The sequence below is a fragment of the Musca domestica genome, unplaced genomic scaffold, assembly GCF_030504385.1.
Source record: "Musca domestica strain aabys unplaced genomic scaffold, Musca_domestica.polishedcontigs.V.1.1 1, whole genome shotgun sequence".
NCBI classification, from domain to species: Eukaryota; Metazoa; Arthropoda; class Insecta; order Diptera; family Muscidae; genus Musca; species Musca domestica.
This window is the reverse complement of record NW_026712114.1, coordinates 22913727-23035622: the sequence shown is the minus strand read 5'-3', so window position 1 is coordinate 23035622 and position 121896 is coordinate 22913727. Positions and strand designations below refer to the sequence as shown.

The following is a 121896-nucleotide window of genomic DNA, read 5'->3' as shown; positions in this document are numbered from 1 at the left end:
TTTTATAAACTAGGGGCAAATTCTCGAATTTGAAATCGAAAAAAAAATTCGATCGAAATGAATAATTTTTATACCCTACAACACTATGTGTTGGGGTATTATAACTTTGATTGGGCCAAAAATTATGTAACACCACGAAATATTGATTTCCCACATAGGAAAGTATATATGGATCTTCCTAGCTCGCCGAGCTGAGTCGATCTAGCTATGTATGTCCGTCCGTCCGTCTGTCCGTCTGTCCGTCTGTCCATGTTAATTTGTAATCACTCTACAGGTCTCAATTATGGCCCGATCTTCACGAAATTTAGGATGGAGGTGGGGCTATGGTCAGAATAGAACCCTATTTCTTTTGGAGATGATCGCATAATATTTAGGGGTTGAAATGGACCTGATTTTGCAGTTGCTCTACAGATCGCAATTATAGACCAATCAAAGCGGAAGTTAGCCTGGGGCTAGAGCTTAGGGCTGAGCAGAAGCCTTCCAATTTTGATGGTCATCGGGTAACATTTAATGGGTGAAATAGGCCACAACATTTGTGTTAAATAAAAGTCAAATTTTCCATTGAACCGCGAATATTTTTAATCCCTACGAAAACACAAATAGACGAACGGGTCAATTCTGACCGTTACGTCGATGCTGATAGTAAATATATCGGATATATATAGCGAAATATATACAATGTGTATATACAAAGGAAGGGGATGTTAGCTAGAATGCTTATATCTCAAGAATGGCCGGACCGATTTTGACAAATTTTGCCAATTCAGAATGCCCTCTTGGCATACAAGCATAAAATCTAAAAAAATCGCATAAAAAATACCAGTTGTGATGTTAATATAGATTTTGTAGTATTTTGTGATATTTTTTTATTTTTCATATTTTTTATCGCATACGATTTTTTCAATTTGACTTATAATATTGGAGTGTACATTTTGTAATATTTTTTCAGCTTACAACACTGGTTGGGTTTATTATATACAGATTGCAATTATCGTACAATCCTCATGAAATTTTTCATAAGTGCTCAAAAGGGCTAGGCCTATTGGTTTTAAGGATGAAATGGACCAACAACTAAAAATGTTCCTGATTTTGCAGCCGTTATAAAGGTCACAAATTGAAACCAATGGGGATGAAATCTCCCATAAAGTTACAGTTTAGGACAGCGGGTTGAATGGACCATTACTTTTGTGTGAATAAATACCAGCATTATCTACAGGCGATATCCGAAATACACAAAAGTCGAACTTCTGGCTTTTTTATGCTGATTTCGTTGAAGAATATATATCGTAGACAAGCAAATCATATATAATCGTTCTTTTGGAGATGATTGCAAATTATTTAGGGGTTCAAAATAACCAAAAACGATCACACAATTGAAGCCAATCGACACGCCTATGAAGATAGTTCAGGACAGGGAAGAATTCTAGCATTTTGGATGACCATTGGATTATATGTAACAGTAAAATGGACTACAACAACTAACAGCCCGACGGATTGCATAAATATTGGGCAAATGTCCCTAGTCAAAATCCTAATTTCAAAAGCGAAATGTTGCAAAATGGATTTGGACATAAGGGGGCTTCTAACATATTGTAGTGTTGTAGGGTAAAACATAGTCGGCCCCGCACGACTATAGCCTTTGCTTACTTGTTTATTTTTCAGTTTGATTGATAGCTTGATTTAATGAGAAATTTCGGTAGAAACTACTAAATATCGAAAACTAAAATTGTAATGTGAAATGTAAATTTTTATAAATAATGGAAATTTGAAATGAAAAAAATTATTAGAAAAATAATTTTTATTTAAAATTTAAAAAAAAAAAAATCCGGCCCCAGTTATTTCTACAAAATTTTTCATTTTCATCAATCTAAAATGAGCATATGGAAACTAATTTCGATTGACATTTTTTTAATATCCAATGCAAAAATTTTGATCCAGTATTCTCGCCCTTATAACATTAAAACATGTATGTATATGTAGTATGTACAGATGAATAATAAGAACGAGTGTTGTAATTCTCACAAAAGATAGCAGGAGAACCTCACCAATTTCATACACATACACTTATTTCATGGCAATCAATTGTATACATCATAGATATTTATACGTACAATTTTAAAACTAAGATCTCCAAACCAAAAATTGTTATAATATATAAAAAAATTATTGACAAAAAAGATGTAAATGATAAAATAGTAATTATACAAATGTTCTAGTTTTTGAATGTTACATATGAGAACTAATTGTTTATATTAGAATTTATTGAAATATATTAAAATAAAACAAATAAATAAAATTAAGCGATGCGATTACAAAATAAAATCGATTGTAAGTATGAAAAATTTGGTGGTATTCCCATTGAAAACAAGTGGAAAATGTAAGTAATAAATTTAGAAATATTCAGTCGGTATTTCGACAGAAATATACCCTCCGCCTTAAATGTAACCTGTCTTACGTTTGTTAGTTATTATTCGGAAAATAAGTCCAAAGTCTTCTTGGCAGGCCTAAGCTTGACATAAATTTTACGCTGGACCAGTTTCGAACTACATCACCTACGTCGTTTACATTATAATTTCGTTTAATTTTTATTTATTTATTTTATTTTTTTTTATTATTTCATTATTATTATTATTAATATTATTATTATTATTATTATTTTTTTTTTTTTTGAAAATGTTCCAATTTTTGATGGAGGTAACATACAGAGTGGATCGATATTTCCCATTTTTACACCTTATCTATCTAATGCTTAAAAAAATATTTGTATGCAAAGTTTTAAGAAAATCAGATACATATTTTAAATTTAATGTGAGTAATAGTTTATCAAAATTTTGACATTATGATGGAGAGGGGGTACAATTTTTGTTTGGTAGAGATATTGACATATACGAAGTTTTAGAAAGAATGACTGCCTTGTTTCAACTTTTTGTCTTTGTTAATCAAAAAAATGCAGAAGTCTCACACGACAAAGACTGACATATGTACCTTGTTGTTACACCCTCCAACTTGAAAAGGAGGATATATTAAATTTGTCATTCCATTTGTAAAGTCCCTAAATATTCGTCGTAGACCCCATAAAGTATATATATTCATGATCAACATACAGTTGTAGATCGATTTAATGATGTCAATGATGACACAGCCCTTATTATTTGACGTAGTGCTTTAAAATATGACAGAACAATTTGAATTGTGCCTAGGATGGTTGGTAATAAAAATGAGAAGAGATCCCTGTTTTGGTATGCCCCTATATAGCAGCCTCGTCCACTTTACAGTTTTGCAGTTTAAAGTGGAACACGGTTGAATTTAGATAATTCTATATAAGAATTAAAAAAAAATCAAAACGAATTTAGCGCACAAGAAAAGAACGGTACAAATTTGGAATATCTAAAACGTTCATAAAATGCGAAAAATATAATAATTTTTATTATTATTATTATTATTATTATTATTATTATTATTATTATTATTATTATTATTATTATTATTATTATTATTATTATTATTATTATTATTATTATTATTATTATTATTATTATTATTATTATTATTATTATTATTATTATTATTATTATTATTATTATTATTATTATTATTATTATTATTATTATTATTATTATTATTATTATTATTATTATTATTATTATTATTATTATTATTATTATTATTATTATTATTATTATTATTATTATTATTATTATTATTATTATTATTATTATTATTATTATTATTATTATTATTATTATTATTATTATTATTATTATTATTATTATTATTATTATTATTATTATTATTATTATATTATTATTATTATTATTATTATTATTATTATTATTATTATTATTATTATTATTATTATTATTATTATTATTATTATTATTATTATTATTATTATTATTATTATTATTATTATTATATTATTATTATTATTATTATTATTATTATTATTATTATTATTATTATTATTATTATTATTATTATTATTATTATTATTATTATTATTATTATTATTATTGTTATTATTATTATTATTATTATTATTATTATTATTATTATTATTATTATTATTATTATTATTATTATTATTATTATTATTATTATTATTATTATTATTATTATTATTATTATTATTATTATTATTATTATTATTATTATTATTATTATTATTATTATTATTATTTATTATTATTATTATTATTATTATTATTATTATTATTATTATTATTATTATTATTATTATTATTATTATTATTATTATTATTATTATTATTATTATTATTATTATTATTATTATTATTATTATTATTATTATTATTATTATTATTATTATTATTATTATTATTATTATTATTATTATTATTATTATTATTATTATTATTATTATTATTATTTATTATTATTATTATTATTATTATTATTATTATTATTATTATTATTATTATTATTATTATTATTATTATTATTATTATTATTATTATTATTATTATTATTATTATTATTATTATTATTATTATTATTATTATTATTATTATTATTATTATTATTTTATTATTATTATTATTATTATTATTATTATTATTATTATTATTATTATTATTATTATTATTATTATTATTTATTATTATTATTATTATTATTATTATTATTATTATTATTATATTATTATTATTATTATTATTATTAGTATTATATTATTATTATTATTATTATTATTATTATATTATTATTATTATTATTATTATTATTATTATGTTATTATTATTATTATTTTTTTTTTTTTTTTTTTTTTTGAAAATGTTCCAATTTTTGATGGAGGTACCATACAGAGTGGATCGATATATCTCATTTTTACACCTTATCTATCTAATGCTTAAAAAAATATTTGTATGCAAAGTTTTAAGAAAATCAGACACATATTTTAAATTTAATGTGAATAATAGTTTATCAAAAAAGTTTATCAAAAAATTAAAATTTTAACATTATGATGGAGATGGGGTACAATTTTTGTTTGGTAGAGATATTAACATATACAAAGTTTTAGAAAGGATCACTGCCTTCTTTCAACTTTTTGTCTTCGTTTATCAGAAAAATGCAGAAGTCTCACACGAACAAGACTGACATACGTACCTTGTTGTTACACCCTCCATTTTTAAAAGGAGTTTATATTAAATTTGTCATTTCCCGTTGGTAACGTCCCTAAATATTCGTCGTAGACCCCATAAAGTATATATATTCATGATCAACATACAGTTGTAGATCGATTTAATGATTTCAATATAATATTTTACGTATTGCTTTAAAATATGGCAGAACAATTTGAATTCTAGGATGGTTGGTATTAAAAATGAGAAGAGATTCCCGTTTTGGTATGCCCCCATATAGCAGCCTCGTCCACTTTATAGTTTTTGACAAGTTTAACTGCACTATCCAAACGGCCGTACTGGTATTTATTATGATAGGACGTTAATATTTTACACAGATCCGTTTTTCTCTGCAGGCAGGTCAAGTTCGAAAATTCACAATATCGTATAGGCCCCATACAACGCCACCTCCCGATTTTCGGTATTTTGATGATTTAAGCCTCATGTTTCAATAAAATTGTCTGAAATTCTACGCATGAATTCTTTACCCCGGGAAGAGAACTGTCTATATAGGTGCTCGTTATTATTGTATATTCAGTATTTTTGGTCATATTTTTCATTGGGTTTCCTGAAATCCGATGTGTGATGTTCTTAATATGCAGTTATAAATCTAAGCATATAGACCCCATATAACGGAATTCCCAGATACTCAATATTTTAATGATTGTTGCCACATTTTTCAATGGAAGTGTCTGAAAATCTGCACATGAAGTTTATTTTGGGTACTTTACCCCCTGAACGAGAATTGTCAATATCGTATAGCCCCCATATAACGATACCTTTTAATACTCGGTAATTTCATGATGTTAGCCACATTTTTTAATGGATTTGCTGGGAGTCCGATGTGTAAATAAGCTTACGATTGCATATAACCCCCACATAAAAGTGTTCGATATTTTTATTATTTTTATCAATTTTTGATGGTATTGTCTGAGTTTTGTTCTCCTGGTCGAAAATTGTCTATATAATGGTGCCCTATTGATATTCGACGTTCTTAATTTGGTCAGATTTTTCAAAGGATTTGGTTGTAATACTAGCCAGTATATTGGTAATTTAATGGGTTTAATGACACATTTTATGGTAGTCTCAATAAACAATTACCGGCTTGCAATAATGGATCTATTTAGATTGTTTGCTTTTTTATATGGATATCTTTGGAAAAAATATAAAAAAATATATTTTTTGCCTAATGGTGGGGGGTATCAAAAGTTCGGCCACGCCAAACTTAACTGATTTTTTATTTGTTATCTATCCTTTCTTTTTTTGAATCCTCGACATAAACACCTTGTATTATTATCAATAATATTGTCAAAGACACCTTAAATGCATGGATTGCAAGGAATCCTAACCGAAAATTTCAAAAACTTTGGAAAATTGATGAACTTGCTCCCTCTATTTAATAATACGCCTATGGACGTATATATTCATAGCTCTAAATTACACTAAACCCCACGCAACAGAAAGGACCCACCCACATTCCTAACTTAAAAACAACTAATAAATGTAAATACATTAAATACAATTCACTAATACAGTGATACATTATTTAGTGCATTTTGTTACTTTTCAAAAAATGCGGCTATAATTCGTTGCAGTTATCCCCATTTTTAATAAAGATTACTAGCTTATCTTTTTAATTTTCATTTATAAAAAAGTTCTTATTTACTACTTGGCAGTATTTTTTTGGTTTTCCATCCCTGATTTGTAGTAATACAGCTACTTGTTAAAATGCTCCTAAAAATATGCTTTAAATTGTCTCCTTATTCGTGTTACATTTATGGGGATTCACATACCCCACAAACGCAAACTTAACACAAAATCAGTTCGAACTAAAAATAGAACTACGTTTACCAAGTCAATTCAGTCAACACTATTAATTAAACAAAGTTACCCAACGTCCGTTTAAACATTTACTGAGATTACCCACACAACAAATTGGTAACCTCACAATAATTTTTGTTAGCAAATTACATTTAAATACTTTCATTAGTTTATTAAATTAGATAATTAGCGTGTAACGACCATAAAAATACATAATTAAATAATTATTTCAGATAACCATCCACCACAAGCAAATATATACACACATACATATGTAAGTATGTACACGGTCTGATGATCTGATGTTATACTTTAATGTATTAGATTAGTCTCCGAACGTGTATAAATGGGAATAAGCAAAGCAAAGCGAAGGGAGCCGCAAACATTTGTTTGCAGGATAATGTGATTGAACCCAGTCGCACACACACACACATCGACTCAAGGGAAATTCCCTAATACTGTTAGATAAAATGGAAAAAGGATTAAATACAATTTTTTTTAAAGTTAAAATTGTTAATTTTCGATTTAGAACTATACCAGGAGGTCACACTTAATGTTCATTGGTTTCATTCTTTTTTGCTAGTTATGTCATTTGGCATTTTATTATAGTCAATTTAATTATAGCATACCAGCAATTTCACTTCATGATTATAACAATGTAAATGTATAATTAGTAATGAATATTTCGAACAAAATATAACAATTTCGGAATGATGTGCAATATGGACCTCTGACATATTTATGCGTTATTCTAACTTGATATATCAGTCTCATTTTGGTAACAATCTATTAAATTTACGTTAACCATTTGGGCTTGTATGTATGCATTGTATGACATGTTAAGAAAAACATCCATTCAGCCCTGCACAAATGTTACAATTGTTTTTTGACCGGAGGAACTTGCCCCATATATACACTCTCTTACCCTATATATACACAATTTCACACGAAAGTCTAATAATCAAATATGATGCACATTTCCGTGTAGATTGCTTTTTTATATTGACCTGTAAAGCGACTGCAAGATCAGGAAAGTTTTAAATTGCTAGGTCCATTTGAACCCTTAAATGAACATCTTTTAAAACAAAAGGCTTCAGTTTTGACCCCAAAACCTACCCCCAATCAAAATTTCGTGAGGGTCGGACGAATATTGTGACCTGTGTATAATTCTCTCAATACAGTGTGTAAAGAAATTTACAAAATGTATAATTCAAAATTGTAAGTCTCTCAGTATGTCAAAAATTGAAAAAATATAAAAAAAAATATTCACTTTTTCAATATGGGTTTATTGGGCTTTTATGGTCAAGTTAATAAAATGAAAATAAACACTTTTTTATTGTCATATTTTTATGCGGTTTTCTTCGATTTTATCCTTCTCTGGCAAGAGAGTGAACAGTTCGTGTGTTTTTGGTTTCGCCCGGATTAAAAATATTCGCGTATAGCAACTTTGGTCGATTTTTCCCCTAAATATTTTGCGGTCATCTCCAAAAACAATAGGGTTCTATTCTGACCCTAACCCCACCTCCATATTCAATTTCGTGCCATAATCGCGACGGACGGACATACATAGCTAGATCGATTCAGCTCGGCGAGATAGGAATATCCATATATAGTTTCCTATGTCGGAGACCAACATATTTTGAGGTGTTACATAATTTTTGGCCCAATCAAAATTATAATACCCCCAACACATAGTGGTGTAGAGTATGAAAATCTATTTAATTTCGGTCATGTGATCTCAGAAAAAAATGTCTTAAAAAATCAAAGATTTTCGTTAGGGGTTATTTGGAAAAAAGTTTAGAAAAATATACGTTTTCCTGACTGAAGATCCTTGAAAATAATCACCCTTATTATGGTTGGCGTTGTCGTAGGCGTTCAAGTGTCGTAGACGTTGTCGTAACTAGAAATGTTTGGTATTATGTACAATTTTCGACTACGTTCTTTTTGTAATAGATATGAAAAAGCAGGGTGCTCTGGAATAATAAACATTTTTTGAATTTACGAGCTACCCGGTTAAAAGAAAATAAAAGCGTCAGTTGAAATGGTTATTTGTTTAATTAAATATTGAAATATATTAAGTCCTGCCAATTATTTAGCTGAGTATGAAGATAAGTATATTCAAAAAAAAAAAAATTTAAACGCGAGGCGAAAAATAATGCGGGTTATTTGTGCTTACAGAGGGAAGCGCACAGACATCCTGGATGACCACAACCTGCTTCTGTTGCATATTTCGATGTAGTCTGTTTACGCTTGGAGGAGTCAGTGTGCAGGGATTGTGGTTTTCTTTGTCTTCACTAATTTCAAACCCTTCAAATAGTTCCTCCTCAGTCTCCAGTTCACCAAGTGTTGGACGCTGTTGAATTCAAATTGCTTGGTTCTCTGCATTTACAATTGTCTATAATTGTAACAAGCGTGATGCTGCTTCCTCCGCGTCGCTTAAAATGAACTGCTTGAAGGGCCCTCCACCTGTAGCACGACATTCTGCCTTATTATGAACTAGCTTCTTCCTCAATTTGTATTCGGCCCAGACTTTCATACAAGCCTCGCCTCTTCGAACCGGCGGTCCTAGGATATTGAGTTTTGCACCAATTTTGTTCCATTCTTCATTGATGTTAATTTTTTTTCAAGCCATTGCTGTAACCTCTAGCCAAATTTTGATTCATTTGCAAGATCTGGATCATTTCGTCAAATTGTTTCTTCGTTGTGACTTTAAATCTAGAAAAAGCGAAATGCTAATAGATGTAACTTCATATATTCTTGTAATGTTGATATATACTTCTTATTCAAATCCATTTTGTATATTATTCTGTTGTAATGTCAATTTGGAAAAACTTTTCTGTGTTGTCGGCAACAAAATCTCTAACGACTAATTTTGCAGTGTTTGTCGAATTAGAACGCGTCTTGTGGTACGAAAATTGTAACCGAATTTCAAACAGAGTTGTAATTTCTCGCATACGACACACATAATACCAATTAGTCGTTACGACACGTCTACTTGCTATTTTCGATACGACTACGCCAGCCGTAATAAGGGTGATTGATTTTAGGTCCGATGGTCCCCAAAAAAAATTTAAAAGTATATAAATCTAAGACTAATAAAATTTTAAGAATATTTTTACGAGGTCTTCATTGAAGCAAATTTGGATGTGACTGCAAGATCAGGAACATTTTAATTTTTGAGTCCATTTGAACCCTTAAATGTACATCTTTTAAAACAATAGGCTTCAGTTTTGACCCCAAAAACTACCCATATGCAAAATTCCGTGAGGATCGGACGATAATTGTGAACTATCTATAATACTCTCAACACATGCAGAGTGAGTTAAAAAAATTGCAACATAATTTTTACATTTTTTTTAGTTTTATTGAATGAAAGCAGAAAATGTCAGAAATAGCATCAAAATTTAGAATAAGTTTAGATTTGTTCGAATTTGGCACGAATTATGGCCTTCAAACAGCCAATGAAACCGTCATACTCTGCCCGTATGTTGCTCTGCGGTATTTTGGCCCATTCCTGACGAAGCGCTTGATTGAGGTGATCGACATTTTGGTATTTTTGCGTACCAACCTAGCTTCCTAAAATACTCCAGACACAATAGTCCAACGGATTGGTATCCGGAGATTTTGGTGGCCATTGTTCGCTGAAAATTGTTCATTGTAACCATTCTTGGGTGGCGCGTGCTGAATGCGATGGTGCTGAGTCCTGTTGGAATGTCCAAGGGGTTTTGTGTCACAAGGCTTTAATACACCCTCCAGAATATTTTCACGATAATATTCGGCATTTATTCTGATGCTACGGTCGATTGATAAAAGCGGAAAGCTGTTATGGCGGCCCACACCATTACCATGGCCGTCGCTTTAGTTCTGGTGGTTAACCGAAGGTGCACATTTTCAGCTGACCTCTTTGGCAAGTAAACACGATTATTTTGTTTGTTTACAAACTGCTGGACAATCTCATCGGAATGTTTTCTCATCGGAGAAAACCAAATTCGGCAGTTCACCACTTTCGGCCAAGCGAAGCAACTCTTTAGCTCTTTTCAGTCTATTTTCTTTCTGTTACGGTGTAAGTTCTTGCACTTTTTGGAATTGCAATAGCTTTACCCCGAGCTCATTTTTCAATATTTGCCGAATGAAATATTGCGATATATTCAACTCATTTTTCGGCCACTGCGACGCGGGTTTCGCTTCTTTACTTTTCTAACCATTTCTGCTGATGTTGCTGTGTTCTACCGTCCACTTCCTTGACGTCGGGCTAAGCTACCAGCATTGGGTAGTTATTCGTCTAGGATGATCTTGTAAGAATATTTTTATAAATCCAGATTGATCTGCTTGATTGACAAAAAATCCCATAGAAATTCACGGACCTTCCAAATTTTTTCCAGGTAGATTATGTAATAAAAAATCCACAATTTTCGGCATTGAAAATGGTTTTCTCTGCAAGAATTCACGAAGCCCTTGAAACAAATTCTTTAAAAATTCATGATTTTCTGCAAGTAAATTTATGTCGAAAATATTCTAAAAAATCACAATCATCTGCTAGAAAGTCCATGTAAAAAATTATCTCTAAATTTTAACGAGTTTTCTCCAGTGAGGCCCTTAATTAGCAATGTTTGTGTTCTCGTACGAAAAAAAAACGTACATGTTGCGAATTATTCAAGCATTCGAATTGGGTTTTATCAAGTGTTGCAAAACGAAATGTTTTGCTCACGCTTATATTTGCTCCTTGAGATATGCTTTGAATTTGTGATGATAAGATTGAATATAAAAATTAAAAGACAGATGGAAAGTTAAGTCAATGACAAAATATTGGCCAATTAATTACGACATGGAATGGATGAATTTTATTAACATTAGGTAATTTTATTTTTCTAATATTAATTCTGGAAATATGCTTCATAGAAACCAATAGTATTTCTCCCCTAAATAAAACTATACACTTTTCCTTCTTTTTTGTTTTCCTTTATTTTATGTATATACATCCCAATGTTTAAATGTAGAACGGAATTAAATACAAATTACAAATTTTAGTCTTATATTAGTATACCTCTAAACAATGGGAGTAGAATACATAGATACATAGTATTTTGTATGAATCTAATACATACGCACGAATTTTGTTTGAATGTAAATTTTCACATATTGTTTGGGGTTGTAAAATTTATATAAATTAAAAAAAAATAATAATAGTCATAAAATTAAAAGAACACTGACATTTGAAGAATCGAACAGGTAGGTTTTTAAAATAATAATAAAAAAATTAATTTATAATAAAAAATAATCACTTTTTTTCTTTCTTGTTTACATTAATTGTTTTGTTGTTGCTGTTTTTCTAATGTAATGAATGAATGATTAACTTAATAAGTTAAAGTTGAATGACTTTAAGGACTCCTTAGGAGGTGTATGGGTCCGAGTTATTTTTTTATTGTATCTGTTGCTGTCTTTTTCTCTGGGAATGGCTAGCAATCATTGTGAACCATTTGTGTAAGTATCTCGAAAACGTTTCTGAATCAACTGATATGCATTGTAAACTCTGAAATGAAGAAAAGAAAAATTAGAATTAAAATTAAAAATGTTGATAAGGACTTTTAAAGTAGAGAAAGTACAGAAAATTTTGGTGAACGAAGTGCTTGTTTCGAAAGCGAATGTGAAAGAAAAATATCATTCCAAATATGATTTGCAATGGCGTTTTTCTATTCATATTGTCATAAAAATATTAAATATTGTTGCCATAGAAGACCTCTTAAAACTATATCAGGCGAAACAAGTCATATTAAAACCTTTTGATAGCTATTCCGCCATTGAAGTCTTTTAGAAGGTATTTTATAGCTAGCATATATATTGACAATCTTTTGCTAGGTCTTCCTCTGTCTTTAGAACACGTTTTGAAAAGATTTCTGTCTTAACCAATTGTATATTTTATGACATTCTACCTATTCATGGTATTTAAAATGACGTGGGACATATCTGAATTAACTTGGAGAAGACTTAACAAATATCGTTCGAGAAGGCTTTTGTCTTTTGAGTTATTCTTACTTTGATTAGTCCTCGTCCACTTGGAGGTATTTCGATAGGCTTTTTAATTGAATACCTTTTGATCGTCAAACAACATCTGTCTCTAGAAATCCATAGGAAGTTATTCATTTTGTACAGATATCCTTCTGCTGCTGGATATATGGCAATAGAATACCTTATAAAATGGCATGTTTATTGGCATTGAATATCTTCATAAACGACATTTAGAATAACGTCCATTCAGATCCTATTGAAGTATTATTTGTTTGTGAAATATATTTTGAGAAGACTTTAAAGAATGTCACTCAAAAAAATTTTTTGGCCCTTCTGGCTTTGAATAGTAATCTGCAATATTAAGTTAGTTTGATAGGCCATTTTTTAATTCAATACTTTTTGGACGACCAAAAATGTCTGTCTCTAGAAACCCTAATGGAAGTTCATGAATTCATTTTGAAAAGACATTTGCCTCAAAAAAGGAACGCTTAATGGTATTCAATCTACACATAAAAGATGTTTAGAATTACGTCCATCCATATCCTATTGAAGTATTATTCTGGTTGTGAAGGATCTTCTCCTTCTTTTTGTATTTTAGGTTATTCTACCTTTGAAAAGTCATGTGCCAATTGAAGATTTTTCGATTGGTGTTTTTTAAAATGATAACATTTTAGTCATCAGAGAGATTGGGAATATTATGTTTACAGAATACATTTTAAAAGGTACTATGTCCAAATGAACATATTTTGAAATTGTTTGTCTATATTTTGGGATTAGCATTCACTCAATTCAAAAACTTTGGAAGGTCGTATTCAATATAAGTTCTGTTGGAATGATTTTTTCCTACAGAATGTTTTATAAAAACCCTCCTGTAGGTATATTTTTTATATAGGTTCTTCACAAAGGTCTTTTGAAATTTAAACATTTTGAGTGTTTTACCTGAAATTCTTTTAAAAAAAACCTTAAGATTTCCAGTCAACAGAAACCCCTGAGAAATATCTCAAGTTTGCCCGTTTATAGAAATAAATGTATCTTCTGTTCAAATCATATAGGACCTTTGGACATTTGAAAGGTAATTTGTTCATTGAAGACATTTCAGAAGGAGTTCTTTTAAAAAGGCCTTTAACTTCTGAAAACCTTTAAAAAAACTTATGTGTCTTAAGAAGACTTCCATTAATATCAATCCATTTGAAAGATCGTGTATCTATCGAAAAACTATTAGTAGGACTTTTTCTGATAAAATGCTCTATCAAAGCCATTTTGAAAAATCCTTGACCATAAAAAACATTTTGAAAGGAAATATTAAAAGTCTTAGTTCCATTGTGGTTAGACACATTGTATCAATAACTTAAAATGCATTCTTCCGATAAAATAACATTTGAAATGTATTCTTTCAGTTAGATAACGTTTGAAAGATTTGCTGTTTACAGAAGTGCTTCAGAACTTCTACGTATGAAAGACCTTTGGACACGTCGTCTGGCAATATTAATCCTTTGGGATGGGATTCTTTTCCAGCCTTTCTCTCGCTATAGGAGTTTTTCTTAAGACCGCATCCCAACTTGTCTATACAAATACTTTTGAAAGGGTTTGTGTCTAATGAAAACGCCTTGAGAGTTCTTCGGTTTATAGAAGGCTTTTCAAAGCACTGTCAATAAAAATTCTTTTGAAATGTATTTATCGCAGAACCATTGAAAACTTATCTTATTTGTATACTTTTTAAAGTCTTTTTTCTTAGAATAACCGCTTAAAAGGTCTCGTGGCTGGTCTTCCCCTAGAAGAGCTTTTGAAGAATCTTGTATTTTTAAAGATTTTTTTAAAATAACTTAATGAGTTTTCTGTCTTCCGAAGACATTTGGAAAGTCTCCTTTTCGGATGAATATTCAAATGAAATATTTCAATTTTCATATATTCCTCAGTCGAAAAAATATCCCCTATTGGTCCAATGCCATATTTATTTAAATCAAACTTACTTTTCTTTTGCTGCCTTAAATGACTTTTTGCGGGGCTTTTTGTTGATGGCATCTTGATTTTCGGCGTGTAGAGGCAAATCATTTGGCGAAATCATTGTCATATTATCTAAAGAATTGAAAAAAGCAAACATGAATAGAATATTATATTTTAATCAACCAATTAAACCTACCAGGATGACAAAAGAAGGCTATCGAATGGCGACCGCGGGAACGTAAATGCTCTTGTTCGGGTACAACAACACGATGAGGCTGCAATAAATAATAAAAAATTTAATTACTTTGCTCTGAAAATGATTGCCCTCAAATTCAATCCTACCAGAGCTGCATATTTATTTTGTGTCCATATCGAAAGAATTTCACCACAATTCACCAATATTGCCCCCGGCAAATGACCAACCCTATGCCATTTTTCACTGCCAGGCAATTGCACCTCCAAACCACCCTCTGAGTCCTGAGACAATAACGTAAATGTACCATAATCTGTATGGGCACCACAACGTATTACAGCGCCATTGGGCAAATGTCTTTCTGTGGTATTTTTATTATTTTCACCGCCATCCACTTCATTGTATTCATCGCGGGGATCATATTCGGGACGAAAATCGGGTTGCGTGGAGGCACAACGTTGATAACTGTATTTACTACGTCCCTTTACATACGTGTTTTTACTACTTTCATCATCCTCCACAACGGGTGGATAATACAACAGACGCAGAGTGGTTTCATTGTCATGATCGCCCGACAACATGTGTGAATGTTTTTCAAGAAAAAATGTCTGTGGTATGTCGAGTGAAATGGCCAATGCTTGTAGAATGAAACGAGCCAATGCCTTGAAGTCTTCGGCCAAAACTGATATGTGATCGGCAAAACCGGGTAGCGGTTCTTCGGGCAGATTCTTGGCGTTAAGTGTGCAAATGTTGAAAGCGTGGCGCAATTCTGGTGTTTTGCCATCGAATCGTTCGATGCCGGGACTGACATATCCGTGATTGTCATCACCAGTGCGTATGTAATGTTTTTTCACATCGTCTGGTAGATCTACGAAATCATCCAAATGATCCCAGGCAGTTTTCAGCTGTAGATAAAGAAGAAGGGGTAATATTTCAGAAAGTTCGTCATTTATAAATGAATGATGTTATATTTACCTTTTCATCACAGATACCATGATTGACCAAAAGAGCCAAACCTTTTTCTGTCAGAGCTTTGTGTAATTGATGGCCAACGCGTGTGACAACAGATTTTACTGGACATTCTTCGGTGCCTGCAATGATAAAAACAAAAATATATTAATACTTGTTTATTAATAGAATTAATTACAGTTTTAAGAAACTGAGTTTTTAGAAAAACAACATTTTTATTGAAAACGCATTTGAAACAGAAAATAACAAGATATTTTGAAATGTCAATAGTAGACCTTTTAAAGGTTCAAGAGAGAGGTCATTTGCGAATGCCTTTTTATAATCTTTTTAAATCCCTAAACCGGACCTTTTCCAAAGATTTTAGGAGACATTTTTAAAGACTCTTAAAGGACATTTGCGAAGTTTGGAAGAACTCCTCTATAAAGACCATTTAGAAAGATCTATAAAAAAGATTCGAAAATCGATTGAAAACATTTGGTTATAAAGGACCTTTTCCAAGGATTTAAAGGGTCATTTGAAGGCACTAAAAGGACATTTTCAAAGTTTTTGAGACAAGCTCCTCTATAAAGGCCCTTTGGAAAGGCCTAAAGAAAAGATTCGATTGTATTCATTTGGAAATGTTTATTTCAAATGTACATCGAAGATATATTTGGACCTTTTAATAGGTCCTGAGGGGACATTTTCAAATGTCTTAGTCTTTTGTGGATTCTGTAGAAACCCTTTTGCAAGTTCTGTGGAAGGACGTTTTAAATGGTCTGTAGAAGACCTCTGGAAAGGTCTATAGAAGACCTTTTGGAAGGTCTATAGAAGAACTTTTGAAAGGTCTAAAGAAACCTTTTGCAATTTCTATAGAAGACCTTTTGAAAGGTCTATAGAAGACCTTTTCATAGGTCTATAGAAAACCTTTTCAAAGGTCTATAGAAGACCTTTTCAAAGGCCTATAGAAGACGTTTTGAAAGGTTTATAGGAGACCTTTTAAAAGGTCTACCGAAAACGTTTTGCAAGGTCTATAGAAGATCTTTTCAAAGGCCTATGGAAGACCTCTTCAAAGGTCTATAGAAGACCTTCTGCAAGGTCAATAAAATACCAATTTTGAAAGGTCTATAGAAAACCTTTAGAAAGGTCTACTAAATACCTTCTGGAAGGTCTATATATAGATATAGAAGACTTTATGAAGACCTATTGAGACAATTTAAAGAAAAACTTTTAAAAGGTCAGCCCCAGATTTGGCCCATTGTGCAGTGGGGTTACTCCCTCTGCGCCTATTCTCCCGAAAAAATTAGTCTACGGGTATTTTTGATACTTCTTTCCAAGATGGGCACAAAAATGTTATATTCTCAATAATTTGGCCTACAGCGTGCCAATCAGTTTACTTTTGGTCATGTAAAAATTGAATCAGACCATTGCAGATTTGTCCGATGGATTTGCTTTCCGAAATATGAAAAAGTTGTGCTCCAGATTATTGATCTACTGTAGATTCAAAACCAATTCCACCATTAAATGGCGATATGAAACTTGAATCAGATTATTCTGTGTTGCTCCCATAGATCTATATATAAACAAGTAAAAAAAAGCAGTATCTTCGACCGGGCCGAACATTGGAACGAATTTGGCAAAAAAATAAAATCCGTTAAGAATTCTGTTTAAATCTTAAAAATATCATCAAAATACCGAATATTGGGAGGTACCGCTGTATGAGGGAAGACGTGGATCTGCACAGACAATTTTCTGTCATAGACTGTAGTATCCATTACAAGCTTCAATTATAAAATTTGAAACAATTCCGATGAATAATGTCGCTAAAATAATCAAAATATCGAATATCGGGAGGTATCATTATATGAGGGCTATACGAAGACGTGGACCTGCACAGACAACTTTCTGTCTTAGGCTGTAGTATCCATTACGAACTTCAAATATCAAATTTGAAACATTTCCGGTGAATAATGTCGCTTAAATCACCAAAATACCGAAAATGGGGAGGTACCATCATATTGGGGCTATACCAAAACATGTAGGTCATGGCCCATTTTCAATACAAAAAGTCCTGCAGACATAATATATATATATATATATATATATATATATATATATATATATATATTGGAGTAAAATTTTATCAATCTATTTCATTTCCTTCGGAAGCTAGCGTGATTTCCACAGACGGGCGGACATCGAATATATATACTTTGTGGGGTAATATAAATACTTTGGCAATCAGAATATGCTAGTTTCAATAGATATATCTTCCCACATTGGAAGCTCGTTTTGAATTACGAAAAATAGAAGTAGAGATTTCCAATTCTCAAAAATTTATTCAGATTAATTTTTAAAATATTTAAATATTAATGACAATATTTTGAGATATTTTAGTTCGCTTATTAAAAGATGGCGTATTTTTTGGAAAGTTAATATTTCAATAGAATTTTTAAATAAAATGCGACAATAATTATTATTTTTAAATACCTTTATATTATTTTTACATTGACTTCCAAGAATGAACATCACACTCCCAAGAACGTGATTAAAGAAATTAAAAGGGGGATTAACAAAAGTTCTCTGGAACTTGTAATTTACCTTGGGCATTTAAATTGATAATCAGTGGTTTATAGATGTGACTCTACACAAAAAGAAAAATCCGGCAAAATAAAAGATAAAATCCCATACAACAAAAATGTAATTTACAATTACATTGTTGTCAATGCATTCTTTACATAGAGAGAGTGAAAAAAGAGAAAAAAATAACCTTTAATTAATTTATAATAATTCAATGATTGATTTATGTGCAATTATAACAATACAAGTAGATATATAGGAAGGGTGCTGGCAAGAAAACAAAAAACTACACAATGTAATTTAAAATAAACAGCCTTGCGGTAAAGTTCGAATACTTCACAACCTTTGCAACGCAAAACATAGTACAATTTTTACAACATTCATTCATTCATAGATTCATACGAAAAAACACTCATAAATGAATGCAATGCTGAACTGAACTGACAATTATATTATCATCAAATTGTAATTGCTACTTATACAAAAAAAAAAACTTATTAAACTTTAATATATTTTTTTTAATTTCATTTCATGAATAATAAATGCATTTCAACTTTGTGGAAAATGCATACATAACAACAACAACCAATTAGATATCGTGTAATTTACTAGTATTCAATGTAATTAGCTTAGTAATAATTTATAATGAACTTAACTTGAAAATTGGAATTCACCTCGCCTAGTAACTCACTCATGCACTTTTGTTTGGCTGGCTTTTTTTTTCTGCACTTCGCTTCGAAACTAATACAAAAAAATCAAATTTTCACAATTTCTGAATGCCAGCATTTAAAAGGCAATAACAGCAACAACAACAATAGCAAATAACAAATTATATGTTTTGTACAAATGAAATTATTGCTTATTCGCTTTAGTAGAATGGAATACAAACAAAAATAGATTTAAAACATTTGGTTTTATTGGAGCGAAACAAAATCAGTAGAGGATCAAAGTTGAACGGAGTTTGATGATCATTTTCATTAATTTGAGAGTTTTGGAATTGATGATTCAAACTGAAATTAATACTGCAGATTTGAATGAAAGAACGAATGTATGATTTAAATTAATCCGGACAGAAAAATAATTACAGACTCAGATGTATCTTTTGGCTGGATATAAATGTGAGTTTTAGCCATATGGTGCACAAAAATCTTGAAATCGGATAAAGATCTATATGGGAGTTATATCCAAATGTGAACGGATCTTGACAAAATTTTGAACATTTATTTCTGTGCTGCATCGATAACCGGTACCAAAGATTATTGTTGTGGAGGGCAAGTTACACATGTGAGGGACTGAAATCACCAAACGTATATATGGGAGTTATAGCTATATCTGAACCGATTTTCACCAAATTTTTAATTTAATTTGATGGAGATTTTGACTCGGAGTGGACACGTGTTAAATTAACAGTAAAAAAATAAACACAGAATTTTCACTTTTAGTGCATAAATTTTGAATGTAATTTTCATAAAAAATTCTGTGCCCAGATATATGTTTTGTTCTGACAGTACGTTTACATATAAATGGGTTAACCCACTGGATTGGGATTAAAATTGTCATATCCATTACTTAAACTTCAAATAAATCCTCTTAAAGTAGGTTAACCCCACAAAAAGTTCTAACGTAAACATGGCATGAGATTTATACTGAAATTTTGTGTAGAATATTTCTTCTTGTGACTGCTTCTACCTAAAATGAAATTTTATGCTACTTTCAGGCATGACCTCGAACTTGATCAAAAAAATAGGAAATATTTTCGGTTTCCTTTTTGTGTACATTGAAATAAATATTTTTTTTTGATATGCAGTGGACTTACAGTGAAATTTGATGAAAAATTTTGGTCCTTGACGTCATCATTCTAAAGTGGTTCTTTGTAGGATATTTTTGCATAAAGTCGCTAATGTACGGTGGTTTCAATCCTAAAATGTTTTTTAGATATACATTTCTGGCGTTTAGGTAAGATTCAGACTTCTGACGTCTTCCAGGACCTGTAGTAGAATTTTGTTACAAATAATTTTGTAAAATATTTTGACTTGTTACGATCCCGTTTAAAGACTTTTTAGCCATATTTTTAGAAAAACACCAAATAGACTCTAAAGTTAGGTCTTAACCCTAAAATATTTTTGGGATATATATGAATTCCTGACGTTTAGGTAAGCTTTAGACACCTGACACGGCCGAATTTTATGACAGATAATATTGTAGAATATTTTGACTGGCTACGATCCAAATTAAGGGTAGTTTCTAAGCATATTTTCAAAAAAGAACCAAAAAGATTCCTTTGTTGTCTCACTTCAGGTTTAAATTTTTCTACCAAAATAATCCTCTTGGTTATATCTGCAAAATTTATGGAATATTTTAACTCGCTACGATCCTGTTTATAGGCAGTTTTTGTTTTTGTTTTTTTGTTTTCTCGCTTGAGGGTTAAATTTTTCGACCAAAATAATTATTTTGGTTTTATCTGCAATATTTCCAAAGACACTATGTAGCCAAAAGCAATGAATTCCAAGGAATTTTAATCCGAATATTTCAAAAACAAATCAAAAAGTAGTAAGTTCGGCAGGGCCGAACTTTGAATACCCTCCACCATTTGGAACGAATTTGGAAATTTTCAGAAAATAAAATCATTACAACATTCTGTTAAAATTTGAAAAATACCAAATATAGGCATTATATTGAGGTGTATACGATGTAGGCCTACATAGGCATTGTTTGTCATAAGCTATTACCATATTCAAATTCGTAACTTGAAATAAACGGTGAATAATGTTGCTAAAATCATCAAAATATCATATATAGGGTGGTACCGTTATATCGGAGCTGTACGAAGGCCTGGACCTGCACAGACAATTTTCTGTCACAGGCTGTAGCATCCATTACGAACTTCAAATACAACACCTCAAACAATTTCGGTGGGTATTGTACCTAAAATCGTCAAAATACCGAATATAGGGATGTACTGTTATATGAGCCCTATACGAAGACCTGAACCAGCATAGTTAATTTTCTGTCTTAGGGTGTAGTATTCAATTCGAACTTCAAATACCAAATTTGAAACAATTCCGGTGAATAATGTCGCAACAATCATCAAAATACCGAATATAGGGGGGGGGGGGGTTCCGTTATATAGTGGCTATACGAAGATGTGGACCTGCACAGACAATTTCTGTCTTAGGGTGAAGTATCCAAATCGAACTTCAAATACCAAATTTGAAACAATTCCGGTGAATAATGTCGCTAAATTCATTAAAATACCGAATATCGGGAGGTACCGTTATATGGAGGCTATATGAAGACGTGGAGTTGCACAGACAATTTTCTGTCTTAGGGTGTAGTATCCATTTCGAACTTTAAATACCAAATTTGAAACAATTCCGGTGAATAATGTCGTTAAAATCATTAAAATGCCGAAAATCGGGAGGTACCGTTATATGGGGGCTATATGAAAACGTGGACCTACATGGCCCATTTACGAACTTAACCTGCCTACTGGAATACTAAACATGTGTGCAAAATTTTAGCCATCTATCTCAATTCATTCGAAAGATAGCGTGATTACAACAGACAGACAGACAGACGGACAGACAGACAGACAGACGGACATGGCTAAAACGTCTTAGAATTTTACGCTAATCAAGAATATATATACTTTGTTGGGTCTGACATGAGTATTTCGAGGAGTTACAAACGGAATGACAAAGTTAATATACCCTCCATAGAATGGTGGAGGGTATAAAAACGGGTGGAGGGGGGAACTTGTCCCTTCTATTTAGGTTACTTTGCAATTTAAACTTTTAAAACGTCGATACTTTTTGCTCTACTTTCATAATCTGCTGGAATTTCCCCGTATTATTTTTGTGTTGCACAGTGTTATTAGGCGCAATGACGTTTAGTTGTTTTACTCGAATTCTTTATTCCAGCAAATAAATTTCCTTAATCCCCAAACTGTCATTTTCTGAAAACCAGACATTTTCTGGAATATGAAATGCGTCATACCTATATATTCCATTAAATAAGAACATTTACCTTAAACAACACACCTTTTAAATAAATGAAGATACCTACAACACGACTCATCATCTTTATTATCTCAAATTATCGCCAAGATTATCTTGGCCTCTTTCCTTTGAAGGGAGCAATTTTATCTAATCTTTATTGCTCATTTCAGCGAAAAGAGCAAAAATGACTCAAATCGTTCTCAAGAGCCAAGAGCATCATAATTATCATCGTCGTCGTTGCTGTCATTCGGGAGTATTGTCTGTTACGACGAAGAACACTGTGACAACTCGTGACTATGAAGATTTTTTTTCTGGAATTCTCAACAAGTGTTGCAGCAGTGAGTGCCGACGCTTTGACATTTGACTAGGGAACGTGAGGTGGGGGATGGGAGGTTGTTAATATCTGCCAATAGATATCAACTGTTACTAGGCATCGGCGTTATTAACTATCAACTAGTTGCTGGCTAGTTGCTGTATCAGATAAAAGACAGGTAGTAGCCAGTATACATTTAAAGTTTCCTTCATGCAGTTGTTTGCATGTGTGTAGGTGTTGGTTATAACAACAGCTTAGTGTTGCCACAAGAACACTTGGCATTTGTTGTATGTTTGCTTCACCTGTTGCTAGTTGGTGTTCTACTTCTTTGAATGGTGTTTGTTTTTCTAATTGCATTTTGCAGTGGCATTGATTGCTTAACCACGTTTTTGTTTCAAGGTTAGTTCAGTACAGAGGGGACAGCAAGGGAATTGGAAAAGTCAAACTTTATAATATGTGCAGGGCGAGATAAAAAACTGCAACAAAATAGAACGCCATAATTTTTAGATTTTTTTTAAATTTTACTAAATGAAAGCAAAAAAATGTCGGAAATAGCATCAAATTTTAAAATAAGTTTAGATTTGTTCGAATTGATCACCTTTGGCACGAATTATGGCCTTCAAACGGTCAATGAAACCGTCACACGCTGCCCGAATCTTGCTCTGCGGTATTTTGGCCCATTCCGCTTGCTTGAGGTGATCGACACTTTGGTATTTTTAGTGCCAACCTTGGTTTCCAAAATACTCAAGACACAATAGTCCAACGGATTGGTATCCGGAGATTTTGGTTGCAATTTTGCGCTGCAAATGAAGCGAAGAACCTCATTTTGTAACCATTCTTGGGTGGCGCGTGCTGTTGAGTCCTGTTGGAATGTCCAAGGTTTGTATTTTCTCGATAATATTCGGCATTTATTCTGATGCCGCGGTCGATTAATACGAGCGGAGAGCGACCATCGGCTGTTATGGAGGGCCACGCCATCACCATGGCGAGCGCTTGAGTTCTGGTGCCCAACCGAAGGTCCACATTTCCAGCTGACCTCTTTGGCAAGTAAACACGTTCATTTTGTTTGTTTACAAACTGCTGGACATCGAATGTTTTCTCATCGGAGAAAACCAAATTCGGCAGTTCACAACTTACGGTCAAGCGAAGCAACTCTTTAGCTCTTTTGAGTCTATTTTCTTTCTGTTGCGGTGTAAGTTCTTGCACTTTTTGGAATTTCAATGACTTTACCCCGAGCTCATTTTACTTTTTTACTTTTTGGACCATTTCGGCTGATTTCTTCCGTCCACTTCCTTGACGTCGGGCTACGCTACCAGTATCAAGGCAACGAGCGATGGTACGAGACACAAAATATTTATTCACATTTAAATGCTGGAGAGCTCTTACGGTAGCCACTTGTGGTGTTCCAGCTAAATATAAAGAAATCACACTATCACGCTTGAATTCCATCACGAATAACTTTTTTTCTGGAAAATTCTCATCATAATGCTTTTGTACGCTTGTAAATAATATAATGAGCTGTCACTGGATTAATTTTAACAGCTGTCGGACGAGTGGTTTGGAAATGACAGCAGACTGAAATTGGTTGCAGTTTTTTCATCTCACCCTGTACATTGGAAAAATAGTTAAATACATAGTTAAATACAAATACATATTTTTTCAAATAGAAAAAATTTATTTAAAGTTATCTCCTTTGTTTAAATTTTTTATCTCAAATTAAACATCTTTGACAAAAATTTCAAAAATCTTAATGAGTTTGTTGACATGTGCAATTAAGTTATACTCAACAAAAATCGACATTTTAACAGGTGGTCGTCTGATGATACAAAAGTCAAATTATTATCATCATATTTTGAGTTATAAGGAAAATGAGGAAATTAAAACAAAAGGCACAACAAAAATACAAAATTGTATAAATATTAATTTTAATTTGTCGGTGATTAATTGTCTTTAATTATTATTTGAGTAATGTATTATTAATTGGAATATTATGAATAATTTCCATACAATAAATACTCTTGGGGGTCTTTCTTATCAAACATTTAAACGGAATTTTAAATCGGTTTTATGACTAATAAGAGACTGTCTATCACATAATTAGTATGTCGAATTATCACATACATATGTTACATTTTTCGTTCGCGATTTTTTTTTTTTTTTGGAAAGTTTAAAAATAAATTCGGATTCAGATTAGCAGGTCAATAATAAAGTTAAAATGCTATGTTTGGTGAAGCATGGCTTTTTATACCTCGCAACAGGAGAATAATTTAAAACTTTGTGTATTTATTTCGTCAGGGGGTGCCAAAATACCTTGAAAGCTTCAATACCAGCGCCTAGTGACTCAGTACTTGATTTTCCTGAACAGCATCTCCAACTTCGCCAAAAATGGTAAGATCGCCAAAAAAAAAAAAATTCAAATATTTGTGGACGAGACATATTCCATTTTTTTACTGATCAAAATTCTTTTATTTATAAATCCATTGAAAAATATTTTTAGTACTCAATATTCGTTGAAAAATTCTCAAGATTCATAGAAAACACACAATTTTAGTCAATAAATCTATGCAACCAAATTCAACTTTTTCAATAATCTAGCACCTTATAAAAATAGACATAAAAAGGAAAGACACGTGTATCGGCGTTTTGAAAGTTTACATCGAAAAGTAACCAAAATTGTGGGTTGTAATTTCCCTCTCTTCAAGACTTTTGGAAATTTTCGGATTACGATTCCTCTGAATCCGTGTATTTTAGGTACATAGTGTCCTCGGCAATAAACTAACTAGAAATATTTTGGTCGAAAAATTTAACCCCCAAGAGAGTAAAAACATTAGTTTTTGGTCTGTTTTTTAAAATATAGCTAAAAACTAACTTTAAACGGGATCGCGGGAGGTCAAATTATTCTACAAAATTATTTGTCATATAATTCTACTATAGGTACTAGAAGAGCCATTTAATAGTTAAAGTCCTGCTTTGTATGAGTTTGTGCAAAATTCTCCTACAAAGCATCGTTTCAAAAGAATGTGGTCATTGAAAAAAATGTTCTTCATCGAATTTTACCATAGGTACCCAAAGAAAATAAATCTCCATTTTCATTGTATATCAAAAAATATTTGCATCAATGTTCCCAAAAAAAATCGAAAATATCCCCAAATTTTTTTTTGATCAATTTTTTTCTCGCACTTTTTTCGACTTGAAAGGCTGAAAGTAACGTACAATTTCGTAAAAGGCGGAAGATGTTAACACAAGAAATATCCTACACAAATTTTAATATTATTTAAATAAAATTTGAATTATCCTTACAAGATGACTTTTCTAAAAGGTTTACCGGATGGATGGATGTAATCCAAAGATCTCTATCAAATTTCAAAGCTCTATCCAAAATATTGCGAAATATATCTCAAACTACAGGGGGCTCTTTAAATATGGTCAAACCTATATATGGGGTGAGATGAAATAACTGCAACCAATTTCAGACTGCTGTCATTTCTAAGCCACTCGTCCGACAGCTGTTAAAATTATTCCAGTGACAGGTCATTATATTGCTTACAAGCGTACAAAAGAATGTTGGTGAGAAAACCACAAGTGGCTATCGTTAGAGCACTCCAGCATTTAAATGTGAATAAATCTAATGTGTTTCGTTGACGTGATACTGGTAGCGTAGCCCGACGTCAAGGAAGTGGAAGAAAGAAAACAGCAACATCAGCAGAAATGTTTCGAAATGTAAAAAGCGACTTGATCGAAACCCGCGCCGCAGTGGCCGAAAAATGGCTCGTGAGCTGAACATATCGCAATATTCAATTCGCAAATATTGAAAAATGAGTTCGACGTAAAGCCATTGAAATTCCAAAAAGTGCAAGAACTTATACCGCAACTGAAAGAAAAAAGACTCAAAAGAGCTAAAGAGTTGCTTCGCTTGGTTGAAAGTGTTGAACTGCCGAATTCGGGTTTCTCCGATGAGAAAACATTCGTTGTCCAGCATTGTCTCCGCTCGTATTAATCGACCGTGGCATCAGAATGAATGCCGAATATTTTCCCGAAAATATTCTGGAGGGTGTATTAAAGCCTTGGACACGCAAACATTTTGGCCGCAGACCTTGGACATTCCAACAGGACTCAACACAATCGAACTCAGCACGCGCCCCCCAAGAATGGTTACAAAATGAGGTTCCTCGCTTCATTTCAAGCCCAAAATGGTCACGATAATCTTCGGATACCAATCCGTTGGACTATTGTACCTGGAGTATTTTGGAAAGCAAGTTTGGCACTAAAAATACCAAAGTGTCGATCACCTCAAATAAGCGCTTCGCTGGGAATGGGCCAAAAAACCGCAACATTCGAGCAGTGTGTGACGGTTTAATTGGCCGTTTGAAGGCCAAAATTCGTGCCAAAGGTGACCAATTCGAACAAATCTAAACTTATTCCAAAAATTGTTGGAGCTCCTTAAAGTATGCTATGAAACTCTAAAATATAAAAGAGTCATTTTACATATGACTCTAACACCATGTATAATCGGTCATTTACAGATCGTGAAAAACACTTCTTTAAAAAATTACTATTATAGCCCTAATAGACCTGAGAAATTTGTAAAAACACATTAGCTATAGTCCTTGAAAAACATTATAAGACAACATAAAGAATCCGCAGTCCTCGAAATCACTTAAAATCCATTTTGTTTTCAAAATATTTTCCAACAAAAAAAACAGACTTCCTTCTCCTTTGGAAAGGAAATGATTCACGCTGGTTTATCGAACAAAGATCACTTTCACAATACAATTTCTTCTTCTTCGTCTTCTGCGTCATATCTTTAGTAAATACCTCCCATGTTATTTTAACCCACTTCGTTAAAACAAAAAAACCTAAAGATATTAACATTTCCAGTGCATCTTTCTAAAGCTGCAAATGCTTTGTCATGTCGTTGGTGGCGAATAAAATTTCACATGAAATTTTTAAGCGGTTTTTTGTGTTATTGTTTTTGGTGTGCTTTTTTCAATTTTGATTGCTAAGTGAAATACGAGCGAACACGATACCGGCACATGTTCACTTCATTTGCGATACTTGGGTGTATTGATGTCTGCTAGAGTACGGAGCAGGCTGATGGATACTCTTTCGTGTCGTTGATATGCTTGTGGGGTATATTCAACTCGGGGGGAGGGCGAAATCTAAAATAGACTTGTAAAATTATCAATGAAATAATGAATGGCATTAGTCATCAAACGATCAACTGATAGATAGACGGATGGACAGACGTCCAAGAGACAAACGACTGGGCGGGCGGAAAGTTAAGAGAAAACTACTCTAACGCCAAATCAAATAGTGATAATCACCACACATGCACACACACACCTATTTTTAGACACGAACGTTGTCAATATCTCGCACACTACAATAACAATGTAAGGCGTCAGAAAATATAAAAAAATAAAAAAAAACAAAGTAGTAACAGCATTTTTTTTAATTGTTTAAAAAAATCACCACTGAAACGTCACTCACTGATGCATGATTATCGCGGGTGATTTGTGGGGGGCACACATGAAGAATGTACACATGCATGTTGTAGTAAACCACAAATGAGTATTGAGCATTCCTCACGATATGTAAACAACAATTTGAAGTATTTGTTTTTTCGCGGCCAAGTTATGCGTGTTCGGGGTTTTTTGTTGTTTTTATTATTTAATTAAAAATCATTATTTGTTTTTAAACAAATAAACTATTTTTTCATTATATTAGGAAGAAACATCATTGTAAATAACTTTGTGACGTATGTTGAAAAAATGTAAAAAACAATGGCAATAATAATCAAATGCACTATACAACAGCAATTTTATTGGAAGTGTTAGCTTTGAGTAATTTGAAACTAAAACCGCTTTTGAAGTAAAATGATTTTTTCCTTACCGCAGAGGTAAGTGAAAAATAAAAATATTATAGGCTAATTAGAAATCGCTCTGAAAGGGTCGCATGAATTATATATAAAATGTGGGTTTTGTTATTCCGACAATACGACATATTGCAAGACAGTCTAATACCGCCTGTGTTAATTTTCGAAACATATCAACCGCGATTTTCTTCATTTAGGATCAGAAAACTTTCTTATAAAAATTATTGTGTTAAGTCTAGATCGGGTGAAAAATGTAATATCGGTTAGGTACCGATGTATGAACCTATTGTTATATTTTATTTGATAAGATAATTAAAGACTATTGAAATAATAGGGCGAAGTGTTTTTTTTTCGCCATTAAAATGAAAGAAAATATTCAAACGTGTCGAGAAAGGGACATTTTTCCATTTTCAGAGTTACACATTTCCTTGGTGTGGAGTTGTTTATGAGAAAACAAAGAGTGCAAAAAACTTCACTTCAGTCTCTGTTGACTCAACAAGTTTTTGAAAAAAATTTATTTATTACTTTTTAATTGCAAATTGAATAGTGATTAATTATTTCTGAAAAAAACAATAATTTCCATTATATATATATATATATATATATATATATATATATATATATATATATATATATATATATATATATATATATAGAAAAAGAAAAAAAAAATGACGACACCCGCCACACATGTGCTTTCGTCGCTATCTCGTTGACGACTAAATAAAATGAATAGAAAAATCTTTTCTTCCAGTGTTATTTCGTCGCTCTCACCAATACTACTACATTGGGCATCTATGCTGTTGAGTGATTTACACACGTTGGTCAAGGGGAGTGCGAGAGTCACTAGTAAATAAATTAAATATTAATTTTTTTTCTTGCATACATTTAGGAGTATGGTACTGATTAACATATGTGTATAATTAGTAGTAGCAAAGGGTGATTTATTAAGCATTAAATTTTTTGTCAACACTGGTTTAAACAGCCAATCAGTTTAGTCAATCACTTATTCATGAATCGTCTTACAAACGAACAATTTTATTACCAAAATGCATTTTTTGTTAAGAAAGTTCATCGCGCGTTTCATCTATTTTATGGTCAGTTCAATCGACCCATTTTTCGGGCTATTGTGGCTAAATTTTGCACTAAATTTACTTTGTTGGACACCAACAAGCTTACGTAGAGTGCCAACTGATGAAAATATCGCAGCAGTATCGGCCAACGTTAGTGATGCTCATCAATTGGGCCTTCGTTACTAAACAACGTGGAAAATTTTTCGGAAGAATTTAGGTGTAAAGTCTTACAAAATCATCTGCTGCAAGAAATTTTTGGACTCGGTCAAATCGATATTTTATCTAAACATTGTGTTCAGCGACAAAGCTCATTTTTGGATCAATTTGTAGGTAAACCAGAAAAAGAGCAGCTTTTCATACCCTCTAACCTTTGGAAGAAACTTAACAAATTTCTAAGAAAAATACCACTCAAATAAAAAACTTTATAAGTAATTTTCTGTCATAGGCTGAAGTACCGATTCCGAACTTCAACTACGAAATTTGAAACAATTCTGGTGAATAATGTCTCCAATATCATCAAAATACCGAATAAAGGGTAAAAAGTTCGTAATGGGTACTACTATGACGGAAAATTGTCTATGCAGGTCCACGTCTTAGTACAGCCCCCATACAGATACCATTGTATGGGGGCTGTACTAAGACATGGACCCATTAGTACCCATTACGAACTTAAAACTCAATCTAGCCTTTATCCCTACAATAAACTTCTGTCTATTAGGGAAGATTTAGAATTTTAAAGTATTCTGGGACCTATAGTCAAATTCTATGACAGGTAATTTTGTAGAATATTTTGACTTACTTGATCCCGTTTAAAAAAGTTGTTAAACATATTTCGATTTTTTTTTTCGAATCAAAATATTTTTGTCTTTGATGTTACCATTTTAAAATATGCATTATGCCTAAAATGCGTTTTTAATATTTAAACTTAAAATGTATTCTGGGTCTATAGCAATATTTATGCCAAATAATATTTTGACATGCTACGATTCCGTTTAAAGACAATTTTTAACCATATTTTCCAAAAAATATCAAAAAGACCACTTTTTTGTCTCCCACGAGGGTTACATTGGACCAAAATTATACAATTCTCGTATTATATTCGCAATATTGCCAATACACTATTTTCTTAATATGCGCGGATTCCAAGGAATCTTAATTTAAAAAAAAAAATGTGGAAAATCCGACGTAGATCTGCTTTTATAATCTAGTGGATTTTAATAATCTACTGGATTTTTAATTATTGAAAAACAAATAAAAAATATTCAGTTCGGTCGGGCCGAACTTTTAATAACCTCCACCATAGGGTATTTTCAGACAAATCCGCGAAAAAATCTGGCAAAAATCATCAAAATACTGAATATCGGGAGGTACCGTTATGTGGGGGCTATACCAAAACGTGGACCTATACATACAATGTTTCGCCACACGAGTTGGAACCCATTATGGCCTACAAATACCAATCTTGAAACAAACCCGTGAAAAAATAGGTAAAAATCTTCAAATACCGAATATCGGGAGGTACCGGTATACTTAGGCACAATACAAATTATTCTGCTAATTGTTGACGCTATACGTCAAATAATGTGGGCTGTATCGTGATTTCAACAGACAGACGAACATCGTTAAATCGACTTCGAATTTTATGCTGATTATGAATATACATACTTTATGGAGTCTACGACGAATATTTAGGGATGTTACAAACGGAATTACAAAGTTCCAAGGTGGAGGTTATGAAAAATTAGAGTTTAGAGTTTTTATTGCCTTGTAGCAAAATAGCTTCAGGATAGAAGTATTTGAATCTAATTTGGAAAGAGGTGTTATCCCTACTTTCCTCTTATTTATTCATGGATATTTTGTGACTCACATTGATTGAGTCACATATTCTTAATCACAATTCCACATACATAAATCTAACTTCCAGTACTCAAACCGGATTCCCCACAAAAAGCCAATCGTTGACCAGTGTAATTAAAACAAAACTACTGCTACTACAAAAAAAGCTACGCACGAGCTTAGAACAAGAACAAGATAAGAATTCGAAACCATTGAAATATCCCCAAGTGACAACAATAATAATAACAAAACATAAACAATATTTGCGGAATCATGAAAATAATATTCTCAGCTCAGCAACAGGGTGCAAAATCAAAACACTAAAGCTTAAAAACAAATGCTGGATAGGAAACAACAAAAACCAACAGCACATTTTGAAAACAAAACTCAATTGACAACAATATTTGTGTGAAAATAATAGCAATAAAAAACACAAATTGGTACAACGAGAAATTAAAAAAAAAAAAAAAAAAACAAACGTTTTTCTCTCTAAACCTGTGCCGTATAACCTTTGCCTCGGATCTCGCTTAGCTTGGCTAAGTAAAAAAACTTAATTACAAAACGAAACTGTGTGCTGCAATAAATTTCAATAAAACCATTTAGTTTTTATTACCGTTATGAAGTCAATTACACCCTGTGCGCAGGAATTTCAGGCAGGGTAATGGAAAGTGGGGAAAACAACAACCACAACAAATAGCAACGACTTAACAAATGCGAATTAATAAACAACTAATAATAATAAACCTAACAAAAACAACAACCGCAAAAATCAATCTATAAATTTTGTGTTATTAAACGCTGGCCACGCACGCACCACACCGACCAACCGATCTAGTTGCTGATGTCGATGAAAAGATAGTGGCATAATATATGACAACCCAAGCTAACCAAAACTGATATCCATTCAGCAAAATATGGACGACAAATAAGCGCAAAAACATGCTAATTTATGAACGAACGACCGACCCCAAACTCGTTCGCATGTACTGTACACTCACAACCAACAATTTTTAGCAAATACTCTCCTCCTCCTCCTCTTCGGGCCACTGATAGTGTTAAGCGATTATCATGTTTACTTAATTGTGCAAGCATTTCGTAATAAGTTTATAAAATATTAAAACAATGTTGAGTTTGCTTGTAAATAACTAATATAAATATTTAGGATTTAAATAAGAACAATTTGAGCTGAGGTTAAGTGGATCCGGAACACAAGCAAGGGATACTTGTCTAATTTGCTATGGTATAGAATACTACAAAATTTTATATCCGTCTGTTGTAATCACGCTAGAGTCAAAACGAATAAAGATTGGAAGCTAAAATTTTGCACTGATCAGTCTTTTGTCCGCAGGCAGGTCAAGTTCGAAGATGATATATCGGTTCACGATGTCATATAGCCCCTACATAACGGTACCCCTGATATTCGGTATTTTGATGATTGCAGCCAAATTTTTCAATGAAATTATCTGAAAATCCACACAATAAGTTCTTTACCCCCTGGAAGAGTAATGCCTATATAGGTCCACGAAATCGTATAGCTCCCATACAACGGTAACCTACAACCCCCCCCCCTCCCCCGATATTCGGTATTTCGATGATTTTAGCTCCATTTTTCAATGAAATTGCCTGAAAATTCAATCAACCATACCCTCCACCATACTATGGAGGGTGTATACATTTTGACATTCCGTTTGTAACTCATCGAAATAATGATCTTAGACCCACAAAGTATATATATTCTTGATCAGCGTAAAATTCTAAGACGATTTAGCCATGTCCGTCTGTCTGTTGTAATCACGGTATCTTTCTAACGAATTGAGATAGAAGGTTAAAATTTTGTACACATGTTTATTTTTCCAGTAGGCAGGTTAAGTTCGTAAATGGGTCATGTAGGTCCACGTTTTCATATAGCCCCCATATAAAGGTACCTCCCGATATTCGATATTTTGATGATTTTAGCGACATTATTCACCGGAATTGTCTGTGCAGGTCCACGTCTTCGTATTACCCCCATATAAGTACCTTACTATATTCGGTATTTTTATGATTTTAGGTACAATACTCATCGAAATAGTTTGAGATGTCGTATTTGAAGTTCGTCATGGAAGCTACAGCCTGTGACAGAAGATTGTCTATGCAGGTCCAGGTCTTCGTATAGCTTCCATATAACGGTACCTCCCTATGTACGGTATTTTGATGAGTTTGGCTACATTATTCACCATATATTTCAAGTTTTGAATTTGAATATGGTAATGGCTTGTGACAAACAATGCCTATGTAGGTGCACGTCGTACAGGCCCTAATATAACGGCTATATTCGGTATTTTTAAAATGTTAACAGAATTTTTGGAAAATGTTATCTTTTTCGAAAAATTTCAAATTCGTTCTAAATGGTGGAGGGTATTCAAAGTTCGTCCCGGCCGAACTTACTGCTTTTTTACTTGTTAAGCACTTAAATCGTAAAGCCCCCATACAACGGTTCCCCCGATATTCGTTATTTTTACGAGCTTACGGACGTTATTCACCGGAGTTGTTCCAAATTTCGTATTTAGAGTTCCTAATGGGTACTTCAACCTGTGACAGACAATTGTATATGTAGGTTCAGGTCTTCGTATAGCTGCCATATATCGGTACCTTCCAATATGCGGTAGTTTAATGATTTTAGCTACATTTTTAACGATTTTTTTTTTCAACTTTCGTATTTGAATATTGTAATGGCCTATGAAGGTCCACGTATTCGTATAGACTCCAATACAACGGCTATATTCCTTATTTTTAATATTTTTACAGAATTTTTAACGGATTTGATTTTGAAATTTTCCAAATTCGTTCCAAATGGTGGAGGGTATTGAAAGTTCGGCCCGTTTGTTATCAACTAGTATTTGTTTTGTGAATAGCAACACTTAGCTCATGTCTGATTTGAAAGAAAATTAGTATTATCAGAACGAATCACTGTTAAGTGCGGATTTTGGTCCAGGGCCATAAATGGCCGTGGTCGTTACGTTATCGGGTCATGTTAAACGAATTTTTGTTCACAAAAATTGAACAGGAGAACATTGGCAACATTAGATTTCAATAGGACAGCGCTACAAAGCCGAAACTACTATGGATGTTTTACGCCCTTTTTTTTTTAATTACATTATCAACCGCTGAGCTGAGGTTGCTAGTGAACAATTGGACTGATCGTGTAGGTTACTGATCGTGCAGCCAAGGCAGCTATTTATGAAAAAAAAAAATGTATTTCAAATAAAAAAATAATTCTGAAAAATATTCAGTATTTAAAAAAAATAATTTTAGGCAGACCCTGAATAGGAAATGGATAAATTTTATTATACTCTACACCACAAGGTGGTCGGGGTATTGTGTCTTTGTGAATTTGTTTGTAACAGCCAAAGGAAACGAGATAGACCCATAGTTCCTTTTGAAGATCTGCATAGAATCACATTCTGAGTCGATTTATGCATGTCCATTCGTCTGTCAATGTATTTTTGTAAATAAAATACGCATTTATTGCCCGATCCAGATGAAATTTTGCACAAGTCATTTGTTTGACCTAAGGAAGAACCCCATTAAAATTGGAGATAACCAGTCAAAACTTATATATAGCTCCAATATATATTTGTCCGATTTGCCTCTTTTTGTGTACTACCAAATTAATATTTTTGTACTCCGCAGCCGTAAAATGCACACTGTCACAACGATATTTGGGGAAATATATCAAATACAGCTCAGAAATACCTTTCCCAAATTTTATCGAGATGAAATTTGGGCCTTACGACCACATTAAGCCTAGAAACAAGTATGTCAATTTTGGTTTCAGATAGAACTATAGCCCCCATATACATTGTTCATCCGATCTATTATATTTTTTTAATTGTTATATGAGGCTCTACTAAATATGCGAAGGGGTGTAGGGTTTTATAAAGTCGGCCCGTCCGACTTTCAGCCTTTCTTTACTGGTTTAATATTAAAGAGTTCGCCTCGGTTCCATTCCAACACGTATTAGACATAAAAATTCGCTAAATTATGATGTTGACATTGTTTAACGTCAGGTAGCAAAAACAACGAATTTAAATCTCAACCATAAACCTATAAATCACAAAGTAAAACATGGTGTTTCTTTGTTAATTTCCTCAGAGGATGTTACTGTCTCTCTTAAAACCTATTAAATATTTTAGCTCAGCATCCAACACTTCAATCTCATGCAAATATTTTCCTAATACCTTTTTCAACTCCAAATAACTGTAAAGAAACAATATGTCTGCTATGGAAATCTACTCACATAGCACACTGACCTTCTCGACAGTGATGATTTGCTCCAGTTTATGACTAAGAGAAGCAAAACATGGAGCTTTGTAGGAAAATTTGTAGACTCGTTTCGGTGATAAGCGACAGATATGTAATGCTTGTACAATTTAGTTGTCTCAATATTTGCATTACTGTCTGGCTGGCGAGTTTGTGTGTGTGCGCTTGGGGTGCACACATGCTCCGATTGTATGTCTTCTGCCCCTAAACAATTTGCTCCTTGGCCCCCATAATTCATAGACAACCATAGATTCGAATGGCATAACTAAATAAGTTGTTGTTGACAATCGTTGACCATACAAACAAGCTGCCGCTGCACACACACACACTCATTGTTACATAGATGTTTCGCAGCAAAAGCGTAATCATTTCTGGTCCCCATGACACCGCTCTCTTAGCCATCTGTCATGATCCAAATGTTACCACTCGATTGCTGTTGCTGTTGTTGTTATTCTCGTTGATGTTTTCCTCTCGTTAGTCTCATTTTTATCGGAAATTAGCAATTCACGAATAATTTTCAATTACACAAAACCAAAAATTAAATTTGTCAACCATCACTCAATACCGTATCGCAACGATGTTGTTTGGCGGTAATGATGTTGTTGTTTTGGATGCTGTTATTGTTGGTACTGGATTGTTGTTTGGACTGATTATTTGTTTGTTTGTTTCATTTCATTTGATTTTGTTTTGCGTTTTTTCTTGTTTGACGATACGTTTCGTTTCGATTCTGTTTAGCTAATGATTGCTAATTATTTTCCGTTCAATCAAATGAATAATTGATTGTATCAATTGACTAATGATGGATAAAATTTGAAAATGCGTATTAGGGTGGATGGAGAGAGAGAGAGAGCTGGATAAGAAAAAATATCTAAATTATTTTGAAAATAAATTAAGCGTTTTGAGGAAATAATATCCAAGTTTATCGAAAAATTGATACAGAAGATATCCTTACAAATTTCCAAGCTCTTTCCTAAATATGGTAACATATATCTCAAACTATACAGGGTGAGATAAAAAAAACTGCAACCAACTTCATTTCTAAGTCAACCATCATTTCTAAGTTAATCGTCCGACAGCTGTTATAATATGTTATATTATAACAATTATTATAATGGACAATTATTATAATGGATTATCTGTTATAATCCAGTGACAGCTCATTATATTGTTTACAAGCGTACAAAAGCATTTTGTTGAGAATTTTCCAGAAAATAAGGTATTCGTGATGAAATTCAAGCGCGATAGTGAGATTTCTTTATATTTGGCTGGAAAACCATAAGTGGTTGCCATCAGAGCACCCCAGTATTTAAATGTGAATAAATATTTTATGTCTCGTACCATCGCTCGTTACCGTGATACTGGTAACGTAACCTGGCGTCAAGGAGGTGGACGGGAGTAAACAGCAACATCAGCAGAAATGGTTCGAAAAGTAAAGAAACGACTTGATCGAAACCCGCGTCGCAGTGGCCAAAAAATGGCTCATGAGCTGAACATATCGCAATATTCCATTCGGCAACTAGTGAAAAATGAGCTTGGGGTAAAGCCATTGAAATTCCAAGAAGTGCAAGAACTTACACCGCTACAGAAAGAAAATAGACTCTTTTGAGTCTAAAATGTTGCTTCGCTTGGCCGAAAGTGGTGAGCTGCCGAATTTGGGTTTCTCCGATGAGCAGTTTGCAACATTCACGCAGCGTGTGGCCGTTTGAAGGCCATAATTCGTGCCAAAAGTGACCAATTCTAATAAATCTAAACTTATTCTAAAATTTGATGCTATTTCCGACACATTTGCTTTCATTCAATAAAATTTGAAAAGAAATGTAAAAATTATGGCGTTTGACTTTGTTGCAGTTTTTTTTATCTCACCCTGTATATTCTTGATCAGCATAAAATACTTGTCGATTTATGTCCTCCCGTCTATCAGTCCGTCCACCTGTGGAAATCTCTCTAACTTCTGAACAAAATGAAGTAGATTGATAAAATTTTAAAATTCTTGTCGATTTAAGTCCTCCCGTCTATCATTCCATCCGCCTGCGGAAATCACTCTTACTTCCGAACAAAATGAAGTAGGTTGATAATATTTTAAGCAGATGTGTGCTTGGTTTGCAAGACTTATGGTATTGAAAATGTAGACAGACTGTCTATGCAGGTTCTGGTCGTCGTATAGCCCCCACATTTCGGTACCTCCCTAAATTCCGTATTTTGATAATTTAAGCTACATTTTTCACCGGAATCGTTTTAAATTTCGTGCTTGCACTTGCACGTAATGTTTACTCCAATCTGTGACAGAAAACTGCCTATGCAGGTCCCCATTTACGGGTCTTCCTATATTAAGTATTTTGATGTATTTGCGACATTATTCACCGGAATTGTTTGAAGATTTGGATTTGGTTTTGAAATGTGCCACGTCTTCGTACAGACTCCCTATATTCGATATTTTTGAGATTTAAGGAGAATTTTTAATTTTTTTTAGAAAATTTCAAAATTCGTTTCGAATTTTTTGCATTCCGGTAAGCTTTAGACGCTTGACTTCTTCCAGGACCTTCAGTAGAATTTTATGACAAATAATTTTGTAGAATATTTTGACTAGCTATAATCCCGTTTAAACAAAGTTTTTTACCATATTTCAAAAAGAGGACCAAAAAGACTCCTTTGATGACTCGCTTGAGTGTTACCATTTCCGTCCAAAATATTCTGGAATTTTTATCTGCAATATTGCTGACGACATTATATGGCAAAACAAAACACTGATTCCGAGGAATTTTAATCTGAATTCCAGAAGAAGGGGGAAGGGACAAGTCTTCCTTTTGGGTTAAATCGCGATGTAAACGTTCAAAATCCTGATACACGTGTCTTCTTTTATAGCTCTACTTTCATATTCCCCGTAACTACTTTTTGTGTAGCACAGAGTTATCCATATTCTGTGGATAAATACATTTTCCGCGTTTTGTGGATAAAAAAATTATCCATGTTTTGTGTATAAATAAATTATCCGCGTTTTGTGGATAAATAAATTATCCACGATTTGCAGATTAATAAATTATCCAAATTTTGTAGACAAATACATTGTCAACCTTTTGAGGATAATTTAGCTATCTAGTCATCTGGATAAATTAATTATCCACGATATGTGAATAAATCAATTATCCAGGTTTTTTAAAAAATTCAACACAATTTGTAGATTAATTTCTAATCTACGTCTTTTGGATAATTCATCTTATGGATAAAATTGTGTTAAGTATAAATTATTCACGTCAAGAGTAAACTATCCTTGTTCTGTGTATTTCAAGTTAGGTAAATATTTTATACATATTTGTTGACCAGCAATCAATTTTGAATTATCCAAATTATTCAAATCAGTTGAATAAATTTGGAGGTTATTTGGTTTCAATCTTCAAAATTCCATATGGAAACATAACAAATTACATTAAATTATTAAATGATTCAAGTTTTACAGAAAACATAACTTTTTCAGTTTTAAAACTGAATAATTAAACAATTCAATGAATTCGGTGACGCGCATTCGTATTTACATGCTTTGGGCCATGGCGTATCGGAACCATTCAATATTCATTAGCAACTTCTTGTATCTCGTTGCCGTTGGTTGTAACTGGTTTCAACTGAATCATGCAAAACTTGAATGCAATATTGGCCACAAGATGACGTACACATTTGAACCGTTAAATGGAGTTGTTGTTATTTGTTTTTTCTTTGTTTGTTGTCCGTTTTTTATATTGTCTTGTTATTATTATGGGAAGTAGGCACCAAATATTTATGACCAACATATTGACCATTATAAATTTGTGAATTTCAGAATTTATTTATAATGGTTGTGAATGAATTTTTTTTGTCGAAAATTTGTTATTTTTGGTATTTTTAAAACAAAAGAAGGAGGGCATGCTGATTAAAATTTATTAATAAAAATTGCGAAATTTATTAATTCCGAAAAAAAATGTTGCGAAATTTTAAATAAAGTTTGTACGCCTTGGAATTTAAGATACAGGGTGGGATAAAAAACTGCAACAAAATCAAACGCCATAATTTTTACATTTTTTTAAAAATTTTATTGAATTGAAGCAAAAAATGTCGGAAATAGGATCATATTTTAGAATAAGTTTACATTTGTTGGAATTTGTCACGTTTGGCTCGAATTATGGCCTTCAAACGGCTAACGAAACCGCGCTGGCCAAATGTTGCGCTGTGGTATTTTGGCCCATTCCCGGCGAAGCGCTTGCTTGAGGTGGTCAACACTTTGGTGTTTTTTAGTGCCAACCTTGCTTTCCAAAATACTCCAGACGAATTTGTATCCGGAGCTGTTGGTGGCCATTGTGCGCTGGAAATGAAGCGAGGAACCTCATTTTGTAACCATTCTTGGGTGGCGTGTGCTGAGTGCGATGGTGCTGAGTCCTGTTGGAATGTCCAAGGTCTGTGACCAAAATGTTTGCGTACCCAAGGCTTTAATACACCCTCCAAAATATTTTTGCGATAATATTCGGCATTTCTTCTGATGCCACGCTCGATGAATACGAGCGAAGAGCGACCATCGGTTGTTATGGCGGCCCACACCATCATCATGGCCGACGGTTGAGTTCTGGTGGGCAACCAAAGGTGCACATTTTCAGCTGACCTCTTTGGCAAGTAAACACGATCACTTTGTTTGTTTACAAACTGCTGGACAACGAATGTTTTCTCATGGAAGAAAACCAAATAGCTCTCTTGAGTCTATTTTCTTTCTGTTGCGGTGTAATTTCTTGCACTTTTTGGAATTTCAATGACTTTACCCCGAGCTCATTTTTCAATATTTGGCGAATGGAATATTGAGATATATTCAGCTCACGAGCCATTTTTCGGCCACTGAGACGCTGAGACGTTGCTGTTTTCTTCCGTCCACTTCCTTGACGTAGGGCCACGGCAGCAGTATCACGGTATCGAGCGATGGTTTTCCAGCCAAATATAAAGAAATCACACTATCCCGCTTGAATTACATCACTAAAATCTTGTTTTGTGGAAATTCTCACCAAAATGCTTTTGTACGCTTGTAAGCAATATAGTGAGCTGTCACTGGAATAGTTTTAACAGCTGTCGGATGAGTGGCTTCAAAATGACAGATCTGTGAAGTTGGTTGCAGTTTTTTTCATCTCACCCTGTATGAATTTTTTTAATTGTTTCCAATAATTTCTGTTTTTTGATTCCTCCAAATTCTCTCCAATGTGAAATTTGTTTACTGTTATTAGCTTCTCTATAATGACGTTTTCAATTTCCGACTACATATCACTAATTTGTTGATATTAAATCCCTTTAGACTTTGGGGGGCTTAATGTCTTCCTTCCCAAATTTTACCGTTCTTATCAGCAGTCACTTCTGGGTGTTTCTAAAATTTTAAGAATTCCGTTGACGTTAAATTTTGAAGAAGTCTGCCCGTCATTGCAATAACAAATTCCAAAAAAGAGATAACTAAGAATGTTTATACAGAGTTTTGAATGTGTGTGTGTACATTTTTTTAAAGGGTAATGGGTCTTGACAATTAGTGAATCACCCTCTAAATAGTTGTCATTAAATAATTGAAAATGCCGGTTTTTTGTTTTATTTTTTTTTTCATTTGCGATTGCAACTAATTATTTTTAATGAATATAATTAAACACCACGCTACACACATCAATATTAAGAGGAGTACCCGACTCATAGGTGTACTTCACCTGGGCATAATCGTTAGAATCTTTTGTCATTGTTTAAAAACAGCAACAACGAAAATTCTTAAAAAGGTGTTCCTTACTAGAATTAAAAAAAAAAAAACTTGTTTTCCATATCATTTTATTTTATTTTATTTTTTTTTTGTATATTTGTTTTAATTAATGGCTAGCAAACAACAACCAGCTGTTTTTTCGTTTTTTTTTTTTTCATTCTTACTAGGCATCTATTTTGCAATCTAGTTGATTTGAGTCAGATGAAAGAATAAAGTATCTGATCACTATAAATTGGTACTGAACTTGTATCGAACCGAAAACTTAATAAACAAAAATTGCTTATTTAAATACTATTAGTTTCGTTAAACGAAACCTTCGACTTGGCTCGAAAATTAATTGTCAAGTCTATGGCGCCGTTATAATTTAATATTTTTTTCTTTCATTTGACTGTTCTTCAACGAGCGTAAGTCGTTGAACTTCTCCGGGTGAGTGAAGATGTTTGTTCTCCACGATGTCAAGGGGACCTTGAAAATTTAACAAATATTATATTTTTTTGATTACTTTTCTAATTTGGTTTTTCGATGATTTGCAATGCATTATTCTATTGTTGATATGTATATATTTTTTTGTTTTGTTTTATCGTTTCTAGACTTTACCACCTTTGCTATCAAATATCGTAAATTAGAAGCTTACGCAGAGTTTACGTTATGTCAAGTACTGCTGTCTCATTGTTTCTATTTAAATATTTTTCATAAAAAAAATTAAATCTTTGGTTTGGGTTTGATATCACAAAGAAAGAAAGAAAATTGCCTTGGAATGAAACCATCAAGATAAGAAAATTCAAGAAGTGGAATTGTAGGTAGGGAAAATACCTCCATTGAGTATTACAAAAAACAAAAACAAAATTATACAAATAGTTCTACCTTAATGTCAGGGGAAATTTATAGAATACTTTTATCTACAATATTTGAAAAAATATTTATTTATTTATTTATAAATACATATTGCTTCGAGAAAGATAATCTTCTGAATACACAGGAAATAATCCAGGAAAAATGCAGCAGATTATGAAAGTAGATGTAAAACAGGTAAAAACAACCTTAAGCTCGGCCGGGGCGAATTTTTAATATCCTCCACCGTTGGGTAAAAAAAAAACATTTTTATATAAAAGTATCTGAATTCAAATGTGTTCCACATGAAACTACAAATACGAGTAAGACCGTTTGGATAATATCGAATATCGGTGGGTATAGGTATATGTGCGCTATAGGAAAATGGAAACCTAAATATTCAATGTTCTGCCACCGGAACTAGAACCCATTTTTGAACTACAAATACCAATTTATATTAAAATCCGTGGAAAATGTGGCAAAAATCATCAAAATTCCGAATATCGGGAGGTACCGTTATATGAGGGCTATACAAAAACGTGGACCTATACATACAATGTTTCGCCACCGGAAATAGAACCCATTATTACATACAAACATACATTTTTGGATAAATCCGTGGAAAAATGTGGCAAAAATCATCAAAATTCCGAATATCGGGACGTACCGTTATATGGGGGCTATACAGAAACGTAGACCGATATATTTGCGTGCCAAGGCTTTAATACACCCTCCAGAATATTTTCACGATAACATTCGGCATTTATTCAGATGCCACAACCATCGGCTGTTATGGCGGCCCACGTCAACCGTGGCCAACCGATGGTGCACATTTTCAGCTGACCTCTTTGGCAAGTAAACAAGATCATTTTGTTTGTTTACAAACTGCTGGACAACGAATGTTTTCTCATCGGAGAAAACCAAGTTCACCACTTGCGGCCAAGGGAAGCAACTCTGTAGCTCTTTTGAGTCTATTTTCTTTCTGTTGCGGTGTAAGTTCATGCACTTCTCAGAATTTCAATGGTTTTATCCCGAGCTCATTATTCAATATTTGCCGAATGGAATATTGCGATATGTTCAGCTCACGAGCCATTTTTTGGCCACTGCGATCATTTGGGTTTCGATCATGTCGTTTCTTTACTCTTCGAACCATTTCTGCTGATAGAACGATATATTTGCGTGCCCAAGGCTTTAATACACCCTCCAGAATATTTTCACGATAACATTCGGTATTTATTCTGATGCCACGACCATCGGCTGTAAAGGCGGCCCACATCAACCGTGGCCAACCGAAGGAGCACATTTTCAGCTGACCTCTTTGGCAAGTAAACACGATCATTTTGTTTGTTTAAAAACTGCTGGACAACGAATGTTTTCTCATCGGAGAAAACCAAATTCGGCAGTTCGCCACTTTCGGCCAAGCAAAGCAGCTGTTTAGCTCGTTTGAGTCTATTTTCTGTCTGTTGCGGTGTAAGTTTTCGCACTTTTCGGAAATTCAGTGGCTTTGCCCCGACCTCATTTTTCAATATTTGCCAAAGGAAATATTGCGATATGTTCAGCTCACGAGCCATTTTTCGGCCATATGACGCGGGTTTTAATAAAGTCGCTTCTTTACTTTTCGAACCATTTCAGAATTGTCTCATATATTTCGTATTAGAATTTTTTAATATGTACTACAGTCTATGCAGGTCTTGGTATAGCTCTCATATAAAAGTGCCTCCCTATATGCGGTATTTTAATTAGTTTAGCAACGTCATTCGCCGGATTTTTTCAAGTTTCGTATTTGAATATTTAAACGGCCTATGCAGGTCCACTTCTTCGTATAGACCCAAATATAATGGCTATATTTATATTTTAACATAATTTTTGACGGATTTTATTTATTTGTTTTTTTTTTTTTTGAAAATTTCTAAATTCGTCCCAAATGGTGGAGGGTATTCAAAGCTCGGCCCGGCCGAACTTGCTTCTGTTTTACTTGTTAGCTCTAATTTAATAAATTACAGGATTTTCCCGTAATCCTTGAAAAAATTGGATTTTGTCGCACAGTGTAATCATGCAGTGTAAAATTCTGTAACATTTTCTTGACATTGTTGCCAAGATTTGGTGTGAAGATATTAAAATAAGAGAAATATTCCGGCTGAGTTTATATTTTTCTCAATTATCTTCACACCAAAATGGATACTTAATCTGCAAAATATTGAATATAAAAATTAAATTTTCAACCCAATTAATTATACTCTATAACATTATGTGTTGGGGGTATTATAAGTTTGATTGAGCCAAAAATTATGAAACACCCCGATATATTGGTTTCCCTCATAGAAAGGTATATATGGATCTTCCTATCTCGCCGACCTGAGTCGTTATAGCTATATATGTCCGTCCGTCTGTCCGCATGTCCATGTTAATTTGTAATCACTCTACAGGTCACAATTACGGCCCGATATTCACGAAATTTCGAATGGAGGTGGGCTAGAGCCAGAATAGAAGCCTTTTGGAGATGAAAAATATATAGAAAATTTTCCTGATCACAAAATTGAAGCCAATCGACACGCCTGAGAAGAGAGTTAAGGACAGGGAAAATTTCTAGCATTTTGGACGACCATCGGATTATATTTAGCTGTAAAGTGGACCACGACAACTAACAACACAACGGAATGCGTGAAAATGCCCCAGATCAAAAAGCTAAGGGTAATATTTGGGTAGTGCTCTAAGACATAATTTTAAAAGCGAAATCTTCCAAAATACACATAAGTGGGCTTCTAACATATTATAGTGTTGTAGGGTATCACATGGTCGGCCCCGCACGACTATATATGTGCTTACTTGTTGTATATCTGGTACTCAAAATATAAACTCAGCAGGAATATTTTTCTTTGCTATCTTCACACCAAAATGGGATAACATGAGTTACCAAAATTTTGGGATTTAACCTAAATATAAACCATCGTTTGCTTGCTGGTTTATCAGCAAAATCGACTTAGATTTGGTTTTTCATTACTAATGAATTTCCATTCCCCCTTTGCTCTGAAATCATTTTTAAAATACAATTTTTTAAATCATCTTCCTAATTTATAACAACTTACCACAATGAGCCAAATCGATGATGGGCACCAAACTTTTGGCCAGTAATGTGTCGACTTTTTCTTCATTTGTTTTATTTTTCAACATTTTGTCAGAGTTACTGTGTGTGTGTGTGTTTGTTTTTAGTTTTCTTTTCTCAAAGGAGAAACAAAAGATACAAATTATCTTCGGTGTGACTGCGCCGCACTGCACTACTGTCGGATAAAAAACCAAATTTCTTGGTTTGGTAACAGAATTTCAAATGCTGTAAGAAAAAACAGAACACAAAAACAGAAAACTATTAATCACAAATAAAATAAAAATAAATCACCTTAAGTAAAAAAAGGCAGGACAAAACATCAAGAAAATATAATTTATTTTTATATATTCAACAACAACAACAAGAAGAACAAAATAAGTAATTGTACTAAAACTTTTCCCTAATGGCCTGTTTTGCTTTTTTGCATCACATTATTATTACCTTAATCTTTTGTTATTTATTTTAGTTATTATTTTTTTAAGTATTTTTTCGCGCTCTCGCTTTGTCCGGGTACTTTTGACGCAATTAACTGCGTACTTTGGTTAACAGGCGACAGTTAAATAAAACAATAACAACACCAACAAGAAAATAACTTTTTTTACAGGTTTGTTTGCACTTATCATGTGCTGCAATTTAGAGCATCTGTACATCAACGATGACAACAACAACGACATTCAATGGGCGGCGGGGTATTATAATTTATCAAGATTTATATTTATTTTCAAAACATTTTTTTTCTTCTCAAATTCCAAAAAAACCAAAACTTTTCCAACATAAATTTGTTTTAGTTTTAAAAATTCACTCCTTTTTTATTTCACAAAATTTATATTTTTGCCGTATTTTAAAATTTTCAAACCGTTAAGATTTAATATCAAATTAATTTTTGTATTCAAAAAATGCACCGGTACAAGCAGCGTTTTAAAAAATTCAATTCTACAACGTTCGCTGTTCGAGCGATAACTAAAGCTGACGATGTTAAAAATGTTTATAACGAATTTTTGTGATACGTCAACGCGCGACGTCTACGACAACAACGAGCCAACTGAAAACTCTTTGGTCTCCCCTCATGACGGTATGGCAATCAGTTCCCTCTCGCTCTCTATATGTGTGCTAGCCAAACGGGGGAAAAATTACCACTGTCTCATCATCTATTTGTATTCTATTATTTTTGTGCCAACCACTCAGATGATAGTCTTTCGTCTAACAACCAACCCCATATACCACACACCCCTCTATTGCCGCCACCAACATCGGTGGGGGTTAACCCCACTGTCACACTCAGTAAAGTTCATTCGAAATGTTATCGATCGCCTCGAAAGATTGAGGGAGCAAATAAAAGAATGATCTTATTGTGTATTTACTCATTATCGATCACACTTTGCAGGTTGATTACATTATCAATTTATCTAGTCACTAAGATATAATAATGACACATTCACACTTACTCGGCGGGGGAAGTGCTATGAACGGAAGGCGGTGGAAGTAGCGGAAAAAATTGACAATCTTAATAAGAAATATAAATATTTTTTATGAATTTCCAGAGAAAGACAATTCTTTGGTTCTAGAAAGAGAATATTGAAGAGCTTCAACACCTTCACAGGGTTTCTATGGTCCTGAGACAAGTATTCTGTGGACAGAAGACCTGTAAAAGATTTTCTATGGAAATTAGGCCCTTGAAAAGTATCCAATGGCCGAAGATAGTTAACAGGTCTTCTATAGACCAAATACTTTGAACAGGGTTTCCATAGACCAAATACTTTGGGATGGTCTTCTATGGATCGAAGGCCTTTACCAGGTCATCTGTGGACAGACAGATCTTCTATGAACCGAACAGCTTCAACAGGTCTTATGTGAAGACCTCAAACACGTATTCTATGAATCAAAGATTTTTCGCAGATCTTCTATGGAGCAACGATGTTTAACAGGTCTTCTGAAGACAGAAGAGATTCAACCGAGTAATGACAGAAGACGTTCCATAAATCGAAAACCTTTACAGGACGTCGTGGATAGAATACCTTCAAAAGATCTTCTTAGGTCCCTCCAAGATGTCTTCTACGGATATAAGCCCCTTAACAGGCCTTCTATGGACAGAAGACACTTAATAGGTTTTCTATGGACGGAAGACCTTCTATACCTTCAACAGGTATTCTATGGATAGAAGACCTTCAGGAGGTCTTCTATAAATATAAGTCCTTTAACAGGTCTTCTATAAATATAAGTCCTTTAACAGGTCTTCTACAGACTGAAAACCATCAAAAGGTCTTCAATGAATCGAAGACTATGAGCTGGAGTCCATCAACAGGCCTTTTATGGGCAAAATACCACCTTCAGGTTTTCTGTGGATAGAAGACCTCCAAAAGAACTTCTAAGGATAGAAGATCTTCAAGAGGTCTTCTAAGGATAAAAGTCCTTAATCAGGTTTTCTAAGCATCGAAGACCTCCAAAAGGTCTTCTATGGAATGGAGACTTTTAACAAGTTTTATATCGTCCGAAGACTTTCAATAGGTATTCAAAACCTTCAAAAGACCTTCAATGGGTAGAAGACCTTCTAGAGGTATTATATGTATATGTTTTCTATGGAATGAAGACCTTTAAAAGGTATTCTATGGTCCGAAGACCTTCATCTATTGATCGAAGACATTTAACAGGTCATGGGCAGGAGACCTATAATAGGACTTAAGGCCTTTAACAGATCTTCTATGGACCGAAAATCATTAACAGGTTTTCTATGGACCGTAGACTTTTAACAATTCATCCATGAATGGAAGATCCTGACCCTGGTCTTCTTGGATGTTCTATGGATCAAAGACTTTGAACAGGTTTTCTATAGACCGCGGAAGTGGTCCATGGACGCAAGACCTTTAACAGATAGTCTACGGAGCGAAGACTCTTAAACGGTCTTCTGCGACCTGAAGATCCTTCTATGGACAGAAGTCTTTGAAATCCGTGAAAATGATTCGGAACTCTTCTAAAATTATTTTGACTAATGAGACCCATTTCCAACTCCGTAGCTACATCAACAAGCAAAATTGTCGGATCGGGCCCTCGGAATTCCCAAGTCATCTATGGATCGAAGACTTTTAACAGGTCATCTGTGGGCCGGAGACCTTTAACAGCACTTAAGACCATTAACAGATCTTCTATGGACCTTCTGTGGAGCAATTCTTCCATGGATGGAAGACCCTGACCCTGGTTTTCTATGATGTTCTACAGATTAAAGACATTTAACAGATTTTCTATAGACCGAGGAAGTAGTACATGGACCCAACACCTTTAACATATAGTCTACGGATCGAAGATTCTTAACCGGTCTTCTGCGAACCGAACATCCTTCTATGGACAGAAGTCCTTGAAATCCATGAAAATGATCTGGAATTCTTCTAAAAAATTATCTTGACTGATGAGATCCATTTCCACCTACGTAGCTACATCAACAAGCAAAATTGTCGGATCTGGGCCTCAGAAATCCCAACCCAACAACAATTTGGGAAGCTAATGTCCCACTTTCACCAATAATAGTAATGTCAACTGATACCCTCTGCTTTACCAGAAAGCTAAAAATAAGGAGTTAATTCTAGGCATCTTAGACTATGTCGGTGGTACTGACTTCCCATGAAATGCCAAGATTTTACGCTGTATCTACTAGTGCCAAAATGTACTTAATAAACCCATTATTTGGAAAAGAGATTCTTTGCTGCCATATAATATATATATATCTATGTGCGTATGAATCACCCAAATAGTCCGAACTTCCTCAATGCAAAAGATCATTGATCGGCAAGACACGTGCTTACAATATTTTGTAAATTTACTATCAACCCATGTTCTACGCAATCCGACACAACGTAATTGATGATGACGACAACATGAAACATAATTCAGCCTGACTATAAATTTATTATTAGTGGGGTGTAACTATTTTCCCTGTTTGTTTTTTTTTTTTTTTTGCTCTCCAAAACTTTCGTTTCGCTTCATTTACTATTGTTTATTTTTTTATTGCTTTATGATCGCATTTCTTGTTGTGGTTGTTCCTTCTTTAATTTACTCAATTGTTCTTGTTTTCATTCTTTTCTTTTTTTTTTTGGCGACAAAAACACGCGTTCGTTGTTCGCTGGCAATTAGATAGAATTTAATCGAAAAAATGTGATAAGCAAATTAGCACTTGAAACACTTTGAAGAGTGTAGAGCATTTTTGGGGGAGCGAACCCAACAACAATGCCAGCAAACGACAAAAGGAGAGCAACAACAAAACAAGATTGCCAAGATTACATTTCGGCCTTTAGAGTTAATAAAAATCGTTGTTGGTTCGCAAAAGATTACACTTTTAATTGAGACTGACGGGGAAAACCCTCTACTGGAGTATAAGAGAATTTCTATTGGAGGAAATCAATAACTCATAAAGATATTGTGGAGAAACTTGATTACAAATACACTGGAAGAATTAGAAATTTTGGAGTCCAGAATAAAATTGGAATCTCATGAGCCAACAAAACTAATTACCATGTAATGTCAACAAACTATTCTTGGCATTACCAGTTGGGTGAGAAATAAGGATTATTTCTGCACAATTTGCGAGTCCAGGAAAAATATTGGAGCCTCAGGAGTCCAAAAACTAAATACCAGGTAATGCCAAGAAACTATTCTTGGCATTGCCAGTAGGTTGAGCAATAATAATTATTTCTGCAAAAAAGGCAAAGCCGAGGATTGTGATTTTGGTGGTTAATGTCGGCAGACAGAAAAAATAAAAAAGTTAAAAAAGTATTGGTCAGTTTGAAATATATATGGGCCATATGAAAATCTATGGAACTTCAAATATAGTAACGAATACAGGATAAGCCACTCTTACGACAGTTGTTAAAATTATTCCAGTGACAGCTCATTATACTGTTTACAAGCGTACAAAAGCATTTTCGTGAGAATTTTCCAGAAAAAAGTTATTCGTGATGGAATTTAAACGTGATAGTGTGATTTCTTTATATTTGGCTGGAAAACCACAAGTGGCTATAGTTAGAGCACTCCAGAATTTAAATGTGAATAAATTTTTGTGTCTCGTACCATTGCTCGTTACCGTGATACTGGTAGCGTAGCCCGACGTCAAGGAAGTGGAGGGAAGAAAACAGCAACATCAAGAGAAATGGTTCGAAAAGTAAAGAAGCGACTTGATCGAAACCCGCGTCGCATTGGCCGAAAAATGGCTCGTGAGCTGAACATATCGCAATGCTCCATTCAGCAAATATTAAAAAATGAGCTCGGGGTAAAGCCATTGAAATTCCAAAAAGTGCAAGAACACACACCGCAACAGAAAGAAAATGGACTCAAGAGAGCTAAAGAGTTGCTTCACTTGGCCGAAAGTGGTGAACTCCCGAATTTGGTTTTCTCCGATGAGAAAACATTCGTTGTCCAGCAGTTTGTGAACAAACAAAATGATCTTGTTTACTTGCCAAAGAGGTCAGCTGAAAATGTGCACCTTCGATTGGCAACCAGACTTCAAGCGCCGGCCATAGCGATGGTGTGGGCCGCCGATGGTCGCTCTCCTCTCGTATAAATCGACCGTGGCATCAGAATAAATGCCGAACATTCCAACAGGACGCGCCATCCCAGAATGGTTACAAAGTGAGGTTCCTCGCTTCATTTCAAGCATACAATGGACACCAAAATCTCCGGATACCATTTGCACACGTTTGGTGCACAATAAAAAGCAAATCGCACAAAGATATATATAGGAGCTATAACCAAATTTGAACCGATTTCGATAAAATTTTGGGAAAGGTATTTCTGTGCTGTGTTTGATATATTTCCCCAAATATCGTTGTTACAGAGTGCAATTTAACGCTGCGGAGGATAAAAATAGCAAATCGGATGAACAATATATATGGGAGCTATAGCTATATCTGAACCGATTTCGATCAAATTTGACATACTTATTTGCAAGCATAATTTGGTCGTATATGCAAAATTCCATACTATTTGGGCTGATATTACACGTTTGGTGCATAATAAAAGGTAAATCGGATTAGGATTTGTCTTTGGGTCAAACAAAAGACTTGTGCAAAACTTCATCTGGAACGGGCAATAAATGCGACATGTACTCTGTTTACAAAAATACATGGACAGACTGACCGACGGACGGGCGGACATGCATAAATCGACTCAGAATGTGATTCTATGCAGATCATCAAAAGGAACTTTGGGTCTATCCGTTTACTTTTGCCTGTTACAAACAAATGCACAAAGACATTATACCCGGACCGTGGTGTAGGGTATAAAAATCTAGTTATTGGCCATTTGGTCCTTAAACAGTTTTTTGAAAAAATTCAGTCCAACAATTATAACTCCGTGGACGCTTGAACATATTTAATAAAAATCCTTGATTGTTGGCCCATTGATCCTTAAAAATATTTTTAAAGACCAATCCAAAAATTATTACCCTTTGGATGCTTGAAAAAACTCTACGGGTTTTAGCCCAGGGACCCTTGTTATATATATTTAAAATGCATTATTTTTTTGGACCGGATGTCCTCGAAAAATTAAAAAAAAAGGTCGATTATTGGTCCCGGAGGTCCTTTTTCTTCAAATGCGTGGTTATTATTTAGTAAATCGTTTACAAATCCTTGATTACTGGCCCATGGGTCCCTAATATATAGTTGCCGTAAATCACCAAACTATTTTTTTAATATTTCCTCTACTAATGGCCCATGGTTCCTTGACAAAAATTTATTCATGGTTGATTATTTAAAAATTCCAAACTATTGACCAGGGTTCCCAGGTACTGGAGGCCATGAAAAAAAAAAATTAATACACATACTTATTAAAAAAAATCCCCAATTATTGAGCCCGGACTACCTACCCAAAAATATTTTTATGAAATCCACAATTATTTGACATTAAAAATATTAAAAAAAGAAATGCAAAAAAAAAAAATAATTTTTTTAATCAAATGCCAAGTTTGAAAAATATTTTCCACAATGCTTATTGTTGGTCAGTATGGGAGTTATTTCAATATGACGTTTGTAGAAAAAAAACCTAATCCAATTCCCAAATATATTCAAATATCTCTTTTAGTTTAACATCTTTCCCCTTTCCATTCCTTGCCACCACCTTCCACAATGGATAGACAACACTGTACACATTCTTTTTTTTTTTTTCTTATCCATCAGTTGTCACAACAAATAAGTATCACCATCTCAACATGAAATTCAACACTAAATCATCCATAAAAATACAAGACTCTGTCTGGCTGGTTGGCTGGCTGACTGACGCAGTGACTGTTTGGTTGACGACATCAACAATGACGGCTCACTTGTTCGCCTGTTGCCATGTAGATGAGAGATGAGATCCATGCACAGCATCTACTACTACCCTTTACCTCGGGTGTCTGTACACCTCTCCATATGAGAATCTACCAAGGATTCAATCACTTTACAGCTAACTCACTTACTCACTCACTGCCTGGCTGACAGACTGGCTGAGCTTGTGATTGCATTTTATGAACGCAATATGTCACGACGACGACGACGAGATTTTTTGTTTTACCTGATGTATCTACGACTACAAGCAAATGGTTGCGTGTATGACTGACTGATTGCTGGCCGTCCAAGTGTTCTGGTTTATTGCTTACAAATATCTAATCTTGTATAGGTCAATGTGAGTAGAATCGGGGCACAGTGGTTTTATTTGGATTTAAACATTTACCAAGTGATGAGGCAAGGCATTAATTGCGATTTAAAAATGCACAAATTTAGAGTTAGGTATAAAGGAAGTATAGTGAACAGATCCGAGGACTTCGAAGTGATTACTCTATAGAGTGCTTAATCAGTTATCTAAGCCCGGGATTCTTTTGAATCTCTTATTATCCTCTTTACAATACTTCAGGTATATAAGCCTATAAGCCAGCAGTTTGTAAACAAACAAAATGATCGTGTTTATTTGCGAAGAGGTCAGCTGAAAAATGTACACCTTCGGTTGGCCACCAGAACTCAAGCGCCGGCCATGGTAATGGTGTGGGCCGCCCATAACAGCTGATGGTGGCTCTCCGCTCGTATCAATCGACCGTGGCATCAGAATAAATGCCGAATATTATAGCGAACATATTCTGGAGGGTGTATAAAGTCTTGGCCACGCAAACATTTTGGCCGCAGACCTTGGACATTCCAACAGGACTCAGCATCATCGCACTCAGCACGCGCCACCCATGAATGGTTACAAAATGAGATTCCTAGCTTCATTTCCAGCGCACAATGGTCATCAAAATCTCTGGATACCAATCCTTTGGGCTATTGTATCTGAAGTATTTTGGAAAGCAAGGTTGCCACTATAAAATTCCAAAGTATCGATCACCACAAGCAAGCGCTTCGCCGGGAATGGAACAAAAAAAATATCGCAGAGCATCATTCGGGCAGCGTATGACGGTTTTATTGGCCGTTTGAAGGCCAAAGGTGACCAATTCGAACAAATCTAAACTTATTCTAGAATTTTATGCTATTTCCGACATTTTTTGCTTTCATTCAATAAAATTAAAAAAAAAAAAATAACGTAAAAATTATGGCGTTTGACTTTGTTGCAGTTTTTTTATATCAACCTGTACTATTACCAATACCTTAGCAATTAGTATTTTTTCGAGCCACTGTACACGTCATGCTCAATTTGTACACCTCTCTAGATACAAATATATTGCAAGAAAAACAACAACTCAGAACAGAGCAACAACACAGCGTCGGAATACAAACATACATTCCCATGCATTGCATGCGGAAAGAAGGAGCAACAACCTTTTTGTTGGTAGTTGGTATGACCAATTTGAAAACAATAAAATAAGGCAGGTGTTGCAGTAGTAGTATCTGAGGTTCTCGGACAACGGAAGGATGGTCTGTTTGTTGGTTGGTTGGTCGGTTGGTTAAGTCAGTCGGTCAAACGAGTGGTAAGAGTATTAACATTTTTTTCTTTTTTTTTTTTGCAACATGTCTGACTCCCTTCCCCTAAACCCGTAACAACACAGATGGCATTTTCAACATACATACATATCATACTGTATGTATGTATATATGTATGTTTGTACGCACTCATAGTACACAAATTGTATCAGCCACTTTGTTCTTGTTGTTATTGTTTTTGCTTTTTATTCAGTCGATAAAATTTCACGTAAATCTCTATGCGTCAGGGTTTCAGTTATCCAATGTAGCGAGCGATCATCATCAATGACCGTTTTTGTTCGCTGGCCAATGAACTTTTGGGGTGAACGCTGAAACGAATTTGACGAACAACAGAATAAATCCTAAAAGAAACACCTATAACAGGAAAAAAAATAATAAGCAAAAAATTAATAATTTTAAAACATAGGCAGGCGTTCTGCGATAACAAATTATACGAGAGTAGACGTGAGTGTAAAATCGACAGTTTTTTTATAACCTCCACCAGACGAAAATTAAACCGCACGTAACCGTACATTGCGATAATATTAGGACGTTAACCTGTAATTGTATTTTGCAAGGATGTTATCAATAATTAGAGGCATAATATAAGGGAAAATAATATTGGATGGCCAAGGTTCCTTCACGGAATCTTAATTTTGATGCGTTTTTGATACGAAATATCTGCAAGGAAACCCGAGTAGATTTTGAAAGTAACGCTAAAACCAGTAAAGAAAGGCCATATTTGGATATATAGTAAAGCTATATATAACAAATAAACGTTTTTATGGGGAATTTATTGGAATTAAAACATACCACCTATGATCGTTTTTGAATGCAGATTATGGCTTTAAAGTAGTTAAAATTTAAAGTCGAAAGACGGCTATCGTATTCTTCTAAATTTGTTGCAGTTGTGTATAAACCGATATTCATCAAAACCAGTCCTATTTGAGCTTGAGATCGGAGTTTATCTCTATAAAATTTAGCGGGGGTATTTCTATGCAGTATCTAATAGTTGGCACCAAATATCGTTATTGTGGAAAGTATTTTGAGCGTGTCAGAAAGTAAAATACAAAATCGGATGAAACATATATATGGAACCTATAGCTATATCTTAACCGATTTTCGCCAAATTTGATACACTTTCTTCCAGGCTAAATTCGTTCATGAGGGCCAAAATCTATTCTATTCGAGCTTTCATATTAAACATTTTGTGCACAATAAACTTGAAATCGAGTAAAAATATATATGGGAGCTATATCCAAATCTGAACCGATGTCGAGAAAATTTGGGAAAGGTATTTCTGTGCTGTATTTGATACATTTCCCCAAATATCGTTGTTACAGAGCGCATATTACGGTTGTGGAGGACAAAAATATCAAATCGGATGAACAATATATATGGAAGCTATAACTATGTATATCTGAACCGATTTCGATCAAATTTGGCATTGAGACCTATATTGATTAACTCCCGACATAAACTTTCCAAACACCGATACACGTTTTTCATTTTTGTATGCCCTCTATTAACTTTGTCATTCCGTCTGAACATCCCTAAATATCCGTCTAGACATCATCTATATATATAAATGTAAGTTGTGTTAGTTACTACGCTTATAACTTAAGAACCGCTGGATTAATTTTAACGATTCACACAAATTCGGAGTTGTCTACTCTCCGAAAAGGATAATATCCAAAAAAATCGCGTAAAAATGTGATATATTAACATTTTCATTTTGACTTTTCAAATGTACAATAGTAATGTTTTATTTTGCATGATTTTTTTTCCATTTTGACTTACTTTTTTCTAATGTACATTTGTAGTGTTTTTTTATATTTTATTTTTGAATTCGAATATTTATACCAATTTATTTAATTGACTTGATTTCTTGAGAACTGAAATTGATGGCGGGTTACATGGAAGTGTAGTAGCGAATTATGTGGTGGCGAAACGGAATAGATGATATCGAAATAATTTAACGCGGTCACACCAAAGTTAAAAGATAATTACTTTTTCTAAATCGCTGAAAAATCATGAAAAAGAGATCTCATTGCAAAAATCAAAAAAACATTTTCAATGGAATCGAATTTTAAAGTAATGACAAACTTTGTAAGGAAGGATCTTAAAATATTTGCTGTAAAAAATCAGCGAAAAAGTTGAAGACTTTTTCAATTTGTTATTCTTTTTTTGTCAATTTTTTTGTGAACAAAATAAAGAATAATTTTTCACTAAAAAAATTGAATAAGTGCGAAATAGGATGTTAACTGACATCTACCTTTCAACTCCAGGGCCTACATCGTGGGTTAGCTGGAAGATGCGAACACGTTTAAACTAACAAAAATGACCGAAAAAGCTTAATGGGGCTCATTTCAAAGCGTGACAATGATCCGTCCAATGAGAGCTCAAAATGCAAAATTCTTTGGGAGAATAATAAGTAATATACCAATATTGAAATAAAAGGTGCAAAATAGTAGAGCGAATGGGACTTTTAGTAAGAAAAGGTTTTATATCCTTCCAGAAATTCTTCCCAAACATTCAAAATACCTAAAATCACTTTTGCAGGTCTTTATATCGATCATAACTCATGGATAAGGGAACAACCCGATTTCATATTTATATAACCATCTATGATTTAAGTTATTTTGGGGTCTTGGCCGGCCACTTTTTTCATTTTTTGGCACTTATCTGACATTTTTGTTTCTAAGGGGGTAGATAACCTCTTCGCATAAAATTTGAAATTTTCAGAGTAGGGCCCATATTGGTATTGACCACATTCATCAATTGATTTGGCTAAAAAATTTTATTTATGCCACCCTGGGGTAGGGAACCATCATACAGATAATTGCCACATAGGAATTTATTTAAGTAAAGTCCCCACATTGGAGTATCCCCAAGTCCACTTTCACATCTAATGTGTGGTCAGAAAAGAAAATTTTGTATTCTATTGAATTTTTAACCCCCAAGAGAATATTGGTTGGGAACGTAGATTTGGGATGTGCATCCATATGAAATAATTTGTGGAAACATGAACAAATTACAAATATAAGAAAGTAGCACGGGACCGAATATTTGTTTAATCATCATTGAATTATCCTATGATGAAAATATGGACTTTAAGGGGTCTCCAACTTACAATTTAAATGGCAAATAAAATTAATTCCCATCTTATCATTCTGCCCTCAATTATGAGGTGGATAAAACTATTTTTACTTATTTAAATCACGCGAAATGCTATGACATGCTATATTGTTCTGCTATATTTTTGATTTGGCCTCTATTTGTCATCTTGGATTATAAGGGGTAGAAGAAAGTTTTCAATGTAGGTCGATGTTTCGGAGTAGTGCCCATATAAAGAAGGTACCTCCTAATTTAACCACATTTCAAAGAATTTGGCTAATAATGCGTATTAGGGGGGTGAAAATCTTACACTAAAATTTCAACATATCTACAAATTTTAGAATTTTTATCCATGTTATAATACCCTCTCAAGTCCACCTTTTGGCGGACAAACAGACTGACATGGTTAGGGGGACTTATGAGGACTCTAATGCACAATCTAAGTTGCTAATGGGTTTAAAAAAGTAATTAACTTTGGCTATTCTTAAATCATTCAGCCCTCAATTATGTAGTATACAAAATACAGCAAATTCCAAATTACTGCTCATTTGACTGGAAGATTTTGCTACGATTTTTACCATATTAAAAATTAATTTGATCCCTTATATGGCGATAAGATTGATATATACTTTTTAATAGATTTGTATAGCACATCCACACAGTTGAAGCTCACGGTTTAAATATTGAAGCCCACTGGTTAAAAATGGGTACAGGTATTTTAAAACACTTTAAATCGACCTGTACGTGAACACTTATATCAGTCATATCTGTGAATAATTATGCTTGGGAATATATGCATAATAGACAAAAACTACGGGCCGGCAACGCGGACCGGGCCAGCTAGTAAAGTATATATATTCATAATCAGCATAAAATTCTAAGTCGATGTCCGTCTATCTGTTGAAATCACGATACAGCACACATTATTTGACGTAGAGCTTCAATATTTCGCAGAACAATCTGTATTGTGTCTAGGATGGTAGGTATTGAAAATGACACATATCGGTCCTCTTTTTTGGTACAGTCGCCACATAACGGTACCTCCCTATATTCGGTATTTTGGTATTTTTTTCGCGGATACATCTAAAAATTGCTATTTGTAGGTCATAATGGATTCTAGCTCAGGCGGCGGAACATTGTATGTATAGATCCACGTTTCTGTATAGCCCCCAAATAACGGTACCTTCCGATATTCGGTATTTTGATAATTTTACCACCTTTACCACGGGGTTTTCTAAAAATTTGTATTTGTAGTTCGCAATGGGTTGTAGTTCCGGTGGCAGAACATTGAATATGTGGTTTTACGTTTGTCTATAGCGCACATATAACAAGCATAGTCTACCAGTAGACAGGTTAAGTTCGTAAATGGGCCATGTCGGTCCACGTTTTCGTATAGCCCCATATAACGGTAACTCCCGATACTCGGCATTTTCCTCCATATAACGCTGCCTCCCGATATTCGGCATTTTCATGATTTTAGCGACATTATTTACCGGAATTATTTCAAATTTCATATTTAAAGTTCGTAGTGGATACTACAACCTATGACAACAAATTTGGTATGCAGGTCCACGTCTTCGTATAGCCCCCATATAACGGTACCTCCCGATATTCGGTATTTTGATGATTTCAGCAACATTATTCTAAAATCTTAAAGGTTAGACGACCTATGGCAAAAAATTTCGTTTTATATTTCGGAAAATCTTCGTGGGTACTACAATCTGTTGCAAAAATTCATCTTCGTATAGCCCCCATATGACGGTACTTCCCGATAGTCGGTATTTTGATGATTTCAGCAACATTATTCTAAAATCTTAAAGGTTACGACGACCTATGGCAAAAAATTTCGTGTGCAGGTCTAAGCTCCTATATGACGGTACCTCCCGATATTCGATATTTTATTGATATTATCAACATTATTCACTGGAACTATTTCAAATTTCGTATTTAAAGTTCGTAAGTCTACAGCCTATGACAAACAATTTTTGTATGTAGGTTCATGTTTTCGTCTATACCCCATGCAACGGTTTTCATTTAAGTGGTAGTTTTCAGAATTTTATTTGAAATTTTCAAAGTTTCTTCCAAATGGTGGAGAGTATTAAAAGTGCAGCTGCTTTTTTACTTGCTTTACTTGTTAGCTTTTTACTTGTTATATTTCCTTGTAATTATTTTTTATTTTTATTTTAAATTAAAAAATAATAAAAATAATAAAAAAATTCCCCTTAACTCTCTACCCCAACAGCGATCCTCAACAAAATTTTGAAGTTCTAGCTTTAACGGAGTGTTTATTAACAATGTTGCTTCTAAAAATTTAAGCTTATATCAACCCTATGGAAGATTTAATGTCCGATGCAACAATAACTTCAGATTGTAGAAACTTTTAAAATCCTTAACCCTATATTCCAACTGTTTTTAGTATAATTTAAATTTTACTCATGGCGGCAGCCGATTTTTATTCTTCCACTTTGCTGTAGTTTAATTGATTAGATTAATTCTAAATGGCAACTCTTTACCCATATCTCATAGATACAGCTCAGAGAGGAAGAGCATGTTATAGATTATAAAAAAAACTATCAAAACAAATAGAAGAACAAAACATAACAAACCGCCACAACAGCTAGTTGTTAAGTAATAATAGTTCATAGCTACTACGACAGAAAAAAAAAAAAAAAACAAACAAAAGAATTTCAATAACAAAAAAACTGACTTAGTAGAATTTAACTAACACAAACAATAACAACTACTCTTCTTAGAATTAAAGTGGAGAGAAAAGAGTTACCATGTGCACACATGTACTCTACTAACAACTTAATGCTCTAATTAATTTATGAAGAACATACCTATTTTCGGATTGTGGAGACAATTTTATGAAATAACAAAAAAAAAAGATTTCGAAATATTGTGTCAATTTGTCCATTTTGCAATTTGCACAAACAACGAGAGTCGCCATCGAAAAAAAAAGTGCGAACTCATTTCAGTCAACAAAGAGAGGCTAAATGCAAAAAAACACAACCGAGATACAAAACAAAAACAACAAAATGAAGAGCAGGAACCTGCTCCCATGCAAAACAAATATTTGCATTCGTGAACTCAACCACTTCTGCTTGGAGTGGATTTGGGGTGTTAGTATTGCCAATTTTAAAGTAAGTTAGTAATAAGGGGTATAGCTTTATTCGTCCCGTAATGGAGAATAAGAACGATTTTCGTTTAAAAAATATAATTTCAAAATCTGGTCTATCCTAAATAAATTTTCTCGGAGTATTCTTACTCTCCAATTCACAAAAATATTTGATAAGTGGATTTCAAATATGGTAACAATCACTTTGATTTCACAGGATTTAGGATATATCTTCGTAGACACAGTTAATAATATACAATGTTAATAAAATACAAATTATTTATTTATTTTGTAAAGGGTGATTTTTAAGCTATTTTCATTTTGGTTTAATCAACTCACGCATGTTTCGTGTTTTGTTTCACTGTCAAAAATCTTCAGTTTGGTCTATATTTTAACTATGAACCGTCATCCAAACAAAGAACGCTTGAAAATGATTAAATTCTATTATCAGTGAAGAAAGTTCATCATGGTTTAATTTAATTGACCAACTGTGACTTCATTTCACACCAAATGTACATTGGTGGGCATTTAACCACCAACATACTTTCCTAAAGTGAAAACTGAAGAAAATATCACAATGATGACATTTAGTCCTCCGTTATTCATCAACGTGAAACATATTGGTGTACGATTTAAGTGTGAAACCTTTAAAAAAACAGCTGGCGAAAAGAATTGAAGCCGAACTGCTACGCAACATTTTTGTGAATGAGCTCTTAGAAAGTTTCCCGAGGATCCACTTTTATCGAAAAAATGCAGAATTGTCGAAGCAACCAGAAAGCCGCAGTTTGGTGTGGTCTGGTGGCATCATTGAACCGTACTTCTTCAAAGATTACGCGAATCCATGGTACAATGCTGGGGCAATGAACTGTCAAATCAATTATGGAATTCAAATTTTTTGAATGAAAAATTATTCAAATTTGTAAAAATTTTTTAAAAATACATATTATAATTAACTCCGATTGGCGTCGTATAGGAAGACATATACAAATCTACTTATTTTTGAAAAAAAAAAATATTTAAAAATTGTTGTCATATCAATGTTCTCGAGCGTTGATGCATTTACCTATATTGTTCTAACATGCGCGAATCGTAACGTAACTGTGAGCGCTGCCTGCACAGGACCTCAAAAATTCCGAAAATATTGTAATTTGGGGCCTATACCCAAACATTCACCCATATATAACTATTTTCAATACCATACTTCCTAGGAATAATATTAGTGCTTGTCCTAGTTGTTGCTATCCCTATCTTTTCCTCCCTCTCTCTCTCTGAATGTGGGCTCTTTCGTGATTTCAAAAAATCGACAAAGAATTTTACAATAATTGCGAATATTTTTACTTTACTCGCAAAGGGAGGTTTGCCTAGCAAGCCTATAGATAATAATTGGATCTATGCCTGAGAAACATGTTAGAGTTTATATTTCCTAACTGCAGGAATATAAAAGTTTTTACTACCATAACCGATTTTCCCTTTATGATATCGGAGAAAATTGCAAAGCTAGCAGATTGTTGCAGGTTCTGGAACAGACCAATAGTGTTATATGGTCTCGACCTTGCTCATCGTCTAATGGTCTGTACTAGTTAGGACCACTCTTATCCCATTTTGAAGGATTAAGAACTTTGCATCCACTCCAAGTACTATCTTAGGACACTTAGAAACTGAATAATATGTCTACCAGTCTACCTGGCCGACAATCTCGAGAAAAAGAAGCTGTTCTATTCTTTCACATAAAATTGAAACTTATCGGCGATTTAACATTTTCATTACTCGGCAAATCAGATGATTGGGAACCCCCTCGAATTAATTCATCAGCTATTTGATACCCTTACAGTTAGTAAACTGCACCTCGCATTGGCAAGAAAAGTTATAGTTTATTGCAAAATTCTTTTACATTTTATTCAAACTTTTTCATGATCCGGTTTGTGAACCATAAAAGCGGACCCGACACCGATTTTCTTGTTTCTTTCTACGTACGCTGTAAAATAATTAGGTTATTTAAATAAAAGTTAACACAATTTGTTTTACACCACTTTTGTTTATTTTACGGTACGACGGTAACCCTGACATGTGCTAAATCTCAATATTTCTCGCTCTCTCACAACACCAACACAGCCAAGAGTAATGTAAAGAAACCTCACTTTCTTCGACTACTTGCTGCTGCCATTGGCGTTGTTTTTTGTTGTTATTGTGGTGATCTACAAGCAAACCAAAGGAGGTTAGCAACAGTCTGCAATTTTTGTTTGTTTTTGAAGTCTACCAATGTTTCGGTTTTGTTTTTTTTTTTGCTCAGCGGATACGCCGACTTGAATTTTGTTTCTCTTTCGTGTTATTGAGATACCCTTTTTTGATTAACACTTTTGATTCCTTGTTGTAGGTTGTTTTTCTTTGATTTGTTTTTGTCGTTTTGATTTTTGCAAGCAAATACGTGGCTTTTTTGGAAAACGGAACGATATATTTGCCAGCACGAAACTCTCAACACTTTCATAATTACAAATACATTAAAGACTTGCTCATTATTAATAACAAACCACGAAAAAAACGTTCACACTTAAGTTTGTTTTTATTTTGCAAAATGTTTTTAGTTTTTGTTTTGTTTCTGACTTTATTTTGATTTCACTGTCTGTTATAGTATTTCTGCAATTTGTTAAGACTTTCTTTATAGCTTACATTTGTATGATTTACCGCCGTCTAGCAAATTTCATACAGCGCACTTCACAGCAAAGCGTTTTGAACACGTCCGTCAACGAATCGTAACGTCTGGATCTTTTGTTTGGCACAATTAAGTTACACAAAAAGTGCAAAAGTGAAAAACTAACACAATTGTCACTAAAGAATGAGGGTTGTGCACACCGTTGCCACAATTTGAACTGCCAACTTCCAATGCTGGTGACTATATCAATCACTATCGACTACGACGACGACAACAGCGAACGTTGATCACACACAGAACAAGCCAAACAAACAGCCAGTCAGGCAACCACTCTTCACAACATTTCCACAAAACTAAATGTTTAATAACACTACATACAGCACAACGATCGATTCGTAGAGTTGTTTTAATTTTAATCTTCTGGCTCTCTCGCACAACATAAGGCCAGGGTGTTGCCAGATTTGTACAATTGAAAAAATTAACATAATTATGAAGTAAATACAACGGTGAACGAGTAATACAGTGATTGTGTTGAAGCAAATCATTTAAATCATACCATGATATTTTTTTAGGAATAAAGTTATAAAAAAGGGTGGGATAAAAAAATTGCAACAAAGTCAAACGCCATAATTTTTACATTTTTTCTTTTAATTTTATTAAATGAAAGCAAAAAATTTCGGAAATAGTATCAAATTTTAGAATAAGTTTTGATTTGTTCGAAGTAGTCACCTTTGGCACGAATTGTGTAACCATTCTTGGGTGGCGCGTGCTGAGTGCGATGGTGCTGAGTCCTGCTGGAATGTGCAAGGTCTGCGGCCAAAATGTTTGCGAGCCCAAGGCTTTAATATACCCACCAAAATATTTTCGGGATAATATTCGGCATTTATTCTGATGCCACGATCGATTAATACGAACGGAGAGCGACCATCGGCTGTTTGGGCAGCCCACGCAATCGCCATGGAATAAATGTTTTTTTAATTATTATAGAACACTAAATTCTACATCAGTACCGAACATTTTAAAGTCATACCTTGTTTAGTTTTCTAATTACACAGTGTCAAAGTTAAGAAATATTTCTTTTTTCGCAAGAAGAAGGAAAAAAAATATTCTTGAATTTTTGAAGTGTTTTTTTTTCTCATCAAAAGCGATCATTTTAAAATTGAAACATCGAATACAGGTTGTTATCAGTGTTTTTGAGTAAAAAAGTTTTAAAAATAATGATGTCAAAATATTTTAAAAATCAATTCAAAATATTACCATATTTTCGCCATATCTGAAAAGTATATGGAGTTTACAAAAAAATAATATCGAGAAGGTCTTAAAATTTTAATTTTGTATTTTAGTATGGAATGTCATCTTTCATAATCAACAAAAAACTCGTGCCGTTTTTTGCCTTTTTTGATTAATTTAAAAAATGGTGAAAATAGTCAACTGATTCTGCGGTGAATGTACTTTGATCTTGTTCTCTGTTTTATTTTTTTTTTTTTTTTTATTTTTTCTCTTTATTAAATAAGTTTCTCCTGCGTTTTTATCCTGTTATTAACTGGAATTCTTAACTATATATAAAAATATTCCAGTCTCTTTAAAAAGTCAGTGGTGAGGTTACTTGCCTCACCCTCAATTTTGACTGATGATCCAATTTAAGACAATGAGAGAGATTTAAGGGAGGATGATTTTTCTATTTCAGATCGGAATGCTTGATTGCCAGCCAATTTTGTATACATATTTTTTTATAATTATTTCTTTCTCATAAAAATATGTAATCTTTTTGTCTTCAGATTTTAGAAGGGTTTACAAAGGATAAATTATTTTTCTGGCTTTACTAAAATTTTGGTTTTTTATAGGCAATTTTTGTAATTTTTCCTTCCATCCATTGGGAATCAAAATACCAAATAATAAGTTTGTAAAAAACTCTGAAACTCTCAAAATATCTAATATTAAGAAATGCCATTATATATTTTGCAGGGAGAAATTTCCAAAATACCTAAAATTTGGAAATGACGTCATATATGGTCAATACTAATAGTGGATTTATCTTCACAAAATTTAAAAGGAAGTGAGTTTGTCCGCTCCGAACTCAAAATGTCAAGATAATCATGATTGGGTTTGAAATTGTGGCCGAAACCTTCAAAATCCAAAAATCCGGAAGTAACGCTATATGGCGGCCTCGCCGAAACGTGGACCGTTATGTCCCATTTTTAATGCCAAACATATTAGAGGCAATATGAATGTCTGAGCAAAATTTTAGAGCGATAGAATGCTTCCCTGAATTAATCTCCGTTTTGGGCATCTCATCCCACTGTGCGTCGGGCTACGCTACCAGTATCACGGTAATGAGACACAAAAGATTTATTCACATTTAAATGCTGGGGTGCTCTAACGATAGCCAGTTGTGGTTTTCCAGCCAAATATAAAGAAATCACACTATCACGCTTGAATTCCATCAAGAATAACTTTTTTCTAGAAAATTCTTATCAAAATGCTTTTATACGCTTGTAAATAATATAATGAGCTGTCACTGGAATAATTTTAACAGCTGTCGGACGAGTGGCTTAGAAATGACAGCAGTCTGAGGTTGGTTGCAGTTTTTTCATCTCACCCTGCATATGTTTTCCTTTTTAGACTTCAATTACATTGACGTTATGATACCTGATGGAGACGTCTGGGTTGGTGACGAACAGCCTCTGGACGTTCCCGCCATTTATACAGGCGACTCCAAGATGGAAAAAGGCACAGGTCCTTGTCGTACTCTGCCCTTGATCCCTGCAATCAGAAAGTAAACCGAAATGGTAAGTGTACTCTGTAATAGCATTACTGGGCCAGTGACTGACTATATATTGACAAACAAGCGGGAATTGAAGCTGTCAAATGCCATTAAATCGAAAACCATTGTTCATTACAAAAAAAGGATCCTTGAAACACATGGATTCATTATACTTGGTTGGATTCCAGGACATAGCAAGTACTGGGGAATGAAGTGGCATATGCATTAACTCGAGACGGATCCCAGTCGAATAATGAAACCGTTAAACCACCAATAAGCTAGGCACTGACGTAGCAAATAGTGTGCTTAGTAACAATTTCGGGGAGGCCCAATATGAGCAAACTAAATTTTTCATGCAAAACGTTCACAAAAAAATTAAATGTTGACCATTTAGTCCCCGGCCCGGAAACATTTTCAAACTAAGTGATTAGCACACTTATTGTCTTAGTTTTATGCCGATCAACAACATACAAACTTTGTTGTGTCTTAAATAAATATTTCGACAATTTACAAACGGAGTGACCAACTTAATATACCCTCCATACCATACCATCAAAGTATGGGTATAAGAACTCAAGATTTGTAATTAAAAAAAGAAAAGCATATATTTAAAAATTTGTGAAATCTAGGTACACAATGATTAAAAATAAACTTAGAATTATTAAATAATAAAAATTGATATAATTAAAAAAAAATTATCTATAGTGCTAAAAATTCAAATATATTAATATCTAGGCAACTCTGAATAACGGGGTGGCGTTGACCAAAAGGCACTGGATCTTCGTTTTAAATAACGAGCATGGATGTTGGGAAACATAATTCTTAGGTCAGGCGTCATAGGCTCGACTGAGAAAAAGGAATCAACATAATCCGTTGGGGTGTACTCCTGTTTCAAAACATATGGTTCACGTGCGCGAGCTAAAAGTAACAAAGTATAGTTTAAATATTATTGCGGTTAAGAAACAGATCGACATTCAATATAAATGTTTTCTGATGCAGTATCGTTACAGAAATAGTATGAATGTTCTTTAATGGAGAGAGTTTTCATATTCTAGATGATTATACATATATTATTAGTAACATGATTTGATATTAATAACAAATATTTTAATGATGAATAACCCTCTTACTGTTGTATTTTGTAAAAGAATTTTGATTTAAAGATTTTCTATCAGCCAAGCATTATTCCATGAGGATATCGCTTTTAACGATGCACAATATTTTCTAAAATAATTCGACACATACCTAAACTCCAGGACGGTGGTGGCGGTCTCTGTGTAGGCAATGTTATTTCATCGTCGGATTCTTCTTCATCGGTGGGGTCATCTTCATGTAACATTTCAAATGTATACTGTGGTTCTGGTTTCAACTCTGGTGGCGGTAACTGCTCTTTTTCCATATCATTTTTGGTTTTACATCGCTGACGAGTGCGTGACGCCACAGGCGAAGGTTTACATTCCATCACATTGAATGCTGGATTCTTATTTATCTTTTTGTCGGCCAACACCGCAGACTCCACCTTCATTTTCATCTTCGACTTTATTACTGTTGCCATTTTTCTGAAAATGTATAAAATATTTGAATTTAGGAACGTATTCTTTATGTTTGTACTTTATCGACAAAATGTCCTTTCTGCTATTCCTTTCCCAGTTTCGAATTCATAAACAAAATGATTATTTTTTTGTATTTTCGGCGCTATAAAGCTAGTGATGCGTGACAACTGGTTATCAAATACTTTTGGTAGCAATATTGCTGAACTACGTTACGTTGTTCAGTAATGCTATTTTGAGAGCAAAGTTGAATAATGTCATGTTCAGACTGTAGATGACTCGAAGTCGTTCATTGTCAATTTTAAATATAGAACTGCAAGAATACAATTAATAACGTTATCCGATTTTCCCTTTATGATAAGCAAATAAGATTGCCAAAGTAGCATTTGCAGGTTCTGGAACAGAGCATTTGCGAGCAAACAGCAAGTAAATGCATTTATCAAAAGAAAAAAAATATTGCTCTATTGCAAGACCTGCAAGTGTACTAGGTTTGCAAAAAATAGGTTATACATTTTGGTATCTGGTATCTTCCCCAAAAATGATCAATATTTTGAATAACCACAAAGCTTATAAAATATGAAATGGGAGTCCGATTGTCCAAAATATTTGAATTACCATGACGCTTATAAAAGGGGAATGAACACCCGTTTCTTAAATTTATATATTTTTCAAAATTATACTCTTGACAACATCTCATTGTTGACAATTTTTATTCATAAGTCTATTGTATATACAGGGTGGATTAAAAAAATGCAACAAAGTCAAAGGCCATAATTTTTACATTTTTTTATTTATTTATTTTTTTTTTTTTTGAATGAAAGCAAAAAATGTCGGAAATAGTATCAAATTTTAGAATAAGTTTAGATTTGTTCGAATTAATCACCTTTGGCACGAATTGTGGCCTTTAAACGGCTATTCAAACCTTCACACGCTGCCCGAATGTTGCTTTGCAGTATTTTAGCTCATTTCCGGCGAAGCGCTTGCTTGAGGTGATCAACACTTTGGTATTTTTTAGTGCCAACCTTACTTTCCAAAATACTCCAGACACAATAGTCCAACGGATTGGTATCCGGAAATTTTAGTGGCCATTGTACGCTGGAAATTAACCGGGGAACCTCATGTTGTAACCATTCTTGGGTGGCGCGAGCTGTGGGCGATGGTGCTGAATACTGTTAGCATTTATTCTGACGCCACGGTCGATTAATACGAGCGGAGAGCGACCATCGGCTGTTATGGCGTCACACACCATCACCATGGCCCGCGCTTGAGTTGTGGTGGCCAACCGAAGGAGCACATTTTCAGCTGACTTCTTTGGCAAGTAAACACGATTATTTTGTTTGTTTTTGGAATTTCAATGGCTTTACCCCGAGCTCATATTTTATTATTTGCCGAATGGAACATTCCGATATGTTCAGCTCACGAGCCATTTTTCGGCCACTGCGACGCGGGTTTGGATCAAGTCGTCATTTCTGCTGATGTTGCTGTTTTCTTCCGTCCACTTCTTTGACGTCGGGCACAGCTACCAGTATCATGGTAACGAGCGACGTTACGAGATATAAAATATTTATTCACATTAAAATGCTGGAGTGCTCTAACGATAGCCACATGTGGTTTTCCAGCCAAATATGAAGAAATCACGCTTGAATTCCATCCCGAATATCTTTTTCTGGAAAATGCTCACCAAAATTCTCTTGTACGCTTGTAAACAATATAATGTGCTGTAACTGGAATAATTTAACAGTTGTCGAACGAGTAGCTTAGAAATGAGAGCAGTCTGAAGTTGGTTGCAGTTTTTTCTTCTTTAGCTTCTTTAATACTTTTGGACCAACTCCATATTTAAAAACAATTGAAATAAATCGTAGAACACAAGGAAAAACAGAATATTAATTTTCTCTTAAATATTGTCTTTCGGGAAACATGTGTTAGCACACGGTTTTGAGCATGGTAGAGGAATACAGGTAGTAGCATCGACACAGCTGCTGCGGCAATGAACTGTCAAACCGAATTTGGAATTGAAAATATTGAATGACCACCGATTTGTGTCGTATAAGAAAACGTTTAAAAATATACTTATTTTTGATAAAGCATTTAAAAAAAATTGACATAAAAATGTTCCCAAGCATCTACCTATATTCTTCTACCTTGGTTTTGGGCAGTGCTGATATAAAGGGTGATTTTTTTGAGGTTAGGATTTTCATGCATTAGTATTTGACAGATCACGTGGGATTTCAGACATGGTGTCAAAGAGAAAGATGCTCAGTATGCTTTGACATTTCATCATGAATAGAATTTTCGTGAATTTTCGTCGAATTTTCAGTGAATGGACCCTAGAAAAGTTTGCAGAAAATCCGCTTTTTATCGACAAATTTTGTTCAGCGATGAGGCTCATTTCTGGTTGAATGGCTACGTAAATAAGCAAAATTGCCGCATTTGGAGTTAAGAGCAACCAGAAGCCGTTCAAGAACTGCCCATGCATTCCGAAAAATGCACTGTTTGGTGTGGTTTGTACGCTGGTGGAATCATTGGACCGTATTTTTTCAAAGATGCTGTTGGACGCAACGTTACGGTGAATGGCGATCGCTATCGTTCGATGCTAACAAACTTTTTGTTGCCAAAAATGGAAGAACTGAACTTGGTTGACATGTGGTTTCAACAAGATGGCGCTACATGCCACACAGCTCGCGATTCTATGGCCATTTTGAGGGAGAACTTCGGAGAACAATTCATCTCAAGAAATGGACCGGTAAGTTGTCCACCAAGATCATGCGATTTGACGCCTTTAGACTATTTTTTGTGGGGCTACGTCAAGTCTAAAGTCTACAGAAATAAGCCAGCAACTATTCCAGCTTTGGAAGACAACATTTCCGAAGAAATTCGGGCTATTCCGGCCGAAATGCTCGAAAAAGTTGCCCAAAATTGGACTTTCCGAATGGACCACCTAAGACGCAGCCGCGGTCAACATTTAAATGAAATTATCTTCAAAAAGTAAATGTCATGGACCAATCTAACGTTTCAAATAAAGAACCGATGAGATTTTGCAAATTTTATGCGTTTTTTTAAAAAAAAAAAAAAGTTATCAAGCTCTTAACAAATCACTCTTTATGTAACTTACTTGCAGTATTTGCTACATTTGATTAGTCTTCCTATTTAAGTATGATATCAATGGAAACAGCCCTTTGGAACATGGTACGAATATATGTTACCATTCTAGTATCATAATAAAAAGAAGAAGAAGACTCAAGCAAAATACACTTGTCGATTAATCGATACCATATGTGGAGCTGTCAACTGTGTGGAGTGAATTTTTGTGTTGATAATTTTACATAACCGCAACTTCCACACGAGCAATATAACTTTTCATTATTGAATAAAAACGTTTGAATAATTACAAAATGATTGCCTCCCGTTTTGTGTTAAGACAATTGACATGCAATGCAACTCGCCGCATGTTCTCCGCCGAAGCTGCTGCAGCAGCCACCGAAGGAGCAAAGAATCTTACACCACCACCACCAGAAGGTGTTGCCAAGCCGGTTAATCCAAAACTCGAGAGTATTGCCAATAGTATAGCTGGACTTAACCTTTTGGAAGTCTCCGAACTCAGTGCTTTGTTGAAGAGTAAATTGAACCTGCCCGAAACTTCATTCGTTCCACAAATGGCCATGGGCCCTGCCAGACCAGCTGCCGCTGCTGAGGAAGAAGAAGAGGCAGCCCCCAAGAAAGTACAAACTTCCTTCAAAGTGAAACTTGTGAAATTCGATGAAAAACAAAAGGTTGCACTAATCAAGGAAGTCAAGAATCTTTTGGAGGGCATGAATTTGGTACAAGCCAAGAAATTCGTTGAAAGTGCTCCAACAGTTGTTAAAGACGACATACCCAAAGACGAAGCCGAAAAACTTAAGGAAGCTTTAACCAAGGCTGGCGCTGTTGTTGAAATTGAATAAATAAAATAGAATAATACAATTGAAATTATTTCTATTGTTAATTTTGGGTTAATATTTTAAGTTAGTATACCTACATCGTATGCACTGCATCTATGAATTGAATTGTTTTCACAAGACGTTATAGTCTATAAACGAAATAAATCGAAACCAACAGATTATGGAAAACTTTAGTGTGTTAATAAATAATTAACTAGCTGTCTCTTTTAAAAAGGACGGAGAGTTTCAATCTTGACTGAATTCGTATACTCTGCATACCCTACGTAACGATGTACATTTGTTAGTAACTCGACTCTATAGGTCCATATTTAAGTTCCTAGAAACCACTCCGTTTGTAAAATTCTGAAGAGTCCATTGTTTATTGTGTACCTATATTCCCAAATAAAATAGGTTTTAGCACACAAAGTTGCATTAATTTTTGAAGTAAATCTGTCAAAATACATAAAAGTTTCATCTGACTTGATTTTTAATCCTTCCCGATACCATATTCCGTTTTTAACTCATCGAAATATCGGGTATAATCTGCATCTTGAATATTAAATCCCGAATTCCGGCCTGATTGAATTTAACGCTATTTAATTGTTTCATTTCTCAACGTCTACGCTTTGTTTCCAATATGTTTTTTTTTTTGTTTTCTAGTATTTGGATATGGTATCCTGAAATTTGGAATTGATATATGATGTATTGAATGGTATTGATATATTTTCCAACAGGAAGGAACAGTTTTTCATTATTCCCTCCACCATAGAATGGAGGGTATATAAAGATTGTTATTCCGTTTGTAACACCTACATTTTAGACCCCAAAAAGTATAAATATATTCTTGATCAGCATAAAATTCGATGTCGAATTAGCGATGTGATCCGTCGTCACTCTAGCTTCCGAACGAAATGAAGTAGATTGATTAAATTTTACTCAAATGTATATTATGTCTGCAGGCCTTTTGGTATTGGAAGTGGGCCATGTAGGTTTACGTTTTGGTATAGCCCCCATATTACGGTACTCCCAATATGATTTTAGCGACGTTACTCACCGGAATAGTTTCAAATTTGGTATTTGAAGTTCATAATGGATACTACAGCCTAAGACAATTGTCTGTGCAGGTCCACGTCTTCGTAGAGCCCCCATTTAACGGTATCTCCCGATATTCGGTATTTTAATGATTTTATGGACATTTTTCGCCAGAATTGTTTCAAGTTTGGTATTTGAAGTTCGTAATGGATGCTACAGCTTTATACAGAAAATTGTCTGTGCAGGTCCAGTCTTCGTATAGCCCCCCATTTAACGGTACCTTCCGATATTCTGTATTTTGATGATTTAAGCTACATTATTCACCGTTTTTTTTTAGTTTCGCATTTGAATATTGTGACGGATTGTGACGAAAGTTACCTATGCATTTCAATGTCGTTCGGTATTTTTAAGATTTTAATAGTATTCTTAAATGATTTCATTGTTATCAAGAATTGCCAAAATTCGTTTCAAATGGTGGAGTGTATTCAAAGTTCGGCCCGGCCCAGCTTTTTTATTTGTTTTTATTTCAATTTTATAAAAAATCTCTTTAAGAAAGAATTCTCAGACAGGTGCTAAGCAAGAACATCATTCTTAACATGCTACAATGAAGACAATTGGTATGTTCCCAAACTGCAAGAATGTAAAAGTTTGTATTTGTTTTTCGCCAACTTTCTCAGACAAAGTTCCTGAGTCGAATGAGCAACTCCCAGTAAAAATTGGTATGTTCCAGAACTGCAAGAATCATGGTAGAAGAATACAGATAGTCGAACTGTCAAACCAATTTTGGAATTGATATTTTTGAATAAAAAATTATTCGAATTTGTAAAAAATTTAAAAAAAAACGCGTTTCATAAAAACTTCCGTTTGTTATCGTATGGCAAAACAAATACAAATCTACTTGTTTAAAAAAACATTTAAGAAATTTTGACATATCAGTGTTCTCAAGCACTGATGCATCTTACTACGATAGCGGATTTTCCCTTTATGATATCGAAAAAATAGCAGATTCTGAATCGGAGCAAATGTATATAAATTTAAATTTTTTTCGCAAACGAACACACCTATTGCTAGTTTTTCTATTTGCAACACTACTGATCTGTAGTTGCCTCGCATATCCATCACAAACATTTGCGCATTTAGAATTTTGGTAAAAAATCAGTATAACTTTGCGTTCGCATCTTGCATTTTTCTTAAATTTAGTTTTGATCACAATGTGATATGTAAGAAATTACTCTATAAAATATTACTCTCAAAAAATATATATTTTTAATGCAGATATTCATATCAACAAAACATTTCAAGGCGAAAATATTCACATAGTACCACGATAAATTTATTATAAACTGCAAATAATTCCGACTCCCAATCCAATTTTCCCTCAAAACATTTCACAATTTGGCATCCCTACAATAAAGTGGCCCCTTTTGATGCGTCATCTTGCTTCTCTCCATCCATCCCAACAACCAACAACAACGAGAACAAAAAGAAAAGCAAAGTAATATAAATAGACGAATGCTTGAAAACAAACCATTTTTTTTATTATTTATTTCAGACTTACAATACACAAGAGTTTTAGGTTATAAATATTTATTTTTCATTTTTGTTGTTTTAAATTCCTTGGGTCTTGGGAAAAGCCGGTTGATTGATAATGCAAATTAGGCTAGCTACCGCCACAGCACAACAGAGTGAGATCCTCTTAGTGACCACGACCCCACCCAGATAGTATAAAACATATAGTATAGCTTTTAGCGATTTATGTTCATTTATGCGGTGTTGTGAATATTCAAACGGAAAATATCATGAGCACAGAAGAAGGTGCCACCCAAGGGCTTGAGCACAAAGGTCTGGCAGTAGGCATGTGGAGGGTCTTCGTCGCACTGCAAACGACCCAGGACATTGATTAGAACGCCACCATCGAACATGGGCTGTGAATCCACGGTCGTAATCACTCTGGTAATCTTTTGAAACGAAAGGCTTGTAATTTTTTCCATGATTTTTGTTGCTCCCTGCATTTGAAGTCCTTCGAAGGTCATAAATGAGTCAGTAGCACTGTAGAAATTGGCCACATTTGGTCGCTGCAATGGATCGTCGAACATGGCGTAATATTGTTGGACAAATCCTTTGCCAATATCATCGTACAGGGGATTTAAAGCCATTATACAAAAGTTAGATTTGTATATTTATGGATGGATATATAAAAAACGTATAAAATTTCAGCACTTGTTTCCGGGGGAACGAAATGATGCTGCCTTTTGCAAAAAATAAAACTAAAAATTCCGACAGACACGTTTTGCGAGATTCACTTTCTGCGAAATTGTTGTTGTCAATAGGCAAAATTACAACCCTGTACAGCCATCCAGTGGCGGCGAATTGCAGTTACAGTCGTGTGGATGTTGTTTATATTAGAAATGGCAGAAGTATAGAGGTCGCCTGGTTTATTTTGTTGCCTATTACATTTTTATTGATCAATTAGCTCTGTCCAACGTCAATAAAACCTTATTTTACATTGTACTTTCAAAGAAATCTAGTACATTCCATTAGGAATGCACATCTGCCGCTTCAAATAACAACCCTGTGTTTACGTTTTTCGTATGACAGCTGACAGCTGTCAAATTTAGTTTCCACAAATTGTGTGGATTTCGTTAATCACATGACAGCACGTGAGATGTCATTGTGAATTTTACTAGTTCAGAGTGAATTTTTCTTCGTACTCCATCAACGTCGGAACGCAGCTGACTTGGACTGGACCCTCGGAATAGATAGAAAAAAAAATTGTGATTTTCAACCAAGAAAAATTGTGTGTATAATTTGAAGTTTTCTTCCATCGCAAAAACGGTGTTTTAATTAAATATTTTTGTGTGTTATTGCATTTTATAGCTAGAATTTTTCTAACTGGGCGAGTGTGAAGAAATTCCAATCGGAACCAAAGAAAAACAAGTGAAAGCAAATTCAATAGAATAAAAAACAGCAAAAACCAAGGCAAAATGTCCATTACTGCATCACAAGCTCAAAGGGAGCACGTCTTGGCCGTCTCCAGAGATTTCATTTCCCAACCAAGATTGAGTAAGTAGAAATTTTACGACGATGAAAAAAATGTTAAATTTTACATTTGCAAAAAGTCAAGGAATTTTTTCCCCCAAAAGAAAAAAAGTGCAATGTAAAGAGTACAACAACGACAGCAGCAGCAGCGAGAAAATGTCAAGATAGTGGTCGCCATATTATTTTTTAACGTATACACAGAGAGTGAGAGAGTGAGGGAATATAAAATATTGGCAGAAAGAGAGTAGTCAAAAGTTACGTCGTCGTTTGATTTAAAAGAGGAGAAGCAAAAAAATAAAAAAAAAAGAAAAATCAATAGTATTTATTCATTCAATATTTTATCCCATATTTCTTGTATATCTTGAGATTAAGGCCAAAGTGGGATGCTTAAAGATCCTTGGCTACTGCCAAAAGGAGTTTTTTGCTTCAAGAAAAATACTGGGTACTTTTTTCTAGTTGAGAAATTTGACTGTCATACGTGTAGTAGTTACTTTTTTACTGAATGTCATGTGACTTGTTTTTGCTTTTGTTAATGACAGAGCTACCATCGATGTTTTGTTTTTGTTTCTAATCATGGGATTGTTTGATAAACTCCCATTTAGAAACAGTTGAATATAATTTTACTATTTTCAATTTATTTCTTTATTAATTTCAATCTTTCCCATTGATAATAGAATATAAACTGCTCCATAAGCATAAAATAAACAATATTTAAAAAATATCAATAAAATAGCGTAGATAACCAATTATAGAATATGTATATTTTTCTTATTGGAGGAAACATATTTGATTTAAAAAAACAGTCCATTTAGTTTTTATTTTCATATATTTATATCGGTCTAAAACGTACCTTTTTTATTTATACAAGAATATTTACACTTGATAGGTTCCTATTCCAATAAGTTTTTTAGTCGTAATAAAATGTGTGGAAGTTTCCATCCGGATAGGCATTTATATGACAATTAAAGATTGTTATGCCAGTGTAGATTCTTTTAAATTTTACAATTTATTGATTAGCATTCAAAATAATTGAATAGTTTAATTTATTTATAATATCTTAATATAAAAAATTATATGCCAATAAACTTAAAACTTGGCAACTTCAAGCCACAAATATAGGTTATTTCACAGACTATACCACCCACCCCACCAACAATTGTTATCTTTGTATTGTTGTGCTCATTTTTTCTCTTCTCTCAGTGGAGTCTCTTTGTATAGTAGTGTTACAGTAGTTACTCCCAATTTGTGGGGATTTGTTGACGAGTCAGCTGACTTTATTGCTTTTGCTTCTTTTCATCTATTCATTGGCTCTGTTTAAAGTTTTGGTTAGCCGTGGCCGATGGGGTTTCTTATTAATTATGTTGATTCTTCTTATCTAAGGCCACAATGCACTAACTGATATGGTCTAAATAGTGTGAGTGTATACCCTTTCTCACATGTTAAATTAAATAATTAACATGTTGTTGTTGTCAGTACTCCCTGCGTTGGTTTTATCTATCATGTGAAGCATTAAACATAATTTGTTTTTTTTTTCTTTTTTTTCCAGCCTACAAGACTGTGTCTGGTGTCAACGGTCCTTTGGTCATTTTGGATGAAGTGAAATTCCCCAAATTCGCCGAAATCGTCCAACTGCGTTTGGCTGATGGTACTGTACGTTCCGGTCAAGTTTTGGAAGTCAGCGGCTCCAAGGCTGTTGTCCAAGTGTTCGAGGGTACCTCTGGCATTGATGCCAAGAACACACTATGTGAATTTACTGGTGATATTTTGCGTACCCCCGTATCTGAGGATATGTTGGGTCGTGTATTCAACGGTTCCGGCAAGCCCATCGACAAGGGTCCCCCAATTTTGGCTGAAGATTTCTTGGATATCCAAGGTCAACCCATCAACCCCTGGTCTCGTATCTATCCCGAAGAAATGATCCAAACTGGTATCTCTGCCATCGATGTGATGAACTCCATTGCTCGTGGTCAAAAGATTCCCATTTTCTCAGCTGCCGGTTTGCCCCACAATGAAATTGCCGCCCAAATTTGTCGTCAAGCTGGTTTGGTCAAGGTTCCCGGCAAATCTGTTTTGGATGATCATGAAGATAACTTCGCCATTGTGTTCGCCGCTATGGGTGTCAACATGGAAACTGCTCGTTTCTTCAAGCAAGATTTCGAAGAGAACGGTTCTATGGAAAATGTGTGCTTGTTCTTGAATTTGGCCAACGATCCCACCATTGAACGTATCATTACACCACGTTTGGCTTTGACCGCTGCCGAATTCTTGGCCTACCAATGCGAGAAACACGTCTTGGTCATCTTAACCGATATGTCTTCTTATGCTGAAGCCTTGCGTGAAGTATCTGCTGCCCGTGAAGAAGTGCCCGGTCGTCGTGGTTTCCCCGGTTATATGTACACTGATTTGGCTACCATTTATGAACGTGCCGGTCGTGTTGAGGGTCGTAACGGTTCCATCACCCAAATTCCCATTCTTACTATGCCTAACGACGATATTACCCATCCAATTCCTGATTTGACTGGTTACATTACTGAGGGTCAAATCTACGTCGATCGTCAATTGCACAACAGACAGATCTATCCTCCAGTCAACGTATTGCCTTCATTGTCACGTTTGATGAAATCTGCCATCGGTGAGGGTATGACACGTAAGGATCACTCTGATGTTTCCAATCAATTGTATGCCTGTTATGCCATCGGTAAGGATGTACAAGCTATGAAGGCTGTCGTCGGTGAGGAAGCTTTGACTCCTGATGATTTGTTGTATTTGGAATTCTTGACCAAATTCGAAAAGAACTTCATTTCACAGGTGAGTTTGAATTACTTGGAAAGTAATAACAAAAATAAATTTGGTTTTTTTATCGAAATTGTGGCAAATTTTGTTGATTGTTTGTAAATTTATTCTACTGAGATTTTTGATATGTATGTACATATAACATATCAAAAATCTCAGTAGCCAATATATTTACCTAAGATCGATTTAAAAAAAAAAAAATTCGGTAACTCTTCGCCTAGATGATGTTTTTCCTACTATGTTTTATGGAAGGCCTATATTTTTTATTAAATTATTAGACTGTACTACATAATATCACAATATTTTGTTTATATATACGTTATAATATGTTTTGAAATCTGTCAGGCATTGTTTATGAACGGAAAATATAGATATAGATTGTTTATGAACGGAAATCATATAGAAGAGTTTTCTTACCTAAAACTAATTGTTTTAAAGAATCGTGAAATATTTAGATTTTCTTTAAGAAGATCCCTTTTACTATTTGTATATATCTATATCTAATGTGGATATACCAGAGAACCAATAACCTACTCTGGTTCTATTTCAATTAACTTAATTTAAAAAAAATATGCCATTTTTTATTATTAACGTTGTTAATTTTAATATATACGTCGTCAGAATAATTACTAAAATAAATCATTTTATTTATCTTCCAGGGTAACTATGAAAACCGTACCGTCTTCGAATCTTTGGACATTGGCTGGCAATTGTTGCGTATCTTCCCCAAGGAAATGTTGAAACGTATCCCAGCTTCCATCTTGGCTGAATTCTATCCCAGAGATTCGCGTCATTAGATTCTTCGTTCGTTTTAAACAAAACAATCTGTTTTCGTCGTTCATTTTGTTTATTTTATGTTGTTTTATTAAATTTTTAGTCTAAACAAAAACAAAAAGCAAAAGCTTTGAAAGCTTTAATTAATTGTTGTTCAAACATGAAAATGCAATAATTATTATCGTTATCAACAAATAACAACAATAGTGAAAAAAGCACCGTATTCAGTTACCATTTAAAATAAAAGTATGTTAAATAATATAATTAAAAGAAAAACAAAATAGTATTGATGGTGTCAACGAAAATGTTAGTGTCATTTTTTCCAAATATTTCCCCCCTATATATATATAAAACAACAACAACAATAACAACTTACTAATAGTAATTGTAAATAAGAGCGGAAAATGTAAAAGAGAAACACAAAAGCAAATTCTATTTTAAAACAAATCCTATATAACAAAACAACATCAAAAACAAGTCGCCGCCCGTTATTGTTTTAAAATCAGAATTGTAAGAGTGTTTTTTTTCTTTGAAGAAGTAAGAATATTGCCAACTTCTCTTTGGTAGGGTCTAGTTTAAACCTCTATGCAATAGCAAATTGTTTTAATTTATAAAAACATCATTTGCGTTAGTACCACAACAAAATGTTTGTTTCTTTGTTAGTTTATAAGTTGAACAAAAAGATAATGTATTAAATGTTTTACTTAGTTTTCTTTCTATTTTCTTTTGATTTACTTTGGTGCTGTGTCGCAACATCAACAACAGCAATACAACAGCATATGCACACTAGAATAGTAAGTGGCATAGGAGTAAACAATAAAACACCTCTCTCTTGTTGTAAAAAAGACAACAAATCGTTCATATATATATTCAGCATTCCAAAATAAAAAAACACATACCTACAAATCTTTAAATCATCATTTGTTTATTTTTATTATTCTTGTTTTCTTGAAATTGCAAAGTATTATTTTTTTTGGTTGTTCAGAGTTTCCAATTTTTATTATGCATGTATGTTATTGGATTTTTTTCTCATATCAACATTTTTTCGGTGTCCATCTTTGTGGGTTTCTAGTACATTGTTGTATATTTTGATTAACTAACGCTATAAAGAACTTACTCAGTATAATCAGAAGTTCTGAAAAAATTACATCTTAAAGTAATATATGCATATTGTATAAATATAAATGATAAAGGTTCTAACAAAATACTATAACTACGATAATAATAAAAAGATACTACATATATATATATGTGTTAATAATTATTAAAAGAACTTTTTAAACTTTAAATGTCTTTTTGTACGTTTATATTGTCTTTCGGTCTTTTAATTGTCGATTGCTTCATCATGTTTTCTACATTTAAGTAAATATTTGGCTGTAGGAACAAATAGAATAATTTTTGGTATTCTCTTACAAGATAATTCATACCAATATCAAAACTACAAATCGAAGGCTATATATATATATATATATATATATATATATATATATATATATATATATATATATATATATAGACAAAGTTCAGAAGGGCATCTATATGAGACTATATAAACCTCTTAAAATCAGATTAAAGCATGTTTAAAATCAGTGCCATGCAAATCAGCTCTGATCCACTCTTACAAGCCAAATAAAGTGTTGTTCATATTTTGCTTTGATCTACAACCCCAAAATGCGTAATTCATGGATAAGAGCATACGTAAAGTGAGACCCAAGAGCCCCGGTACCTTCTCTTTGCTATCATTTTTCCTATATTAAACATTGAAAAGTCAATTTTCTTATGTATAATCATGTCATTTATATATATTCATGAGGTTAACAATGTATATCAGAATGTTTACATAAAAACTCTGAACCTGCATTCTTTGAACTCATTACAGTAAAATGTTAGAAAATTTATGATAATAACAAATAAGAAATTAACAGCTTCATTGCTAACACACAAAGGATATGCTGACTTAAAAGGATTCTCACGAAGATTTTTTCGCTAAAATTAAAATATTTATTTGAAAATGAAATTGTTATCTGCCTAATCATGAATATCGGCGTGGAATTTTATTTGCATGGAGAACATTTCTCTCTTCATTATTCAATTGAATTTGCTAAAAGGTAATGGGTCTTTTTATACCCTATACCACAAGGTGGTCAGGGTATTATGTCTTTGTTCACTTGTTTGTAACAGGCAAAAGGAAACGATATAGACCATAGTTCCTTTTGATGATCCGCATAGAATCGCATTCTGCAGGTTTATGCAGGTCCGTCTGTCCATGTATTTTCGTAAACAAAGTACAGGTCGCATTTATTGCCCGATCCAGATACAATTTTGCACAAATCATTTGTTTGACCCAAGGACGAGTCCTATTGAAATTGGAGATAATCGGTCAAAAGTTAGATATAGCTCCCATATATATCTTCGTCCGATTTGTCTTTTATTGTGCACCAAACGTACAAACAACCAAATTAGGCTTGAAAATACAGGGTGAGATAAAAAACTGCAACAAAGTGAAACGCAATAATTTTTTTTTTAATTTTATTGAATAAAAGCAAAAATGTCGGAAATAGCATCAAATTTTAGAAAAAGTTTAGATTTGTTCACCTTTGGCACGAATTATGGCCTTAAAACGGCCAATGAAACCGTCACACGCTGCCCGAATGTTGCTCTGCGGTATTTTGGCCCACTTTGGTATTTTTAATGCCAACCATGTTTTCCAAAATACTCCAGACACAATAGTCCAACGGATTGGTATGCGGAGGTTTTGGTGGCCATTGCGAGCTGGAAAAGAAGTGAGGAACCTCATTTTGTAATCATTCTTGGGTGGTGCGTGCTGAGTCCTGTTGGAATGTCCAAAATGTTTACATGTCCAGAATATTTTCGCGATAATATTCGGCATTTATTCTGATGTCACGGTCGATTAATACGAGTGGAGAGCGACCATCGGTTGTTATGGCGGCCCACACCATGGCCGGCGCTTGAGTTCTGGTGGCCAACCGAAGGTGCACATTTACAGCTGACCTCTTTGGCAAGTAAACACGATCATTTTGTTTGCTTACAAACTGGACAACGAATTTTTTTCTCATCGTAGAAAACCAAATTCGTCAGTTCACCACCTCTTTAGCTCCTTTGAGTCTATTTTTTTCTTTTTGGAATTTCAATGGTTTTGCCTTGAACTAACTATCAGTGGAATAATTTTAACAGCTGTCGGACGAGTGGCTTAGAAATGACAGCAGTCTGAGATTGGTTGCAGTCTTTTTTATATCACCCTGTATGTAGGGAACATTCTTGCAGTAAACTGTGCAATCTAAGTTTACAATACTTCGGTTCGCTATATCTGCTACCTTAGGCATGTTTCCACATTTTCAAAAAATTGCACAAATTTCATATAAAGTATAGGAAGTAGTCGATATGCTTCTAATCTGGCACGTTGTAATATTTTTATCAGCCTTAAGTCAAATACGAATTGGTCAATATTGGCCAACTGCTTCGGAACCTCCCCTATAAAGGGCCAACAGTTTGAATAATCATAACTCAAGGCGAGGGGTATACATCTGTCGGCAAACCCAACTGATGCTATTTAACTTGTTATCCCCCTCACCTTGGAAAGGAGGGTATATTAACCGTGTCATTCCGTTTGTAACATGCTAAATATTCGTTGTAGATCCCATAATGTATATATATTCATAATCAGCATAAAATTCTAAGTCGATTAAACGATGTCCGTCTGTCTGTTGAAATCACGATACAGGCCACATTTTTTCGCTGATTTGTCTGAGAATTGGCATTTGTAGGACATAATGGGTCCTAGTTCGTGTGGTGAAACATTGTATGTATAGGTCCACGCTTTGGTATAGCCCCATGTAACGGTATCTCCCGATATTCGGATTTTGATTGTTTTTGTCACATTTTTTCATGGATTTGTCTAAAAATTGGAATTAGTTGGTCATAATATGTTCTAGCTCCGTTGGCGAAACATTGTATGTATAGGTCCACGTTTTTGTATATCCCTATATAGCGGTAAAAATTGGAATTTGTGGGAGGGTATTAAAAGTTTGGCCCGGCCAAACTTAATATTTTTACTTGTTTTGAAATTGTTTTGATATTTTTCTAGTTCTTTCAAAATGGCGGAGGGTATTAAAACTTAGCTGTTTATTAAATTGTTTTTTGTTTTTCTTTTTTTAATGTGACTTAGTACTTTCTACAAATCAACGAATTCATAAAGCATTGTTGTAAATTCTTTAATTCCGTTATTTTTTACAAATGATTGCTTAGTAATGCTTCATGTTCACATTTTCTATTAAATTGCAAACTAGTGAAGTGCTATTCGTATAGTTGCAAGTTTTGTCTTTTGTGTTAATTGTATTATTATTTGTGCAAATAAAGCTATGAAATTAAATACTGAATTAAACAATTCGGTCAGCGAGGACGAAATGGATGATGATGAAATGGCAGCTGAGGGTAAGAACAAACTATAATTATTAAAAATTTATATTTATTTTTTTTTCTTTATAACCAAATAAGAGTCCCAGGAGGAACCTGACGCCAACTCTCAGGAGGAGGACGAGGAAGAAGATGACGAAGGCGATGAACTTGAAGATGATGAAGATGAACCACCAGATGTCATTAACAAATCATTGGGTGGTGGTAATAAGCCAATCGTTTTGAAGAAACCCAAAACCAGTGGTTCTGAAACCAAAACTCCTGGTGCTGGCGGTGCATTGAAGAAGAAATCAACTCCGAAAATAGCTAATCTTGTGGATGATGCTATAAAATATCTTAAGGAGAGATCGGGCTCTTCGGTCGTGGCCATTAGACGTGTTATCGTAACCAATCACCCCAGTATGGAGCACAAACGTTTAAACCTCCATATCAAGCGTTATTTGAAGACATGCGTTGATAACGGTACCATGGAACAAGTAAAACTTTCCTTCAGATTTACCAAAAAATACCAAACCGAAAAGAAACGTTTGGAAAAGGAACGTGAAAAGAAGATGAAGGAGAAGAACAAACAGAAGGTGAGTAAAAAGATAAAAAAAATGGATAATGGATAATTGTTTTGCATTTTTCAACCACTGTACCATCAATAATGCTCAAATTACTACTATTTTTCCGATACAGGAAAAAGATGCGAAGAAAGCCAAAAAATCCAACAACAAAGAGAACAATGCAAAGGCTAAAACAGCAAAAAGTGATGATGGCAAGACCAAAAAACGTCCAGCTGCTAAAGAAGGTAAGGATAAGCCAGCCAAAAAAGCCAAAGTTGATAAAGCCGGAGCGAAAAAACCTGGCGCTAAGGCAAAGGCTGCAGGAGGAGCCAAGGCAAAGGCTGGTGATGATAAATCCAAAACCAAAATGAAACCACGCAAATCAATAAATCTCTTGGTGAAGCCTACACCACCACGTCCAAAGACAATGAAAAATGCTGCTGCCGCGGCTAAAAAGAAGAAAGCAGCTGCAACTGTCGCCGCTGCAACAAAAACTGCTGTGAATGCTGCTGCAGCTGGCGGAAGTACCGCTGCTACCGCAAAGGCCAAAGGACGCAAATAAATTTATATCTACCTATTTTATAATAAGGTTTTATTTATGAAATTGTGATTTTTAGTTTTAAATGTTTTAAAATTCATTATTATATTTATTGAAGTGTGTTTTTAGTTTTAAATACTTGTATTCATCTTTTTGTTAAAAAAAAAAAACAATATTTTTTGTAAAGATGTTTTTGGCGTGAAAGTGTTTAAATATGTTTTTAAAAAATATTAGAGCTAATTTTCTTTTTTTTTAATTTTAATTTTTTTCCTCATTTATGGGAATTTAGTTTTTTTGTGGAACAACTCCAACGGATTGCAGTGAAGATTCAAAATCTTATTTATTTGATAACAGTATATTACTTACTTATTTTGGCTATGGTTTTTACGTCCTGTGACAAAACATGGTCTATATAGATCCACGTTTTCCTATAACCCACATATAACAATGCTCTCCATATTCGATTGTTTGACGACTTAAACCACATTTTCTAGCGTAATTGTTTGAAATTTAATATTTGGAGTTAATGATGGGCCATATGTCCTGTGACTGAACATTGTCTACATAGGTCTACGTTTCTTTCTTCTGTGGCAGAAGACTGCTAGAATATACTTATTACTTCTTTTATCACTCATAAAGCAGTACTTCCGATTATTTGGTATTTTGGTGATTTTCACCAGCTTTTTTTAACAATTCTATTTTTGAAATTTGGTATTTAAAAACTAAAATAGTATCAGTCGATTTTGTCGACAGATGTATACCCCCAGCTATGAGGGAGGTTCCGAAACAGTTGGCCAATATTGACCAATTCGTATCTGACCTAAGACTGATATAAATATTACAACGTTCCAGATTTGAACTATATCGACAAATTCCTATATTTTATATGAGGTATGTGCAAAATTTTAGAAAAAGTGGAAATATGGGTGAGTTAACAAATAAAGCGGACCGAAGTATTCCATTTTCACAATTCATCTAATACAGCAAAAAATATTGGTATCGTCAAAATTTCAAGACAATCGAACATTTTTAACCAAATTTATTCGAAATCATAAATTCCGATAAACTACATATTCATATAAGAATTCTGGTTAAGAGATAAATTTAGATATAGCCGACTTGTTTCGCAAGTTATGACAGATATAAGTATTGGAAATTGTGATCCTTTGTGGGTGAGGTACCAGGAGGAGTTGGCAGATGTATATCATATCCACAGCAGATCTTGTGTTAGCAATATTGTTTTTTGTGGGAAATTTTGGGAGATGGATGGATGCATTTGGATGCTTATTTCGAATTCCTTGAGCGTTCTGTTTTTCAAAATATTTAACCCTATGTGGGGATGTACAAGAAGAAATGGTCCGATCTCTACCATCTTTATAACAGATCTTGTGTTGATGGAAATATTGAGATGTACCAAGTCTGAATGGAATCGGATGTTAATTTCGCGTTTTATGAGCTTCATGGATACTCAAAATTGTGTCCCTTTGTGGGGGAGGTACCAGAAGGAGTGGTCCGATATATTCCATCTTCACACTAGACCTTGAGTTAGTAGAAAAAATGGGACGTGTGTAATATGAAGAGAACTGGATTCTCATTTCGGATTTTATGCTCGTTTTAGTTATTCAAAACTTAGCCCTTTTGTGTGGGAGGTACCTGAAGGAATGGTCCGATCTCTACCATCTTTATAACAGATCTTGTGTTAATGGAAATATCGAGATGTACCAAGTCTGAATGGAATCGAACGTAAATGTCGCGTTTTATGAGCTTCATGGATACTCAAAATGTTGACCCTTTGTGGGGAAGGTACCAGAAGGAGTGGACCGATATATTCCATCGTCACACCAGACCTTGAATTAGTAGAAATAATGGGACGTGTGTAATTTGAAGAGAACTGGATGCTTATTTATGCTCGTTTTGGTTATTCAAAACATAGACCCTTTGTGTGGAAGGTACCAGAAGGATTGGTCCAATCTCTACCATCTTTATAACAGATCTTGTGTTGATGGAAATATTGAGATGTACCAAGTCTGAATGGAATCGGGTGTTAATTTCGTGTTTAATGGATATTCAAAATTTCGATCTTTTGTGGGGGAGGTACCAGAAGGAGTGGTCCGATATATTCCATCCTCACACCAGATCTTGGGTTTATAAAAATATTGGGATGTGTGAAATTTGAAGACAGTCGGACTCTTACATCACATTTTATTAGAGTTGTAATTATTCAAAATTTTGGGAGGTCCTTCATACTTGGTACTTGGGGGAGGCACTTGATAGAGTGGACCGATATTGTTGATTTTCGCACCTGACCTAGCTCTGACGAAAATATTAGCATTTGCAAAGTTGAAGCCAAATCGGATTATCGTTTCTCTTTCTTTGCAGAAAATATATTTTCTGAAAAATTCGATCTTTTGTGGGGGGAGGTACTAGAAGGAGTGTACCGATATTGCCCATATCCGAACTCGATCTAAGTTTGACAAAAATATCACGATGTACCAAGTTTGGCCCAAATCGGATACTCCCTTCGAGATTTATCGTGCGCACAATCCAGCCAGACAGACAGACGGACGGACGGACATCATTAGATGTACTCCAAATATCCGTGTTGACCGTATCAAATGATATATACCCTCTCTAGCCATATGATTGAGGATATAAAAACCGTTGACTTTACGGAATTTTGAAGAACTTTCACCAGCCGATTTGGATGGATGGATTGGACCAAATATTAAATCCTGATTCTCTTATTTTTAAATGTTTTTGTGTGTTTCATATGAGGATTATTGGAAAGCAAGAAATAAAAATCATAAAATCTATATTTTAATTGGAAATGTTCACCCTTCTTATAAACATAATTTAAATAATAAGTGGTCTCTTCAGTAATATTATAAAGTCTCTTCAGTAATATTACAGATAGAAACACACAAAATAGTGCTTTGTGGAAGAAATTTCCATAAACTCACATAAGGTACGGTTTTAACCCTAAAATGTAAGATTTAAACTTTTGATGTCTTCTGGGACCTATAGTAAACATTTATGACAAACGATCCCTTTACAGTGATTTTGAACCATATTTGAAAAAATTGGCCAAACTAATCTTTGTATTTTTATCTGTAACATTACCGAGTATAAATTGTAACTAAAATAATTGGAATCCAAGGAATCTTGATCAGATAATTCAAAAAAGCGTTGAGGAGAGGGGCTTAAACCTTCTATTTAGGTAACTTTTAGATGTGAACTTTCGAAACGCCGTAACAAGTGTTTCCCTTTTTAGCTCTACTTTCATAATCTGCTGGGGGTTTCTTTTGACTTACAGTGTGATATACAATTTTTTACAATTTATTTACAATTCATCGTGCGTATTCAAAAATATTATTTACACATTATGTTTAAATAAACTTAGTAGCTAAAAATATCATCATAATTATAAATCCAATTGAAGAAACCTTCATTGCCGTTGCAGCACCGGGCATGCATTCACCTTCGTTTAGTACAAAAAATCCAAGTTTACAACTACATTCACCATAAATACAATCCATTGTCTGTTGCGATTCATTGTGTAGCTGACGTTGATAACAATCTTCGGAGTAACGGCAATATTGTCCTCTTTCGACAATTGGTGAACATACAGTTCGTTTTATGCCCGTTTCGGGAGATTTCATTTCTTCAACAAAATATTTTTCATCACACTGACAGGTGTTGTCAACACAGCGACCACCCAAACCCATCGAGGCAATACATTGGCTATGTCCGGTACATTTTTCCAGATATTCTGAAATTTCTTGACAGCGTGTATTATCCGTGGAGGCAATGAAACCTTCGGCGCAGACACAGTTTTGAGTATTTTCATAACAACGAACATTTTCGCGATAATTTTTAATGCAGTGTGTATCGTTGTGGCAGACGAATTTGGGACCTGTAAAGAAAAAAATGCAGGACTTTTTAATGTCAAATGTACCGAAATATGAATATTTATTATGTTAGAAAGTTAATTGATTTGAAGAATTTTAATTTAAATGTTTGGTTTTTGTTTTTAATTTAAATTTAAGCATTTCTAACTTGTTTTCCACAAAATATGTTTCTGTTTGTTGAATTAGAATACCTCGCTATCCTTATCAACCCACATTACTTACCGACAATGGAAACACATTTCCCAGTATCATTGACGAATAAATCCATGCACATACACGTTTCGTAGTCCTTATGGCAAATGGCATTATAATCACCTCTTTGACATTGTGAGTCGAGTTCACATCTGTCTCCAAGCAATGCTTTTTCTGCGTTAGGAACAAAAAAATCAACAAAAAACGTTATTAAAATTTGTGCCTGTGTCATAATTATCGAAATGGAAACAAGTAAAAAGAAGTAAGTTCGGCCGGGCCGAACTTTAACTACCCTCCACCATTTGGCACTAATTTGGAAATTTTCAGAAAATAAAATCCGTTAAAAATTCTGTTAAAATCTTAAAAATACCGAATATTGGGGTCTATACGACGTAAACCTACATAAGCTTTGTTTGTCATAAGCCATTACCATATTCAAATTCGAAACTTGAAATAAACGGTGAATAATGCCATGTTTACGTTAGAACTTTTTGTAGGGTTAACCTACTTTGAGAGGATTTATTTGAAGTAAAAGTAATGGATATGACAATTTAAATCCAAACCCAGTGGGTTAACCCTCATATATATAAACGTACTATAATATAGCTTAAATCATCAAAATACCGTCTATAGGGAGGTACCGTTATATCGGAGCTATACAAAGACGTGGACCTGCATAGACAATTTTCTGTCACAGGATCCTACATTACGAACTCCAAATAATTTCGGTGAGTATTGTACCTAAAATCGTCAAAATATATGGGAAGGTACTGATATATGGGTCCTATACGAAGACATGGACCTGCATAGACAATTTTCTGTCACAGACTGTAGTTCCCATTACGAACTCTAAATACGTAATTTGAAACTTCTCCGGTGAATAATGACGCTAAAATTATCAAAATACCGAATATTGGCAGGTACCGTTATATCGGAGCTATACGAAGACCTGGACCTGCATAGCCAATTTTCTGTCACAGGCTGTAGCATTCATTACGAACTGCAAATACGACATCTCAAACTATTTGGTTGAGTATTGTACCTAAAATCATCAAAATACCGAACATAGGGAGGTACTATTATATGGGGCCTATACTAAAATGTGGACCTGCACAGATAATTTTCTGTCTTAGGCTGTAGTATCCATTACGAATTTCAAATACCAAATTTGAAACAATTCCGGTGAATAATGTCGTTAAAATCATCAAAATACCGAATACAGGGAGGTACCGTTATATGGGGACTATACGAAGACGTGGACCTGCACAGACAATTTTCTGGCTTAGCCTGTAGTATCCATTTCGAATTCAAATACCAAATTTGAAATAATTCCGGTGAATAATGTCGCTAAAATCTTCGGGAGGTACCATTAAATGGGAGCTATATGAAAACGAGGACCTACATGGCCCATTTACGAAATTAACCTACCTACTGGCAAAATAAACATTCGTGCAAAAATTTAGCCGCCTATCTCAATTCGTATGAAAGAGATCGCTAAATAGACTTAGAATTTTACGCTGATCAATTTTACGCTTTGTTGGGTCTGACATGAGTATTTCGAGGAGTTACAAACGGAATGACAAAGTTAATATACCCTCCATACTATGGTGGAGGGTATAAAAAACTCACTTTTTATGCAGCGTCTCTTATCCAGGCTTGGCATGTAACCGGCAGCACAATAGCAAATATCCTGTTTGTGATCACATTCAGCAAAATCCATTTTACACGGGCAAGGACTACCAATAATGTTACCCAATTTGCGTTCCTTTAAAGAATGGTGAGAAATTGACTTAATATTAACACATAAATGTTTTAAACAGCAATGATACAATGATATTCTCAAAAGTATATTTTAAATATCCACATTTATAGCTCCTTTAGTCCTCAGAAAACATATCTTGTCAGCTAACTCCACTTACCGGTGGTTTACATTGTACACGCTCCCGGTTTTCGTTGATACAATGACAACGATCCTCGATACAATCCGCCTTTATGCCGCTGTGTTCGAATTGATTGCATTGTTGTTGCTTTAAACAAGTTAGTTCCAGTAAATCTGTAAATTAATTACAAACAAATTTAAAAACTCCATGTTTATTTAATGTTTTCCCAACAAATTTCTAATTACCATTACTTGCTGCCAGATTCAAAACAAAACCGATTAAAGATAAACAAATTAATAAATAGGCTTGCATATTTAATTTTGTTTCTTTTCATTTATGGCTATTCACTTGAGTTGCTACTGTCAATGCTTGGCGTCGCCGAGTGACATCGAAATGCGTATTGTTGTCGTTGGCTTGTCGTTGCAAATAACGGCAAATGCTCACACAGGTCTCTTTGTTTATTTTTAGTAATCCTTTCAATTCTCTCATTTATTTAGTACATTGAACTTGAATATGGAGAGATAGATGCAAGACACTGGATACCGAGTGGAATTGTTTTTTTCTCTTTGATATGAGAACAGAGAAGAACGAGGGAATGAAGGTACACCATGTTATTCGAATATTATTTATGTTTATTTTTTCATTTTGCAACAGACTGTTAAAAGGTAACAAATACCTATAAGAGGCAAAAAGATTTTTGTCGTTACTAAATCAAAGAAGTACAAAGTAGGTAAATGAGATTTATGGGAATATGGCTCATTTAATTAAAGTCTGTCACATGTCAAAAATCACTTTCGGGAATAACACTGGAAATTTTAATTCCCAAATTAAAAAGATTATCGAACAAAAAGTAATGAAAACACATAGACAGTTATTAACTAAGGGGTCACCATTCGTAGAAAAACTGTTAACTCAAAAAATTATAGATACCCAGCAAACAATTAAGTGTCGATACCTACCTATTATTGTTTTATTCCAAATAAGGGATGTTCTGTTCCGTTCTTTCTGAGCAAAAAAAGAAGTAATTTCACTATTTTTATACCCTACAACACTATGTGTTGGGTGTATTATAAGTTTGATTGGGCCAAAAATTATGTAACACATCGAAATATTGGTTTCCCATATGGATCTCCCTAGCTCGCCGAGCTGAGTCGATCTAGCTATGTATGCCCATGTTAATTTGTAATCAAGTTACAGGTCGCAATTTTTAACCAATCCTCACGAAATTGGAAATGGAGGTGGGGGTTATGGTCAGAATACAACCCTATTGTTTTTGGAGATGATCGCACGATATTTAGGGGTTGAAATGGACCAAAAAAGAAAAAAGTGTTATTTTGCAGTTGCTCTATAGGCCACAATTATGAACCAATCGACGCAAAAATTTACATGGAGTTGGAGTTTAGGAGTGGGCAGAAACCTACCAATTTGGGTGGCCATCGGACTATAATTAGCGGGTAAAATAGACCCTAACTTTTATGTAAGAAAATAGGAAAATGAACACTAAACCCCGAATATTTTCAATCCCAGCCAGAGATGATCGACACTTTGGTATTTTTTAGTCCCAACCTTGCTTTCCAAAATACTCCAGACACAATAGTTCAACAGAATGGTATCCAGAAAATGTCCAAGGCCTGGGGCAAAAATATTTGCGTGTCCAAGGCTTTAATACACCCTCCAGAATATTTTCCGGATAATATTTATTTTTATGTCACGGTCGATTAATATGAGGGGAGAGCGATCATCGGCTGTTATGGCGGCCAGCGCTTGAGTTCTGGTGGCCAACCACATTCTCAGCTGACCTCTTTGGCAAGCAAACACGATCCTTTTCTTTTGTTTACAAACTGCTGGACAACGAATGTTTTCTCATCGGGGAAAACCAAATTCGGCAGTTCATCACTTTCGGCTAGGAGAAAATACTTTTTAGCACTTTTGAGTCTATTTTCTTATTGCTGCGGTGTAAGTTCTTGCTTAATGGCTTTACCCCGAGCTCGTTTTTCAATATTTTCCGAATGGAATATTGCGATATGTTTCGAGTTTCGATCAAGTCGCTTCTTCACTTTTCGAACCATTTCTGCTAATGTTTCTACAATTTTGCACACATGTTTATTTTGCCAATAGGCAGGTTAAGTTCGTAAATGGGCCATGTAGGTTCACGTTTTCATATAGCCCCCATATAACGGTACCTCCCGATATTCGGTGTTTTTATGATTTTAGCGACATTATTCATCGGAATTGTCATAAAAAATACGAGTAGCTCTACTAAATACGAATGGTGATGTAGGGTGTAATAAAGTCGGCTCTGACCCATTTTTGACCTTTCTTCACTGGTTCTAATGCTAAATACTTTTGTGGAACATTTTGACTTGCTAAGGTCCAGTTTAAGGGTTTTTTTTTGGCATTTATTGCATAAGGGGCCAAAAGACCCATTTGGCGACTCGCTTGAGCGTTGAAAATTTCGACGAAAGTAATCCTCCCATTGCCATAGGTAATATTGTCGGCGACACTGTATGCCTATAATTCAAGAATCCCAAGGAATCATAATACGAAAATTTCAATTTGGGTTACTTTCAACTTAAACTTTCAAAAAAACAAAACCGTAGAAAATTATTATTTGGTATTTTCAAAATAAATTCCAAGGCCACATACGAAGTCCAAATCACCTCCATATATTTCCCTAAATAAAAGATAATAAAAGCGTTTGTTGTCCAAATATATTCGTAATACCCAATAAATAACTTTTTCGATGCAATCTTGTAGTAATTTTGCAAATCATTTCAATTTATCCTCCTCGTCAAAAGATATTTAAATTACAGTATTAACAAAATCTTTAATGGCTTCTCCAATTTAATTGAAAGCCAGCATCATCTCATGCTGGCAAATTATAAATTGAAATCAAAAATCTCCAACGGCTGACCTTTTGGAAAATTTATATTTTAGACATACTTTGTTTAGCCAACAGCCGAAAAGGCCTAACAAAAAGGTCAGTTAGGTGTTAGACTGGTTTTAACACTTGATCCCGAGATGATAACCTTGGTCATTTGATTTGAATTTTTTTTATCGCTGTTGTGCATCTTTTTTCTGGCCGTTTGGATGGAAAGGATACACAAGTGAATTCCTTCGTCAAATACATGGAATATTTTTGCTTGTCCTTTTATCAATGTTTATCCCTTTAAATAACTTAATATAAAAGGAATTTGTCAGCATAAGCGGGCGAAGAACAAAAGCCAGCGGTTTGAATATTTCAAAATGAAATTTTGGTGTTGAACTTTTTCGCAACACACACCCGCACAAAAGCAACAGCTCCGATAAGGATTTGTTAAGTTTTCTTAAGGAAAATTTTCTATGAGTTTTTCTTTTACTCCTTTTTGTGTCGTAACTTTAACCAAGCCAACTAACAACTTAAGGAATTTCTAATAAAGTAACTTATCTTTGGTTACTTCTGACGCGTTTGATGCTGTTTAAGCAAAGGTGGGTAATAATATAGGCCCACTTTGTTGTTGCCAAGGCGCTGTATACGCGCGTGTGTGTGTGAGTGTATGGCATTGAATTTCATATTAGCCAGATTAGTCGATCCACCATCCAAGCCGTTAAAGTTTTCCTAAATGAAGGGATGACTGAAAGCAGAGGGGGAAAATGTTTGACGAACGTCGTCTGTTGATGTTGGTAGGCAGCACATGTGCTAACGTTTATTTTCTTGTTTCGACTAAATTTAACGTAAATTGACAAGAGACATTTTATTTTTGTTGGAAGAAGTAGAAAAACAACAACAACGGCGGGGGGCGGCGAAAAAAAGGCAGCCCTGACAGAAAAAGTTATAACAAGGCAAACAAAACAATAAAGAAACATTATAGAAATGAGTGATGAAATGTGTGCAAAAAAAAAAAAAAAACAAAACGCAATAAGAAATTTAATTTATGAACGAGGACTGGTTGGGAAGTTTTTGAAAAAGATATTAATAGTTTTGTTCGAGAACCTGCAATATTTATATATATAAAAGAGTAAAGTGATGAGTGAGTGACTAACTGAAATTAGGATGTTTTGTTTTTATAGCCTCCACCATACATATATATATATATATATATATATATATTATATATATATTCTTGATCAGTGTAAAATTCTAAGTCGATTTAGCGATGTCCGTCTGTCTGTCTGTTGTAATCACGCTATATTTCGAACAAATTGAAATAGAAGGCTACAATTTTGCACTCATGTTTATTTCTTCAGTGGGCAGGTTAAGTTCTTAAATGGGCCATGTGGGTCCACGTTTTCATATAGCCCCCATTTAACGGTACCTCCCGATATTCGGTATTTTGATGATTTTAGTGACATTATTCGCCGGAATTGTTTCAAATTTGGTATTTGAACTTCGTAATGGGTACTACAGCCTAAGACAGAAAATTGTCTGTGCACGTCCACGTCTTCGTATAGCCCCCATATAATGGTACCTCCTAATATTCGGTATTTTGATAATTTTAGCGTCATTATTCACCGGAATTGTTTCAAATTACTTATTTAGAGTTCGTAATGAGAACTACAGTCTGTGACAGAATATTTTCCTTGCAGGTCCAGGTCTTCGTATAGGCCCCATATATCAGTATCTCCCTATATTCGCTATTTTGACGAGTTTAGGTGCAACACCCACCGAAATTGTTTGAGATGTCGTATTTGAAGTTCGTAATGGATGCCACAGCCTGTGACAGAAAATAGTCTATGTTGGTCCAGGTCTTCGTATAGCTCCGATAAAACGGTACTTCTCTGTATACGACATTTTGATTTTAGCTACATTATTCACCGTTTATTTCAAGTTTCGAGTTTTCTATAACGGCTATATTATGTATTTTTAAAATTATAACAGTCAAAATACCTCAGGAAGGTACCAGAAGGAATGGTCCGTTTTCTACCATCTTTATAACAGAAATTGTGTTAGGAGAAATAATGGGATGTGTGAAATATGAAGAGAACTGGATGCTTATTTCGGATTTTATGATCGTTTTGGTTATTCAAGACTTTGATCCTTTGTGGGGGAGGTACCAGAAGGAATGTTCCGATCTCTACCATCTTTACAAGAGATCTTGTGTTCATAGTAATATTGAGATGTGCCAAGTCTAATTGGAATCGGATGTTAATTTCGCGTTTTATGGGCTTCATTCAACATTTTGACCCTTTGTGGGGAAGGTACAAGAAGGAGTGGACCGATATATTCCATCTTTACACATAATCAACATATCAACATATTGCGGTGTATGCTATTTGAGACAGTCGGATTCTTGCATCACATTTTATAAGATTTATATTTATTTAAAATGTTGACACTTATGTGGGAGGGAGGTACTTGATGGTGTGCACCGAGATAATCAATTTTCGCACCTGACCAAGCACTGATTTTAGGATTTGTAAAGATGGTATTATCGTTTCTCTTTCTGTGAAGAAAAATATTTTTTTCTCAACATTTCGACCATTTGTGGGGGAATTACCAGAAGGAGTGCACCGATATTGCCCATCTCCGAACTCGACCAAGTTTGATAATAATATTACGAAGTACCACATTTGGACCAAATCGGATACTCCTTTTTCGTGCGCACCAATCATACAGTATAAACGAAAAAGATTTCATCTTTAGTATGAGAATTAAGTTTGGGAAGTAGGGTTGCATTCAGTATTCGGATTTTGGAAATGAGGACTAAGTGCAAGATTTTGACTAAATGGTACAAATTTTGATATAATTCGGTTTTAGGTGAATTTAGAGATAAAAGAAATTGTACATTAAGAGTACCCAAAAGTACTAAATGATACTCTATTAAGGGGCCGAATTTGAACATTCGTACTCTAAAGTACTAATGGTACTCAATTTCGTATAGAGTGTAGAAAAAGATCTAGAATTGTGAATATTGGCGTAGGAATCATTGTGAGTGGGTAACATTTAGATAAGTAGCCAAATTTAAAATTACGTACTACACTGTGTACGAAAAGTACTAAATGGTACTAAATTTTGGATATATACTTAGTAATAGAGCTTGACTTAGGAATTTTGCTAAAGAAATTTGCTCCAATCCTCGTATAACTTAATCCCAATAAGAGTTACACAGCTGTTATATATCCCAGCATATGCGACAACAAGGAATGAACACACCTTCGCTACCAGCCACCCACCTCCCTCACCAATTGATCATTACTACAACAACATTCCAAAAACATATTTCGTTGTCAAATACAAATGTCTTAATCTTGTTTGTATTTTGTTTGATGTCTGTTTTTCTGTTCACAACGCTTCCGATTTCATTAAAGCCATTACACTGGCAGCGTCCATTCAACACGCCAGGATTTGTTGTTACTTTATCAACAGTTTTATTTTTGTTTTGCTTGCCTAGAATTCTTCTACAATTTCGTTATCAGACAATGAAATTATGGCACAACGGAATAGGTGAAGGTTTACGTACGGTACACAAGCCAAGTGTGGGAGAAGACAAACTTTTGTTTGTAATTCGCAAGCGATGAACGATAATAATTACAACAAAAATTCTTTAATGTACAATAACAACAAACACAAGTAATAGGACATAATATTTTTCGAAGTAATTCTTGCGATTACTGGTAGAAATATTTAAGGAAAAGAAGAGGAATAGAAGGGCACATGAAGACAAGGGATAGATATGAGATTATTGATTATTGTAGTCGTTTGTATGAAATCTTTTGTTATTGTTTAAAGTTATAAATAATATAGAAAAATTAAATTTAATTATGTACTAGAGACATAGATAAGGAATAAATTTAGAAACCAGTATTCAAAATATCAAATATTGAATATATTGCTAATTTTGAGATAATTCCGTTAAAAAAATGTGTGTGTAAAATCAGTAGATACCGAATTTCGGGATTTTCAAAAATGGGGACTTGTAAAGGAAATTTTTGTTCACAGAAAGTGGTAGACTTTCCGTCGAAAAATGTGACATAATGCTTCAAAAACCGAATATAGTTAACTACATTTGCATGGAGGATATACTAAAATTTGGGCCTATATAGATAATATTCTATCGGAAAAGATGTTACACTTAATACCGACTTTAATGTAATTCCGCTGAACAATGTCGCCAATGTAATCAAAATATCGTATATAGAAAGGTGGCGATATATGCGGGCTATAGGAAGACGTGAAAAATTTCTGTCACAGAAGGTAGTAACTCCAAACGCCAAATTTTAAAACATTCCGATAAAAGAATTTCGGAAATCATTAAAATGTCGAATATCTGGAGGTACATTTATATGGGGTCTATGCTAAAAGTTTGACATAGACAGATAGTTTTCAGCTACCGATGCTAGAACCTAAGTATGGAGACCATACCAAAATGTAGATCTATATAACCTTTTTCCAATACCTAAAGTTTTACGGACCTCAACTACTATTCCCTTCGGATCATGGAATGATTTCCACAGACGGACGGACAGTCAGAAGGACGGACATAAAATCTTATGCTGCTTAAGAATACAGGGTGAGTTAAAATAACTGCAACAAAGTCAAACGCCATAATTTTTACATTTTTTTAATTTTATTTAATTAAATCAAAAAAATCAAATTTTAGAATGAGTTTAGATTTGTTTGAATTGGCCACCTTTGGCTCGAATTATGGTCTTCAAACATCTAATGAAACTGTCACATGCTGCCCGAATGTTTTCACTGCGGTACACTGCCTTCCAAAATACTTCAGACTCAATAGTCCAACGGATTGGTAACCATTCTTGGGTGGCGCGTGCTGAGTGTGATGGTGTTGAGTCCTGTTGGAATGTCCAAGGTTTGCAAGGCTTTAATACACCCTCCAGAATATTTTCGTAATATATTCGAAATTTATTCTAATGCCACGGTCGATTAATATGAGCGGACAGCGACCATCGGCTGTTATGGCGGCCCACACCATCACCATGGCCGGCGCTTGGGTTCTGGTGGCCAACCGAAGGTGCACATTTTTAGCTGACCTCTTTGGCAAGTAAACACGTTCATTTTGTTTGTTTACAAACTGCTGGACATCGAATGTTTTCTCATCGGAGAAAACCAAATTCGGCAGTTCACAACTTACGGTCAAGCGAAGCAACTCTTTAGCTCTTTTGAGTCTATTTTCTTTCTGTTGCGGTGTAAGTTCTTGCACTTTTTGGAATTTCAATGACTTTACCCCGAATCTGCCGAATGGAATATTGCGATATGTTCAGCTCACGAGCCATTTTTCGGCTACTTCGGCGCGGTGTAAGTTCTTGCACTTTTTGGAATTGCAATGACTTTACCCCGAATCTGCCGAATGGAATATTGCGATATGTTCAGCTCACGAGCCATTTTTCGGCTACTTCGGCGCGGGTTTCGATCAAGTCGCTTCTTTACTTTTCGAACCATTTCTGCTGATGTTGCTGTTTTCTTCCGTGCACTTCCTTGACGTCGGGCTACGCAACCAATATCACGGTAACGAGCAGTGGTACAAGACACAAAAAGATTTATTCACATTTAAATGCTGGAGTGCTCTAACGATAGATAGTTGTAGTTTTCCGGCCAAATAGAAAGAAATCACACTATCATGCTTAAATTCCATCACGAATAACTTTTTTTCTAGAAAATTCTCGCCAAATACTTTTGTACGCTTGTAAACAATATAATGAGCTGTCACTGAAATAGTTTTAACAGTGGCTTAGAAATGACAGCAATCTGAAGTTGGTTGCAGTTTTCTTCATCCCACCCTGTAAAGTGTCGATTTTTTCAAACTTCGAACTTTGTAATATTAGTACTAAAATACAATTCTAAGATTAGGTACAATAGGATGAGGTTATATAGCTACCGACTAGCCTACTTGTATATTTTAACTTCTCACAAATTTTTGTAGTCAATATTCTTTAGAACTTCTCTCTAAGCTTTTCAAAAAATTTTCGATGAAAATTAAATTAGTCTCCTATAGTTGATGATAATATTGGCGCACAATTTTCAAAAACATACAACAAATTATTAATAGTGGAATAACAAAAAATGTCTTTATCGCCAACCAAATCTTTTTTCAAATTCAATATGTTACAAGCTTAAAATTGCTGTAGACATCTGTGTGTTTAAGAAAATTATACCCCCCACAGTCAATATTAAATAAAGACCTTAACCAAAGCAGAACAAAAATGCCTTGCAAAAGGTAAAGTTAAACATAAACCCGCTGAAGGTCGTTCTCATCATCATGAACGTGACGACTTGCGGCTAAGTAAAGCTACATTACACTTTGCACGGTACACATTTGATTGCTGGTAAAAGTCAAGTTTATCAGGATATGACAGAGGCTTACACATCCGATTCGGCAGTAATGGCATTGGCCGTAACTGAAAAAAAGCATTTTGTGGGCGAGATGTGTGTGTATGAGTGTTTTATGAGTTTCTCACATATTTAGTAGACATATGAGAGGACGCTGGAGGAAAATGTGAAAACAGCCAGATGTTCACGCAGTCAACCACGATTTCCATATTTCTGTACGAAATTGGGCTCAATAGTTGGTGATGAAAATGTGAAGCAATTTGTGCTTAAAGGACGAAAATGAAAGAATGTTAATTCGAGAGGTCGGTTGTGGGTAGAAGGCCGTCAATAGGTCTTTTAGAGATTGAAGGTACTCTATCTACTAAAGATAAATTGAAGGTCTTTCATTTACAAAAAAGAAATTTAATGACTTCTACGTTTCGACTAGTCGATAATTATTATATGAACGACTACAAAATCAGTAAAAAACAATTTTGGTCCAACAATAGAATTTCCTTCTAACACTAATCTAACTCTATGCGTCCTGTGCATACAGGGTGAGATAAAAAAACTGCAAAAAAGTCAAACGCCATAATTTTTACATTTTTTTTTAAATTCTTTTGATGAAAGCAAAAAATTTCGGAAATAGCATCAAATTTTAGAATAAGTTTAGATTTGTTTGAATTGGTCACCTTTGGAACAATCTATGGCCTTCAAACGCCAATGAAACCGTCACACTCTGCCCGAATTTTGCTCTGCGGTATTTTGGCCCATTCCCGGCAAAGCGCTTGCTTAAGGTGATCGACACTTTGGTATTTTTTAGTGCCAACCTTGCTTTCCAAAATACTCCAGACAAAATAGTCCAACGGATTGGTATCCGAAAATGTAGGTGGCTGTTGTGCGCTGGAAATGAAGCGAGGAACCTCATTTTGTAACCATTCTTGGGTGGGGCGTGCTGAGCCTTGTTGGAATGGATGGTGCTGAGCTTTGTTGGAATGTCCAAGTTCTGCTGCCAAAATGTTTGCGTGCACAAGGCTTAAATACACCCTCCAGAATATTTTCGCGATAATATTTGGCATTTATACTGATGCCACGGTCGATTAATACAAGCGGAGAGCGACCATCGGCTGTTATGGCGGCCCACACCATCACCATGGGCGGCGCTTGAGATCTGGTGGCCAACCGAAGGTGCACATTTTCATTTCACGTCTTTGACGATTTTTCATTTTCTTTGTTTACAAACTGCTGGACAACGAATGTTTTCTCATCGGAGAAAACCAAATTCGCCAGTTCACCACTTTCGGCCAAGCGAAGCAACTCTTTAGCTCTTTTGAGTCTATTTTCTTTCCGTTGCGGTGTAAGTTCTTGCACTTTTTGGAATTTCAATGGCTTTATCCCGAGCTCATTTTTCAATATTTGCCGAATGGAATATTGCGATAAGTTCAGCTCACGAGCCATTTTTCGGCCACTGCGACGCGGGTTTCGATCAAGTCGCTTCTTTACTTTTCGAACAATTTCTGCTGATGTTGCTGTTTTCTTCTGTCCACTTCCTTGACGTCGGGCTACGCTAAAAGTATCACGGTAACGAGCGATGGTACGAGACACATAATATTTATTCACATTTAAATGCTGGAGTGCTCTAAAGATAGCCACTTGTGGTTTTCCAGCCAAATATAGGAAATCACACTATCACACTTGAATTCCATCACGAATAACTTTTTTCTCGAAAATTCTCACCAAAATGCTTTTGTACGCTTGTAAAAAATATAATGAGCTGTCACTAAAATAATTTTAACAGCTGTCGGACTAGTGGCTTAGAAATGACAGCAGTCTGAAGTTGGTTGCAGTTTTTTCATCTCACCCTGAGTAGACCGATATTCGGTCTTTTGATAGTCCTAGTCACATTTAGCTATGAAGTTATGTCAAATTTGGCATTTAATTTTTGTGGTATAAAATTGTCTGTCCCTTCTGGTATGACCCCCAACCACCTTATTGAAAAATTTATCTGCATTATTCTACCGATCTCACGGATGTTTGTAGTTCATTGTGTAACACATTTGAATCCTGATACTTTTATATAAAAATGTTTTCTTTACCTATTGCTGGAGGGCATTAGAACTTCGGCCCGGCCGAACTTAATGTATTCTTACATATTTATAGGTTATATGTGTATATATCTCCTGAAGACAAATTGAAGGTCTATCATCTACAAAGAAGCCATTGAATAACTTCTACGCTTCAACCAGCCGATAATTGTGAAGGCTAGAGCGACTACAGAATCAGAAAAAAAATTTCGAATAATATTTCGTGATCAACTTCCCAAACAATAGGCTTCCTTTCTGAAGCTAATCTAACTCCATTCTACCTGTACCTAGCATTTCATGCTGTAGAAATTCGAAAAAATTTTTTTGTATATCTAAGAATTTCTAGCATTTTCATGTCGAAGGGCAATATTTTTCGATATTTAAGTACCTTGCCATAAATTATCAACATAGTTCCATGTTTTGATCTAGTCCTCATGCATTAAAATCCTAGTCCACTAATTGGGCTTTGACTAACATTCATAGCTCATCTCCTGTAAGTGCTAAAAAAACTTATTTTACCCCGATGATTTGAAGCACGGATCCCCTCCTTCATTTTTCTTAATCTTAAAACCAAGCAATGACCTTGTATTTGACATCGTCAAGACTACATTTGAGATTTTGCAAAGACCCCTTTCTATTTAGTCTGTGGTTTGTTGTTTGGCACTTAATTTGCGAAGGAAATACAAAAAAAGAACCACCAACTAAACAACAGACGGCATTACGACATCGCTCGTCATAGTCGCCGTCATCATTTCACATTTGCAAATATTTACTTTCTAAGTTTTGGGGTTCTTTTCGGGTGGATTTTGTAGTGACGAAAAGTTTGTTAACATTAAATTAATTCTATGTTATGTTAATTAACAGTGGGTTAGTTGAATGTTAAATAACATTAGCTATGCTTGAGTTTGTTAATGAAGAACTCTTGATATTTGTTACACGTGGGGTGTAAACAGAGTTCAGGTAAATTTTTACAATGAGTTTGATATATAAGGTGGGTTTGAAAATGTTACGAACTGTACTAAATATAGTATAGGGTGAAGGGATTGAGGTGGAATTCCCAAATTTAATATTGAGGTCTCTGTTGGTATCTGGGATTGAGATATGGAGGTGGTCTCGATATACGCCCATATTTGTACGAAAGGTACTAAATTTGGTATTAGATGAAGGGATAAAGTTGAAATTCTTAAATTTGATATGGTGGCTCACACCATCACCATGGCCGTCGCTTGAGTTCTGGTGGCCAACCGAAGGTGTACATTTCCAGCTGACCTCTTTGGCAAGTAAACACGATTATTTTGATTGTGTACAAACTGCTCGACAACGAATGTTTTCTCATCGGAAAAAAACCAAATTCGGCAGTTCACCACTTTCGGCCAAGCGAGTAACTATTTAGCTCTATTGAGTCTACTTCTTTCCGTTCCGCACTTTTTGCACTTCTTGCATTTTTTGGAATTTAAAAGGCTTTACCACGTGTTCATTTTTCAATATTTGGCGAATGGAATATTGCGATATGTTCAGCTCACGATCCATTTTTCGGCCACTGGGTTTCGATCAAGACGCTTCTTTACTTTTCGAAACCATTTGTGCTGATGTTGCTGTTTACTTTCGTCCACTTTCTAAGAAGTGGGCACTTGCTACTTTTTGTTTTTATAAAAATTGTGGATCCCATATTTCAAAAATCACAAATTCGGTAGAATGCCCCAATCTTTTTTATACCCTCCACCATTGTATGGAAGGTGTATTAAGTTTGTCATTCCGTTTGTACCATCTCTAAATATACATTTTAGACCCAACAAAGTATATATATTCTTGATCAGCATAAAATTCTATGTCGATTTATCAATGTCCGTCCGTCTGTCCGTCTGACGGTCTGGGGACATCACTCTAGCTTCCGAACGAAATGAAGTAGTTTTATGAAATTTTACTCAAATATGTACTATGTCTGCAGGACTCTTGATATTGAAAATGGGCCATGTAGGTCCACATCTTCGTATAGCCCCCATATAACGGTACCTCCCGATATGCGTTATTTTAATGATTCTAGCGACATTTTTTTTTACCGGAATTGTTTCAAAATTAATACTTAAAGTTCGTAATAGATGCTACGGCTTAAGACAGAAATTGGGCCATGTAGATCCACGTCTTCGTATAGCCCCCATATAACGATACCTCCCGATATTCGGTATTTTGATGAATTTAGTAACATAATTTACCGGAACTATTTTTATTTATTTATTTTTAATTAGTACAGAAACCTAGCCAACAGGGCCATGGACGGTTCAAAAAACTTCTATACATGACTACTCTAAATTAATTATAACATCCTTAATCCTAAAAGAATTACTTAAAATTAAACACTAAAACAAATTAACAAAAAATGAATAAAATTAACAATTGATTGATGGTTCCAAGAACTCCTATACATGACTACTCAAAACTATTCATAACATCCTTAATCTTAAAAATAACATTAAAAAAATAACAAAAAAAAAGATTAGCAAAAATCACAATTCATTGAAGATTTAGATAAATCAACTATGCAAGGAAAAAAACAAATTAACACAAGAAAACTATATATTTTAAACAATATTGAAATGAGCATATAATTTACGCCTATAACATTTTAGGGAAGAATTGAATGTCTTAAGATTAGGTGGCAGATTGTTGAAAATGCGAGCAATTCTTACATAGAAGGATTTTTCCAACATAGGAGTCAAGCGTGGTATAACAATTTGCAGGTTCCTTACAGATCTCGAAAACTTAAAAAGGTCCAAAAGAGTAAAAGATGTCCTCAATTTAAAATGTTTGTAGAAGAACAACATTGACCTTAAATTCACAAAACACTCAAACGAACAACCAAGAAACTCTTTCACAGAAGGAGATATATGATCACGACGTTTGACACAAAAAACATATCGCATTACCCTATGAAACAATAGTTTTAACTTACGAAAAACAAAACCGTAGCTACCCCCAAAAATCTCAATACAATATAAAAAGTGAGGCATTATTAATGCATGTACCAACTGAATTCTAATCTTCTTAGGCAAAACTATGTCCAAGCAGTACAACTTCTTTAAAATAAAGTTAACTTTGGACACTAAAGAATTCACATGCACATCAAACACCAAACCAGAATCAAGAAACAAACCAAGACATTTCATCGAGCTTACAACATTTATAGACGTCCTATAAATGGAAACTCTAATTGAATCCTCTTGCAAGTTCCCAAAAAACATAACTTTAGATTTTTGAGTATTTATTGAGAGACCGTTACAGGACAACCAAGTTACCAACATATTAATATTAAAATCAATTGACGACTGCAACACATCCATAAACACATATTCTCCTTTAAACAAAATTTGAATGTCATCAGCAAATGCAAACGACATACAATTCCTACCATTAATACAACTCAGCAAATCATTAACATACATAACGAACAATAGAGGGCCAAGAACAGATCCCTGTGGCACACCACTACTCACTGGAAGAAGATTGGAAACAACATTTTTACCAGAGACATACTGTTTTCTCCCGAACAAGTAAGAAAACATTAACTTACAAGCCGAGGACGAAAAATTGAAGAGACGATGTAACTTACTAATTAAATTGGCATGATTAATCCTGTCAAATGCCTTCTCCAAATCAAGTGATAATAAAACACAGCAATCACCCGCACTGACAGAATTTCTTATATTGTCAGTCAATCCAACCAGAAGAGATGTTGTGCTACGATTACTTCTAAATCCATATTGACTCTGGTGTAATAGTGAATGCTCATTTATATATTCTAACATTTGATCTTTCAATACATATTCAACCATTTTAGAAAGAATTGACATTATTGATATGGGTCTGTACTCATCAGAATCACCACTTTTATGAATAGGCACTATTTTAGCAATTTTCCAGAGCTCAGGAAACACAGACACTGTCAAAATCGTATTCACAACATGAAGCACAAAAGGACCAACAAAGGCAAAAACAAGTTTAAGAAATTTAAGTTTAAGTTTAGTATTTGCAGCTCGTAATGGATACTACAACCTAAGACAGAAAATTGTCTGTGCAGGTTCACGTCTTCGTATAGCTCCCATATAATGGTACCTTCCGATATTCAGTAATTTGATAATTTTAGCTACATTATTGAGTATTGTAATGTCTTAAGACAAAAGTAACCTATGTAGGTCCATGTTGTCGTATAGACCCTTATATAACAGGTACATTCGGTATTTTTAAGATTTTAACAGAATTTTTAACGGTTTTTATTGTTTTTGAGAATTCCAAATAGTGGAGGGTATTCAAAGTTCGACCCGGCCGAAATTACAGTTTTTTACTTGTTTTTAAATCATGAATTAAATACAATTATTTAACATTTTAATGTAGTTGTCAAATGTTGATACGGTCCTAAAATTTTAAAATAATATTTTCTTTCAAAAACTTTTTTAATTTTCCAATAAAAAAACATTTTAAAATCTCCGACGATGTCCTGGCAATCAGTCATTGTTTTTTAGGAATACGACTTAATTACACAATGTTATATATGTTTTGTAGGGGTTTTTTGCCAAAAGGTTATTTTCAAATTTCATTCCGGTATTTAAGCTATATTTCTTAAGAGAACTTTAACAGAATCAAATGAAATTATATTTTCGTTTTTTACACAAACATCTGGGTGTTACATTTTTTCCAACTTCATTTTATTTATTTCAATATTTTGTGATAATTGTTATTGAGCACACTGTAAAAAAGCTTCGCCTCCAATTTCTTTAATGTTACAATAAACTGTTATTGGTAACTATGTTAGTAACATTCCAAAAGCATTTCCTAACATTATGAAAAATATGTTATGTCAATTTTACATTTCCGGTATAACATTTCTAACTTAACATTTTTTTCCGGTATTGACTATTGTCTGCAATAGTCTGTTAACCGTTTAGCACAGATTTGTTTAACATAATGCCAGCCAAAGCTACAAAGTAGTCATCAGGATTAAATTGGCCTTAAAAAGAGCCAAGCATTTGTGGATGCCGGTTTTTAAAGCGAAAATTAAATATGTTTTGCTAAATGTGCTCTATTTTTCAAGGAACACCCAAATGTGTGCATACACATGCGTACGTAAATAACTAAAATATTAATGCATGAAGGAAATATAAAACATGTGAGAGATATTAATATTTATTACCCCCCAAACACATTATTTTATATTCAGCGTTGAATAACTGAATATATATTTAATACATAGTATTTAGAGATATCTTAAAGTGTGTGTATTTTGAAAACTAGCAATGATTTTTGTTACTTATTTTTAACAACACTTCAAAAATAATGTTGAATGATAATTTGTTAAAAATTTCTTGTCTTTTCTAACAAGGGCTTCGGAAGGGAGCCATTTTTTGTTCGAACTCGCCTCCGACTCCTGCTCAATTTTTTCAAGACTAAAATATATTTCTACTCGACTCGAAAATCCAGAGGACGGATCCATTATGTAAAATATGAATATATCTCTGTAAAGTTTTGGTAAAAACGGTTAAGATTTAAATTAAGTTGTTATATATAAATTCTTCCGATTTCACTGCACAAGAAGGGTATTAACTTTGTCATTCCGTTTGTAACTCCTCGAAATACTCATGTCAGACCCAACAAAGTATATATATTCTTGATCAGTGCAAAATTCTAAGTCGATTTAGCGATGTCCGTCTGTGTGTCTGTCTGTCCGTCTGTCTGTCTTTTGTGATCACCCTATCTTTCGAACGAATTGAGATAGAAGGCTAAAATTTTGCACACATGTTTATTTTGCCAATCGTCAGGTTAAGTTCGTAAATGTAGGTCCACGTTTTCTTATAGCCCCCATATAATGGTACCTCCCGATGTTCGATATTTTGACGATTTTAACTACATTATTCACCGGAATTGTTTCAAATTTGATATTTGAAGTTCGTAATGGATACTACAGCCTAAGACAGAAAATTGTCCTTGCAGGTCCATGTCTTCGTATAGTCCCCATATAACGGTACCTCCCGATATTTGATATTTTGATGATTTTAGCGACATTATTCACCGGAATTGTTTCAAATTTGGTCTTTGAAGTTCGAAATGGATATTACAGCCTAAGACAGAAAATTGTCTATGCAGGTCCAGGTCTTCCTATAGCCCCCATATAATGGTACCTCCCTATATTCGGAGTTTAGGTACAAAACCCACCGAAATTGTTTGAGATGTCGTATTTGAAGTTCGTAATGGATGCTACAGCCTATGAAAGAATATTGTCTATGCTGGTCCAGGTCTTCGCACAGCTCCGATATAACGATACCTCCCTATATACGATATTTTGATGATTTTAGCTACATTATTCACCGTTTATTTCAAGTTTCGAATTTGAATATGGTAATGGCTTGTGACAAACAATGACTATGTAGGTCCATGTTGTATAGACCCCAATATAATGGCCATATTCGGTATTTCTAAACTTTTAACAGAATTTTTTAGGGATTTAATTTTTTTAAAAATTTTCAAATTCGTTCCAAATGGTGGGGGGTATTCAAAGTTCGTCCCGGCCGAACTTACAGCTTTTTAACTTGTTGTTTTGATTTTGAAACTCACAATAGCTATTAACCACAGCAGGAAACCGCTTTCATCGATTTTACAGAATTTTTACCAATTGAAGTCACTATCAACACTTTTATTTTTAAGATCATACTTTACCTCATAATACAATGATGAAATTAACGCGTTTTTACTTGATTAACTACTCTTACACCGCCGCCAGACTACTTCCAAAATAAAGAATTAAAATTGGTTTTGGGAAACTCATTATTTTTGTTGAGTATTTACCAAATCTCCCACTTAAGGTGGAATAATAAATTCGCATTAAGCCCCCTAAATTGCTTCAAATAGAAAATTTAGCCGGCATTCTTACACGCAGGGTGTTGCGACTAAACGACTATGATTATTAATGAGATCTCTGAATAGGTTCATGATAAATTCAAATATTTCAATTAATAATTAAATATTATTTGTAAGGCCATTAATTACCAAAAAAGCCCCTCCACCAGGCAAAGTTAGATATGCGAATTGTAATTTGTGTTGAATATATTTTTGAAAATATGAGTTGACTTTTGCACTTAATGACACTTTCTAGAAAAGAATATGTCCTTTTGATTAGACATGTTTTCCAAGCATCCTTTATGGCTTAATGCTCAGCAATGACAATTTAAAGTTTAGTATTCAGTCAGTGAGCCAACCAGCCAGCCAGCCGCCATTACTGCCCTCAATAATTAATGCAATTATCTGGCTAAATGCTTTATTACAACTAAAAAGGCCACATTTTTACAGCATTAAATATTCACCAGCCATCGTTTGGAAGATGTCGCGGCGATGTTAAAGAAAGACCAATAATTAGCTATTATGGCGATTAGTGAGACTGATTATTAATGTGAGGGGCTAAGTTGCGAAAGTTTGAAATTTAAAACATTTAATGAGCATCGTGGGCAGTAATGAGTGTTTTTGTTGTGGTTCTTTTTATTTCGATCTGCAATGAAATGGCAAGGGAATTAATAATAGGTTTTTGGAATTATTAACGGGCTTGAAAGCGAACTTTATTGGAAGGCATTAGTTTGTCATTACAAATTAAACATTAATGATGGATTATAATAATTTAAAAAAAATTGGTAAATAATCCCCACGAAATCCCAGCCAATTTGGATCAAAAAACAAAAAAAAAAAAAAAAAACAATTTAAAAATTTTCAGCAGGTTTCGCCGACAGGTGTATACCTTCAGCCTTGTGTTACGGTTGTTCAAACTGTTAACCCTTTATGGGGGAGGTTAAGAAGAAGTGAGCCAATATTGTCTATTCCGTATTTAACTTAAGTCTGATATAAATATTACAAGGTGCTAGATTTGGACCATATCGACATTTTTGTAAAATATTGAAATACAGGGTGAGATGAAAAAAACTGCAACCAAATTCAGACTGTTATGATTTCCAAGCCACTCGTCCGAAAGCTGTTAAAATTATTCCAGTGATAGCTCATTATATTTTTTTCCAAGCCTACAAAAGTGCTTTGGTGAGAATTTTCCAGAATAAAAGTTATTCATGATTCAAGCGTGATATTGTGATTTCTTTATATTTGGCTGGAAAACCACAAGTGGCTATCGTTAGAGCCGTCCAGCATTTGAATGAGAATAAATCGTTTGTGTCTCGTTCCATCGCTCGTTACCGTGATACTGGTAGCGTAGACCGACGTCAAGGAAGTGGACAGAAAAAAAACAGCAACATCAGCAGAAATGGTTCGAAAAGTATTAAAGCGACTTGATCGAAACCCGTGTCGCAGTGGTGCATTAAAACCTTGGGCACGCAACCATTTTAACTGCAGACCTTGGACAATCCAGCAGGACTCAGCACGCTCCACCCAAGAATGGTTACAAAATGAGATACCAATCCGTTGGACTATTGTGCCTGAAGTATTTTAAAAAGGAAGGTTGGCACTAAAAAATACCAAAGTGTCGATCACTTCAAGCAAGCGCTTCGCTGGGAATGGGCCAAAATACCGTAGAGCAACATTCGGGCAGCGTGTGACGGTTTCATTGGCCGTTTGAAGGCCATCATTCGTGCCAAAGGTGACCACTTCAAAGAAATCTAAACTTATTCTAAAATTTGATGCTATTCCGACATTTGTTGCTTTCATTCAATAAAATTTAAAGAAGGCGTTTGACTTTGTTGCAGTTTTTTTTACCTCACCCTGTATGTGTGAGGTACCGTATATATCAGTAATCAAAATGATGTACTTTAGTGGGGAAGGTACGGGGAGGAGTTGGCCGATAAATTCCATATTCACATCAATAAATATTAAGACATAACAAACTCATAAAGAATTGTTGCCTTCAGGGCCGATCTTTGAATACCCTCCACTATTTGGAACGAATTTGGACATTTTCAAAAATAAATAAAATCCGTTGAAAATTCTGTTAAAATCTTAAAAATACCGAATATAGCCGTTATATTGGAGTCTATACGAAGACGTAGACCTGTTTTGTCATTAGCCATTACAATATTCAAATACGAAACTTGAAAAATATACAAGTTATGAAGCAGCTAACTTTTGGCTATAGGCTGTAGTATGGATTCCGAACTTCAGTTACGAAATATGAAACAATTCGGTTGAATAATGTCGCTTATATTATCAAATTTTGAAAGAATTCCGGTGAATAATGTTGCTAATATCATCAAAATACCGTATAAAGGGAGGTACCGTTATATGTGCTGTATACCAAGACGTAGACCTGTAGCATAGGTGGCATAGGTTGTAGTACTCATTACGAGCTTTAAACTTTAAATACGAAATTTAAAACAATTCCGGTCCAAAATGTCGCTAAAATCATCTAAATACAGGATATCGGGGCTACCGTTACATGGGGGTATACGATATTGGGGACCTATATAGACAATTCTCTTCCAGGAGGTGAAGTACTCAAAAGCATCTCCTGGTGTAGATTCTCAGTCATTGAAAAATTTGGCTACAATACCGAATCTAGGGAGGTACAGTTTTATGAGGGATATATCGTGGACCTATATAAACAATTATCTTCGTCCGTCCGTCTGTCAAGTTTTTCATTTAAGTAGTATTTTTCGACGGATTTTTTTGTAATTATTCAAGATCCTTTAAAATAGTGGAGGGTATAAAAAGTTGACTTTTTATACCCTTTTGTACTTGTTTTTTTTTTGCTGAGACAAAATGCTTCCATTTATAAATAAGTACACTTTCCTGTTTTGTCCCCTTATCTCGCTCACTTTTCCAACATGCAATCAAAATTGCCAGATCCTCAATTTCCATAACTTACAAAACTAGGTCTTCATTATAACTTAACATATTATGCAATTATTTCGACAATAACCATTTACTAGAGTTAACAAAATTACTATCGTCTTTCATACAACAATCCGATTGCATTACTATGACGAAAAGACTTATTTATTTTATCATTCATACATGTCTCTACACACACACGCACACATACTCAACACACAGTTTGAGTGGAGCATGACTGTGTGGCGCATTGACTGACTTGCCTTTGCAGTTATACTTTTAATTAATAGCCCTGCAGTTGTATTTGATTTCTATTCCAGATGTCTATCTATGTCTGTGTCTGTGCCATTTATACTCTTTCTCTGTGTATAGTCGAAGGCATTCTCACTCAGCCGAGTGTAGGGCCATAAGCCGCTTAGAGTTGTTGCTTGGCTGCAACCAGTCAATTTATCATTGACGGTGGTGCTACAACATTCTTGTTGGCAACCGTTTGGTGTTGTTGTTATCGTCAAGATGTTGCTATTAATTGCAATCATTTCGTATGACACGTCACCATGTGTGAATTCTTAAGGTTTCCATTCTTTGCTCAATGAAATAGTTTTCGTCAGTAGCATTCATTGTCACATCAAATTGATTGACTGGGAGTGTTGTACTATTTTAGGCAGCCATTTAGGGGGATTGAGATATATTTTTAGGGACAGCTATATATTCAGAGATGGGAATATTTTTAGACAGAAATCGATATCATTTTGACTTTTTAAGTTATATGAGATCTGAGATCATTTGGACGTTTCCGAATGATTTAGAATATTTTTTCATGTCCAAATATCTGTAAAATGTTAACAGGTAAATGTATTTCTACAATTTGGACAATAAACATGGTTCATAAAAATTTGAAGTCTAGTTGGAAAGTCTTGCTTTTATTTATTTTTAAATTTCACAATATGATGAGGGTCTTTAATATTCTAATATTTATGTTTTATTAAAATATAGTTACTTGGAGATTAATAAACATTTTTGGGATATATTGGATTACGGAGATTTTGGTGGCAATTGTGGGCTGGAAATGAAGCGAGGAATCTCATTTTGTAACCATTCTTGGGTGCCGCATACTAAGTCATGTTGGGATGTCAGGTCTGCGGCCAAAATGTTTGTGTGCCCAAATTCGGCAGTTCACAACTTTCGGCCCAACGAAGCAACTCTTTAGCTCTTTTGAGTCTATTTTCTTTCCGTTGCGGTGTAAGTTCTTGCACTTTTTGGAATTTAAATGGCTTTACCCCGAGCTGATTTTTCAATATTTGCCAAATAGAATATTGCGATAATGGGCCATGTAGGTCCACGTTTTCATATAGCCCCCATATATAAGTACCTCCCGATATTCGGCATTTCGATGATTTTAACGACATTATTCACTAGAATGGTTTGAAATGTAATATTTCAAGTTCGAAATAGATACTACAGCCTATTACAGAAAATTATCTGTGCAGGTCCACGTCTTCGTGTAGCCCCCATACAACGGTACCTCCCGATATTCGGTATTATGATGATTTCACCGACATTATTCATCGGAATTGTTTCATATTTGGTATTTGAAGTTCGAAATGGATACTACAGCCTAAGACAGAAAATTGTCTGTGAAGGTCCACGTCTTCGTATAGCCCCCATATAACGGTACCTCCCGATATTCAGTATATTGATGAGTTTAGCGACACTATTCACCGGAATTGTTTTAAATTTGGTATTTGTGATTCGTAATGGATGCTACAGCCTATGTATAGCCCCCATATAACGGTACCTCCCAAAATTCGGTATTTTGATGATTTTAGCATCATTATTTAACGGTATTGTTTCAAATTACGTATTTAGAGTTCGTAATGGAAACTACTGTCTGTGACAGAAAATTGTCTATGCAGGTACAGGTCTTCGTATAGGCCCCATATATCAGTACCTCCCTTTATTCGGTAGGTACAATACCCACCGACATTTTTTGAGATGTCTTATTTGACGTTCGTAATGGATGCTATAGCCTGTGACAGAAAATTGTCTATGCTGGTCCAGTTCTTCGCACAGCGCCGATATAACGGTACCTCCCTATATACGATATTTTGATGATTTTAGCTACATTATTCACCGTTTATTTCAAGTTTCGAATTTGAATATGGTAATGGCTTATGACAAACAAGGCCTGTGTAGGTAAACGTCGTATAGACCCCAATATAACGCCTATATTCGGTATTTTTAAAGTGTTAACAGAATTTTTTAAAGACTTTATTTTTTGAAAATTTCCAAATTCGTTCCAAATGGTGGAGGGTATTTAATGTTAGGCCCGGCCGAACTTACTGCTTTTTAACTTGTTTTTAAGTCACTTCTTCACTTATCGAACCATTTTTGCTGATGTTGCTGTTTTCTTCCGGTACCTCCCGATATTCGGTATTTTGATAATTTACCATTTTTTTTAAGTTTCGCAAAGTTAAGTTTGAATATTGTAATGGCTTATGGCAAAAGTTGTCAATGCAGGTCCACGTCGTCGCATAGACCCTAATATAACGGCTTCATTCGGTATTTTTAAGATTTTAACAGAATTTTTAACGGATTTTATTGTTGTTGAGAATTGCCAAATTCGTTCCAAATGGTGTAGTGTATTCAAACTTATATACATCTCGTGTAAAGCAAGGACGATTCAATATAGTTGAATCTTCACATATATTATTATTTATATCAGGCATAGATTCGATATAACACTGGGCCAGATCCTTACAAACATCTATTATCATTATGAGAATGAGTTTAGAAATGTATTGTAGACGACATTAAAACGATGTAGAACATTATTTCAATAATCGGAATGTAATGGCACAAAACCGATAACATTACTTGCTTCAGTGCAGCAGAATTTAAAATCTGCCAAAGACTAAGCATTTGCCATTATTTTCATGCTCCTTGCTTGCTTCCTTTTAAAAAAGCTTAAAACAAAAACAATGCATTTGGGAAAAGTCTTAGGTGGAGTGACACACACTCAGGAAAGCCACTCAAAAGGAGTCTCCTAACAAAAAGACGAAAAAACAAAAGGGAAGGAAAGGAAAGCACACACATGATTTGTTCTCGAAAATCCTAGCAAAATGATCGAAGCACACACAAAAAAAGGCAAAGCAAATTAAACGAAAACATATGAACGTATAAAAAGAAAAGGAACACCCACAACTGTCTCCGAAGGGAAGAAATTTATTTGAGTTTCCTCCAAGGGGAAATCCAAAACAAAAGGAAACTCTTTATAGGTTTTCACAAAAATTCATGTCATTACTGAGACAATGAGGAGAGTTGCTGCTGTATCGTAATCGCTATTTATGGAATATGAAAGGAAATTGTTGTTGGTAATGTTCGCATACATGTCTGTATGCATGTCGGTAAGTATGCGCTACAAAATTATTGAAATGAAACTAATAATACAAAAGGATGCTTTGTTTTAATCTTAGATAAAAGTAACGGTATATCATTGACAAAAGGAAGCATTAAATGATATAAATGACATTATCATTTTTCTACTTTATGATATTATCGAAATATTCTTGGAATTATTATTTCGATAAATGAGCATGAGTGTATTATTCTAGTCAATTAGGGACGACATATGGAGCATGGTGTCTCGGAACTGTGGCTTTGAAAAGACAGCAATAGAGGGGTATGTGATATATTTTTGACTTTTGATTACAGATTGTTATTAATAAATAAGATGTAGAATATCTGACCTCATGTATCACAATCGGAGACATGTGGCAAATGTACTGAAATTATTTTAAAATAAGTAAAAAAGCTGTATTTTCGGCCGGGTCGATCTTTGACTAACCTCCACCATTTGGAACGATTTTGGCAATTTTCAAAAAAATTAAATCCGTTGAAAATTCTGTTAAAATCTTAAAAGAACCAAATGTAGCCGTCATATTAGGGTCTAAACGACCTGCATAGAAAACATTTGTCATAAGCCATTACAACCTTCAAATGCAAAACTTGAAAAAAATTCGGTGAATTATGTAGCTAAAATCATCAATATAAGGAGGAACTATTATATAGGGGGGCTATGCTAAAATATGGACCTGCACAGACATTTTTCTACCTTAGACTGAAGTATCCATTTCGAACTTCAAATACGAAATTTGAACCAATTCCGGTGAATAATGTCGCTAAAATCATCAAAATATCGAATATCGGGAGATACCGTTATATGGGGGCTATATGTAAACGTGGATCTGCACAGACAATTTTTTGTCTTAGACTGTAGTATCTATTACGAACTTCAAATACCAAATTTGAAACAATTCCGATGAATAATGTCCTTAAAATCATACCGTTATATAGGGGCTATATGAAAACGTGGAACTATATGCTCCATTTTTAATACCAAAAGTCCTGCAGACATAGAATACATTTGAGTAAAATTTTATAGATCTACTTCATTTCGTTCGGAAGCTAGTGTGACTTCCACAGACGGATAGACGGACAGTCTGACGGGCATCGATAAATCGACATAGAATTTTATGCTGATCAAGAATATATATACTCCGTGGGGTCTAAAATGTATATTTGGAGGTTTTACAAATGTGGAGGGTATAACAAGTTAAAGAGTGTCAGCCAATGTCAGTTAGTTTACATGTATATCAACATGCATTATTATTATTCAAGCTTTTAACCCTTTATGGGGGGGGGTCCCGAAAGGGTTGGCCAATATTGTCCATTTCGTATCTATCTAACCTTAGAGCAAGATTTGGCCTATATCGACTACTTCCTGTACATTATATGAGATTTGAGATAATTTGTGGAAAATGAGTGCGATGTACCAGACAAAGTGCACCGAAGTATTCCGCTTCATCTAATACTGATAAAAATATTTTAATGTGCAAAATTTGAAGAAATCCGACCGACTATAATAATTTTTTTTTGAAATAATTGTTAATCATAATTTTAAGCCGATAAACTCCATATTTACATCAGATATCTCGTTGACAGAAATATTTAGATATAACAAGTTTGTTAGGCCGATATCTATTATTTTCGGACCAGAACACGCGTTAGTAAAAATTATTGGGATATGTGAAATTTGAAGAGACACGAATGCTTAATTCGCATTTTATGGGAGAGCGGTAGGCCGACATAAACCATCTTCACTCCAGATCTTGTGTTGATAGAAATATTGAGATGTGTTAAATTTGAAAATAATTAGATGGTCATTTCGATTTCTATGAGCATCATGCTTATACAATATGTTGACCCCTTTGTAGGGGGAGGTACCAGAATTTATTATTCTTTCGAATTTTATACGAGTTATAATTATTAAAAATTTTGACCCCTTGTGTAGGAGGTACCAGAAGGAGTGGTCCGATATTATTCGTCTTCATACCAGATCTTGTTTTTGTAAAAATATTGGGATGTGCCAAGTTTGAAAATAATCGGATGCTCTTTTCGCGTGTTATGAGCTTCATGGATATTCACAATGTAGACCCCAGAAGGATTGACCGATATCTAACATTTTTCACAACAGAACTTGCGTTAGTAAAAATATTGAGATATGTGAAACTTAAAAAGAAACTGATGCTTATTTCGCATTTTATGAGAGATACAATTATTCAAATTTTTGAGCCCTTCGTTTTTGATGAACCAGAAGGAGTGGTCCGACATATCTTCACACAAGATCTTGTGTTATCAAAAATGTGGGGATGTGTGAAATTTGAAGAGAATCGGATGCTTATTTCGAGTCCAACCTAGAATTTAGATTCATTCCGAGAATTCGTGTTAGGACAATTTATTACTCAAAATGCTAAATTTTTTCTTCTCCATATCTTAACAGACCCCAATTGTGATATCTATATCAAGTTTCAGAATTTCAGCTCTATTCCTTCTACAAAATACAAAATTAAGTAGAATTTAGTACTTTTCGTACAATTATAGTACATATTTCCACAACTACCTCCATATTTTAATTTCAGATACCAACAGAGACATTAATATCAAACTTCGGGATTCCTGCTCTATCCCTTCACCCAATACCCAATTTAGTACCACTTAGTACCAATTCCATATTTCAATTCCAGATACCAACAGAGACCTCAATATTAAATTTGAGGATTCCAACCCTATCCCTTCACCCAATGCCAAATTATTAAAGTACACATTTCTGAAACCACCTTCATATGTTCAGACAACACAAGAAGAGATTTCAAGCACTATCTGTCAGATTTCAAGCACTATCTGTCCATCCCAAGCCAAATGGCAAACCTACTACCAACAGGGACCCAAATACAAAATTTCAGCTGCATCCGTTCACACAATACCAAACTGTTCCTGATTTAGTACCATTTAGTACAGTTCTCTTACTGAGTACACATTTCCAAAACAACTTTAATATATTAACTTACTTTCCAGGCTTGCTTCTAATACAAAGTTTCAAGATCTTATTATCATCCGTTCAAAATTTTTTAGAACATTTCCTATATTTAAAGTTCGAATTTCCAATAGCCTTTTGGTGCTCCTATCCTGCACTCCATCAGCGACTCTCATTCCCAATTTAAGAATTCCAGCTCGGCTCATCACAATTCGAATTTGTACCATTTAGTACACATAAGTACGAATTTCCAAAGCTTCCCACACACCTCAATCCTACACTCTACACTACATTCCCACAGTAATCCCAATTCCAACTTTTAGGATTCCACACCTGTTGGTTCGTCCAAATACAAATTGTACTTTATTTAGTACATTTTATTACATATTAGTACATATTTACAAAACTGCCTGCAAAACCAAATTCCGCACTGCTCTATAGTTAACCAAAAATTAGTACACTTAAATAAAAATTTTCATAACTACGTACCTCATACAGTCAAATAGAATTCTTATTTTAAAATTTCAGGATGCCAACTCTAAAATTTAAATTGTACAAAATTTAGTACACATAAGTACTAATTTCGAAAACTTCTTGTATATCCCAAACCTACACTCCTCCAAAAATGTTAATTTCAAATGTCAAGACTCGATATCAATCCGTTCTTCCAAATTCAATTCGTATACATAGGTACAAACTTCCAAAACTACCTCCTTGTATCGACTCTACTCTACAACCTTGATTCCCATTCCGAATTTCAAGTTTACAGCTTTAACCATTCACATGCTACGAAATGGTACCAAATGTGGTATATTTTTCTACTTTTAGTACACTTATAGTGCGAATTTCGAACACCCCTAGATCGACTCCAAATGTGCCGAAACGGATTTGATCCAAAGAGACCTAGGGTCTAAAGCCGTTATTTCGATGAGACACGTTTTGGTCGTTTTAAATTATATATACCCTCTTTAGCCATATGGCTGAGGGTATAGAGGCGATTTTCATTGCCTTTTAAAGGCAAACTAATCCCCCTTTGTGGTATGGCATTTAAAAATTATAAAAATTCAAATAACTTTTAAAAGCTCAATTAATCCAAAGAGATTTATTTCATGGTTATCAATATTTTCTACTTTTAATAACTCTTTAACACAGTTCTCTTGCTTTTATCTCTCCTAGTTTTAAATGATTTAGCATCGTTTATTATCATCTCGTATTGTTGTTTTTTCGTTATGTCCAACAACAACAAGAACAAAATAAAACTATCAGCTTTAATAACATGACAGCGAATATTTTTTCTCCATGCTTTGTGTTCATGTTTTTTCCATATCTTGGCCAAGAAACCAGGGAGAGAGTGGATGGCGAACATGCCAAAGGGATGAATAAAAATGAAAGAATTGACAACATTTCGATATTAGATTATATTGCATCCGAGTTATATGGGAGAAAAAAAGAGAGGGAGAAAAAAATCGCAAAAGCATTTGAGAAATGGGATTGAACGAAAACGTGAAAAACGCAAACACGTCTGGGGAAAAACTCCAAAAATAACAAGGTACCTTCAAAACGTAGCTTTTTTGAAAAAATATAGATTTTACTTTTTCAATACATCATAATACATTTATTTGTATCGTTGATAGCTGGGAAAGCCAAGTAAACGAAATTGTGTAACTCGACAGAAAAAAAAAAAAAAACAGAAACGACCTTTATTTGATAAATAAAGCCAGCAACATTGAGTAATGAATTGTGGTGGCCAGTGGGAAATGTTGACACTGGACAGTGATTTTAGCGTGCAACCTGGGAAATTGTGAGTATATTGCGGGATTGAAATTTGATTTTTTTTAATGAAGGTGAAGAGTATTTAGAGAAGAAATAATGCATGTATCCTTAACAAATAACAGATTCAAAATGAATGAACTTTAAAAAATTAATGTGGCTGTAATTTATATGATTTTTTAATTGCAGTATCAAATCAATTCATCTAAACAGGATTACTTTACATGACAGATGTCTAAAAACATATGCCTATTTGGATTAATTTCTGCAAGAAGAGATAAAAATTCTAAACTGCAACATTAAAGAGCAAGTAAAAAAGTATCAATCGGCTTTGTCATTTATATTCCGATAATAAAATATATCTTGACTTGATTATTCAAAATGATTATCCTTTATTTTAGATGGTACCGAAGGAGTGGACTGATATTTTCCATTTCGTATTGACTTAAGTCTGGTATAATAATTGCGACGTGCCATAAGGAGTGGACCTGTACATTCCATATTTCCATTAAATGTATAGCTTATAGATATATTATTTTTTAACCTTTGGTGGGGAAGTATCTGGAAGAATGGGCCGATGGATTCCATATTCTCACTAAAACTAATGTCGATGATAGTATTGCATTGTGCGACATTGGAAAAAACATCGGCCAAATATTTTTAATTTTGACCCCTTTTTTGGAAGAAAAGGAGAGGGTCGATATTCATATTAGATCTCGAGTACATTGAGATATGCTTAGTTGAAAGAGAATATGGTAGTACCCCCCCCCCTTTATGTGGGGGTACCAGAGGGATTGGTCCGATACCATCTGGTAGACCATCTTCACAACAGATCTTGTGAAAGTAGAAATATTGGGATGTGTGAAATTTGAAGAGGATCGAATTTTATGAAAGATATAATTATTCAAATTTTGACCCGTTGTGGGGGAGGTACCACATAGAATGGCCCGACATAGTCCACCTTCCCACAAGATTTTGTGTTGATAACAATATTGAGAGTCATTTCGCGTTCTATGAGTTTCGTGGTTATTCAAAATGTTGGCCCGTTGTGGTGGAGGTAGCAGAGGGAGTGGTACGATTTATTCCATCTTCACAGCAGATCTTTCGTAAATAAAAATACTGGTAGGCGGGAAATTTTAAGAGAATTGGATGTTTATTTCGCATTTAATTTAATATTATTATTCGAAATATTGACCACTTGTTGGGGAGGTACCAGTAGGAGTCGGCCGATATTGTCCATTTTACCACCTGATACAAATATTGGAATTTGAAAAGTTTGCACAAAATCGAATGATCCCAACTCTTCCTAGGAGGTAAATTATTTTCTTTAAAAATGTTGACCTTTTGTGGGGGAGGTACCAGAATGAGTGGGCCGATGTTTTCCATAATATACCATGTTTGGAGCAAATCGGATACTCCCTTCGATAGTTATCGTGTGCACCAGACAGATAGACGGACACCTCTAGATCGACTCCAAATTTCCTGAAATGGATTTAGTCCAAATAGACCAAGGGTCTACAACCATTATTTCGATTAGACACGTTTTGGCTGTATCAAATGATATATACGCTCTGTATCCATATGGCTGAGGGTATAAAAAGAGTAGTAAAATATGTAACTGATTGAGAATCAAAGCCCAGACGAAACGGCTGAAGGCAGACATTTTGCATGAGGGTCAGTCTTGGTGCGAAGGCATGCGAAAAGAATGGATTTTTGGACATTCGTACAAAAATGGTACGAACAGTACTAAAATT

The 121896-nt window shown here is 34.2% G+C and overlaps 7 protein-coding genes and 1 long non-coding RNA gene across 10 annotated transcripts; 4 read left to right on the top strand and 4 right to left on the bottom strand.

Annotated features, from left to right (window-relative positions):
* Positions 1-11899: 11899 nt before the first annotated feature.
* LOC101893073 (1-aminocyclopropane-1-carboxylate oxidase) lies at positions 11900-63865 on the bottom strand. Of its 2 annotated transcripts, none has more exons than XM_005180992.4 (7): positions 63513-63865; positions 45685-45926; positions 16081-16196; positions 15255-16010; positions 15109-15187; positions 14939-15044; positions 11900-12492 (listed from the first exon to the last, which is right to left on the bottom strand). In XM_005180992.4, the coding sequence occupies exons 2-7, from the start codon at positions 45767-45769 to the stop codon at positions 12426-12428; spliced, it is 1209 nt and encodes a 402-aa protein (XP_005181049.1). In that variant the 5' UTR covers positions 45770-45926; positions 63513-63865; the 3' UTR covers positions 11900-12425. The 2 variants fall into 2 exon arrangements, with proteins under 2 accessions (XP_005181049.1, XP_005181050.1); XM_005180993.4 differs by lacking the exon at positions 63513-63865 and adding an exon at positions 46143-46679.
* A 1601-nt stretch (positions 63866-65466) lies between these two features.
* On the top strand, positions 65467-66749 carry LOC109612108 (uncharacterized). The gene is made up of 3 exons (XR_002194327.2): positions 65467-65825; positions 66118-66284; positions 66345-66749. It is a non-coding gene; the product is annotated as an uncharacterized LOC109612108 (long non-coding RNA).
* Positions 66750-66838: 89 nt separating this feature from the next.
* On the bottom strand, positions 66839-67949 carry LOC101894028 (uncharacterized). Of its 2 annotated transcripts, none has more exons than XM_059124534.1 (3): positions 67877-67949; positions 67505-67819; positions 66839-67177 (listed from the first exon to the last, which is right to left on the bottom strand). In XM_059124534.1, exons 2-3 carry the CDS (start codon positions 67812-67814, stop codon positions 66984-66986), a joined length of 504 nt encoding a protein of 167 aa, XP_058980517.1. In that variant the 5' UTR covers positions 67815-67819; positions 67877-67949; the 3' UTR covers positions 66839-66983. The 2 variants fall into 2 exon arrangements, with proteins under 2 accessions (XP_058980517.1, XP_058980553.1); XM_059124570.1 differs by having other exon boundaries at positions 67505-67818; positions 67880-67924.
* A 3111-nt stretch (positions 67950-71060) lies between these two features.
* LOC101893355 (large ribosomal subunit protein bL12m) lies at positions 71061-71915 on the top strand. The gene has a single exon (XM_005180994.4). The coding sequence runs from the start codon at positions 71202-71204 to the stop codon at positions 71748-71750; it is 549 nt and encodes a 182-aa protein (XP_005181051.1). The 5' UTR covers positions 71061-71201; the 3' UTR covers positions 71751-71915.
* Positions 71916-74259: 2344 nt separating this feature from the next.
* Positions 74260-75138, bottom strand: LOC101893524 (probable nuclear transport factor 2). Its single transcript, XM_005180995.4, has one exon. It carries the CDS (start codon positions 74912-74914, stop codon positions 74522-74524), a length of 393 nt encoding a protein of 130 aa, XP_005181052.1. The 5' UTR covers positions 74915-75138; the 3' UTR covers positions 74260-74521.
* Positions 75139-75395: 257 nt separating this feature from the next.
* LOC101893693 (V-type proton ATPase subunit B) lies at positions 75396-80077 on the top strand. Its single transcript, XM_005180996.4, has 4 exons — positions 75396-75555; positions 75636-75821; positions 77344-78605; positions 79250-80077. Exons 2-4 carry the CDS (start codon positions 75743-75745, stop codon positions 79385-79387), a joined length of 1479 nt encoding a protein of 492 aa, XP_005181053.1. The 5' UTR covers positions 75396-75555; positions 75636-75742; the 3' UTR covers positions 79388-80077.
* Positions 80078-83649: 3572 nt separating this feature from the next.
* On the top strand, positions 83650-85019 carry LOC101894204 (histone H1.3-like). The gene is made up of 3 exons (XM_005180999.4): positions 83650-83816; positions 83880-84373; positions 84477-85019. The coding sequence occupies exons 1-3, from the start codon at positions 83744-83746 to the stop codon at positions 84903-84905; spliced, it is 996 nt and encodes a 331-aa protein (XP_005181056.2). The 5' UTR covers positions 83650-83743; the 3' UTR covers positions 84906-85019.
* Positions 85020-88201: 3182 nt separating this feature from the next.
* On the bottom strand, positions 88202-91289 carry LOC101894377 (multiple epidermal growth factor-like domains protein 10). Its single transcript, XM_011293178.3, has 5 exons — positions 91107-91289; positions 90901-91034; positions 90611-90746; positions 89012-89155; positions 88202-88794 (listed from the first exon to the last, which is right to left on the bottom strand). Exons 1-5 carry the CDS (start codon positions 91171-91173, stop codon positions 88268-88270), a joined length of 1008 nt encoding a protein of 335 aa, XP_011291480.1. The 5' UTR covers positions 91174-91289; the 3' UTR covers positions 88202-88267.
* Between the last annotated feature and the right edge of the window lie 30607 nt (positions 91290-121896).

Coding starts and splice junctions, on each gene's coding strand:
- LOC101894028 (XM_059124534.1), bottom strand. CDS start 67,814: ATGGCAACAGTAATAAAGTCGAAGATGAAAATGAAGGTGGAGTCTGCG. Junction 67,178..67,504: donor ACCACCGTCCTGGAGTTTAG/GTATGTGTCGAA, acceptor TGTTACTTTTAG/CTCGCGCACGTGAACCATAT.
- LOC101893693 (XM_005180996.4), top strand. CDS start 75,743: ATGTCCATTACTGCATCACAAGCTCAAAGGGAGCACGTCTTGGCCGTC. Junction 75,822..77,343: donor CATTTCCCAACCAAGATTGA/GTAAGTAGAAAT, acceptor TTTTTTTTCCAG/CCTACAAGACTGTGTCTGGT. Junction 78,606..79,249: donor AAAAGAACTTCATTTCACAG/GTGAGTTTGAAT, acceptor TTTATCTTCCAG/GGTAACTATGAAAACCGTAC.
- LOC101893355 (XM_005180994.4), top strand. CDS start 71,202: ATGATTGCCTCCCGTTTTGTGTTAAGACAATTGACATGCAATGCAACT.
- LOC101893073 (XM_005180992.4), bottom strand. CDS start 45,769: ATGTTGAAAAATAAAACAAATGAAGAAAAAGTCGACACATTACTGGCC. Junction 16,197..45,684: donor CATCGATTTGGCTCATTGTG/GTAAGTTGTTAT, acceptor TTATCATTGCAG/GCACCGAAGAATGTCCAGTA. Junction 15,045..15,108: donor AGCCTTCTTTTGTCATCCTG/GTAGGTTTAATT, acceptor TCAATTCTTTAG/ATAATATGACAATGATTTCG.
- LOC101893524 (XM_005180995.4), bottom strand. CDS start 74,914: ATGGCTTTAAATCCCCTGTACGATGATATTGGCAAAGGATTTGTCCAA.
- LOC101894204 (XM_005180999.4), top strand. CDS start 83,744: ATGAAATTAAATACTGAATTAAACAATTCGGTCAGCGAGGACGAAATG. Junction 83,817..83,879: donor TGATGAAATGGCAGCTGAGG/GTAAGAACAAAC, acceptor TAACCAAATAAG/AGTCCCAGGAGGAACCTGAC. Junction 84,374..84,476: donor AGGAGAAGAACAAACAGAAG/GTGAGTAAAAAG, acceptor TTTCCGATACAG/GAAAAAGATGCGAAGAAAGC.
- LOC101894377 (XM_011293178.3), bottom strand. CDS start 91,173: ATGCAAGCCTATTTATTAATTTGTTTATCTTTAATCGGTTTTGTTTTG. Junction 89,156..90,610: donor TAAGAGACGCTGCATAAAAA/GTGAGTTTTTTA, acceptor TTCCTAACGCAG/AAAAAGCATTGCTTGGAGAC. Junction 88,795..89,011: donor GAAATGTGTTTCCATTGTCG/GTAAGTAATGTG, acceptor TTTTCTTTACAG/GTCCCAAATTCGTCTGCCAC.